Source organism: Sinohyriopsis cumingii, chromosome 15 (genome assembly GCF_028554795.1).
Source record: "Sinohyriopsis cumingii isolate HCF-2022 chromosome 15, ASM2855479v2, whole genome shotgun sequence".
Taxonomy (NCBI): domain Eukaryota; kingdom Metazoa; phylum Mollusca; class Bivalvia; order Unionida; family Unionidae; genus Sinohyriopsis; species Sinohyriopsis cumingii.
The window spans coordinates 107,898,548-108,041,011 of NC_142975.1; the positions used below are offsets into that span (position 1 = coordinate 107,898,548).

General features: G+C 33.8%; 1 protein-coding gene across 4 annotated transcripts; it reads right to left on the reverse strand.

Annotated features, from left to right (window-relative positions):
• Positions 1-5,721: 5,721 nt before the first annotated feature.
• On the reverse strand, positions 5,722-113,430 carry LOC149782442 (leucine-rich repeat-containing protein 71-like). Of its 4 annotated transcripts, XM_089933847.1 has the most exons (20): positions 113,334-113,430; positions 91,956-92,062; positions 89,942-90,148; positions 84,098-84,226; positions 77,727-77,802; positions 76,593-76,667; positions 72,266-72,334; positions 67,421-67,580; positions 66,372-66,455; positions 61,725-61,814; positions 60,159-60,278; positions 55,150-55,243; positions 53,960-53,977; positions 32,525-32,563; positions 28,534-28,575; positions 17,823-17,923; positions 15,359-15,467; positions 11,746-11,849; positions 9,693-9,825; positions 5,722-6,523 (listed from the first exon to the last, which is right to left on the reverse strand). In XM_089933847.1, the coding sequence occupies exons 1-19, from the start codon at positions 113,360-113,362 to the stop codon at positions 9,715-9,717; spliced, it is 1,764 nt and encodes a 587-aa protein (XP_089789973.1). In that variant the 5' UTR covers positions 113,363-113,430; the 3' UTR covers positions 5,722-6,523; positions 9,693-9,714. The 4 variants fall into 4 exon arrangements, with proteins under 4 accessions (XP_089789973.1, XP_089789974.1, XP_089789976.1 ...); XM_089933848.1 differs by lacking the exon at positions 28,534-28,575 and having other exon boundaries at positions 113,334-113,428; XM_089933850.1 differs by lacking the exons at positions 28,534-28,575; positions 32,525-32,563 and having other exon boundaries at positions 113,334-113,429.
• Between the last annotated feature and the right edge of the window lie 29,034 nt (positions 113,431-142,464).

Below are 142,464 nucleotides of genomic sequence, written 5' to 3' on the forward strand. Positions count from 1 at the left end.
TCATCAAAGGTAATTGGTTTTGTATTTTTCCAAAATATTGTATGAATTTATTAATCAGTTTAATGTTCAAAGATAAATTGAAGAAAAGTTTTAAAACAAAAGATTACATGTATTTAGAGGGGTATTAGTACCACAATATACAAACTTAAAACTGCAAACAATAAATCTCCTTAAATTCTGTAGCAAATGTGCCTGCAGATCAGGATCTATGCTGTTTGTTCTAATTACTCGTAACAAACGGCACAGACCCAGATCTGCCAGTGCATTATGCGAGGGCAGAGCTGGGATTTTGCAGTAATACTTGACTTGTAAGCAAGTATATACAATAATTGCTTATGACCATAGACATTGAATAGAGTTATCAATATCTTGGAAGTAAAGTTAATCCCATTGATCATGTTTAGTGTGGTATGGCCTTAACCTTCTGAGAACTTTGGCATTGGATTATTTGTATCATGTATACTTTACTTTGTAGCTTTTAGTCATTATATACAATTCCGCTTGCGTATTCAGTTCTATCATCTATATAAATATCTGTAATGGATAGAAACTTGTGAAAACAGCATCTGTGGAATGCTGCTTCTTTCCCTTGCATGTGATTTGATTATTTGGTGAGCAACAGATCTTGGAAGATTTCAGAATATACTGTAATAAAAACAAAAACAAAACAAAAACTGTAAGGATGCTGGTAGTCCAGAAGTTATAGTTGACAATGTACCTAATCATGTATTCAGAGTTCATCATTGCTATCAATTCTGGATTGTCAGTGTACATTGTGTAACAATTATTTTTACATGCTTCCAATTTTTAGTTCATTTCAGAGTATTCCTTCAGTAAAATTAAAACAAGGAAAAATATTTTGGGAATCCATGCCTTTTTTATGTACTCTTGAAACTAAAAAAACAACACAAATTAGATAATTAATTTGTTCTTAAATTCATATAAAGTAAAGCTGTAAAAATAGCCTGTTATTTAGAATAAACAAAGGTCCAGAGTGAGTCACTTTGCAGTCAAGAAAGGGGGAAGATTGTTTTTTTATTATGTCAAAGATCTGCAATTATTTCAGTGGTGCTTTTAAAGCCAAAAATAATTTACATTTTAATTTAGTTTTTAACATAGTAAGAATAGTACGTCATCATGTGGATAGATTAGATTCATTTAGCATCATTATGTGTCCATGTTGTGTATGCACCATTGTGTCTGAATGTACAAATTTGCTTCCATTATGGGGCATAAAGTAATGTATTCTTATCTGTTGAAACTAATCTTGAATAAATTCTTCTGGAAAAAAATGAGTCAGATTTTATTTGACATGGTGAAAAGATGAAAAAATGTAATTTGACAAATGAACTCCACTGGATGGTGCACCTACACTATCAGTCATTAGGTGTATGCGTGAGAAATAAATTACAGTGAATCATATGCATGACAAATGAACTACAATGGAGCACGGGGCCCTGAGTGGTCTAAAGCGCTTTCTGTTACTGATCACTGCCATCTCACCTCTGTCTGCGTGGGTTCGAGTCTTGGATTCAGCTAATGTGGGTATGTGAGAAAGCTGAAAAATGGCATTAAATCCTACAACAACAAGAACAATGGAGCACCTACGCTGTTAATTAGGTGTTTACATGACAAATGAATTAAATGGAGTACCTACACCGGCATATTAGATGTGTACATGAAAAATGAATTACAATGTAGTACCTACAATGACACATCATTAGGTGTGTAAATGACAAAATGAACTGCAATGGAGCATCTACACTGACAGTCATTAGGCATACACGTGACAAAGAACTACAATGGAGCAGCTACATCAAATATCATTAGGTATGTATACAACTGTAAGACATGTAAAACTGGACACAAGCACTTGGATAATTTGGCAATTAAAAGCTAACAATGTTCAAATATTCAAGACTTGTCTGTATGCATGTCTGCATGTCTAATCAGCACTGACAAATTATGAATTGTTTGTTTTTGCTGTGTTCTTGAAATGAATTTAACATGACATTATTCAAACTTTCGGGGCCCTGAGTGGCCGAGCGGTCTAAAGCGCTCTGTTATGGATCACTGCCATCTCACCTGTCTTTCATTAGGTTCGAGTCTCGGATTCAGCTAATGTGGGTATGTGAGAAAGCTTGCCAGTAGTTTCTTGTGGATCAGTGGTTCTTTACGGGGTTTTCCCGGGTTCTTCCTCCACCATTAATACTGGCCGCCATGTATAGCCTATCTTGTGCTGAAAAATAGCATTGAACCCTACAACAACAATTATTCAGACTTTTCCTTTTTTTATTGACAATCATTTGATGTTTTGCAGAGCTTTATACAGTAGACATATTTTCCATGTGTTACTATAATTCAGTTATAAATATATATATATATATATATATATATATATATATATATATATATATATATATATATATATATAATCTTTCAGTTATTATTTGAGCAACAAGAACATTAACCATCAGCTGTATTCCTTCTATCTCTCCTGTCGTTTTTTAAAATATACTTATCAAAGCAATCTTGGTGTTCCAGCCAATGCATGTAGGGACAATGACATTAACAGACCTAAAGTGGGCTGTTGTGACCCTTTTCCAAGGATTTTTCAATATTGCTTAGACGTCTCATCCTTGTCTCCTGTACCTATCAAAGTCTGAATTAATATGTACCTTCAGATAATGGTGTGTAAATATTTGCTGATAAGAAAGGGAGTGTTTCTGTCTGCAATTGTAAAATCTTACCCAAGTGTTCAAACAAACATTTGCACATAGCAAAGCATGTATGGTCACTATTCTTATATAGTAAATTTCACTATTATATACATAAAGAAGGGACCAAAGTGGGTCTGATATCATTCACCTGTAATTATGGATCAGTAAGATTGCTTTCTGAAGAAATACCTTTAAATGCTGCTGATTGAACATCACACAAAAACAAAATGTTTAAGATCTCTCTGCTTTCAGTCTTTGAAATGTATTTTATGGTACATCAGTATCCGATGACTAATATTGAAAGGACTGTGTGCCAAGAGTCTTTGTGTCAATGTGGTCTTAGTTAAGTTTTTTTCTTTTTTACACAAAACTGTTTGCATGTTTTTCTGTTTTTTAATAATGGTGGCCATATTTGTGGTAGATTGATATCATTTGTATAAATCTGAAAGGTATTCAGGCCAGGATGCTTTCTGCACAATTTGGTCAGATTCTATTGAACAGTTTTGAGAAATTTTCAGTGTTTATCTAGTTTAATAACAGCAGCCATATTTGATTGTGGATCAGCTACATTTGTACAGATGGAAAAGCATTTCTTAACAGGGATGCTTTATGAAAAATATGGTTTTTTAAGAATAAGTTGTTAAAAAAAGATAGTTTTAGCAATGGTTGCCATATTTATCGACAATCTGCATCATTTGTACAATTTCTGAGGGCTTCATGCAAAATATTTGATGTATGATTTGGTTAAGTTCTGATTAGCAGTTTCTAAGAGTCATATAAATGATTTTCTTTTTTAATTAACAACGTCCATGATTTGTAAGGCCCATGCCAAGGCAGTTTCAGTCATCTTTAGTAAAATTTTGCTGAGTAGATTTTTATGAGTTGTTTAAATGTTTTCCTACTTTTAGTTACACTGCCTAAATTTAATGGTGGATCAGCAACATATGTACAAATTTTAAAGATGCCAGGATGTTTTCTGTAAAATCCAGGGGTCATGGATTTGATACCTAATCAGGTATTTCCCCATTCCCATGCATGATATAACCACTGATGTGTTGTAGATTCTGTCAAAAAACCAACTAATTTTGTGTGATCAAAGTTTGAGAAGTTGTATAAAAGCTTTTTGTTATGCTTAGTAAGGGTGGCAGGATGTCTTCTTTCACGTTTGGTCAAATTCTGTTTAGTTTTTGATAAGGCATTTAAATTTTTTATTATTTATAGTAACGTTGGCCATATTTGATTAGCATAATTTGTATTAGAAAAAATGAAAGCCCTCTATGCCAGTTCTTTTGAGTGGTTGTTAAGAAGCAATCACTGCAAGGTTTTTCATTTGTTTAATAATGGTAGCCATAGTGATGGCAGATGTACTTAACGTGTACATGATTGAAAAACCTTCATGCCAGAATGCGGTCTCCTGAACTTGTTTGAAATAATTTTTTTAGTGGCTTTTGAGAAGTTTGCAAGGCTATGTTGTAAGTGCATTTGGCTTTGTGTCCAGGTGAGCTGACCTAACACCTATAAAAACAAGTTTAGTTTTTGTTTTGCTTCTTTTTAAACAGAGGATAACTTACACTCAAGCAATTCTAATGTTGCAGTACAGTTGCCATTACAAAATCACCTTTCTAAACCTAGCTAAAACTTCCCTGGTCATGAAAGAATACAGTGTTTCACAAAGTAGATAGAAATGCTTTGGGGAAAACAAAATTGACAAAATATTTTGGTCAGCCTTGGTAATCCAGACAAGAGCAAGATCAACTGGGTAGTCGTAGTAGCTGAGTAGTTGAGGCATTGGGTTGGTTGCCAGAAGTGTACAGGTTTTTGGGTTGGTTGCCAGAAGTGTACAGGTTTTTGGGTTGGTTGCCAGAGGTGTACAGGTTTTTGGTTGGCTGCCAGAGGTGTACAGGTTTTTGGGTTGGCTGCCAGAAGTGTACAGGTTTTTGGTTTGGCTGCCAGAAGTGTACAGGTTTTTGGGTTGGCTGCCAGAAGTGTACAGGTTTTTGGGTTGGTTGCCAGAAGTGTACAGGTTTTTTGGTTGGTTGCCAGAAGTGTACAGGTTTAATTCCAATCATGAGATGACCTACTGTTGCAATCACATTATTCTACTTGCCTCAGAAAAAAACAGTGTTACTATGCTGCACAAAACCAAAAACAAACTGGACTTATGAGAGAGAAAGGGCATGCAAGCAAAATATTTTACTCCAAATCACAATCTAATCTCATTTGTCCATCCTTTTTTAGACTTAATTTTGGTTTATAACATTTAATCCAATTCCTATCCCGAGTCCAGCCATTAACATCTGATCAGCTTAAGCTTCATTGCTGAGGCAAGGTCATGTATGTGTAGCTGATTTCTGGTTCAATTAGTAAACAATAATAACAAGAATGGCACATTATACACCCACCCCATAATTACTTGTCCTCTGTGTAGGCACTAGTAGTGTATTGTTGATTTTGGAGATTATTGATCAATAGGTTTCAGTGACCATGACCTTTATAGTTATGATATATGGTCATCAACTTCAATATGCAGAAACCATAATGATTATTTACTTATTAGACTTACCATGACTAGGACTTCTATCCTATTTCACACCAACAATCAACAGATTTTTTAATGCCCTAAGTGCAAGCTATTCATAAGCTTGATAATGAAGATACATAAAGAACAAAAGTCTATCTAAAACTAGAGCCATAATGACCTTGACCTTCGCATCCCAAGGTCAACATGCATTTCATAAACTTTGTCCAAGGTATAAGGTCTAGAATTTATTATGATAAGACATTTTTTTGTTCTTCTTCCAGTCCCAGTTACCTTGACCTCTGACTTTTTGATCCACAATTAAATATTTTCTTATCCAGTGGGCACATAATTTTAATTTTCCTTATGGCTGGCAGATATAAAGTAACCACTACTGAACAATTTTACATGTAAAATGACCAACCCTCCATGCAATGTAAGACCCTAGGCATGCCATGATGAGCATGAAGAAAAAAGTAATGATTTGTGCCGATTAATATTCAATTTAATTTTTTAGAACTCTATTACATAATCTCAGTATTTTTTTATCTGTACAACATATACAGCATGTACTAGAATTTACATTAAAGCTGAGTACAATAAAACATCACAGGCTGTAATTCTTATATATTTAATTAATAAATATTCAATTTAACTTTCTAAAACTCAATTATGCATTCTCTATTTGTACATGTACAGTATGTTTTTGGTAAAAGGAATTTGCATTAAATATGAGAAGAATAAAAACATCATTTTCTGTATATTTCATTATTAAATTAGTACAGTGAAGTTACATACTTTAAATAACTTCATCCTATATGTACTACCACAATATGTTATGGATGGAATGTATTAACAGATGTGAATTACAAAATATTAATTTCAAAGTTATGGAGTAATTCTGCATATCGGTGTCCATCTTGTTCAGACAAATAATTATTTTGTTTCCAAGAAGGTACAAAATTCCTAGATTATTTAAACCCTGATCTAAAAGAAAGGTTCAGTTTTGTTTATAACTAAATATATACACCAATGTACATCATATCTTCAATTTCTGCATTTCCTGCCGATAGACCAGTGTACATCATATTTTCAATTTCTGCATTTCCTGCTGATAGACAAATGTACAACATATCTTCAATTCTGCATTTCCTGCTGATAGACAAATGTACAACATATCTTCAGTTCTGCATTTCCTGCTGATAGACCAGTGTATATATCTTCAATTTCTGCATTTCCTCCTGATTTTCAATGGCAATCTGACAATGTCACAAAAACAAACATTCTGAAAAAAGGAATATTAAAAAATTGTTCTTGATGCGTAATTCATACTTTTTCTGCCATTTCAATTTCACAATACTGTAAATTTATCTTATTTATAATAACATTTTTGCAATAAACTGTAATCATCAATATTGTATCTTATATCATTTCTAAATATTAATTCTGTACATTGCAAAATTCATACAAATTCTGTGCTTAAAAAAATTTTTGGACCCCAATTATCATGTTAATATCGGGGTTTTACATTATTTTAGATTTTCAGAGAACAACTCACTGACACGTGTATTCATGTCTAATGTATATGATAAATAAGGTATCAACACCGTTTACTATCATGCTGTCCTAGCATGCAGTTCATCTATAATGCATGTAATTCCATTGAAAAACTGCACACATATTTACAATATTCAATAATTTTTTCCCGAGATCATTGTGTCTGAATTCAATGTCTAATGTAAAGCATGAACCGTTTACTTGCTGTCTAATATCGTACCATCAGGGCTTGCATTTAATTCATAATACATGTATTTCCATTGCAAAAATTGCATACATATTTAAACTATTCAATAATTTTGTCAAACATCATTATGTGTCTGAATTAAATGAGAAAAATTACCAGCAAAATTAGGTTAAGAAAGACACAGCACATGTATGGTTCATTGTATTCCAGGATCTATGAACAGTGTCTGTACAAATTTCATACTGCTAAAAACTTCTCATATGCGTTTCTGTGTACATTTATCCACTAAAAATTTCCAATAATTAGCGTCTGTACGCCTATTCGTTTGAACGACTACATCAAGAATGCTTTCAGCGTGCATTAACTTTTACTTCATATTTTGTGAATACCGAAAGAAACGTGTGAAAACTACTATACTAACCATTGCGCAAAGTGCAGAGAATGACTTGTGTTTGTGAACTTGCTTTTCCATAACAGTAAAATATTTTAATAAAAAATAGGAACTTAATACTGAGTTCATAAACAAACACCATACCCAAGTAAAACCAGAGAACTAAGTGCAGTAGGCCTGCAATGGTCACAAGTCAATTTTATAAATTTTTTAAAGTTGAATGCATGTACAATTTCATGCCATTTCGATTTCCAGCTAATAAAGCAGACATTATTTACTGGTCAACTGATTGCGTCTAATAACACCACCAAGCCCAGCAAACTGTTGGCAGCTTTCATTTTTTGATGTTTATTAAATTGTGAGAATCTTTTATCAACCACTGCATTGTCTGCTGCTTGGTTGTATATGTAGTTAAAGAAGAAACACATGTCAGCTATTGTTTGAGCAATGATTGAATACAGAATTAATTGAAGACAATCATAAAGACAACTTACTGGCTTTACTCATGGATCAGTAATTAATGACATTTCCGATAATGTTTTTTTTTTGCATAATATTTCAAGAACCTGGTGAAATTGTTAAATTTCAGAAGCCAAGCCATGACGGTATTAGATTTGAATTCATATGCAAACTTTTCCCCAAAATGATAATAAATATTTTACACACTATTTCTCGTACTTAAAAAAAAAATATTCTTTCCTGGTATAAGAAAAATACACATACATGTATTTAAAATTTCGGGAACCACGCCACAATCGTATTATATATTGTATTATATTCTAATTCATGCACGATCTCTTTCCCAAAATGATAATAATTTTTTTTGTACAAAGTGCAGAGAATGACTTGCGTTTGTGAACTTGCTTTTCTGTAACGGTAAAATATTTTTATAAAAAAATAGAAAATTAATAACGAGTTCATAAACAAACATCATACTCATGTAAAACCAGAGAACTAAGTGCAGTAGGCCAGCAATGGTCACAAGTCACTTTTTTAAAAAGTTTACCGTTGAACGCATGTACAATTTCATACCCTTTGAATTTCCAGCTAATAAGTGAACATTATTTACTGGTCAACTGATTGCATCTAATAACACTGCCAAGCCCAGAAAACATCTTGGTGGCTTTTGTTTTTTATGTTTATTAAACTGTGAGAATCTTTTATCAACCACTACATTGTCTGCAGCTTGGTTTTGTATGCAGTTAAAGAGCAAACACATGTTGTCTCTTGTTTGAGCAACGATTGTATACAGAATTAATTGAAGACAATCACAAAGACGACTTACTGGCTTTACTCATGGACCAGTAATAAGTAACATTCCGATAATGTTTATTTTGACATAACACTTCAAGAACCTGGTGATATTGTTAAATTTCAGAAGCTATGCCACGATCGTATTATATTGAAATTCATATGCGAACACTTCCCCAAAATGATAATAAACGTTTTACACACTATTTCTCATACTTGAAACAAATATTCTTTCTCGATACGAGAAAAATACACATACATACATGTATTTAAAATTTCAGGAACCATGCCACAATCATATTAAATTCGAATTCATATGCGATCTCTTCCCCATAATGATAATACATTTTTTATACACTATTTCACGTACTTTGAACAAAAAATATTTTTTCATGTGCGAATGAATATATGAAATTTCAGGAGCCACACCTTGACCACGTTATATCCGAATCCGTGTTATAGCGGGGCGATTTACAGCAGGGTTGCACTGTATTCTTAAGCCTATTACAGGAAACCATTTCTTTTTTATAACTTGGCCCAAGTAATTCTAGGGTGTGATCATATTATCTCATTGGTGACATAATTCCAACACAAATACTTTTAAATTTGCTTCTGTCAAAGAATCTTTCTATCTTTCATCTAGTTATGGACTGTAGCCAAGGCTGATTTAATTATAAAACTGGTTTCTCTTTAGTCGGACACATTTTAGCATGGTTAGACATTTTAATGGCTTTTTCAGAGCTCTATTCAAGTTTTTGTTCATTTCAACTGCAAATCTGCTAATTCTGACATTGCTACATAATATGTAATGATAAGTTGTTTCTTTAAAAGGTAAGTCTCCACATGAATACCAAACAAACAAACAAAATTTGGATCTGGTCTGTGTCAACGATAAACTTTAGAATCACTCCCTTTACATTTTTTCAAGTCTGAAAAATGCATGATTTTGTATCTGATTGCAATGCTCTTACAGCATCCTTTAACATATTTATACAATATAAATTATGAAAAATGTGGAAGGGTATCATACAAAACTATACTTAGTATTAAATATAAAAAACTACTTACAATAAATATGGTGTTCCTGTAACTATGATTTTTCCTCGGGTGTCTGTGGTGGTGGTTTGTAAAATGGGTCATTTTTCTCCACTGTACTAAGCAACTTTGTCACAGTAGGATGGTCAGCAGCTATTCTGTTCTTCTGAAATTGACAATTAGGCATATTGTTACTACAAACAATACAGACCCTGTTCTGCTGGTGTTTTATGTCGCACCCGATCAAAATCTATGTTGTATGCAATTCGACCCGACTTGTTCGTGAGTATAAACAGTACCAGAATTGTTACTTACCGGTGATGAATAATTGAAAAAATAATATTCATTTTGAATTCTTTCTTATTTTTGAACTTTCATTGTGTTACAATTTGTACAAGAATTACTGCATGCAACAAAAACCCAGTAATCTTCTCATTTTTTGACGACCATGAAAATTACAGATTTATGCTGCAGGTCCATACATGCATATTCTGAGTACAAGTGTTGCCAAAATTGATAATATGTTGTTTTGTTTTTAGATTTGAGGAAAAGGATAGCACAGTGTCAATAAACTCACTTTGCACGTCTCTGATACCAGGTTCTGTCCATGTGGTATGGTATATAAAGGCATCCATCCAGGGTTAGTGTTTTTTTTCTGCTCTTCTGGTTGTCTCCACCTCAAAGATATCATGATGACATCCGAGCCATAATGAATTTATTCAATAAACCAATTTACTCATTCCCAAGGAAACATAAAGTTTGTTTCCTGTACAATGACATAATGTTCTTGTGTATTTTGTGTACTCCTAATTTTCTGATGCATTTCAATGACCATACCATGGAAAGTAATGCATTATTTTCCTCAATGACCACCGACTAATTAAATGTTCTATGCTGTCTACTATTAAAACATGAAAAGAATCAATCAAACGCTACAGCAATGCCTATAGAAGAATCTTATCAAGTGCTTATTTAATGGCTAATCTGGATTTATTTTGTCAACTGTTGCAAACGTACTGGTCATTTGGCATGATAGCACAAGAAAATTAACAGACTGATTGTCTCGGGCAATTTCAATAAGTGAAAGGGTCTGACATCACAGTAACATTTATGTATAGTCATCTTATTTCTTGGTAAAATAACATACTCCTAAGATATTATCCATCCAAACCCTACCTGTGGATTGTCCTTAAAAATAACTTACAGTGATACATTTAAAAAAACCACTTTAAAGTTCTAATAAAGCAAACAAAATTGTCAAAGGCACATATTTATTGTCTATACTCTTTCTTGTTGATCCGTTTCCTTTCCATCAACCCATGGTAGTCGGTATATCTAGTGGAGAAGAACCTGGGAAAACCCTGAGAAAAACCACCAACAAACAAGAAGCTACTGGAAAGCCTTCCCACATACCCACATTGACTGAGCCAAGACTTCAACCCATGTGGACATAGGTGAAGTGTCAGTGATCTGTAAAGATGAGTGCTTAGGCCACTCAATCACCTGGGGTTCTGACAATAAAGCTAAACTCTGGGTCACACTGACCTAGTTTTGATATGGCTAAGTTAATCTCCTTGAAAATGCATCCACATACAAATTTTCATGAGTGTGGATGAAACAGATGGAAAAATATTGAAGGTGTAGCAAACAAATGAGTGAACACAAGAACACACATGAACATGCAAACAAATACACAAATGAATATGCGATCTGCTATATCCCCCTCCCATTTTTGTACATGAGGAATAAGAACTGTCTTTTTAATCCAAGTCATCTGCTTTTAGCACCATGAATTTTTTTGCTGTTTCTGTCAAGAGTCCCTTCTCACCGATATCCCTGACCCCTGCCTTCAAAAACAAAAAAAAAATGTGCTTGCTATGTAAGCCAAACAGCCAGGCTGAGTGTAACCATGAACAAAGACTGAGGGTAACAATGAACAAAGACTGAGTGTAACCATGAACAAAGACTGAGTGTAACCATGAACAAAGACTGAGGGTAACAATGAACAAAGACTGAGTGTAACCATGAACAAAGACTGAGTGTAACCATGAACAAAGACTGAGTGTAACCATGAACAAAAACTTACACTTATGCATAGCCTCATCAGCCCTGTACTACTGCTGGAGTTGAAACTCTGGTGTTCAATGGAAAGCAATAAACTGTTCATACCCATTTCGCCAATCTGATTTCCTGAAAACAATAAAAGAAACAGGCAGAAGCTGTGAATTAATGATTATTAACTGATTTGGAGACTATAAAAATTAAATAGACAAAATATTATACAATGCAATCAAAGTGGAAATTCAGAAGAATCTAAAAAGAGAACAAAACTAGAATTGTGTTCGTAAAACACACATACTTAACCATGTCAACAAGTTTCTTCTGTTAAAAAAATTGAAAAAATGTGACAGATTGAAAGCCTAATAAGGTCACCTACATGTAGATACAAAATTCATATGTATATAATTATGATGAGTAATGTTTTGTGAAATAGTGCTAAACATGCTTCTTAGGATGCATGGATGGACATTCACCCTGATGACAGACAGCGAGGACCAAATCAAGATATGTCTGCTGCAAGTCTGGGTGCATAATTGCAACTAGAAACATGTGCACAGTGACCTAAATGCAAAACTTGATCAGATGGACATACTGAGAAAGGTCAACATTTTATTCCCCATTCTCATCTGGGAAGTCCATGATAAGAACAAGAACCATGTCTGTTATGTCTCTTTAGATCCAAAAGGTACTGCAATTTTCCTTGACCTTGACCTTTAGCACTTGAAATCATACTGAGATCAAGGAAATTCATGTAATAGGTCTTCTTCCAATCCATTTATGTGATCCAGTCAAGTATATTGAAGTTGAAATAATGGACAGACAGACATGTTGTGTCTTTCAAATAGCTAAACCATTAATAGTTTTTGTTATCATATATAAAGTCAAAAGAAATGAACTATAACTGAGTAAGATTATAATACAAAGAGTTGATAAGATCTGATGTATCAGTGACACATTAGAACATACCTGCCCGAATGTTGGATGTCTGAATCACATCAGTGGCATTGCCATGGAGCCTGTTGGTAAAGTCTATTGTAAAATTGAGGCATTAAAACATACCTGCCCGAATGTTGGATGTCTGAATCCCATCAGTGGCATTGCCATGGAGCCTGTTGGTAAAGTCTATTGTAAAATTGAGGCATTAAAACATACCTGCCCGAATGTTGGATGTCTGAATCACATCAGTGGCATTGCTATGGAGCCTGTTGGTAAAGTCTATTGTAAAATTGAGGCATCAAAACATACCTGCCCGAATGTTGGATGTCTGAATCACATCAGTGGCATTGCTATGGATCCTGTTGGTAAAGTCTATTGTAAAATTGAGGCATTAAAACATACCTGCCCGAATGTTGGATGTCTGAATCACATCAGTGGCATTGCTATGGAGCCTGTTGGTAAAGTCTATTGTAAAATTGAGGCATTAAAACATACCTGCCCTAATGTTGGATGTCTGAATCACATCAGTGGCATTGCTATGGAGCCTGTTGGTAAAGTCTATTGTAAAATTGAGGCATTAAAACATACCTGCCCGAATGTTGGATGTCTGAATCACATCAGTGGCATTGCTATGGAGCGTGTTGGTAAAGTCTATTGTAAAACTGAGACATTAAAACATACCTGCCCGAATGTTGGATGTCTGAATCACATCAGTGGCATTGCTATGGAGCCTGTTGGTAAAGTCTATTGTACAACTGATGCATTAAAACATACCTGCCTTAATGTTTGGTGTCTAAATGTGGCAATGTGATTGAGTCTGTAGGTAAAGTCTTTTGTATGACTGATATATTAGAACATAATTGTCCCCAATGTTAGGTGTCTGAATCATATCAACAGCAATGTGATTAAGTTTACTGTTACCATCTCCTGTATGACTGATACACTGGAATATAACTGCCCTAATTTAGGTGTCTGAATCACACAAAAAAATATCATGTCCATGCAAAAACTGAATATATATCTTTTTGGACCTGACTCACGTTTTATTTTTTTCTTACTCTCTAACAAACTAAATGATGTATATATTATTTCTGCTAAAATGTATTACAGCTTAATTTAAGGGGTTCTAGGGAATATAGTGCCATGCTGTGGTTCTTTAATCTGAATCTAGTTTTGCTATATATGTACTTGTTGTTTTTGTTGTTGTAGGGTTTAACACCATTTTTCAGCACAAGATAGGCTATACATGGCAGCCAGTGTAAATGGTGGAGGAAGAACCGGGGAAAACCCCCAAAAGAACCACTGACCCAAGAGAAGATATTGGCAAGCTTTCTCACATACCCACATTAGCTGAACCTGAGACTCAAATTCATGCAGACAGAGGTGAAATGGCAATGATCCATAATCGGTGAGTGCTTTAGACCACTCGGCCACTCAGGGCCCCATGTAAAACTTCCTCAGACTGAGATATATTTTTCTATCTAATTACTTCACAGGCAACATTTAATCTTACTTTGAATTTTCAACAGACATAAAGAATTTGATGTCATATTTTCTTGAATTCTCTTGCTTTATCTCTCAGGAAAATCTGAAAATTTCCTCAAATTTGAGTTACTTTTCTTTTTTCAAGAATACTTTTTTGATGGTATAAAATATTAGTAATATTCTTTTTGTTTTCCCTGACTTTGACAAAACTGTTGTACAGTAAGTATCATTAACAAGATGATGTTAAACATCAGAAAAGAAATTAGTGAAATGCAGTGAGCCTGATTCCACACAGAGACCCCTAAAAAATAATATTTAATAATTTTATTATAATAAATCACAGAAAAAAAGAAAACCACATAGTAAGTGCTCTGATATGTATTACATTTGGCATGTGGAATTATGTAAACAAAAATATGTAATGTCATCATCACTATCAGCCAAGCAATACCTTGTACAGTGGTCCCCCTCATGAACAGCCACTGAACAGTGGCCACTCACTCTTTACAGTCATAATCCCATGGCACTGACGAGTTTGCATTCAAAAGTACCCCTCAAGAAAGGCCACCCTTCTAACATGACCAGCGGACAACATATAAGTGCAAAATTGTAAAATTTATCACAAGCGGCCATATTTTATTTTAATATGTGTCCAGAACCTATATTTAATTATGGTAAGGTAAGTAATCCAATTATCTTTCCTGGTCTGTTTCCGGATGTCAGCTTTTCATTACTGAAAGAAGTGTTGACTAAAGTACATGTACCACTAAAGTTATTATTATATCATTAACACCAACATTTATAGGAAATGGGATCAGCAGTTTTTTGATAGAGCTTTTTTTTAAAATTGAAATTATGACTGGACACAATGGTCATGACCACAACACAGTTGGATAGAAATGTGGTCAGCAATGTTTCAGTAGAGCTTTGGGCTCCACACAGTGGATTTGTTTTTTGTAATTGATGGTTATGACCGGACGTAACTGACAGGATCATAACAAGGATAAATATTAGTCTAACTTTCAATAATTTTGTCTTCTTCAAGCAGACTCTAAAAGACATTTCTTATCCAATTTTTGGAAAGCCTTGTTCTGACATGTAACAAGCAAAAGTCACCTTTTAATAGATGCTCATATGACTGAGATCTCGTGAAACCACATGAGAAGTCTGGCTGAACAAGATTAAGAAAGCTATTGCTCAGCCACAATGATACATACTTGAGAGATTCAGGTTGATCAACACTCTGTTTCCAGAATTCCAAAGTTGTCCTTTTATTAATTCAGAATGTTCCAGCAATGGATTGATTACCTCTGGACTGTCAAATACCTGTAAAAGACATGGACTTTACCTATGTATTAACCAGTGTATTAACTATGTATTAACCAGTGTATTAACTATGTATTAACCAGTGTATTAACTATGTATTAACCAGGATATCAGCTATATATTAACCAGTGATGAACTACATGTTAACCAGTGTATTAACTATGTATTAACCAGTGTATTAACTACATATTAACCAGTGTATTAACTATGTATTAACCAGTGTATTAACTATGTATTAACCAGGATATCAGCTATATATTAACCAGTGTATTAACTATGTATTAACCAGTGTATTAACTACATATTAACCAGTGTATTAACTATGTATTAACCAGTGTATTAACTATGTATTAACCAGGATATCAGCTATATATTAACCAGTGATGACCTACATATTAACCAGTGCAAAAGTATTTCTTGTGCATCACCCATCATTTTAATGACAGTGTTACGACTCTATGCTCTCAAAAGAAGTAACAGAAAAGAGTGAAAAGCAACAAGCTTTGTAAAATTCAACAAATTATTTATTTCCCTAGAATACAAAATCAAAAAGAAAAAAGAGCATATAGTATTGCAAATGAAATCCCAAAATAATCCTAGAATTAAAGACACAAGTCTTAATAATAAAAGATCTGAATAAACTTTAGTGGAGATCCAAATTAAATCCAATGCCGAAAGTGTTGATGTGTCTGTGGTGGCCTTTATGGTGGTATTGTACCAAAATCTATTGGTGAATTACAGTAATATAATTCCAAGTCTGTCCAAGATTTTTTTTTAATGAACACTCTGTATTTCCAGAGAAAAATCTCTTGAATAATTTGAAGAAACAAATTCCAGCCCAATGAACGACTAGACACAAAAAAAATATAATTTATTCTGCTAGATCTTAAAGCATGAATGAAGAATCTTTCCAGTGAAAAGATTATATAGTACTCTACTTGACCTCCGGTCATAATTAGCATTTTCTAAATAAAAATTATTTCCTAATGGAAAATTTAAATCTGGAAGGTTAGTTATAAGTAGAAGGTTATTAAAATTACAATATAAAACCTGGACTATGTCAGGTATACCAGGGGAATCCCAATCACCTAGATCGAGACCCAAATAAATATATTTACTTCTATTTATAAAAATCCTCATATTAAATCCATACAAACAGAGAATATTTTAGCTATGTATTAGTTGTTACAGTAATTTTAAAAATTCAATAATTCAGGTCAGGTAGAAAATAAACTTGATTTTGGATAAGATTAAGTCCAACATGCAATGTTACATTACAATAGCATATAATGAAATAAAAAAATAAACAAAAAACTAATGAACAAAAAATGCAAATTAAATATACGTAACAGACAGATTAAGAGTACATGAAATCCAGTGCCATAAATAATTATAAACTGCATTTTTAGCTTGGAATATCAAGTGACATCTGTCTAAAATGGACACTTGTGGATAGTAAAAATGTGTCCCACATGAACAGAGGGTTTTATTATGGGGGCATAATAATAATAACAACAATAACAAAAAATAATTTATTTAAAGAAGACGCTCATTTAGTCAACTGACCATTCTTCCATGAGGCCTTCTACAATGATGTTAGTGTGTGCATATATATATATATATATATATATATATATATATATATATATATATATATAATGCACAATTTTTACAAGATGGGGTGTCTTTAAAAAACAAAGACTAAAATCTAGACAACTGATCTGCTACAAAAAAATATGCATTAGGCTTCAAGGATGAGTAGGATTCATGCAAACAGTAGCAGCAAACATGTGTAAAACATTGTAGGTGAGTACATGATATAACAATGTTTTAATAAGCAATAGTACAAAATCATACCAAAGGTTGTTTCTGTAGATGATTAGAAAGCTTTTTGAAAGCTTGGTATGAGTCAGTTGACTTTATATAAGGTGGTATGGAATTCAATATTTTGACTCCAAAAAAAGCATAACTCTTCTTATAAAACTCTGATTTTTGTTTAGGTAAATAGATTTCGGTAATACAATTTGTTGTTTGAGATGAATCTTAGTTCATACATAAGTACACTTTCAATAAACTTAAAGTTACATTTAAGATAATCAGGAGCCAATCCATGTACAGATTAAGAGACTTGTAAACCTTTTGGAACCAACTTCTTTGCTGAAATGGAAGCCACTTTTGGGTTTTGAAAAAGATTTGTTGATGGTGTATCTAAATTTTAGTTTCCTTCACTATCTTGAACCTTTGTATTTGTTGTGGTAAATATTGATGGACCCTGTCACTTGCAAGTTATTATGCAAGAGTTACATCTGATCTCAAATGAAAAGCTTCAGTACTTGTGTCTTTATCATGCCTCACCTCGTCAGCTTGGCTACCAGGCTTCAGTTTGTCTCCTGGTTTTTTACCCCCTGGCTTTCCTGGTCCCTTGCCACCTTTTCCTGGTTCATTCACCATGGAGGCTGAAAGGTAACATTAGATTTTGTATGGAAAAGAGTCAATGAGATTTATGACATTAATCATATTTAAACAAAACTTCCAGGAAATTAAACATTTTGCACAGTGACCTAAATTCTACTGAGGTCATTAAATTAAAATTCTCAGTGACATTAATTTGAAAATTTAAGCCTATCAGTTATAAAGTTATGATGTAGACACATGTAAGAATTACTTATAAGAAGAGTCCAACTGCAAACCACATCGACTCTGATATGCCATTGCATATAGTACACTGGCAGGACAGGGTCTCTTATTTGTTTTACTGATTACTATTAACTGCAGTGACCCTAGTCAGTAAATCTATCAGTGCATTATGGGTGCCCTGGCAGATCTGGGTTTATGCAGTGTGCAGATGGATCCAACTTATTTTCAAAAGTGTATGGTAAATACATGAACTGTTAACTCGAAGTTGTGTAGGTTACATCCACTACTATAATAATTGGACTAAGTGGGAATTTAAATATAATAAACATTATCATAATAATATATAAGTACACATTGGATGCACCCTAAATTTCTCTCCTAAGTGACATGAATACAACTGAAATAAAGATGACTATCATAGCAATACATTTTTCCCTCCATTTACTACATATATGTTCTTGTTTACACTAAATAGTTCCATCTCTTAAAACAGTTAGGTACTTTACAAAATGATTTAATGTTGTTTCAGTGACACTAGTAACCAACTCCATGGTATTCTCATTGTAACGAACTCCAGTGTATACTCATTGCACAGAAGTATTGCAAAGGCTTGTGAAATCTGGTGACTAATTTTAATTTGATCAAAGAATGCTTTGATTTTTTAATATGACATTTTAGTACCAAAAACAATTAGACTTAAGATTCATGTTTAACAGTTCCTGACTGACACATTAACTTTTTAAAATGATGTCTGCTGGTTGATCCCCATACACATCATAAAGAAAAAAACATTACATCCACAATTCTAATCAAAGTACTAAGAATACTAATGGAGTGGAGGATTTGGGAAATACATTATATTACACAGGCTCAAAGGGATGAACATAAATTGACAAATATTGATAGCCGTGTTCCTTTTTATGATTGTATACAAATATAAATATTTCTCTAAATACCTGAAATCTGAATTTTAAATGTGTAAGTCTTTTCTTTTCTTTATCTCTTAATAGATAATAGTTTTAAAAAAATAATATTTTGAAAGAAAAAATTCTGAAAATTACCTTTATGAGCATTTTGTTCTGAAATGATTGTACAGAGAATCTGTCAATATCAAGGGAGGCAACCAATGAAGTATAATCCAGCTGGAAAATGCTTGGGCATTTCCATAAATGATTAAAAAAAAGCACCTCAAAAATATCACAGTAGCCATCACTGCCTGTACATGCAACATGTTCACAAAGTGCTGTCATGTGTATGTCTCATCACCATGGCATTCAGTATAGCAACTTATCAAACACTCCCATGGTTCTATTTTTTCAAATAGGAATTTAGTGGAAAAAGGTTCTTTTTATTAAATTTGTACAAATAATTTCACTAAGATATCATAATACTTTTGACACAGTTCCATTTTGCTTAGATACTTTAGCATGTCAGTTTTCTGCAACTTTCCATCAAATTCCCTCTTTTTTTGCTGTATTATTCCATCAGATAATTTCTGAGGTGGATTTTGGCAGAAAAACTATGAGGTGTCCCAGATGAGTATAATCCTTTCCTCTCAGAACTAAAAGTTTTAGGTATATTCCTTGGCTTTCAAATAGCAAGATGCTTTTTAAAGGCCAGTAAGCCAAAGAAGCTAAATATAGAAAAGTGCAAATTGTTAGCAGTACAAACTATTCTTAGTAACTAGAAGTAGAAATAATGCTATAGGCTCAGAAGGGATTAATCTCTCATTGCCAAAAGTTTCGTTATAAGCACTCTTCAAATATATAAAGGATAGAAACATGTTTCTGCATATTTGCAAGCTCTTCTCTATCTCATAATGAACGCCAAGCAATTGGCAGGAAACATCTTTATTAGTATCAAACAAGAATCAACAAAAGTTTGGACAGCAACAATTTGCATTCTGACAAAAACTGATTCCAAGAAAACAATTATGGCATTGTTCATACTTTACAAAAATGGTCTGAATAAACAATCAAATATGAAAATTTACATTTCCCTCTTTCATAAAGATTTCAAAAACTTTTTTTATACACAGAAATAGCAAATCTTGTTTCAGATAGAAAAGCTTTGATAATGCTAAACAAAGAACTTCTGGAAGTACAGTGGTCTCTCAATCTACAACTGCCCATTTTATAATATGGGTATCATCATGGATCCCATCAAAATGGTCACATTCTCTTCCATTAGTTTTGTTAAATTCTGTTGGTAGTCAATTATAATGTTCAATATACATCAATTAATACCATTTGTTTGTTTGTAGTACACTATTATAACCAGACACCTCAGCAAAAGACTGCCCTATTAATTTCAGGTTTCTTTATTACCCTAAGTGCAAACTATTCACAAAAGTGTGGTCAAGAAACATACTCTAGAACAAAATGTTATTCTGCAAAAGCCAAATGACCCAAACCTTTGACCTATTGACCCTGAAATCAAAACGTTTCTTAATTACCCTAAAGTGCAAGCCATCTCAAAATGAGGTTACTAGATGCTGGAGAACTTAAACTTTTGTGTGAAAATGAAATGAGAATAGATGGATGGATGGACAGGCAGACATTACAATATAATATGCTCTGCCTTATGGAGACATATACAGAAATAAGAAAAATACAACCAGGATAACAGACAGAATGTAGCCTGAAGCTCTAACATTAATACCTATGTTATCAAAAGCAAAAAATTGTAGATGACATTAATCTACATTTCTACCCTGGCCATTTAACTGCTTATGATCAAAATTATGACAATGCAGCAGGTACAAAATGCCATCAAAAGATTGGGTATGTGTATCCTCAGTCATCGACCTTTAACCTATTGACCTTTAACCTATTGACATTATAAATGGTACACTGCTGTATAACATTTTATTGATCTGCTGAATGTTACAAAACTTTCAACCTAACTGGAGCAAAGTTTAACAGTTTGTTTCTGATGATGTAATTACCAGCCAATATAAAGATTGATTTGAATCAAAGATGGTAAAGGAGTAGCTAATTAAATGTAATCATTTATTATCAGCTGTGTTCTCTGGGACCCACTTTCTCACCTGCATCTGTGCTATGATATATCCCCCATACACCTGACTAATTTTGTGCTATGATGTATACCCCTGCACCTAACTAAATTTGTGCTATGCTGTATCCCCATGCACCTGACTAAATCTGTGCTATAATGTATCCCTCCTGCACCTGAAAAAATCTGTGCTATAAATTGTATCCCCCTGCACCTGACTAAATCTGTGCTATAATGTATCCCCTTGCACCTGACCAAATCTGTGCTATATTGTATCCCCTGCACCTGACCAAATCTGCTATAATGCATCCCCTGCACCTGACTAAATCTGTGCTATAATGTATCCCCCTGCACCTGCTAAATCTGTGCTATAATGTACCCCCCTGCACCTGACTAAATCTGTGTTATTATGTTTCCCCCTTGCCTTACATTTGTACTATAATGTATCCTCCTGCACCTGACCTGAATATGTGCTATCCCCCCTGTACCTGAACTAGACGATGCAAAAACATACCATTGAATAATATTCCTAAAGTCAAAGTAAATGACACTTTCAATCAAATTAAAATCTGTGAAATAAGAAAGGGTTATTCTATATCTCTGTCAGAACAGGTTGTCTTTTATGCAATAACACCTATTCTTTGTAAATTAAACTCATTCCAGAGAGGTATGCTGTTGAAAACTGCTATGGACTTTCCTTTGGTTGCTCTTTTGCTTTCTTTGATACCTAACAAATGGGGCGAATAAGGTCTCTGCATTTTTCTCTTAATAAATTATTTGCTTTTTCCTGATGAGTTAATTCTAATGTTATTGTACAGCTCTATATTCCATGTTGCTTTATTGATGTTACTGTTTTTAGAACCTGCACGAGGCCCAACATTCCATGGTGAGAGATCTTGTCATATCTTCACTATTACACATCTAGTACATCCTTTTGTTTATTGAGTTGAGCCTTTTGTTTATTGAGTTGAGCCTTTTGTTTACTCAGTTGATACTTTTGTATACTGAGTTGAAACTTTTGTGTGACCAGGGTTTTGGCTCTGGGATATATATATATATATATATATATATATATATATATATATATATATATATATATATATATATATATTTGTAATTTATGGATAGGATAAGTCGGCAAAGTGTTATCATACTGGTAGCTAAATTTATAGTTTGTAGAACAGAAAAATCAGTATTTTCATAGCTAACTATACAATCCATGGACAGGAAAAAATGGTGTTTTCATAGCTAAATTTACAATTAGTGGACAGGAAAAATTGGTGTTATCATAGCTAAATTTACAATTTATGGACAGGAAAAATGTGTGTTATCATAGCTAAGTTTACAATTTATGGACAGGAAAAATGTGTGTTATTATAGTTAAGTTTACAATTTATGGACAGAACAAGTCAGTGTTTTGATACCTATCTTAACACTTTATGGACAGAATAGGTAAGTGTTATCATAGCTAACTTTACAATTTACGGACAGAACAAGTCAGTGTTATGATACCTAACTTGACAATATATGGACAGAACAAGTCAGTGTCATAATACCTATATTAACACTTTATGGACAGGATAGGTAAGTGTTATCACAGCTAACTTTTACAATTTATGGACAGAACAAGTCAGTGTCATGATACCTAACTTGACACTTTATGGACAAGATTGATCAGTGTTATCAAAGTGTTACACTTTAAAGACAAGATAAATCAGTGTTATCATTGCTAACATTACAATTTATGGACAGAACAAGTAAGTGTTATCATAGCTTATTTTATAATTTATGGACAGGATACATGAGTGAAGTGTTATCCTGGTTAACATTCAAATTTTTAGTCACAGTAAGTAAGTGTTGTCCTGGCTAACTTGAAAATTGATGGACAGAATAAGTTGGTGATATCATAATTAACTTTAGAATTTTTGGACAGAACAAGTCAATGTTATTAAAGCTAAGTTTATTTTATGGACAGGATAAATTAGTGAAGTGTTATCATAGCTAACTTTACAGTTTTAATAGTCAGGGTAAGTAACTGTTATTTTTGCTAACTTGAAAATTAATGGACAGGATAAGTTGGTGTTATCATAGCTAACTTTACAATTTATGGACAGAAAAATTCAGTGTTATCATGGCTAACTTTACAATTTTAATAGTCAGGTAAGTAATTGTTATTTTTGCCAACTTAAAAATTAATGGACAGGATAAGTTGGTGTTATCATAGCTAACTTCACAATATATGGTCAGAAAAATTCAGTGTTATCATAGCTAACTTTACAATTTTAATAGTTATCTTGCCTAACTTGAAAATTGATGGACATGATAAGTAAGTGTAATACCTTATAGCTGACCTTGTAATATATATATATATATATATATATATATATATATATATATATATATATATATATATATATATATATATACTGCCATGCCCACAAACTATATGTGAACTTTAAATTAAAGTTATTGTTTTAGTGTCATATTGGAATGCATGTCATGTTTTAACAAGAGCAAAGAATCAAGAACAAAATATATGGAAAGTAATTACAATTATAATTCCTCCATAAACCTAGTTAAACTATGACACTGACAACTGGCCCTCCTGTACAGACCTGTTTTTTAAAACCGCCTGCCTAGAACATCCACTTTTTGCTGACAAAAGGTATGATCTCCCAAGATAGGTTTTGCCGTATTTATTTCAGATAACATGATGCATACAAGCCCAAAACTAAGGATATCAGACTTCATTTCGAAACTTAACTCTGCAGTTTGAGTAATAAATGTTACTCCAGTCTTGGAAATCTTACTAAATATCAATAAATATGAGAATTTTGATTATTAAGAATATATTTAAGTAAGATTTGGAGTCAATTAAAGTTTTATAATAATGGGGGCAAGTTATATTTCTCCATGAACTCTGGCTAGACAGGTGTTCCAAAGTGTCTCACTTGTGAATGACATATAGATTCTTAGAACTGTGACAAGTAATCAAAATAATTGAAGATCTGAAGATAAAAACAGTTAATAGACCAAGTAATAGCCATAATCGAATATAAACCATGAAAGTTTTACTTGTATTAACTGCTGAGTTTTAAATTAACCAATTTTGATTATGTTTCTAGGATTTTTACTTTTTTATACCTTTTTTCATTTTTTATACCATTTACTGAATTTGAACATCTTTACTTCATTTTTATCATTTAATACTCCATGATCATGTTAATTTATTTTTAAAGCTTTTTGTTCCAAATGTTTTCATTATATAAAACTTTATATTTATCTTTATAAAACTTTACTTTTAAGTAGCTAGATATAGCCAGTACTGTACTAATGTATCATTACACCCTACTAGTACAAACAATGACTTCTGGGATGAAATCTTCCAGTACTGTACTAATATATCATTAAACCCTACTAGTACAAACAATGACTTCTGGGATGAAATCTTCCAGTACTGTACTAATGAATCATTAAACCCTACTAGTACAAACAATGACTTCTGGGATGAAATCTTCCAGTACTGTACTAATGAATCATTAAACCCTACTAGTACAAACAATGACTTCTGGGATGAAATCTTCCAGTACTGTACTAATGAATCATTAAACCCTACTAGTACAAACAATGACTTCTGGGATGAAATCTTCCAGTACTGTACTAATGAATCATTAAACCCTACTAGTACAAACAATGACTTCTGGGATGAAATCTTCCAGTACTGTACTAATGCATCATTAAACCCTACTAGTACAAACAATGACTTCTGGGATGAAATCTTCCAGTACTGTACTAATGAATCATTAAACCCTACTAGTACAAACAATGACTTCTGGGATGAAATCTTCCAGTACTGTACTAATGCATCATTAAACCCTACTAGTACAAACAATGACTTCTGGGATGAAATCTTCCAGTACTGTACTAATGCATCATTAAACCCTACTAGTACAAACAATGACTTCTGGGATGAAATCTTCCAGTACTGTACTAATGTATCATTAATGTGGCGCTATACAGTTTCGTATTTTCCATAGGGTTAGGATTTTAAAGAAAAAGAATTTCCCCGGCTTTCCTCACTGGTTATACTGGCTATTTAAAAAAGACCTTGTATATCTTAGGTATAATTAAAAGAACCTTTAATTCCCTTTATTTTGATGTATGATTGATGGGTGTACTATGGGTTATAGAGTATACAGCTTGGCCTTATTTCAAATGTGAACCTTTCAAAAAAGTGCTAGCTCTACTTGGTCATTTTCACTTCCTGAACTTCAGAGGTAAACTGTATAAAAAAGAGCTGATAACGTTTTTCATATTTTATATATTTGGTAATTCATTCATTGCACTTTCAGAAGCTGGTATTATCTAGTCTGGCAAAATTCATTTTCCCTATTTTAATAGCTTCTATGTACAGTGTACTTTAGACTAATTCAGGCTGATTTTTTAACACAAGGGAGCAGTCATTTTAGTTAGCAGTGTGCTTAAATCATGTAAAATTTCCAAAAGTACAATATCCAAAGAAATATCATCCACATTACATTACTGTAGCATATAGGTATACCAACATTCTCTCCATTGTGCATGTTTTAAATGCAAACTACTTCACCTTACATATGTCACTTTCTCTAAAGTACATATTAATTGGTAAGCGCCCCCTAAACCCTACTAGTACAAACAATGACTTCTGGGATGAAATCTTCCAGGAAAAGGAAAGTATGTAAACAAGAGCTTTCAGTTAATGCAGCCTTCCATTGTTTAGACCAATGGCAGATGACAAATGTGCCTGTAAACCAATAACTGCTACAGAATATAAGCAACTTGCAAACTTTTGTGCAAATTGCACTGTACATTAATAATAGTATAGAAAATAGGTGTATCTTGGATTAAAACTGATGGTTGTTCAATTCTGATGAACCAATCATTGAGCTGTAAATTTTAAGCACTTCCCAACACTAATAATTACACAGGCAAGACAGGAAATCCTTGCATATAAGTTACAATATTTAGCATATAGTCAATTTTACCAAACTTCAGTCACTGATGGTGACATAAAGGATATGGCTATCAAATACCTCAACACACATTTAAATATGATTGACAAGGACACCGTCACTGTTGCCACTACAGAATGTCATTCCACTCATAGGTAAGACAATACAAATTGTCTTAATCACATGTTCTCTATACAGTCCAGGTATGGGATGTCAGGCATCATTCCTTATATATATGGTACATGTAACTTTGCATATTATATTTTGTATTCTAATCAGGTGCCACTCCAGAGTTGGAGAATTAGAATATTTTCATTTTGAAATTTACAATACAAGAAATACAGAACAAATTCATGTTCATTTTATTTTATATTTAAAAGAAATGAAATATGAAAATAAAAGTGATTTGTTTGATACTTTATTTGCAACTGCGCGTATTAGGATGAAATCAGCTTCTTTGTTGTAACTATTACTACAGTGACTGGAAATCTCGGAACATGTTTTCTGTCAAGGTACTTTTCATGAAAGTTACACACTGGAATGATTGACAGTAATCACCTGAGACACTTCAATGAGGCAGAAATGGATCATAATTATTTCTAGGTATTGTCATGATAGTGTGGTGACAGTCAACTTGGACAGTTTTTTTCTCTCAGTACAATGAACATGAAGAGTAGGTTCATGGATAAATAAAAAAAACAACAAATATTCATTCTATTATGATTTATGTAATGCATGTATATGTACTCACAATCATATTTACCACTTAAAAAGTATTTGATAATCTCAAAAAGATGAAACCTCTAAAGTTTGCAACTCTCAAAATTGAAACTGTCAAATTTATTTAATACCAATGTTCTCAGACTTAAATTAAGGGCAGCTGAATTAGATCAAATAGAGTAATCATGAGAAAAGTATAATTATCTTAGTCTGAATCAATAACAAAATCTTTATCATGGTATGCAAATTAGCTGTCAGCAGATAATAGAGAGGAAAGCCATGAACATTGTGCAATGATGCTTCCCAAGCCCCTCTGTGAACATTGTGCAATGATGCTTCCCAAGCCCCTCTGTGAAGCTGCCTGTTGTACAAACAGGCCAAATAATGTAGTCCCAATGAGGTCATTTCTATAGTAAAAGTCACACAGGTCATGAAGGCATTCAACACCGACTATTTCCGTGAATGGTGTCATTTTTTAGAATTTGCTTCTACGTACCTTTAAGTGGCAAGTATCCACTTCATTTGGATTCTTATACATCCACATTCATTTGGAAGGTCATTATTTGGAAGGTCATTATTTAGACCCTCTGAGAAGAGCATTCAGTAAAATCAATGTTAAAGTACATAGACACTTTTGGTTGAAATGAGCCTAAAGGTGTGATCCAGTACAATCCAGATTGAATGTTGCACACTGTGACGTCACAATGAAAGCTACGCATACTGATAAACAAATTTTTTACTACCCCATATTGTGATGATTCCACTCAATGTGTTCTTTCCTTGACCCAAGTTATGGCCAACATTGTAAATGACCTTGGAGATCAATAATTTTCATCTGGAAGCTTTTGATCACAGTTAAGGTGCAGAGCATTTAATAATCAGGACTGAATAGTCTTTGGTGAAAGAAAATCAGTGTTAAATTTGAAAAGATCAATTTATTTTTAATTTAAAATAAGTAAAATGCACAATACATGACTCATGTGACTGATACTATAATACAGAATGATGGAATTGGAACAGGACCACTTAAGACATGTCGGCATAGGAAAATAGTTGGGAAAGTTATCATGGTGCATTCAGTACTGTATACAGTTTTGGTTTTTTTCTTTTACAGAAAATATGATATGCAAGCCTGACTATTAAGTATCACAGGAAATGTTGGCTGCCATTAAGTCTTCAAAAAAAGTTCCATTTTTCAACAAAAAATAGAATACAGGAGAATGGTCACATTGCTCTGTACTTAAAGTCAGTGTCAGGATACTAATTTCACAAAATCAGCTTTCTGTTACAGCACTCTGTTTTAGAATAGTTTCGTTCTTAAAGTCCATGTCAGTGTAAATATTTCACACAACCAGCTTTTTGTCCCAGAACTGTCAGATTTAAAATAATTTCACTGTACAAGAATTAAGAAATGTTGCTATTCACTATATAAGGCAAGGTTTCATCATCAAAATGGCTAACTCTATACATCAAAATCAAACAATCTTGGGGACCTACAAAAGAAATCTTGTACTTATTGAACTGCAAATTAATAATTATGACAGAACATTTTCATGCAAGTAATTAAATATGACCCAAAATCATGTATGAAAAACTGTAACTGTAAATATAAACCAATTTTATATGCCATGCTATACAAGCAAGAACACAATGGAAAAAAAAACAGAAACTAAAAAGGTGACAGACTGAATTCTACACATTACCAGTAAGACCCATGGTTGCAGTGGTAACTGTTTTCAAAGAGACTGTTAAGTGCAAAGAAATAAAAGAATGTAATTTAAATGCGCTTAAGGAGTTGAGGAAATATATTTATTGAAGAATGTAATTTTTAACTGAGAAAACAGGAAAGCAAATATATTACTGATTCAAACTAGCTGACAAAAGTGGAGAGAACTCTGATTAAAAGTACTGTATATATAAAATGCATGTATGGAGGTTCCAAAGATATATTAATGGTATGGCAAAGCATCCTAACAAATATCTGAAGTGGAAGTTTCATTTATGTATAAAATCCTAAATAAGCATATTCAATAAATATTTATTTCCTTATTATCAAATAAATCATATAACTTTGAACAAACTAAAAATGTGTCTATGTGACACAGAGAATGCCACTGCCAATACAATGCAACTTAAGGGCAAAGTTCTAAGTCAAGTAGGGACAGTAACTCCAGAGTTCAGGTGGAAAACGATGAAAATAAAACTTGATGTAGGTCTTCTTAATATAATGTTTCATACCAAACATAGTTTCCATTCATTAAGTCCTTGAAAGTTCTTACACAGACAATGAAAAGCAAAACTGAAAGCCAATAAGCCATAATTCCATAAATTTGTGCTCACAAACAGTGACAAAATTAATGGAAACTGACCAAAGTCTTCCTAATTTAAACCTTCATACCAAATTTGGTTTCGACTAATGAAGTCTTTCAAAAGTTATTCAGCAGAAATTGGTGGGAAAAGTCCTAAATCAAACTTGGGACATAATTCCATTAGATCTGGCTGGAAAATGATAAAATAGGACTTTACCTAATGCTTCCAACTGCAAAGCATTGTACAAATTTGGCTCAACCCACAAAGTCCTACAATAGTTATTGAGCAGATATGAAATCTCTGATGGACACAACAAAATGTGATGTCTTGAGATGGTAAAGGACAATTATCGTCCATTGATATTGCAGGTGCGATATATCAACACAGGATGGAATGGGACAGATGGACATAGTAAACATTAAATGCCCTGTCCATAGACATGTCAGGTGTGATATGCTGAGACAGGATGGAATGGAACAAACAGACATAGATAACATTAAATGCCCTGTCCATAGACATGGCAGGGGTGGTATGTCGAGACGGGATGAGATTGGACAGACTGATACATATGACATTAAATGCCCTGTCCATAGACATGGCAGGGGTGGTATGTCAAGATGGGATGGGATTGAACTGACTGATACATATGACATTAAATGCCCCGTCCATAGACATGGCAGGGGTGGTATGTTGAGATGAGATGGTATTGGACAGACTGATACATTTGACATTAAATGCCCTGTCCACAGACATGGCAGGGGTGGTATGTCGAGATGGGATGAGATTGGACAGACTGATACATATGACATTAAATGCCCTGTCCATAGACATGGCAAGGGTGGTATGTCAAGATGGGATGGGATTAAACAGACTGATACATATGACATTAAATACCCCGTCCATAGACATGGCAGGGGTGGTATGTCGAGATGGGATGGGATTGGACAGACTGATACATATGACATTAAATGCCCTGTCCATAGACATGGCAGGGGTGGTATGTTGAGATGGGATGAGATTGGACAGACTGATACATATGACATTAAATGCCCTGTCCATAGACATGGCAGGGGTGGTATGTCGAGATGGGATGAGATTGGACAGACTGATATATATGACATTAAATGCCCTGTCCATAGACATGGCAGGGGTGGTATGTCGAGATGGGATGAGATTGGACAGACTGATACATATGACATTAAATGCCCTGTCCATAGACATGGCAGAGGTGGTATATCGAGATGGGATGAGATTGGACAGACTGATACATATGACATTAAATGCCCTCTCCATAGACATGGCAGGGGTGGTATGTTGAGACGGGATGAGATTGGACAGACTGATACATATGACATTAAATGCCCTGTCCATAGACATGGCAGGGGTGGTATGTCGAGATGGGATGAGATTGGACAGACTGATACATATGACATTTAATGCCTCACCCATAGATATGGCAGGGGTGGTATGTCAAGATGGGATGGGATTGGACAGACTGATACATATGACATTAAATGCCCTGTCCATAGACATGGCAGGGGTGGTATGTAGAGATGGGATGAGATTGGACAGACTGATACATATGACATTTTATGCCTCACCCATAGATATGGCACAGGTTTATAAAGCTTGAGTGGTTCAAGGGAAGTTGCAAAAATATAATTTCAAGATTTCATTGTTATTTTAACTCCACACACATACTTCCAAACCTAATCTGACAAAGTAACAAAACTGACATTCAGTTTATCAAATTAATAAATATGAGTTAAGAGTAATGAAAACAAATAACAATGGACAAAAAAAATGGAAAATGAGGTAGCATATATTAAGTGAGAAGTTAATAAGTAAAAGTGATAACGGTTTATTAATGCAAGTGAAGGCAAAAGGTTTAAGTAATACAAGAGGCCATAACTGTACAATTTTGCAGGAAAATGATAAAATTCAATCATGATCTGGGACAACTTAAAATAAAGCCACATTCCAAACATTTATTTCAATTCATTAAGTCCTTCAAAGTTATTGAGTGGAACAGAAAGAAGTTTGTGACAGTCATCAGGTAAAGTACAGATTGATTTTGTTGGGCTTTTTAATAAAACTAACAAGAAATGCATGATTTGTAAACCCCTTTAGTCAGAATTTCTTGAAGGAATCTTTGTCAGTAATAAGTTTTAAGTTACCAGTTCTATTTCCTACATAAACCTGAATATAGTCTATGAAAGTTTTTTTTCCCCACTTGACACATTTAAAGTGTTAAATAAATATAACATTGTCAACATGTAAATCTGCTTTTGGTTTATTTATTCAGATCTTGACACACTGGAGTTCTCTATACATGGTCTTCAGCAACAGTTCATATTTCATATAATTTTTCTGTGGATTTCTCTATAAGCTTAAGCATTATTCATTAGAAGTAGACACGTATTTCTTAAAACTGACTGACTGAATCTACAACATCAATTCTACATATCATGTACATGTAATTCTAATCAAATGCTTTTTAAATGACCTAAGTGGATATATTTGCATGAATAGTGGTCTAAAATACATGTACTTTGCAAAAGACAAATTTGAAATATTTTATATAATATGATCAATTTTGTGGAATTTGAAAATTAATTTCTCTAGACTTTATTAACAGACATCAAAATATTTCTATACAGATGTATCCTCAATAGATCAATTGTATTACCGATAAACTCATTTTTAGGTCAACACAGACCCTCATCTGCTGTCATATCAAGCACCAGCAGATCAGAGTCTATGTTGTTTGTTCTACTGATTACTCCTAATAAACGGCATAGAACCAGATATGTCAGTGCATTATGTGATGGCAGATATAAGACTGCAGTTTGAAGCCAGACTGATAAATCATAAGCAAGTATATACGGCAACTTCTGTAAAGGCGATCTTATATTCACAATTCTAGGACTTCACTTTTAATCGGCACCATATTGCCAGTGGGCATGCCATTAAACCGTAATATATCTAAATCTTCTGCGGTCCTTCTTAATGTACTAAATATGGAACAGTTTGTTGGGTTTTTTTATAATTAAAAAAAAAAGACTTTTACCTCCAATATAAAAAGACAAAAGGAGAGATGCAAATAAGACAAAATTTTGAAACATTTTATACAGCAGCTACATGCATCAGGATTTACTCATTAATATGTACCATTTACATGCGTTAATATCAGATACGGAAAAAGCTTATTGCAAAATATTAGAGATATGGATAAATACATAAGTTATAATTTGTGATTAGGAAAATAAAACTATACATGTTGGCAGTGTAGACTGATAATAGTAATTGTGCATGCGATATATGAATAAAGACAAGCTTACAAGATATGATGATATAAAATGATAATTAAATGATGCACCTTACCTCCCGAGCTGCGACCCCCAAGACTGGTTGATCCACCTCCTGGGTGATGAAAATGGAGCAGAAAAACACACTGTGAGATATGACCAGAGAACCATTCATTTATTGCTTGCTAATTCAACACTTTGTTGAAGAGTTTTAAAATATGTTATCATCTTGTGCAAAACAGGTATCTATTTCAAGCTCTGGTTCAAGTCCTAGAAAATTCTTATCAAGGGTACATTTTTAAAAGTCATCTTTCTTACACAACCAGGCCTATAAAGACTGAATGTATTCTTTATATCCTATTTAAAAATGCAAGTAGGCTTATATTGCCATGTGAACTGGCCTAGATTTCACCAACAAAACTTATGTCCAGACTTGACTGAAGTCTAGAATACAATGATATGATTATCTGAAATAATCAGCCTAACATAAAACTGCCCAATCAGCAGATCCCCATTTCACCAATCTAAGTCTTAAGTTAAGTAACAACTTAGAACATTTGATTAGCTATTTCTAAATAAAACCTAAATTTCACTTAATCATATCAGTGGATTCTAAATTAAATTTAAGTATAAACTTAAGTTTTGTTGGTGAAATTTCATCCAGACAGCTGAAATTTGGACATTACTTTAAATATAGATTTAAGTTCTGTTGATGAAATTCTTGCCTGTCTCTTACGTTTAAATTAATTTGAACACTTTTGTTGATGAAATTAGGGCCCGATTATTTAGCTTAGACCCATGAAACTGAATAAATAATACTAGAGCATTATTCAAACAATAATTATATTACCCATCAATCACAGTAAGGTCATAATTAAGGTTCATGATAGTTATATATTTCTGCATCTTTGATATGTTTTTTTTTCTTCTCCAAAACAGCCATTGCTTTAATTAATCAAGCAATTTATAGTGATAATGTTGCCATTAAAATGTACATCATTATACCTGTTGAATCAAAGCTAATGTGTTATTTATCTGATGATAACTAAAGAAGCAAGGAGTTTTTAGTACCTGTTAAAAGAGTTGAATTTATAAACCTGATCACTACACCCATATTCAAAAATTCATTTAAGTTCCTACAAAGATTGATGAAAGAGTAAAGCAATAAAGAAATGATGAAATGCAGAAGATTCAGAAATGGAACACATATTTCACTTTCAATACTGAAATGTAATACATATTTCAACTTCAGTATGGAAATGGAATACATATTTCAACTTCAATATGGAAATGTAATACATATTTCACCTTTAATACTGAAATGGAATACATATTTCACCTTCAATACAGAAATGGAGTACATATTTCAACTTCAATACTGAAATGAAATACATATGTCACCTTAATATTGAAATGGACTACACCTTTTGCCTTCAATACTAAATGTAGTATCTATTTCACCTTAATACTGAACTGAAACATCATTCAACATAAATATGAATGCAGACACTATGAAAGTAGTCTCTTAATAAATTTGGAATTACTATAAAACAGATGCCAAATGGAAATTTATAATGGAACTAGCTATCTGAGAAGGATAAAATAAAACCAAAAAAGAATGGCTGAGACAAAAATCTTGCAACTTTATGAAAATCTTTAAAGAATCAATTTATAAATGAAAATAATGTTAAAACCACTAAAGTGGGGATATCCTTATATTATTTTACATCAATACACAATGACAATAACAGCAGAGTTTCTTCAGATGATTTCATGTATGACTGCTGTCTTACATGCATTTGATATGAATGAATTTCAGAGATTATTGTTCTAAAGATCACAATAATGAGCCTATCATTTATATATATATATATATATATATATATATATATATATATATATATATATATATATATATATATATATATATATATATAGTGAGAGAGAGAGAGAGAATGTCAAATGGGTAATGATTTAATGCTGAATTTATGAAATGAGTAAACATACATTAACTTTTAAACTACACTTGCTATACAGGTTGGTGATACATGTAGTAACATCCTGCCCACTCCCCGGCCTTCCATTCACTGACTGATACCCTAAATTTTATTTATACAAGCCCCTGTTGGTAAATTGGCCATATTTCTACTGACTGTAACCTTTTTTCCCAATACACCTTGGGCAATCTATTCAAATGGTGGCTGCCAAAATGTTGATAGTAATAGTAAAAACAACATTCCACAAGGCTGGGTAAGGAAAATTCCCATGGTTACTGTAAATCAGTAAACAGAATACTGAACGAGAATTTCATGGGCTTATTTTGGACCAATAATCAGATTCACAAAAAGTGGTACGTTAACATGTTGACATATTACAAATATTAAACTGCACAAACTATATGTAAAGTTTACCAAGTATATATATATATATATATATATATATATATATATATATATATATATATATATATATATATATATATATATATATATATATATATATATATATCAGGTTCTGTGCTGTATGTTCTAGTGATTGCTTTTAACAAGCTACATAGATTCACCAGTCACCAGATCTGCCAGCGTATAATATGATGGCACATCTTGGTCTATGCAGTTTGCAGATGGATTCATCTCATATGCATGTATATAAAGTAATTTAATTCCTGCTTCTTTATATAACCAAAATAAGAATGAGTTCCAAAATGAATGAATAAATTAATAAATATGCATCCCTGGATTAGATATATTAAATTTAAATATTTATACTTTAAAAAAGTTAATAAAGATGAGTTTAAATAGTCCTGATAGGTTTGTGATTCAATTAAAATTGACAATTCAACTTCTGAAAAATTTATTAAACAAACGTTTTTGGAATGGACTGATGCTCTATTGGCTGAAAAGAATTTCCACAAATCTAGGACCATTCTTCTTTTAGCTGCTAAGTCTTTTGGTGAAAACCCCATGTGAATATGACCATCCATTTGGAAGAAGATGCAATAATAAGATTTTCAAGATGGCTGTTGTGGTAGTCATATTAGATGCAAGACTGACATCGTTTTCATTTAGAATCAATTAGATATCATAAGAAGTCTTTCAGTGGAGACTCCATGTAGATATGAATTTCTGTTTGGATTTGCAATGATAACAATATTTCAAGATGAATATCATGGTGGCCATACTGGACTTCAGATGTGTACTATTTTCATTTAGAACTAACCAGACAGCATATGGTGTCATTTGGTGAAAACCCCATGTTGCTATGACTGTCCATCTAGGACAGGCATACACAACCCGTGGCCTGTAGGCTGGATCCAGCACGTGAACGTGTGTTGTCCGGCCCTCAGGGCAAATTAAAACAACACAGAAATCTGGCCCATGAACAGCAATTATATTAAAGAAATTAGTGTTTGCAGCCCTCGAGTGGTCTTAGAAAATGCAATCTGGCCCTTGGCTGAAAAAAAGATGTGTACCCCTGATCTAGGAGGACTAGTGATAACAAGATTTTCAAGATGGTTGCCATGGTAGTCATACCAGGCACCAGACTGGCACCATTTTTTATTTAAGACCAATTAAATATCATAAGAAGTCTTTTAGTGAATTCATCATGTTGCTAATGACCATCCATTCAAGACTAGTAGTTATAACAATATTATAAAGCTGGCCAATGCAGCAGTCCCATTTTCCTCTAGGACCAAATAGACCTGGGATGAACATGTGCACAAAGTTTCATGGCAATCCTCTAAGTAAAAGTGTTATCAAATGCGTGCCAATCGACAGACAGATAATGGACAACGGAAAACAGGCTCTTCTGGAATATAAACATTCAAGCTAACAAATTAATCAATATCATCCAACTGTTACTTGTAAAATACTTTTAAATTTATTCTACATTTTAAAAGCACCTTTTATGTATCTACTCAAAACTTATGCAGCCATGCATGCAAGTTTAAAGAAACTCATTCATGTAGAATACCAAAATTCGCTTCACCAATAAATCTATCAAATACACAATGAAGCTGGTTCTCTTACCACCAACAAAACTGGCTGACCATGAAGAAATATATCTTTAACATAAAACACATGATTCAGCATAAAACAACATGGTTCTTTCTGCCAAACACATACTATAATAAGACGTTGTTTGTGCTGAGATGCCCCCATCCCCCTTTGATGACAATCTCCCTATATTGACTAAAAACAGTGATCTCTGCTATTTTAGGCCTATGGCTGCAAACAATTCACTAATAAACCCCAATCAGTAATAAGCTTAATTAAAACAAATCCTAATGAAGGATGTAATTTCTTTATAAATTAGGTCCATTGTTACTGATTAACCATAATTTTGGTGTTTAAGCTGCCATCATTTTGTTAATTAACCTTGGTTTCATTATCTGGATTTCCAAGGTCTCATATACAAACAGGATTCTGATTTGTCTCATATGCAGACAAGATTCAGATTTGTCTCATAGCCATAAATGAGTCAGATTTGTCAGATTTGTCTTATATGCATACAGGATTCATATGACACTCATATGCATACAGGATTCATATGACACTCATATGCATACAGGATTCATATGACACTCATATGCATACAGGATTCATATGACACTCATATGCATACAGGATTCATATTTGTCTCACATGCATATAGGACTCAGATATGAAGTTTTCCAATCATGTTTTCTTTTAACTGACAAGTTTCTGAGTGTAATTTAAGTACACATCATGCCTAAAACATTCTGCAATTTTGTACTGAGTTTTATTTCGGGAATAGAGATTTTGGAACACTTGTTTTGATTTTTCATATCTTTACATAGTTAGCTTAAACTGAACTTCCTTTACAAGTTGGATACAACCAAGTTTTGCATGGAGGTTCATATTAGTGCTCTTTTTACAGACATGTAACTTTATCACTTTCATAATTTACAGGTGAAAGAGTCTCTTTAAGAGTTGCTTAAACTCTGAAAATTAATCTCTTGACTGAAAATTAATCTATTGAATGAAAAATTACTGGTAAAAAAAATCTCCTGATGAAAAATGCTACATCCATAATTATGAACTGCCTAACCTCTGTCAGTGATCCCTGTACCAACACACACACAATATATATATATATATATATATATATATATATATATATATATATATATATATATATATATATATATATATATATATATATATATATTGCATAATGTGCCTGCAGATCGGGGTCAATGCAATTTGTTTTGAGTAATCAATAAAGTGACACATGTGGAAATTTTTTGAATTTGTCAAATTTTCTGTGGTAGGATGTGAACTAAATTTTACAAACACTGAATCCCATTATATTCTGAAGAAGAAAAAAACTTATTCTTTAAAGGATAGAATCCCCTTTTCCTTCCCCCACCCCTCTTTGGAATTTAAAAAACACTATTTTCATGTAATTCTATACCATGGCCAAGAAAGATATTATCATGATGTACAACAATGCATTATGGGTATCATGATGTAAAAGGCATTATGGGTATCATGATGTACAAGGCATTATGAGTTTCTTTTGAAGAACTAGATTGCCATTTTTAGATCTGAGATTTAGCAAGTAAGAATTCCATCATTTCATACTCTACCTTTGATAAAATAAGAGTCCAACTTGTTATGTATTCAACACAGTTTTGTAGTTGGCTAGGCAACAATGACAATTATGGTTTTTCTCAACTGCCAACATCCCTTTTTAATTAAATGACTAGAAACATTAAGCATCTTCTCATAATTAAGGCAGGCACTTGATTTTCGTCCATGTTAATTACCTATACTAATTAGATTAGACTACTAAAAAATAAAATACATTACACATGCTCTTTAGGAAATGTTATGAAACTTAAAATCAAGTTTAAAAAACCCAACTTCTCATGCAACATTAGAATGTTTTATGATGACTTTTTGAGAAAAACATCATACTTTGGAGGTCAAGGACACACAAATTTCATGCAAAATATAAGCTTTAAGTTATTAATGCTTTGCTTATGCCTCCTCCATTACCAGTATGTATCTAAATACAGTATATCTTCCAATGGCATGGTCAGATCTTTGTGTGATTCTCAATTCAAACAAGATGCCCCTAAGTCATTTGAATTTATATCAACAACTGGAGCATGGTCCAGACCTTTGTCAGGTTCCTCAATTCAAACAAGATGTCCCCAAGTCATCTGAATTTATGTCAACAATTGGAGCAAGCACTTGCTTAATTTGCAATATTCAAAAGAATCATACAATCAAAAATGTTACTTAGGCAAAGTAAAATAAGTACCTTTCCAGTCAGCCAACCATATTTGGTTTTTGGTGCCAACCGTAGCATTTCCCCACACACCTTAGTAAACAAAATTTTTCTTCAAATTCCCGAAATTGATTTGTGCATCTATCTGAGCTGGCTTATCCCAGTACTTGGTACACCATATTATACATATATATATATATAGTTGGATAGATAGATATACAGATAAAAAAAAAAATCTACCTACCTAACCTAATATTAAAAACACTGCAATAGGAAACACATATATTGGGGGTGGGGTGCCTTAATAGCCAGCCAAGGCACTGAGTTTAGTACAGTATATGAATAGAATGAATAACGAAATGAATAGAATTCAAGACAAATACAATGATTAGGATTATCTGTTAGGACTAACAGAAAGAAGAGAATTCAAGACAAATAGAATGAATAGGATTATCTTTCAGAATAGGTACAATGAATATGATTCAGGACAAAGAGAATTAGTAGATCTTTCCAGGCAAATAGGATGCATAGGATTATCTCTTAGAATAAATATGATAATAAGATTATCTTTCCAGACAGATAGGACAAACAAAATTATCTTTTAGGACAAACTGGACGAGTACAATTATCTTTTAGGACAAACTGGATGAGTACAATTATCTTTTGGGACAAACTGGACAAGTACAATTATCTTTTAGGACAAACTGGACGAGTACAATTATCTTTTAGGACAAACTGGATGAGTACAATTATCTTTTGGGACAAACTGGATGAGTACAATTATCTTTTAGGACAAACTGGATGAGTACAAATATCATTTAGGACAAACTGGATGAGTACAATTATCTTTTGGGACAAACTGGATGAGTACAATTATCTTTTGGGATAAACTGGATGAGTACAATTATCTTTTGGGACAAACTGTATGAGTACAGTGATCTTTTAGGAAAAATATGATGAATAAGATCATCTTTCAAGACAGACAGGATGAACAGGATAATCATTTTAGACAAACAGGATGAATATGATTATCTTTCAGGTTAAATATCATGAATAGGATTATCTTTAAAGACAAACATGACGAATAGGATTATCTTTCAAGACAGACAGGATGAACAGGATAATCATTTGGGCAAATATGATGAATAGGATTATATTTCAAGACAGACAGGATGAACAGGATAATCATTTGGGCAAATATGATGAATAGGATTATCTTTCAGGTTAAATATCATGAATAAGATTATCTTTAAAGACAAATATGATGAATAGGATTATCTTCAAGGCCAAAAAGGATGAATAAGATTATCTTCAAGTCGAACAGGATAAAAATGTCTATCTTTTGAGGATAAATCTTGCTGAAGCAGCAATCATAATTCTAAAAAATAAAAACCTGTTGATCTGGATAGGAACATTATAAATGTGTCTACTGCATGTATATATGATTTCAACACATCTTTTCTTAAAATGAAGCAAATCAGCAGCAAAAAGTGAGTCTCTCCAGAAAATTCTGTAGTGAAACAAGGACTGTCGATACACACACTGCTGTTTTATCCTATGAGATTTCAAGCAATTCTGTTTAAGCTAACCAAATATTCCAAAAATAGTGTCTTAATAAAAAAAGTATCATTAAGATGAGATATAATACCTTAAAGATTAACAAGAGTTGTTGAAAAGTGAATCACATCTGATATTAAAAAGCATCAGCATCACCAAATGAAAAAGAAGAAAGAACCAACTAAAACTTTCTGCAAGTAGTAAAAAAAAGTATGAGTCTACATTGCCCCTTCATTTGATGACACCATTCAGCAACAGTGCATTAAGCATTTCAGTTTGGCCACAATTGCATGTGCTTTTGTCTACACAATAAAAAGAAATCTAACATAATAATTGCAATAAAGATTATATCAAAGACAGATATATATTTGTTAAAGTAAACAACAAAATAATCTCCTTGGTTGCCTAGTTGAAATTTCTTGAATATCTGGCATGCAATTGACCCAATATATATCAGAGAACAATGAAATGTTAATATGCATCATTTGCATAAAATTGAAAGAATACTGTCTATGCCTTATTAATATAACTCTGTGTACCAAATAATACTGTCTTAGTTCAGGTTGTCTTACTGTGTACCAAATAATACTGTCTTAGTTCAGTTTGTCTTACTGTGTACCAAATAATACTGTCTTAGTTCAGGTTGTCTTACTATGTACCAAATAATACTGTCTTAGTTCAGGTTGTCTTACTGTGTACCAAATAATATTGTCTTAGTTCAGGTTGTCTTACTGTGTACCAATTAATATTGTCTTAGTTCAGGTTGTCTTACTGTGTACCAATTAATATTGTCTTAGTTCAGGTTGTCTTACTGTGTACCAAATAATACTGTCTTAGTTCAGTTTGTCTTACTGTGTACCAAATAATACTGTCTTAGTTCAGGTTGTCTTACTGTGTACCAATTAATATTGTCTTAGTTCAGGTTGTCTTACTGTGTACCAAATAATACTGTCTTAGTTCAGTTTGTCTTACTGTGTACCAATTAATATTGTCTTAGTTCAGGTTGTCTTACTGTGTACCAAATAATACTGTCTTAGTTCAGGTTGTCTTACTGTGTACCAAATAATACTGTCTTAGTTCAGGTTGTCTTACTGTGTACCAAATAATATTGCCTTAGTTCAAGTAGTCTTACTGTGTACTAAATAATATTGTCTTAGTTCAAGTAGTCTTACTGTGAACCAAATAATACTGTCTCAGTTCAAACTGTCTTACTGTGTACCAACTAATACTGTCTCAGTTCAAGTTATCTTACTGTGTACCAAATAATATTGTCTTAATTCAAGTAGTCTTACTGTGTACCAAATAATAGTCTCAGTTCAAGTTGTCTTATTGCATACCAAATAACATTGTCCCAGTTCAAGTTGTCTTATTGCATACCAAATAATATTGTCTCAGTTTAAGTCTTATTGCATACCAAATAATATTGTCTCAGTTTAAGTCTTAATGCATAACAAATAATATCGTCTCAGTTCAAGTTGTCTTATTGTGTACCAAATAATATTGTCTCAGTTCAAGTTGTCTTATTGTGTACCAAATAATATTGTCTCAGTTCAAGTTGTCTTATTGTGTACCAAATAATATTGTCTTAGTTCAAGTTGTCTTATTGTGTACCAAATAATATTGTCTTAGTTCAAGTAGTCTTACTGTGTACTAAATAATATTGTCTTAGTTCAAGTTGTCTTATTGTGTACCAAATAATATTGTCTCAGTTCAAGTTGTCTTATTGTGTACCAAATAATATTGTCTTAGTTCAAGCTTAGTCTTAATGAAGCAATAAAAGGAGAGGAAAATTAAAATTACATTGGTAAAACACAAAAGCCCCCACCACAGACCTGTCCATGAAAATCTGACTAAAAATGCTATAATGACATGAAATGTTATCTAAATAAACATTCACACGAGTCAACCATATTTTGCTTCATCATGCCAGCAAGACTGGTGAAAAATAAGTCCTAATCCAAACAGTTCAAAAATGTGTGAGGACAAAAACTAGAAAAATTCATATAATGGCTTGAATATCTAATCAGGTCATCTAATCAGGTCATCTAATAAGTATACACATGTAACACAAAATTTCATTTGTCTATAATGAACTTTTGGGTACAATATTGCTCACAAACTTCTCAGGACAGATGGATGGACAAACAAACAAATAGATGGATGGATGGATGGATGGATATTATCAAGATTTCACACCATTGCAAGCAGTCAGGACTTAAACACTGTACCTACAATTGGACACTTGTATACAGACAAGATCAGTGAACTATTTGTTCCCCAAAATGGAATTATGGCACTGGTGACAATATTAGGAGTTTGAAATAACTTGGATAATTAATGAAAGTAGTTCTAAGTAAGAAAAATATTATTTTCAAATTGCTTACTTTCCTTGGTGAAGATCCCATATCATATAAAATACAATATGCTTTACAAAATGTCAAGAGCACTTAGCAAGTGCTATACAGCTATCTCTCTCTCTCTCTCTCTCTCTCTCTCTCTCTCTCTCTCTCTCTCTCTCTCTTGCTATTTCTTCTGCAAATAATGGTGGCAGTTTCAAGAAAAGGAGGAAACTGACATGACTGTATTGACTGAATGCAGGTCAAGAGAACCTTTTAATGATGGAGGGAGGATTTTATTTCAAGAAGGCCCTAATCAGAAGGGGACCACTGTATAAAATGTTTAAACAAAGTGTCCGACTTGACTCAGGAGCAGAAGCTTTTTAGGTACATCTCATTAATTTGATTGACCTATTTGAGGGCTAAAATAAAAACACAAGAATTATTAGCCCATTACTAAGGTAAGTATTCCAAGTCATGCATTCAAAATCTGTTTTAAGGACAGAATTAACTTTTCTGTACATGTTCAAACAAAACCATTTAAAGTTAAGTCTGTGAGTCACAACAATCGCTTGCAATACATCACCATGGTGAATGGTCAAATATTCCATTTCCTTCGTATGGTGATCTTCATCGTGACAAAAAGTAGAGAATAATTTGTAATTTAACTAGTATACTGAATCAAGCTCATCTTAAATACATCAAACAATTTCGAATCAAACTTAAAACTGATTATCATGTATATTTGCACGTAAGTCAGGTCCAACTGCAATCAAAATAAATCCTGATCTATCGAATAATGTGATGGCAGACTAAGGTCTAATATATTGTTTGTTTGACTGATTTTTTCAAGCAAACTGCAAAGAGCCAGATCTGCTGTCAATTATATGATGGAAGAATAGGGTCTAAACATTCTTAAGTTGCATCTGACTTACACAAGAGTACATGTATATAACGTATGAGCACGGAAAAACAGACTTAATTTAAATCTGAATCAGTACTTTGCTGTAAAATCCATGTTTGTTTTAAACAGTCTTTCACTGCTTATACAGTATATACTGGACGACGTCAGTTCACAGCGTACACTTATCTACTGAATTAAAATAATTTGACAAAAGACAGAACAAGATAGAGATATACTATATATTCTCATAGAGATATGCTATATATTCTCATAGAGATGTGCTATATATTCTCATAGAGATATGCTATATATTCTCATAGAGATGTGCTATATATTCTCATAGAGATATACTATAAACTCTCATAGAGATATGCAATATATTCTCATAGAGATGTACTATATATTCTCATAGAGATATGCTATATATTCTCATAGAGATATACTGTATATTCTCATAGAGATATACTATATATTCTCATAGAGATATGCTATATATTCTCATAGAGATGTGCTATATATTCTCATAGAGATATGCTATATATTCTCATAGAGATGTGCTATATATTCTCACTGAGATATGCTATATATTCTCATAGAGATATGCTATATATTCTCATAGAGATGTGCTATATATTCTCATAGAGATATACTATATATTCTCATAGAGATGTGCTATATATTCTCATGGAGATATACTATATATTCTCACTGAGATATACTATATATTCTCAGAGATATACTATATATTCTCATGGAGATATACTATATATTCTCATAGAGATGTGCTATATATTCTCATGGAGATATACTATATATTCTCACTGAGATATACTATATATTCTCTGAGATATACTATATATTCTCATGGAGATATACTATATATTCTCACTGAGATATACTATATATTCTCACTGAGATATACTATATATTCTCATAGAGATATACTATATATTCTCATAGAGATATACTATATATTCTCATAGAGATGTGCTATATATTCTCATAGAGATATACTATAAATTCTCACTGAGATATACTATATATTCTCACTGAGATATACTATATATTCTCATAGAGATGTGCTATATATTCTCATGGAGATATATTATATATTCTCACTGAGATATACTATATATTCTCAGAGATATACTATATATTCTCATGGAGATATACTATATATTCTCATAGAGATGTGCTATATATTCTCATGGAGATATACTATATATTCTCACTGAGATATACTATATATTCTCACTGAGATATACTATAAATTCTCATAGAGATGTGCTATATATTCTCATAGAGATGTGCTATATATTCTCATGGAGACTATATATTCTCATAGAGATGTACTATATATTCTCATGGAGATATACTATATATTCTCACCGAGATATACTATATATTCTCATAGAGATATGCTATATATTCTCACAGAGATGTGCTATATATTCTCATGCAGATATACTATATATTCTCACTGAGATATACTATATATTCTCATAGAGATATACTATATATTCTCATAGAGATGTGCTATATATTCTCATAGAGATATACTATAAATTCTCATAGAGATATGCTATATATTCTCATAGAGATGTGCTATATATTCTCATAGAGATATATTATAAATTCTCATAGAGATATGCTATATATTATCATAGAGATGTGCTATATATTCTCATGGAGATATACTATATATTCTCATAGAGATATGCTATATATTCTCATAGAGATATAATATATATTCTCATAGATATGTGCTATATATTCTCAGAGAGATATACTATACATTTTCAGATCCAATCGCCAGAAATACAGACCCTAATCTTCCATCCCATAATGTGCTGGCAGATAAAGGTTTATGTTGTTTGTTGTACTGTTTAGTCCTAATTTTGCAGATTTGTCAGTGCATTATGCAAATGTAGATCAGGGTCTATGCAGTCAGAAGCTGGATCTGACTTATGTGTGAAAATATATATACATTGTATATTTATTTTTCTACAGTAACAGACTACATGTAGTTAACAGGTCTCTCAAGATACAGTTTATTAAGCTGCAAATTTGAAGTTCTATGGGATGGGATGCAATGTATGAATGGTAGTTTCAGAAACTACCATGGTCATTCTTCAAGGCTTCACTGTAAAACAGGTCAATTTTACATAGCGAATTAAATAAAAACTATTAAGCATTTGGAATATGCATGTAGATGTATATTTTGTTTTATCCAAACTTGTCAGCTTTATATTATAAGCCATATTCCAAGTTCAATTAAAATCAATAAAAAGACATATTGCCTTTGCAGTGGAAATAAGCTCACATAATCATATGCAAGATTATCTCAATAATATGCAAGATTGTCTCTGCAAGATTATCTCAATAATATGCATAGATCTTGTTAATTATGGAACTTATTCAAGATTTGATGCTATATGCATATATACCAAGTGTGATCAAAATTGGATTAGACATATATATTGCCTCCAGCATGGTAACATGCTTAGTCATGCATGTAGGTCACCCATATTCAAACCTGCCCAAAATACTGTTGATATAAGCTTATCATTCAAGTTTGATCAAATTCGGATCAGAAATCTGACCTTCAGGGTGTTAAAATGCTGAGTCATGTAATTTTTTGTATGCCACTATTTCCAAACAATACATCACAAAAGATGTTATGCAATGTTACATTTCCAAACAATAAATCAAAGAAGTTTTTGTAAATCCATATTTTTAAATACATATTTAGCAAAATAAATGAACTTCAACTGAATGTAGATAGCTCAATTTGCTGCCTACCAAGCGAAGGAAAAATTGGATTTGAGATCAACACCAATCTGAAGGAATATATCATCAAATGAAGTATTATCAATGGTGATAAACATAAGCATACAGTTAGTATGAGGTAATCTTTTAATATGGAGATTGCCAAGTATCATATTCACAGTGCATATTATCAATTATGTAGTATTAACAGTTCTTGGGTTTATCTCAGCATGAAATCCTCTTTGTGTGTGTGTGTGTGTGTGTGTGCATGTGTGTATGTGCATGTGTGTGTTGTCAGCTGACAATCTTGAATACTTTGTTAATTTGTCAAAACCAAGTTCACTATCCTGATTTGACAGTATCCTTTCTTAAGTCATTTAAGTTCAATACAAAGAGTACAAGTAAAACTTATGGGCAAACTTACAATGTAAAGATTTGCAAAAATTCATTAATTCTTCCTGAATTGGATGATCTGTATATTTCTCTCAACTTATATTTCTTATATCATACTGGCCCAAAGTCTGTGGGAATTTTTTCTCCCTTCTTTAGATGTCAAACTGGCCTAAAGTCAGTGTCTCTTACCTTCTTTAAATGTCAAAATGGCCCAAAGTCTGTGTCTCTTACCTTCTTTAAATGTCAAAATGGCCCAAAGTCTGTGGGATTTTTTCCCCCCTTTTTTAGTTGTCAAACTGGCCTAAAGTCAGTGTCTCTTACCTTCTTTAAATGTCAAACTGGCCTAAAGTCAGTATCTTTATCCTTCTTTGTATGTCAAACTGTTCTATAGTCATAGTCTTTTTCCTTCTTCAGATGTCAAACTGATCCAAAGTTAGCATCTTTTCCCTTCTACCTTTTGTTCAGTTTTTATTCCAAAAAGTAACATGTGACTTGAATTAGTGGTTGTTGTAAATAGTACTACAATGTCAAGTTGACTGGTGAACTAGCACATCCTATTTTTGATAGACAAACAAAATCTTTCTCTTCACAATGTAGCTGCTCTTTCATTTACTTCACTTGATAAAAGTTTATCAACATAAAATTGTATGGGTGCTTTTAATGACTTTCTGAACAATATGAAAAAGAAAAAAATTCATATCCCAATCTTTTTATTCTAAACTTGTTTTTCTATAGTGTAAAAGCATGTTAAAGTCATTCAAACTTGTAAAAGGACTGTGTAACATTTCTGTGAATATGAAACCAAGCAAATGGCATCAAAGTAAGCAAGGATATAGAATATACTGTAACACCTTGCTTATGAATATATATATACATGCACACCCATACACACATGACTACATACATACATTACATAAATAGGAATTTTACAAGCATGTGTGTGTGTGTGTGGTTTGGGTTTTTAATGTAGCTTTAACAACTTTTCAGTCATATCGCTATGATGTCTGCAGTGTGACAGTTTATAGTGATGTCCAGCACTGGGGCATTATGCTGCAGACATGTAGCATCATGTCCCACCAAATCACATTATCCTGACACCAGGCCGACCAGTCCTAACACTAACCTCTCAATGCTGAGCGCTAAGCGAGGCAGCTGTTAGTACCATGTTTGTAAGTCTTTGATAGGGATGGAACCCATGACCTCCCGCATCCAAGACAGACGATCTAACCATTAGGCCAGCGGAGTGGATATCGAACAGGAGCATGCTTTGTATTAAAAGAGCATCTTGTTTAACTCTCTCTTAAAAAAGGTTGTGATAGACATTTTTAACTGTGCATGTATTCCTCACTTGATTCTTTGCAAATCTTTCTTTCTTTTGTTGATCATACTGAAATTGAATGAAACAGCAGTGCCAAAAAAAATCTACTTAAATTTTCTTATCGATGACAAGGTGCTCCAACTTTGAAAGTGCTGTTATTTCTTTTAAATACCAAGGCATATAATTTTTTAAAAACTATTTCACCGTCATTGTTCTCTAAATGCTGATTTCAAACAATAATTAAACGTACTGATGACAGTGATTGGTCAGAAAGCATTAATTTGGACTTTTGTTTCCACAAATTTAAAAAGAAATGTTCTGTGGTTTGTAGTTCATTGGTTAAGAGTTTAGTGGAAAATACACCAAATCGCATCCCAACTGAGATCTTTTTTATTCTTCACAATGGTCACCTTTGTTGTCATATAAATAGTGAACTTCTAATAAACTAGTTCTTTTTTTTCTTTCTTTGTTCCTCTTTTTAAAATCGGATAACAGTCTCTAGATACGCTTGATTGGAGAGCAGCAAATATTCAATTTTTACCAAATACAGGAAAATAGACCTTCTGATTATTTATATTTTGAGAAATTCTATGTATTATAATTGCTGACATGTCAACTACTATAACATTTTAATAAATTCCTTCCTGCAGATCTGAAATACACTTTAAGTCAATGTCCATACAGTATTAAAAATAACTACTGAAAAATCCTCCTCCGATGTAACTCCAATATTGCAATATAGCAGTTGCTCACTAGGAAAAATAGCTATAACAAATTTAATTGATATGTTGAATAGGTATTGATATACTACATTCCCTCACTATAATGCTATGGGGACTATCAAGTATACATCCTTATAGTGTCACTACTTCATAACGTAAAACATTACAGATACAATTTTACTACATTATAAAATAGGATCTATGACCATAACCTTTTTATAAAGGGAATCATGTTATAATGAGGGACCCTACACTGAGATAATGCTGTATAAAGGAGTTTTGCATTTATGTTACTTTATCTGTAGATGAACAGCATCATTAAAACTAAAACATCATACTGCATGAATGTAAATAAACACAGCCCACATTTAATATCAAGGTGGAATACATTGAATACTGATTCTATTATAAATGTGTGTGATCAGTACAGTACTCCCTTATTATAACGCTCTTCATGGAAGCCATGAAGTACGCTACCTAATAGTGAACCTGTCTTATAATGAAGAACATTACTCTCTCATTATAATACTGTCTATGGGAGCCATGGAGTATAGCGCCTTACAGGGAGACCATCTTATAACTAGGTACCATATATTCCCTCATTATAATGATATCCATGGAAGCCATGGAGTACAGTGCCTTACAGGGAGATCATTTTATAATGAGGTACCATATTTTCCCTCATAATGATATTCATGGAAGCCATGGAGTATAGTGCCTTACAGGGAGACCATCTTATAACTAGGTACCATATATTCCCTCATTATAATGATATCCATGGAAGCCATGGAGTACAGTGCCTTACAAGGAGATCATTTTATAATGAGGTACCATATTTTCCCTCATTATAATGATATTCATGAAAGCCATGGAGTATAGTGCCTTACAGGGAGATCATTTTATAATTAGGTACCATATAATCCCTCATTATAATGATATCCATGGAAGCCATGGAGTATAGTGCCTTACTGGGAGGCCATCTTATAATAAAGAACCTATTCCCTCATTATAATGATGTCAATGGATGCAATGGAATATACTGCGAAAATGCATTATACTGAAAAAAATTATATCTTTAATTTTACTACTAAATAAAAAAATGAGATCCATGACTATACCAATGTCATAAAAGGAACTGTGTTATAATGATGGGCCCTATAGTGAGGGAGTAATTATTATGTCACACTAGTGTGTAATACATGTAAAAGAATCAGTATCATTTTGTTCTATACAGGTAGAGATAACTTAGGTAAGCCAGTTGCTTCTATCACAGGACATGTGAAATTTGAAATTGCAATGGAACAGGTCAAACGTGTTCCTTGAGGATTCTGAATCCCTGCAAACTGTGGGCTCAATATTTTTGGTATCTTAGCATAGTTGCAATGTCTTTAATTTGTTACATACCTATAAATAATCAATGTCTTAAACAGGCAGAAAAATGAACATAATTTACAAAAGAATATTCCATACAAATATCTGCAAAATCTAATACAAAAAAGGTCACAAAGTTTAAAGGATATAATTTTCTTTCTAATTTTCTGTAAATAAATGTCCCAAAGCTGTGTGGGTACAACATTAGCATAGACAGTATCATATTTATGATGGGTTTGACATCTATTTTCAAATTTATTTCCTTGTCAGGCCTAATAGTTTAGTCAGCAAGACAGTACAGGTTCAAATGAAGTTGATTTTCCCAACACCACATATAATGCCATGGAATAACCACATCTAATGTCATGGAACAATGTTCAGATTTCCTTAATCCCATGTTCTACAAATGTAAATGAATTTTATCACAACAGAAGATTTGTCAGACTAAAGGCAAGTACAAATGTTTCCATGGAATGAATATCATCTTTTATGGGAGTAGAACTACTGATTTTAAAAGCATATAAATATAAATAGAAATATCTATAGCAGAAATAACATGATAGCCCAAAACTATTCTCATATATATATATATATATATATATATATATATATATATATATATATATATATATATATATATATATATATATATAGTATAAGAAAAGCTGCATTGCTCTCATATTTCAATCTCATAAATCTCAATTAGTGATCATTAAAATTTCACCCTGATCTTTTGCTTTGTTTTTATTATTTATTTTGAGTTACAAAGGGATGATCTGAAAACTTATATATAAAAAATCTTCAATGAACACTCTTTGTTATTCCTGGGTGTTATTTCTCTTAGACTTTCTTTGGCATATGTTAAAGGTATGTTTGCTGTTCCCATGGGACCCTGTGGCAAACAGCATACTGAAATAACATTGGCTATATGAAGCCTGTGTGGGATTATAAGAAGCCTGTGTGGGATTATAAGAAGCCTGTGTGGGATTATATGAAGCCTGTGTGGGATTATAAAAGGAATGAAGATTTCTGTTCCAAACTACTAGCAGACTGAGCGAAACAGCATGGGTTGCTATTCACAAACATGATTCATCTTCAAGAAAATATGATTCAATTCAGCTCAAATAAAACTTTCTTGGACTGCAAGAACCTGCACATCAATCGTTCTGACCTTCAAAATGATCATCCAACAATTTTTTACAAGACTTACCTTAAAGCAAGCATATTACCACATGATGGCATTTCCTAAATGTCTGGGGAGTTGCAATCTAGAATTTTCCATTTCATACAGTTGTATTACACTAAGACCACTGACATCAAATGCCAATGAGTGAAGAGAATTTCAGGGCCCTAATCTGATTTCTGGATGGCAATATCTATTCCATACTAGACACACCGATGTGGACCAGACTCGGAAAAGAAATCTAATTGTAAATACACATGTATTCAAACTGTCAGAGAAAGTTTAAGACTATGTGAACCTTCCCCTACTCCAGTTATTTTGTTCTTTAAATTCTTACTTATTAAGTTAATGAAATCTGGTTCAATTTAAAGCAAATTTGATGCAAGATGCTACACTGTTGTAAATCCACACTGATGTAAGTAAAGGTAACTTACTAATGTTCAACATCTAGTCCAACAATGTAAGATGTCTACCCTAATATGTATGTTGTTTGGGTGCACAACAAACAAGATAAATATCAGGTTGTATGTCTTACACTATAGTACCAGTCTAACACCCTTAAATAGGTCAAAAAGTTAGGTTGCACATCTTACATTGTAGGACTAGTCTAACTCCCTTAAATAGGTCAAAAAGCTAGGCTGACAATGCTCTGGAGGACAAGACACTATGTAAAATCAAGCCAAGAGAAAAGCATCACTTGAGTATAATACTAGCCTCTGTGTATAATCAAGCCAAGAGAAAAGCATCACTTGAGTATAATACTAGCATCTGTGTATAATCAAGCCAAGAGAAAAGCATCACTTGAGTATAATAGCAGAAGCAAAATTATCCTAAGAATGGGATTTATAGATATAACTGAGATGACTTTACCTACAATTAGCATCCAAAAATAAGATCATTATGGCAATTAAAACACCAACAATTAGAACAGGATATCTGCTTTGGACAAGACAACTCACTGCAAACATTCTTGGCCAAGTTAATTTTCATGGTCAGTACCAATTCTGAATCAATATAAAAGATAAAAATGTGGCTACAATTAACCGTCCTTCCTTGATTTGCTTGTACTGTATATGTTGCTTAGGAAAAAAACATCATCATCACATGTAGCACTAAATGTCATCCAATCATGACCTTGGGCAAGGGAAAAACTTGTCACATTTTCCACAAGTAAGACCTGTAGGATTAAGGTAGTCTGCTTTTGTAAAATCAACATTTCCTGTGCAGCTTAATATGACATGACCATTAAGTTATCATGATGCCATTGATGCAACATCATTATTTATACAGCTGTGTTGAACTGCCATTACCTTAGAGAGATCTGAAGTAAACAACATGGCTGTGACTTCTATTATTAAATTATGACAAAGAAAAATTCTTATGCAATTTAAATAACTGCAATTACATTTATGTGAAGAAAAAAAATTAAAACAACAAAAAGTATACAAAACCAGTGGAAATCTTGAATGATTTATGACCTACCATAGATTGGCCATACAGGCTTTCATTTGCAAAAACTGACAAGTCACAATGAAAATAACCATTCACCAATATATCAGTTTCTTCATATATTTGATAAAATAAGTCTATGACCTTTAACCTTTGCAAATTTGATTATTTTGACATCTCATTCAGCTACAATCTTATAGGCAATTAGTGACAGAGTCGTTTGCCCCAAAAATTTTCTTATATAATGACTCTTACTTGGAGATATATTTTCCATGCAAAAGTAGCTAAAGAATATATTTTTTTATTTTTCAGCCATTTTTTTAATTGCTGGAACTCCTAGGTATGCAAAAATAACAAATTTCCAAAAATTTAAATTCTCCAATATTACAAAAAAAAATGTTGTTGAAGCAAAGTAAGCAGTTGGGTTTCTAATCTCTACAAGCAGTGCAGCTTTTCTTTACAGAAGCAGTAGGTGAAATCACAGACAGTCATTTATTAACATTACTAAAAAGTACCCCTACTTATTCTGCTTACATAATTCTGTGGGACACTTAATTCTGTGGGACACTTGAAGGTTCGTACACTCACATCATCCACTGTTTAACCTTTCAAGAACAATCTACTGAGACATGTGGACATGTGATATTTGCACAAATAATTTTATAAAGATATCCAAAGTACAGATTGTTACCAAATTATTTTTTTTCCCACAAAAATCTTAAGCTCTTGCAATTTTTTGCAACCTGTGACCTACTTCTCTTTAAGACTAGTAGAAGGCTGGGATAATTTTTCCTATGGATTAAAAGATTCTTAGTAAAAGCAAATCCATCATTTAAAAATGATCATAGATGATAGCTTTGTCTGTATATCTCACAAACTGCAGCTTCAACCTGTATTGCAAAGATGTTATGTAGACATATATATATATATATATATATATATATATATATATATATATATATATATATATATATGGACAATAATATTTTCACAAAATAATTTTTTAAATTTAGAAATAAAAAAGAAAATGCAAAATACATATTCTTGAAAATAATAGATTATTTTACTTTTTAAAATTTAATGTGTTACATTTGACACTAATTAACTTTTCAAAAATCTAAGTCACTATTTTACTATGTAATCTTAGATCATACAGATTATATTTTAATCCAAATTTTTGTGAAAATATCTTTAGTCCTGTATATCTGCAGCATCTAATAGTTCCTATATGATAAAATTTCAGGTAACCTTTTCCGGTCTTTGACTCTGAAGAAAAACAAGAGGAATAAAAGTTTCAAAATTTGATGTAAGTTCAAATTTTAAAAAATCAGATGTAGTTTTTCATTTGAAGGTAATATCACTGCAGAACTTACTGCAAACTATACATACTGAGGATCACAAATTTTGTGTTACAACTGACCTTGTTGTATTAAAATATTCACTCTCATTATGAAGAGCCCAAAGGTTAGTTACAGAACTTTTGTGACAATGATGAACTAGATGGCAAAATCTACTTTTATCTGCCTTATTCTAACTTTCTATAACCATTGCTGACTGGTATTCTTTAACGGATTCTGAGGTCTTTCAATGGAATCATGCAATCAAGTTATACATCGTTAACCTAATTTTCATTCAGAACATAGATTAGTTTGAAAACTTAAAAGTTCAAGATATCTTTGAAACAAAGTTTATTTCCTTATCAATTGGAATGGTTCTCAGGAAGATGGCATATGGTAATGAAAACAATGACATATAGTGATAAAAACAATGACATATGGTAATGAAAACAATAACATGTGGCAATGAAAACAATGACATATACTGACGTAAAAAATGACATATGGGGATGAAAAGAATGAAATATGGTGATAAAAGCAATTTACAGCACCACTGTAGTGGTATTATCTGAACAAAGGGAGATAACCACTGTGAGAAGTGTGTTAATTCAGATGTATTTTTCTATATTAAAAAAAAACCAATGACATCAAGGGTACCATAATGATGAGAATGGTAAAAACAACAACATGGTATTTGTGTGTATTAGGAAAGAAACAATGCAGTACTACAAGGAACACAGCATGTACTGAAACAAGGTGGTGGAATGCAATAATGCAACAACTTTTAAGACTGAAAACAAAGTCCATACAAAGTTTCTCTTGCATGGAGGTATTTTCAGTTTAAACATATTATAATTATCCGCATGATATACAATGTTTTTAATATTTTTTAATTAGATTTTGGAATTCTGGCAAACCTTAAAACCTGGAACCTAATTATTAAAGTGATGGAGGAAAATAAACTACCCTAAAATAAGAGTACCACAAATAGCCCATGAAGAGAAACTCTGACTACAATCATTCTGTACCATCATACACAAACATAAAATACACAAGCTTACATGTAGCTATATCTTCCTCAGTTTCTAGCTAAAAATGTACCTTTTTTGCTGGCAGATTTATCCTCTTTTACAGGCTTGCCCCCTTTTTTATCATGTTTCTCTTCCTTCTCTGGTTCTTTTCCTCCTTTGACATCCTGCAAAAGGAACAAAATTGATATGATACGAGAGATACAGATGCAAGAAAAAAGTTTTATTAAAAATAGGTTATTCTCTGGAAATGAACTAAGACATTTATATTATTATTATTGGGACTGCACCAGAATTTAAATAAAGTGGGGATGGGGTTTTGAGTGTAAAAGGCATTAAACACAGAACTATGACTGTTGGGTGTAATTTAGACTTTTCTAAGTGTTTTATGTTGAACTGTCCAATTAAAATTTGATGTTTGGTGGAGTCTTGGAAAATTGCATTCAACACCCCTTAAATTTATATATAAAACAACCAATGATTTTATTATTATTATTATTATTATTATTATTACTATTATTATTATTATTATTATTATTATCACAAGAATTACAAATAAAAAGATTGAGTGACAGTTGTTAATTCATTGTTTACATGGAGTTTGGTGACTTCATCCTTTCATTTGGTTGTTTCTGAGACTTGGTATCTATGATATTCATCTGAAATAACTTTGCTAACAGTATGATGCCATAAAAGATCTGACACTGTATGATGACCTAAAAGGCCTGACACAGTATGATCACCTGACACAGTATGATTGTTTGACACAGTATGATAGCCTAGAGTAGGGATTGGCAACCTATGGCGTGTATGCCACAAGGTGGCACACGAAGAGGTTTTGCGTGGCATGCGAAGGGCAGTCAAAATTCTCAAGTTTAACAGTGTTACTCTCTTACTGGTGGCACATGCTTGCTCAGTTTGTAATTAATCCTGAAAAAGTGGCATGCTATGTAAAATAGGTTGCCGATCCATGGCCTAAAGGGTCTAAAAAAGGATGATTGTGTAAAAGGTCTGACACAGTAAGATAGTCTAAAAGTTTTGAAACAGTATGATGGCTTAAAAGGTCTGACAGTATGATGGCCTAAAAGGCCTGACACAGTATAATGGCCTAAAAGGCTTGACACAGCATGATGGCCTAAATGGTCTAACACAGTATGAAGAACTAAAGGGTCTAACACAGTATGATGGCCTAAAGGGTCTGACAGTATGATGGCCTAAAAGGCCTGACACAGTATGATGGCCTAAAAGGCCTGACACAGTATGATGGCCTAAAGGGTCTACCACAGTATGATGGCCTAAAGGGTCTGACAGTATGATAGCCTAAAAGGCCTGATACAGTATGATGGCCTAAAAGGTCTGACACAGTATGATGGCCTAAAGGGTCTACCACAGTATGATGGCCTAAAGGGTCTAACACAGTACGAAGACCTAAAGGATCTAACACAGTATGATGGCCTAAAGGGTCTAACACAGTATGAAGACCTAAAGGGTCTAACACAGTATGATGGCCTAAAAGGCCAGACATAGTATGATGGCCTAAAAGGCAAGACATAGTATGATGGCTTAAAAGGTCTGACAGTATGATGGCCTAAAAGGCCTGACATAGTATGATGGCCTAAAGGGTCCACCAGAGTATGATGGCCTAAAGGGTCTACCACAGTATGATGGCCTAAAAGGCCTGACATAGTATGATGGCCTAAAGGGTCTACCACAGTATGATGGCCTAAAGGGTCTACCACAGTATGATGGCCTAAAGGGTCTAACACAGTATGATGGCCTAAATGGTCTGACACAGTATGATGGCCTAAAGGGTCTAACACAGTGTGATGGCCTAAAAGGTCTGACAGTATAATGGCCTAAAAGTCTGACACAGTATGATAGCCAAAAAAGGTCTTATATAGTATGATGGCTTAAACAATCTGACACAGTATGATGGCCAAAAAGGTCTGACATAGTATGATGGCCTAAAAGGTCTGACATAGTATGATGGCATAAAAGGCCTGATACAGTATGATGGCCTGAAAGGTCTAACACATTATGATGGCCTAAAAGGTCTGACACATTATGATGGCCTAAAAGGTCTGACACATTATAATGGCCTGAAAGGTCTAACACATTATGATGGCCTAAAAGGTCTGACACATTATAATGGCCTGAAAGGTCTAACACATTATGATGGCCTAAAAGGTCTGACACATTATGATGGCCTAAAAGGTCTGACACATTATGATGGCCTAAAAGGTCTGACACAGTATGATGGCCTAAATGGTCTAATCCAGTATGATGGCCTAAAAGCGTTTTCTTTTTATCTACATGTTTTCCTATGCTAACAAAATAAATCATTTCTCTTGAACAACACTGCTTACTTAACAAGCCCTTGTTTATAAAGAAATAAAAATAAAATCCCAGTGTACAAATCCACAGACAATATATACCAGTACATGATATCCTAGATCATTACTGAAAGATAAAAGCCAGCAAAAAAGTAACTGCTGAGTTTTTTAAAAAACTAACTGCTGAGTTTTTCATCTAGCCAGCAATCTGCATCCTAATCAGAAGTGATGTGTTTATTTTAGCAATAGCAGTAATAAATAATTAGAGTTCAATGCTCATGATCTCCATGATTTACCATGTTTATCTTAGCAATAGCAGTAATACAGAATAAGAGTTCAATGCTCATGATCTCCATGATTTACCATCTGTTTATCTTAGCAATAGCAGTAATATAGAAATAGATTTCAATGCTCATGATCTCCATGATTTACCATGTTTATCTTAGCAATAGCAGTAATATAGAAATAGATTTCAATGCTCATGATCTCCATCATTTACCATCTGTTTATCTTAGCAATAGCAGTAATATAGAATTAGAGTTCAGTGCTCATGATCTCCATGATTTACCATCTGTTTATATTAGCAATAGCAGTAATATAGAAATAGATTTCAATGCTCATGATCTCCATGATTTACCATCTGTTTATCTTAGCATTAGTAGTAATATAGAATTAGAGTTCAGTGCTCATGATCTCCATGATTTACCATCTGTTTATCTTAGCAATAACAGTAATACAGAAATAGAGTTCAACGCTCATGATCTCCATGATTTACCATGTTTATCTTAGCAATAGCAGTAATACAGAAATAGATTCCAATGTTCATGATCTCCATGATTTACCATCTGTTTATCTTAGCAATAGCAGTAATATAGAAATAGATTTCAATGCTCATGATCTCCATCATTTACCATCTGTTTATCTTAGCATTAGCAGTAATATAGAATTAGAGTTCAGTGCTCATGATCTCCATGATTTACCATCTGTTTATCTTAGCAATAGCAGTAATATAGAAATAGATTTCAATGCTCATGATCTCCATCATTTACCATCTGTTTATCTTAGCATTAGCAGTAATATAGAATTAGAGTTCAGTGCTCATGATCTCCATGATTTACCATCTATAACAGTAATACAGAAATAGAGTTCAACGCTCATGATCTCCATGATTTACCATCTGTTTATCTTAGCAATAGCAGTAATACAGAAATAGATTCCAATGCTCATGATCTCCATGATTTACCATCTGTTTATCTTAGCAATAGCAGTAATATAGAAATAGATTTCAATGCTCATGATCTCCATCATTTACCATCTGTTTATCTTAGCATTAGCAGTAATATAGAATTAGAGTTCAGTGCTCATGATCTCCATGATTTACCATCTGTTTATCTTAGCAATAGCAGTAATATAGAAATAGATTCCAATGCTCATGATCTCCATGATTTACCATCTGTTTATCTTAGCAATAGCAGTAATATAGAAATAGATTTCAATGCTCATGATCTCCATCATTTACCATCTGTTTATCTTAGCAATAGCAGTAATATAGAATTAGAATTCAGTGCTCATGATCTCCATGATTTACCATCTGTTTATCTTAGCAATAGCAGTAATACAGAAATAGATTTCAATGCTCATGATCTCCATGATTTACCATCTGTTTATCTTAGCAATAACAGTAATACAGAAATAGAGTTCAATGCTCATGATCTCCATGATTTACCATGTTTATCATAGCAATAACAGTAATACAGAATTAGAGTTCAATGCTCATGATCTCCATGATTTACCATCATATTCTAACATATCTATACCCAGGGTTTCCGGGATTTTGAATTGTACATTTACTTTATCACTTTTTCTACTTTTCTGGGTAGAAAATTAATTTCAGGAATTTGGTGTGAGGGAAAATGGAAGTAAGATTTTTTGGACCTTTCTTAAGAAACTCAGTAATGAATGTTTTGATCAGGGTACAATTTGGTACATGCCAGATCAAACATTTTATAAAAAAGAATGAAATGAGAGAAAAATATATTTATGAATGAGTATTATTTAGAACTGGACAGAAATGGGTTACAACATAAGTCAGACAGATCATTCAAGCTGATATTACTGTAATGTCATATAGGTTATCATTCATTTTTTTCTCCTGAGTAGCCAGAACAATATCATGTAACAATTCCTCCAGCCTGCCAGAAGAAATAAAGAAGTAAACTTTACAATTATTCTATTAATTGGCTGGCTAACTGGCAAAATAGCTATGAGCTATTTCCAGTCAAGTAGTATCATCCAAGAAGAAAATAGGGCCATTACAGTGTATTGTATGCTTATATCCTTTATGGTATCAATGTCTTATAAGATTTTATAGTAGAGTGTATCCTGTATTCATAAAAAAGTACATCTGTTCTTGTGCTGCTAACCTTGTAACTAATATGGCATTGATGAATACCTACATCTAATTATGTGGTCCACAATGAGTGCATACCTTAATTTCATATTAAGTTCTGTAAAACATTAGGTCAATATATTTTTACTTTATTTTGTGTCATGAAAGCTGGAAACTGAAAACATTTTTAATCAATGAGAAGTCTCTCTTACAAGTATTTTATATAGTCTGACACGGATCCAGAATTTTGGATCAACTTGGAATTTTTCATGGCTATCTGAACATAAGTGTAAGTACGCACACAAAAAAACTCTTTGGTAATGAAAGACAACAAGCTTGGTAATGCCTGCAAGAATATACCTTCTTTCCTTTAGCTGACTGTTTGTCTTTCTTGTTGCCCTTGTCTGATTTATCCGCATGTGTACCACTACGTACACTGCCAGGGCGATCCTTGGAATCAGCTCTTCTACTGAGAGGTGGCTAGCAATGTGAAAACATTTTTCAAACTTGAAATTTGTGATTTGGTGAAGTTAAAAAGAACTCAAATAGTGTCATTTTGAGGTGAGGTATATAAACTTCTAAAGCAAATACAATTATTCTTTTAGAGAAAACACTTCGAGATGTGACCGCTAATTGGAACTCTGTCACGTTTCTCTTTATAAAGTGAAAGAAACCAAAAAAGTCTAAAATGTTACAAACTCAAGGCGTGAGGGGGAACAAAGAGTGCAAACTCCATGTGCTCAGGATCAAATTTGCTTTACTGACTCTGCATAATAATCTTTGAGCTCTATAGAGGTTTGAAGTCATAGAATTCTTTTCATTCATTTCAATATTACTGCCAGATCCAATTTCTAATGGCTGTAAAATTCATTTTCAACTGACCAAAGTAGCTTCTATTAGTCCTTACACTTTGCATCAACTCAAAATTCCTCTTGTACTTAAGCATACAAGTACTGGGTATCTCTGAATACAAAGCATTAAGATAAACTCTGATTAATGGTATATAAAGATGTATCACGATAAAGTGTTAATCATTATAAGAAGGAAAAAAAACATAACAATAATAGATTTTATTAAGCAAAAGATAATAATATTGCTTTTTTAAAAGGAATTAATGGAGTAAAATGTAACAAATGATTTTTTAAAAACCGTATTACCATACATGGCATGGATCCAAGTACAACCAAGAGTAATGAGTCTGTGAATATTATATTTTATACAGCTAATATTCCTCTATGTAGACGTTAGTATGGCATGGTTGACTGGTGCTTTAATGACCCATGAGTCTCAATGACCTTGACCTTTTGTTATAGTATATGATCTTGAACTAAACTTGTTGGCAAACACCATTATTTTCATTTTAGACTTATTGTGACCATTACCTCTTACATTTAGAATCTAAATGATTTTGTATTGCCCTAAGTGAATGCCATCAACAATGTCTGGCCAAGGAACTTACTCTAGAACAAAACTTATTCCACAAAATGTCATTTTTCTTTGAACCACAATGACCCTGACTTTTAATAAGCTTCTTCCATGCTTTAACCTTTGACCCCCAAATCAATAGGCTTTTTATTATCAAACAAACAAGTCATCCACAAACTTTGATGAAGGTACTAGCTCTAAAATTTAAAGGAGGTAAATACAGGTCAGTTGCATTAACTTATATACATGGGATAATATAAAATACTTTGACATTAAAAAAATTACGTGACATACACTGTTTTGACTCCAACAGAATCCCATGTGTTCAAATGATCAGAAAGTTTCACCAAAAATATGTGACATTTGTTTCTCGTAAACTGTGCAATGCCACTGATAAGCAAGAACTGATCCTGAACAAAACAAGTAACTCAATCTGGGATTCAAATCGTGATAGGAAACTAATGAATAGGCACCAAATAAATACAAAGTTTGAAAACATACAGATTTATTTCTGTCTGGTGATCCTTTATCTGACAATAGTTTTCTCCGCTCCACCACTTCCTCGTGCGTTAATGGAAACTTCTGTAGAACCTGGAGAAGAAAAAAATAAAGGTGAAAAAATGCAAAGTGAGATCTGTCTAAATATGCCAGTCAAGGAACATAACAACCTTTAAAGACAGGTGTCTTTTTGATTCAGGAATCTGTCTGAGGCACTCTGTTTTACATGCAGTAAACTTTTCCATGCACACTAAATTTTTCCTGCACATTTACCCATTTATATTTGCACTGAAAATATGCAATAAACTTGTACTTTCAGGTTTACTGGTTAAAAAAACCTGTTAACTGTCCAATCAAGTCTTTCAACTATTACAAGCATAGATATCCACTGGTGTAAAAAAAAGTTGTTGTTGTTGTTGTAGGGTTTAACACCATTTTTCAGCACATGATAGGCTATATGTGGCGGCCAGTATTAATGGTGGAGGAAGAACCGGGAAAACCCTGGAAAGAACCACCGACCCACGAGAAGCTACTGGCAAGCTTTCTCACATACCCACATTGGCTGAATCCGAGACTCAAACCCACAGAGACAGAGGTGAGGTGGCAGTGATCCATAACGGAGAGCGCTTTAGACCACTTGGCCACTTGAGGCCCCATAAAAAAAAGTTGTCTGCTTGATGATTCACACTAATTATGTGCTCTAGCTGTTTATATGCAGTGAAAATTCATATATTATGGACAAAAAGTGATCTGTCCACGTTACACACCATCTTACTACATAGCGCACATATAGGAATTAGTTTTGGGGACATGTGGATGTGTCCTTAACATACAGAAGTTCTTTATATGGATGTGACATCTGTGTGCATGTCTCTTATATCAAAATGTCCATTGTGCATAAATGTCCTTTATAGGAAAGTGTCTTGTATATGGTGGTGTCTTTTGGGGCAGATTCCTTTGATATTTATGTTTTGTATCTTCTGTGGATAGATGTCCTTTTCATGGAAAACTCTTTAAGGGGAGTGTCTTGTATATGGTGGTGTCTTTTGGGGCAGATTCCTTTGATTTTTGTATGTTTTGTATCTTCTGTGGACAGATGTCCTTTTCATGGAAATGTCCATTATGGACAAATGTCTTTTATAAGGAAATGTCCTCTGTAGAATATATTCCTTACAAAAACTAATCTTTAAGGTAACTGTCCTTTATATAAAGATGTCCTTTGTGGACACATGTCTTGCATAAAGATATGTCCTTTAGTACATGTATCTGTTATATGATGGACCTGTATGGTCAACTGTTATGCAGAGGTGTCCTTATGCACAGATGTCAATTGTATGAACGTGTAGATCCAATCTATTGGGCTAACTGAGATGAAGAACAAATGATAAAATATTTAACCTTTCACTAAACAGTATTGACATAAATCTGCAGTCAGGTTATGCTCAACCATACTGTGCTGTTTGCTTTAAATCATGAATACAATAGCATAGTGTGTCTGCACATAGTGTGCTGATCTCTGTCTACACTATTCAGAGATATACTTTCTTTCACTGCAGACCTTCAATAGATTTTAACATTTTATAACTGTACAGCAAATAATAACAAGGCCAAAATATGACAAACTTTTATGACTTCTTCTTTTCCTGTATGATTTCTTAGTAATTAGGATAAATTCAATTTTTTTTCTTCTTCTGGAGATGGAAATTGATGTTTTCAACAAAAGATGTATGAGCTAATGCTGCATACTTGCTAGGCCAGAAATTAAGACTGGTTGTAACATGAACTCCAAATATTTAATTAAATGTTGTAAAAAACCATAAACCAGCACTCTCTGTTATCACCATTGCAATGGTGACCTAATGCTAAGATGTCTGTTCAAAAATCTAAGTCTCTCTAAATAAGAAATTTATTATGACTCAGTACTAAATACTAAGAGATTAAAAATGGCAACATAGACTTGAATGATCTGATATCTTTTTTCTTATTACTTATTATAATTGTTCAAATCATAAAATAAACTGAAGGTCTTAACAAAGCAAACTAAAGGTGCAAATTACACACAAGAAAGCATGGTCATCTGTGAGGATAAGACAGCAAAAAAAATAAACTGCAACTTTTTAATACCATGTGGAATTACTTATGTAGTGAAGGCAGATCAATTTTACACCTGATAAAAACAGAAAAAGACAATCTTTCAAGCAGACTTAAAGTTCATGGCTTAAGGCCTGACAGGCACTTGCTGTCCTCAGATAGGGAGTAAATGTAATATCTCAGTTAGTACAGCATGAGACTCCTAATCCACGGAACATCGGTTTGATAACAACTTGGACCAACACAGGTCAGATGCCTCAAGGGAAAAGGCAATTTCTTCAGCATGATATAGCCAATAATGTATTGAAAGTTCCATTAAAATCTACCAACCAATCAGCCCCAAAATTTAATTGTACAGCTTTATTAATTCATAACTCACTTTTATGCGATTTTACTTTTTGGTTGTGGATACATCTCAAAAGTCACACTAAGACCTTGTTACTGGTTGATGATGTGATTGGGCCACTACGTTGATAAAAATGGTCCTTATTGTCAACAGTAACAATGCTTAAAAATGGTAAACCACAATCTAACAGAGTGGAACTTACTAAAAAACTGTTAATTGCTATATATCACTTTATTAACATTTTTATCAGACTTTCTTTTCCTGAATATGAGTACATTTGAACATGCAAACACTCAGGACAAGACTGTGAACAAGGAACAATAAGGTGTGTGTGTGTTTGATTTGATTTTTTAACACAGCTTTAAAAAAAATTCAGTCGTATTGCTATGATGTCTGCAGTGTGACAGTTTATAGTAATGTCTAGCACTGGGGTATCATGCAATAGACATGTAACATGATGTCCCACCCAGTCACATTATTCTGACACCAGGCCAACCAGTACTAACACTAACCCCTTTATGTTGAGCACCCAGCGAGACAGCAGTTAGTACCATTTGTATAAGTTTTTAGTACGACTCGGCCAGGGTTCAAACATGCAACCTCCTTCATCCAAGGCAGATGCTCTAACCACCACGCCATCATAGCGATCTATCATATAAGGTAAGTCTACTTCTGTAATATCAACGATTACTGCACAGCTGGAAATGACAAGATCATTACATCATGACATCATTTTTTATGCAAGTGTACAGTAGCATTATGAGCTCTTGGATAGACTGGCCATAAAATGGCATGTTGGCAACTTCCTGATAACGGAAATGAAAAATTTATATCTAACTTTAATAACTGCAATGATAGTCTTGTGAAAGAGTATGATAAAGTAAACTGAAAGTACACAAGACCTTTGGAAATCTTTCATAATTTACAAGCCACCATAAATCTGCCAGGCAGGATTACTGTTGCTGAAACTGATGTGATCTCAATAACTGTGATACGGAATAATATCACTCACCAACATATGACCTCTGTTATTCATTTATTCTATCCATCGACAACTTACCTCGTACAATAGGAAATTCAATTTCTTCTATTTATCTTTATGCAGATGACACTATGCTATCTGAGTCAAGTAAAAACCAAAACTGTACTCAAAAATAATTTACAAAATGTTCTTAACAGACTTAAAGTATAGTGCAAGGAAAACAGTATAATTATAAATACAGAAAAAAGCAAAATCCCCACTAGTTACAACAAAACAAAAACAAGCAAGGCTAGAGAGTAATAAACTCCAAGTTCTGTTTTACAATGTGAACCTTCATATGACATATTGCTGGTGTATTCATAGATAACAATCTAACTTGGTCTATACACATTAAACATTTTTGAAAAAAGGTTCATTCTTATTTTTGGCCACGTAAGAAAATCAAAACACAGATTCCTTTTCAGTATAGTATCATTCTTTATAACTGTTATATTCAATCATATCTGGACTATTGCAATGTAATTTGGGGTAATACCTCTAATTCAAACATAATAACACTTTTAAGACTCCAAAAGAGGGCATGCCATTTAATTCTAGATCAATTTACAACATGCAATGAATATTATAAACAATTTACTAATACATGAAAGAAGATCTCTAAAAAAAAGGCCAAATTTATGTATAAAGTGTCCAGAAAAGCCATTCCTGTCAACCTACGCAATATCTTTCACCAAAGAGATACAGAAAATTTAAGGTTTGTTGAGATTAAAACTTGCCAAAGAATGAATTATTAAAAAGAGCTTTTAATATAATGTAAACTGGTATGGAACAACATTCCCAGTGCCATAAGGCAGGCTCCTAGCATTTCTTCTTTTCATAATCAGTGTTTCAAATAGATGAAATTTTAAGGTATTTTAACAGTTCCAGTAATATGAACATCTCCCGCATTTCTCTCATTATGCATCTTTTTCACAGTTTTAATTTTTCAAGACAGGATAATATTTTATATATGTTTATGTTTTTTCACAGATGCTGGAACATATGTTCTGGGCTTGAAAGTTTGATTTTAAGAATTATTTCATTCTTTGGGTCAGCGCTATTAAAAACTGTAGGGACTTTATATACAGCTAAATATGATGTTCGAAATATTCGCTAACACTCCAAATGTGTTTTCACATAGTTTGACATGTGTTTTTTTTCACCATAAACAGGAGTTCAAAGTATAAATTACCTCAGCAAGCTTGGAAGCTCCCTTGTCTCCTATTTGATTATTGGCCAGGGACAAAGAAAGCAATGTTCTATTCATCCGCAAACCCTGTACAAAACATTTTTAAAAATATTACAAATATGGTGGTAATATAGATTTTATAATGGCATAATGGTTTTTAAAGTAAAACACCACTAAAATCAAGACACTTGGGGTTACAATTTTGGCCACTTGTCTGAGGAAGACATTATAATGAGGGCTGACCAACTTTATAAATTAATTATTGGGACTTACAAATAATGTATTCTTTCATTATAAGGCACCCCATTATAAGGTAGTCCTTTAATTTGGAAGATATAATAATGGACCCGCATTTCAATATATTTTAACATTATGTATAAAATACCTCATTATAAAGCAACTTCAGTTACAAAACAATTCACTGTCATGGCTTCCATGACTAGTGTTATAGTGAGGGAATAACATTTATGCAGGCAGTCTAGAGACGATGCCTGGTATCAAGGAAAACTTAAGGGAAGACATTCACACAAGTAAACAATATAGGATTTCATGATCCCAGTCTTACATATAAAGCCATGAATCAATCTGATATGGACAGGTGAAAGGAAATAGTTCCATTGTTAAGTCCTGGAAATGATCATTATTGAAGAATAGAGAAGAACAAAGAGGTATTAATAGAATAAATTACTAGTCTTCAATTACAAACATACATACCGCTTTACAATATATCCAAAATATCCTTGCAATGAAATACAACTAACCCCTGACTTATGTAACAGTTGCATACCAAGAGTGGTTGTGTAACTATGAAATTGTATAACTCAAAAGTTTTGGTTGCAGTGCCTTTAATTTTTCATTTAAAAATCCATGATTCAATTATCTTGAATACCTTTAATTTCAGCCATTTACAAATCCTAATTTTGTTAAGACAAATAATTTCATTATTTTTTAGTCTTCACAAAAATAAGTTAAATTAAAAATAATTAAAATAAATTAATGCAAAATTCAGGCAAGTCAGCAAATACCTGTATGGTAAAACTAGCTGCATATACCTGTGCTATTTCAGTAGCTCCTTTATCAGATATCTTATTGTTGCTGAGATTGAGGGATAGCAGCTTGACATTTGACTTCTTTGTGCTACCAAGGCAACGACCAATCATTGATGCTCCTTCATCTGTTATCCCACAATGCCTCAGGGAAAGATTCACAATTCTACAAAATTAACCAACAAAGTATGTGATATTATTGACAATTATTTTCTATTTTTTAACTGATCTGAGTATTCTTTTATGGCAGAAACAACATACAACACACATAATAACTGTATACTAAATTTAACAAGAGGCCCTAGTGGGCCTGATATTGCTCGCCTGGGTAGTTGAAATAAGTCAGCCTGTGAATGCAAAGTTTCCATGCATATATGAACTGTAGATGGGAAGAAAAGTTTGGAGCACATAGTTGCTGCACTATCTATTAATCTTTGAGTCATTTATCTTTCTTTTTTGTTTATAATTGGGTAGGATTTGAACCCACCTTTTAGTCATGCTAACCACTGAGCCAATGTGGCTCTCAGTGTAGAAGCTAGTAGTGCATGGCTGACTGTGAAGATTACTGACCGATGGTTCACAATGACCTAAACTTTTCATCAAGTTATGCAGTTCTGAACTAAAGTTACTCTGCAATTAACATTATTTTCTTATTAGACTTACTATGACTGTACTGTCTGACCTCTAAACTCCAGAATCTATAGGCTGTTTTGTTACACACTGTGTAAGTCACCCACAATGTTTGGTCAAAGAGCTTACTCTAGAATAAAAGTTATTCTGCAAACTCATTTTTCTTTGAGCCATAATGACCCTGACCTTTGAATTTTAAGGCTCCAAAAATCAACAGACCTGTCTACAAACTATGTTTAAGGTACATGGTCTAGAACTGAAGTTATTATGCACCCAAAAAAATATTATTTTAGTCAAAGTCATCCACAAAGGCAGTCCAGGTCTATGACTTATAACTTAAGTCAATGTGCAGAAGCCATTTTAATTATTTCAGTCAATGACCTCAACCTCTGATACATAATAAATGACTTCTTTTTTTGCCCAACATATGCAATTCATCCACAAATGTTGGTGAATGTACATGGCTGAGGACTGACAGTTTCTTGTAGAAACCATTATATTTCTTTCAGTGAGTGACCTTGACCATCAACATTTTGACCTCCAAATCAATACACTTTTTCCTTACCCCAAGTCTAAACTATCCACAATGTTAGGTCCTGGTCTATGATGTAAAACATATGATACTGTGCAGAAACCATTTATCTTGAAAACAAAGTCATATGGACAGTGTTCTTTTGCATACCAGGGCCCAGCAACGTGGAATGAATTGCCCACAGAACTTAGACACAAAGACACAGTGATCACATTCAAAAGGGCTCTCAAAACTCACTTATTTTGCCTGCAAGAACAAACTTAAAGACCTAATAATGTTTCCTACCTGAAATATTCTCAGCATGTTTTTTTTTGTTTTTTTAACGTTTTTCTAATTTCGTGTTGTTTGTTTTTGTAAAATATTGTTATGTTTCTTATCTTATAGGTGTTGTCTAATGTTGTAAAGCGCTTAGAGCTTCTAAAGATTAGGCGCTATACAAAGTCCTCATTATTATTATCTTTCTTCAATTATAGTGAACTTGACCTTTGACCCCTCCATAAAAAACAACAGGTTTATTCCTTACCCAAAGTGAAAGTGTGTGCTGGCATGTGATATGGAACAAAGTTACTGTGTAGAAACCAGGTTTCTTCTTTCCGTCATTGACCTTGACCCTTGACTCTTATAGCAAAAACTCAAATTGCTTCTCTCTTACCCAAAGTGCAAACTATCCACAAAGTTTGATGAAAGTACATGCTGTAGAAGAACTAAAATCATGCAGAAATGGAAAAGTTAATGGACAAATGGACAGACAGACAGTCATACAATGGACAAATGGACAGACAAGTCATACAGTGGACAAATGGACAGACAGATAGACAGTCATGCTGGGTTAAAGCATATCATACTCTTCGAAAATCTTATTATAGATTCATGCAACATAATGTGTCAAAACTCAGTAGACACAACTATTACTTGATGGTTGATTAAACGGATTCATGCAAATTGTGTCAAAACTCAGTAGATACGACTATTACTTGAAGGTTAATTAAATGGATTCATGCAACACAATGTGTCAAAACACAGTAGATATGACTATTACTTGATGGTTAATTAAATGGATTCATGCAACATAATGTATCAAAACTCAGTAGATATGACTATTACTTGATGGTTGATTAAATGGATTCATGCAACATAATGTGTCAGAACTTGTGTCACGAAATTGTGTAGGAGTTATATCAATATGTATATTGTCAAAAATGTGCTCGGGTTTTCATTTCCACGTACAGCGTCACCCGAGGGTGGTATATTTTTTCGGTTTAGTTATTTCAAAATCCTGAGCAAAACTCAGACCATGCTGCACGAACAAATTGCCTGCAGCGGGGAAAACCTAAGTACCTAGTTGCGCATATCTGTCACAGCTAGTGTACATATCGAGCAAATTCTCTATAACCAAATCATATTACACCGAGTCTTGTCAGGAAGCTTACCCCTTTACAGAAGCTAATCTCCAGCTGTAGAGGTAACGAAATTTTCTTTATTACTATTCGTTTATATGACTGAATTGTTTTCATACTTTAGATGTTTTAGAACCTTAATTAATGTTTCAAAAAGACTTGTATCTGCAAACATATTCATTGAATGCAGTAGCTAATGAGCAGGAAACATATATTTATTCTAAATTCTACGGAGAGTCAATACCTAGGTTATACAACGCCATATTAGAAATACTTTAGTCTGGTTCGAGTTAGCTATTTGTTGTAACTGAACAGACAAATTGATATTTAATTATACACTGTTTGCATTAAACGATTAATGTAATGGGTAATGAATTCATGTGCATGCATGCGCTACATATATCAATGCAGAAGTACTTAACCGTGTCATATGTACTACACAGTTTAGTTGTTATCATTTTAGCTGCCTAAATGCCATGCCATGTATATGGTTTGATGTTGAGTAACCAGCTGTAGAGCTGCTTTATACATGCCTGCCATGGCTTATACATCGTTTGATGTGGAGTCACAGAACTCTGTGGGGTTTCGTGTGACGTATACACTGTGTTTTGGTGACGTTGGATTGGAAGAGTGGACTGGTTTTCTCAATGCGAGGGACCAAGTATTCGCGACCATCGGGTCTCTGATGTGAGGGATCCTTCAGCAGACTGAGAGAAGCGGACCATGCGTGGGTGCTTCTCTGGCCATTTACTAGAGCGCATGGAACCGGAGTTAACATCTTGGTCATCAAATGGGCGCCACGATAGTTATAGTGTTCCATGTTATTTCCACAATTGCATTTCATAATTTCATTAATTCCTATTCCTATTGCTATATCGTCATGTGAACGATCGATAGGTTCATAAATTCATTAATTCCTATCGTTATATGAGCGATCAATAGGTTCATAATTTCATTCATTCCTATTGTTATATCGTTATGTGAACGATCAATAGGTTCATAATTTCATTTATTCCTATCACTATATCGTTATATGAACGATCAATAGGTTCATAATTTCATTCATTCTTATTGTTATATTGTTATGTGAACGATCGATAGGTTCATAATTTCATTCATTCCTATCGTTATGTGAACGATTGATAGGTTCATAATTTCATTCATTCCTATTGCTATATCGTTATGTGAACGATTGATAAGTTCGTAATTTCATTCGTTCCTATTGCTATATCGTTATGTGAACGATTGATAGGTTCATAATTTACACTGCTTTTCAATATCGTTTTATGAACGATACGTTCAAATTTACCTGCTTTTCTAAATCGTTATTTGAACGATACATTCATAATTACATTCTTTTCTAAATCGTTATTTGAACGATACATTCATAATTATATTCTTTTCTAAATCGTTATTTGAAAGATACATTCATAATTACATTCTTTTCTAAATCATTATTTGATGGTACATTCAAAATTACATTCTTTTCTAAATCGTTATTTGAATGATACATTCAAGACTCTTTATATTGGGGTGTAGTTTATAAATTTAGTATCTTTATACATGTTTTTAATAAAGAATATCACATCAAGTAGATAAGAGATCTTGTGCTTCTAATTTTAATCAACCATCAAGTAATAGTACTATCTAATAGTTTTTGACACATTATGTTGCATGAATCCATTTAATCAACCATCGAGTAATAGTTGTATCTACTGAGTTTTGACATGTTGCATGAATCCATTTAATTAACCATCAAGTAATAGTCATATCTACTGAGTTTTGACATGCATGAATCCATTTAATCAACAATCAAGTAATAGTCATATCTACTGAGTTTTGACACATTATGTTGCATGAATCCATTTAATTAACCATCAAGTAATAGTCATATCTACTGAGTTTTGACACATTATGTTGCATGAATCCATTTAATCAACCATCAAGTTGTCACAGGATGAAGCCGGGTTGCGACTGGATTAGGGAAGACACCAAAAGCAACTGCGTTTACACAGATGTTTATTTATAAACACAATTTAAATATAAACAAATCTGACACCATTATAAACAAAAAGATAAGGAAAATTATAAAGTTCCTAACATGGAACTATCATCAACAAATAACTCAATGAGAGAAAAACTCAACATTAATTTAACGAATGGAATTTCAAAACCCTTCATACAGATTTAGCTCTGTGTATATTTAACACTTGAATTGTCCCTGGTTAATTTCAAATATTCAAATACGATAGCACTGTATCAGATACTTGCTGTGAGATCCAAATTACTTACGGGCTTTCATCTTGTATCAGTTCATACCACATCTCTTCCTTGGAGGCATTTGCATCTAAAATTACAGTCCTGTGAAGGAAAATCACAAACAATTACAAAGTAGCTCATCTGTCATAAACTCTGCTCAACATTTCAAGTGAAAAAACAAACAAAAAAACAACTGGTTTGTAAATACTGCCGTGAATTGAAATATGCAGTTATTTTAGCTGGAGCCAGGTAATGTTTTAGGATGAAGAGGCCTGCTTACACTGCACACAAATTTGAAAGTGTTACAATTTTACAACTGAAAAAGCTGCTTTCTTTTTCTCTGGATAATTCATGATCATTAGTAATTTCCCATATTCAGAGCATAAATAGCTTAAGTGTTCAAATTTTTTGGCAATATCACATTGCCTTCATCAGCGACTAGGACTGATTGTTGTTGTTGTTCTAGGGTTTAACGCCATTTTTCAGCACAAGATAGGCTATACATGGCGGCCAGTATAACTGGTGGAGGAAGAACCATGGAAAACCCAGGGAAGAACCACCGACCCACTAGAAGCTGCTGGCAGGCTTTCCCACATACCCACACTAGCCAAGCCTTGGACTCGAACCCACGCAGACAGAGGTGAGATGGCAGTGATCAGGAATGGTGAGAGCTTTAGACCATTCGGCCACTAGGGGCCCCTACTAGGACTGATCATGTGACCTATAATGGGTTTGCACAAGACTGATGCACCATTGTGTACATTGTAATGGACAAGTGCATCTTCTCTAGTGAGACTGGCCAGACTGTACCTCTGGCAGAGACTCGGATGTAAACTTGTGACAGTATAACCATCTTTTCCTAAAGTGCTCATACCTCATCTCCTAAGTGTTAAGATCAACAATAATGAGGTCTGCAAAAAATAAAATCTAAGCAATGATCTCCTAAGAAATGCTACAAATACTTGTGGTAGATATAAGGAGAGTATGAATGACAACAAGTCACTGTGATAAGACTGAGTTGATGAGATGACTCCTAAGAAATGCAACAAATACTTGTGGTAGATATAAGAAGAGTATGAATGACAACAAGTCACTGTGATAAGACTGAGTTGATGAGATGACTCCTAAGAAATGCAACAAATACTTGTGGTAGATATAAGGAGAGTATGAATGACAACAAGTCACTGTGATAAGACTGAGTTGATGAGATGATGTACAATATTTTAATATTTAAAAATGTAAATTTGTCCAAATAGATGTAAATGTTTGTCCAATTACATACTAAAATTCAGATCAATAAAAATACTCTTTTAAAGTCAGTTGTTGTTGTAGGGTTTAATGCCATTTTTCAGCACACGATAGGCTATACATGGCAGCCAGTATTAATGGTGGAGGCAGAACCCGGGAAAACCCCCGGAAAGAACCACTGACCCACAAGAAGCTACTGGCAACGATTAACAATTTAACAAACAATTTCTCACATACCCATATTGGCTGAATCTGAGACTCGAACTGACGCAGACAGAGGTGAGATGGCAATGATCCGTAATGGAGAGCGCTTTAGACCACTCGGCCACTCAGGGCCCCCTTTTAAAGTCAGTACTCCTGACTATTTTTTTACAAATCACCTGATCTGTCCTAAGCTGACCACTCAGCTATAATTGATAGCATAAGGTGTTTTCCTTCTTTATTGGAAAATAAAAAAAATCTCTGAACTTTTGAGACTGCAACATAACTGTCACACAAATAGACTGACAGAGACCTATCAGTCTTTGAAGTGTGACACATTCCACTTTAATGTTCATTTCAGCATTAAATTTAATTTGGCTTATTCACAGACAATTACCAAACTGATGTTAATTGCTAGGCTGTAACTGAAGATGTTCAACATGACATTCCAAGTCAGATGGCTTTGTGTAAAAACTGATAAATGACACCTTTCCATTCTGGGATCTGAAATTAACATCCTCTTTTGATGATAATTTTTGTCAATTTCTTAAAACTGTGTTGATCATGACTACAAGTCTTGATTACTGATGTCAAATACAGAACACATTCTCTAGGCCCTATTACAACAAATGCCATTACTACTTAAGAACTAAGCACATGCTTCATATTTCGGTGTTAATTCGGTGTATTTGCTGTCCTTTTATTTATTCTGAATAGCAGTAGTTGCTATCTCATCAGATTCCTTAATTTTTGTCGTAACAATGAGATAAATTTATGTCATTCAAAAGGAGCTGAACGCCATGCCTTTGTCAAGTCAGTGCCTTAGATAGTTCAGATGTTGTCGAAATAAAGTAAATAATACAGTGTCTAGATCAAGATGTCAAATTAGCAGGCTATGCTGTTTAAAAGAGAAGCCATGCATAGTTTCTAAACACACATGCAATGAACATACAAAAGTCATTTTACATAATGTTATTTATTGGTCAAAATACATATAAGATGATTCTTCCTTTGATACTTGATTCTAAATCACAATGACCCTATCAGTCTTTCCATGGATGGTCTTCATGCAAATGTTAGTCACTAAATTTATGTCTCCCAACCCCTCCTGCAGGGGAGGTTCACACTGAGTTACAGTGGTGATTTGCTAGGTACCAACCTTTCCAACAAGGTGTTTAATTGCAAGGCATGAAGGGGACTAACTGCCCAGCTGCAATGGGTGGAGAACAAAAGAATTGGATGAGTTGTACCGTAGATCAAAATTTTTTCTGCACAGTTTGAATTTAACACCATGTCCTCACAGTGAACATCCAGTTTTAGAAGCAACAAAATATTTAGTGGAATTTTAAAACATTAAGCCAGTTCAATTTACTTCAAACTGTATCTATTGCTAGGCCATATTTTTAAGGTACTTAAATCTCTATATGTCAACATAGGTGTAGTTGTAGGAAACTTATTGGTCGGAACAGGGACAAGGCAAAATTTCAGAATTCATGCTTCTTTTTAAGTATATTTGCTAGTTCTCATACTGGATATCACTGAGACCTAAAAATGTAATAAAATAATCAGCTACACTGAAAAAGAATTCTATACTGGATCAAAAGAGACGAAAGAAGTCCCAGTTTTTGGTGGTTTTCATGAAAATTATTAAGCCTTAAGTAGTCAACATATTTTTACATGTCAGGAAAAGACATTTTTTAAAACTGGAGTGTAACCACTCGAACCCAAATTAAAGATACCTTTCACTAACCACCTGTACTGCTAACAGTTTGAGAAATACCATATATGCATGCTTATAAGTCAATGTATTTACTAAACATTTGATTCATGCAGAGTAGGGGTCATCATATAGATCTTATAAACATGACATACAAAACAAAATTGATAAATCAAAGGATGATGTTAGAAATTAGATGCTTGCAGTACACACAAATACTGCCAATTCAAATATCTGTATGTTTTTATGCCACCATTCCCATTCAGAATGTGTAGGTGGTATGCAAACGCTGTTCATCCATTTCATTACAGTACTTAAATTACACAATACTTGTTTTCTACAGTTATTTGGATTTTAGGCATTTGAAAATATTATGGGTAAATTATATACTACCTGCTGCCAAGCGAAATGTCAATCAATGTTGTTTACTGTCATTGTTTACAAGCAAGTATATTGTTTCCACTTTCATGCAAGTCCTAATAACCTGGATATGTACTGATGTTTCTGATTTGATGTTCAATGCATTAAAAGTTTTGATTCAATTTGTATTTTCCTCTTCCATAACTTAGATTTGATTCTTCTGAAATGATATTTCCAAAGTTTTCTGCCAGTGCACATTGCCCAATAAACCCTTGGAAAAGAGACCAATTCATGAATGTACTTACAGAGGTTTTTGACATTGAGGAAGAAAAGAGGCTAATTCATGAATGTACTTACAGAGGTTTTTGACACTGAGGAAGAAAAGAGGCCAATTCATGCATGTACTTACAGAGGTTTTTGACACTGAGGAAGAAAAGAGGCCAATTCATGAATGTACTTACAGAGGTTTTTGACACTGAGGAAGAAAAGAGGCCAATTCATGAATGTACTTACAGAGGTTTTTGACACTGAGAAAGAAAAGAAGCCAATTTATGAATGTACTTACAGAGGTTTTTGACACTGAGGAAAAAAGAGGCCAATTCATGAATGTACTTACCTGAGGTTTTTAACTTGTGGAAGAAAAGAGGCCAATTCAAACATGCATAAGCTTACTTGAGAGTTTAACACTGAGGAAGATATTAGTCCAGTTCAAGCATGCATGTACTTACATGAGGTTTGTAACTGTGGAAGAAACGAGGTCAAATCATATATGAACAGTTACTAAGTCTTGATAATGAGTAAGATATTTAGAGGCAAAGCCATACATGTACTTACTTGAGATTTGGACACTGAGGAAGAAAGGAGGCCAAAGTGTGAATTGTGTTTCCCATCAGCCCTGTATTCCAGAAGCTGTGAATAAAATGGAGGCAAATTAATGGAAAGATATGGATACTGTATACAATACAGTTAATATGACATACTAATGTATGATACTGTATAAGCTACAGATAATGTGATTTAAAAGTATATATATATATATATATATATATATATATATATATATATATATATATATATATATATATATATATATATATATATCTGACAAAATTTAATGTTTAAAATATACCAGACCTTTTGCAGCTGCATGCAATGGTCAATTTTCATAATCAATACACATAACTATGGTTAACAACTCAAAATAAATCAGAACTTTCTGCAATATATATATATATATATATATATATATATATATATATATATATATATATATATATATATACACATGTGTGCTTTGCTGAATTTATTTTTAAATGACTTATTAACTATTTGCTGTATATCACTGGATAATAATGCACATGCAAAATGGTACACTCAATTAAAAATAAGTTATAAGTATGTGAGCATTTAATTTGACCACTATCATATAGTAACTTTCATCAGTGTAGATGAACTTGGGTCTTAAATAGTGAAGCAGTTAATAAACAAAAATAGTTGAAAATACAAAAGTCACCAAAGAGTGAAAATCACATCAAAGTGACTTAGGTTTGTATGGTCAAGTAATGAAATGAATGTATACAGTTATTATCATGAGTGTATGAGAAATAGGGTCAAAGATATTGTGGGTGCAACAAACTTACAAACACACAAACCTACAAACACTCAAACATATGGGCAAAACACTATATTCCCTCAACAAATTTGTTGGTGAGGGTATAATAACAATATGTATGACTAAAGGGAAAATTAAAATTGAATCACAGGCTAACTGCAAGTGCCTCACAACATCAATATGAAATACATCATAATACATATATATATACATATATATATATATATATATATATATATATATATATATATATATATATATATATATAGATAGATAGATATATATATATATATAGTTTTAACAATATACTGTGAGAAACCCAAACTATGCATATATGTGTAAGTCATATAACTTACTTGATAGTATGTAACTTTTCAAGTAAAGGTAAACACTGTCGTAGTGTGCCCATCATGGTATCATCTATCTTCCAACCTGAAAATATCAATGCAGGGAACATTATAGCTATTGGTACATCACAAAGGACCTCACTAATTACAATGTAGGGAACATTATAGCTATTGGTACTTCACAAAGGACCTCACTAATTACAATGTAGGGAACATTATAGCTATTGATGCATCACAAAGGACCTCACTAATATCAGTGCAGGGAACATTACAGCTATTGGTACATCACAAAGGACCTCACTAATATCAGTGCAGGGAACATTATAGCTATTGGTACATCACAAAGGACCTCACTAATTACAATGTAGGGAACATTATAGCTATTGGTACATCACAATGGACCTCACTAATATCAGTGCAGGGAACATTATAGCTATTGGTACATCACAAAGGACCTCACTCACTAATTACAATGTAGGGAACATTATAGCTATTGATACATCACAATGGACCTCACTAATATCAGTGCAGGGAACATTATAGCTATTGGTACATCACAAAGGACCTCACTAATTACAATGTAGGGAACATTATAGCTATTGGTACATCACAAAGGACCTCACTAATTACAATCTGCTCTGCAGAGTCTTAAACTGAAGCTCTTGTGTTGGGAAATAAAATCAGAAGAATGAGCATTTAGAGGCATGCATTAACTACACTGATTTAGAGGCATGAATTAACTACACTGATTTAGAGGCATGAATTAACTACGCTGATTTAGAGGCATGAATTAACTATGCTGATTTAGAGGCATGAATTAACTATGCTGATTTAGAGGCATGCATTAACTACGCTGATTTAAAGGCATGCATTAACTATGCTGATTTAGAGGCATGAATTAACTACGCTGATTTAGAGGCATGCATTAACTATGCTGATTTAGAGGCATGAATTAACTACACTGATTTAGAGGCATGCATTAACTACACTGATTTAGAGGCATGCATTAACTACGCTGATTTAGAGGCAAGCATTAACTACACTGATTTAGAGGTCTGCATTAACTACGCTGATTTAGAGGCATGCATTAACTACGCTGATTTAGAGGCATGAATTAACTACACTGATTTAGAGGCATGAATTAACTACGCTGATTTAGAGGCATGCATTAACTACACTGATTTAGAGGCATGCATTAACTACACTGATTTAGAGGCATGCATTAACTACGCTGATTTAGAGGCATGAATTAACTACACTGATTTAGAGGCATGCATTAACTACACTGATTTAGAGGCATGCATTAACTATGCTGATTTAGAGGCATGCATTAACTACACTGATTTAGAGGCATGAATTAACTACACTGATTTAGAGGCATGCATTAACTACACTGATTTAGAGGCATGCATTACCTACACTGATTTAGAGGCATGCATTAACTATGCTGATTTAGAGGCATGAATTAACTACACTGATTTAGAGGCATGCATTAACTACGCTGATTTAGAGGCATGAATTAACTACACTGATTTAGAGGCATGAATTAACTACGCTGATTTAGAGGCATGCATTAACTACGCTGAATGATGATGTGGAATGCTGGAAATCCATCTCATCAATATAAGACTGCAGGTCAAATTTGGTTGAAATCAAACAATGCCTGGGAAAGCAATGCTAGAAACTAAAGTCAGGAGGACAAACGATCAAGGGTGGTAATCCAAGGTCATTACTCCCAGAATGCCTGTATAGTTTGTGAAATGGTAGAAATGAAACTAATTCAGTGTCTTATTAAATTATAAGGGCATACTAAAAAGTTTGGTTTAAATTAAAAACCCTTAGACACGTTATACTGGAGAGATCAAAGTTGGGATTTTGGAAATTCAAGGGCTATAACTCCTCTAAATGTCACTATGGAACAATGAAAACCAATAAATTCAAGCTCTCATCAGTATAAATCTACATGACAAATGGTCGAAAATCAACAATCCTTCATAACATAGTGCTGCAAAACCCAAAGTTGGAGATGGCTGATCATGGAGCATAGCTCCTGTCAATAATAATGTTGAATGCTGGAAATTTACCTCATTCAGGGTCTGATTAATATAAGGATAAACCAAATTTTACTGAAATCAAACAAATTTTGTTAAAGATATGCAAAGGAAACCTAGTCAGATGGATGGGCAACCTGAGGGGGAATATCTCCTGTAAAATTACCTCATAGAATGAACTCATTCATTGTCACATCAATATTCCATCACTGACTCAAATAACAGGACACTAAAAAATAATTATTTCTCTCTGTCTGGACAGTGAAATGATGAAAATAATCAATTTTTGGCATGGGGTCCAGAAAATTAATATCCTTATCCTCAAGACTGTGTATCAATGAGGCCAGCAAGTACAACGTCAAAGTAGGTAATCAAGTTTACATTATATACAGGTAAAGCCCTTTATAACGTGATTCATTATAATGTGATTCCACTTAGAACACGATGGCTGCATGGCTCCCATTTTTTAATTTAAGGTGACCTCTCTTTTTAACATCCTAAATGCATGCTCTCTGAAAAGCAGATTATTTGTATCCCAAGCAGATTATATGATCAAGAGGTTAGTTAAAACTGATGACATTGAAATTTCAATGTACATTTTCAATGGGGAAGTTTTTCAAAAATATTTTGTTAATGCGATAGTGCATATATCATAATGTTATTCTTTGGCCCCCAAGCATCACGTTATAATGGGTTTTACCTGTACTTGCTTGCCAATATAAAGCACATGCATAATAATATTTCAAAGTTCTTTTACAAATGAAGAATTCCGGTTGCATTTACAGTGTTTGTATCTTTCTTTTCATTTGCAACACTATGACTGCCTAATCATCATCTACATGGTATGGTGAAATGTTTGGGTGGAAACTTGGTCTATAAATACAGCTTCAGTCTAATATTAACTTTTTCATAACATTAAGAATATCTTTTACTGTATCACCAAAATAACATGCATTTATTCCTATTATCTTATCTCTGAAAATTGGAAAGATCATTCATATATTGCTTCAAAAAGGCTTGAAGTGATCTTGACTAAAACTCTACATATGGCAATCATAGCCCAAAATATATCATGGGGCCAAAATCACTTACACTGGATCAGGAAATTATATGCGGCAATACCATTATATGAACTCTGATTTTATGAATAAAGTCTAAACCAACTACATGTACATCCAAAATAAGGTTGCCAAAGGGAAATAAGTCATCGAATAAAACTACATGAACGTGTTGATGATGACTGCTTCATCAGAAGTAAATGTAAACCCATTTCAGTTTACTGGCAAACAGAAAACAGAGATAATAACCCACATACATATTAAACATTTTGTATCACACAAGTTAATTCGTTTTAGTAAGAACAGGAATTTATGTGCATGACTCCTGGACACCTCCCTTTGTTTGCTGTCCAGTGGCAAATATAAATGTAGCCTGCAACCACTTGTCGACTCAATGTAACACTGATGACCATTGGTTTTACAGTTATGGAAGTGATTCATTAACTCTGCTAACTGTCTCAAGATGAAAAGTGTTTTTCCTGTATCATTGCCTAAAACAAGTTCACAATTCACTTTGTTTACGGATCTGCTATTTTTTTGCTGCCTATTGACAATGCCTTCAGTTAATCCACATAATAATAAAGGTAATCAAAGTGGTTTCATGGCCTGTGGGCTGACTATTCAATTACAAGTTTTATTAGTGCAGTTAATTTACATTCCAAATTGAATTATTTTTCATCAGCTTTCAAAAACGTTTTTTGGTGTCAGCAAGCTTTTTGTACTATTTAAAATTAGTACAAATTTTGAAAATATGGAGTCCCAAAAGTTGGAGGGTTCAGCTATCTGGGTTAATTATGGTAGAACTGCTTTACAAATCTTGGATGAAATCAAGTGGCAGAAACAAAAGTTACGCGGAAAGCAATCAGGGGCCATAACTCCTTTAAATGATGATATCGAGGGTTGAAAATCAAACTCTTTCAGAGTCAAATCAATATAAAATCTGCATGCTAATTGGGCTCAGATCAACTTATTCCCACTAAAGTTACCCAACAGAAACCAAATTGTTGATGGTTGGAGAGATGGATGGATGGATAGCTAGATGGCTGTGAATACTACAGGACTCCGCCAACTTCATCAAGCAGAAACCTGTGTCTGTGGAGCCTTGAAGTTATATATGTAACATCTTGTTTGTTCATAAAGTTTAATAAGTTGGTAACTGCATTCATGGAGAAGAAAACATTTAGTAAATATGTCATATATTTCATCAAGCAATACTTATTATTTCTTTCTTATAAAACAATGTTTTTTCTCAGTTATACCAAATAACTCTTGTAAGTTCTCAGCTCTCTGCAGCAAGAATTTCTGCTTTCTGGATCTCCAGTTAACAGTTCTGGCCCATTTCAGAGATTGTACTACATTTTTCTACACATATATGTCAGACTTCATATTTTGATTTTTAAGAGATCTATACTGTGCATGACCACAAGGGGACTGTCGGCATCGGAGGAAGAACAATCACCAACCTTCACTTCACAGATGATATTGATAGTTTAGCAGGAGAAAAAAGAACTGGCTGACTTGGTTGAGCACATTGACACAACCTCCACAACATATGGTATGGAGATTAGCGCTGAAAAAACCAAACTGATGACAAACAACACCGATGGCATCAGTGCAGAAATAAAGGTCAATGGAGAGAAGCTGGAAAGAGTCACAAGCTTCAAGTACTTAGGATCAATTATCACAGATGAGGGCTCCAAACCAGAACTACTTTGCAGGATTGCCCAGACAACAGCAGCAATAACAAGGTTGAGACCAATAAGGAAAGTTACCAACATTGCTTTTGGTTCCAAAATAAGGCTGATGCGCTCAATTCTCATATCCATCTGTCTGTATGCTTGTGAAACATGGACGCTCACATCAGAGCTACAAAGAAGGATTCAAACCTTTGAAATGAGATGCTACCACAAGATCTTGGGCATCTCATACATTGACCATGTAACCAACGAAGAAGTCCACAACAGGATCCAACAAGCCATCAGATCCTATAAAGATCTCTTGACCACTGTAAAAAAGCATAAACTGAAGTGGTACGGTCATGTCTCAAGATCATCTGGAATGACAAAAACAATCTTGCAATGCATAGTACGAGGGTGCAGAAGAAGAGGCAGACAGAAAAGGAGGTGGGAAGACAACATTAAGGAGAGGACAGGCATGGGATCTGGAGATTCCCAAAGGGCACTAGAGAACAGGGAAAGCTGGAGAGAACTGGTTGTTAAGTCAACTGTGGTGCCCCAGTGACCTCTTGGGTTAAGGGTTTGATGATGATGATGATGATGATGATGATGATGATGACAACGACAATGATGATGATGATGATACTGTACATCTGTAAGAGCAGTTTGTTACAATTAAGAATTATGATTATTTACTCATTTGGAATGACACCTATATCAACCCTAAGCCAGAGTTTATATGCATCCACTCAAATGAAATTCAAAACCTTCTTCACGATTTCTAGGATTGCAAAAATACATTTTCAGGACCTCAAATACAGACAGTAAAAGTGAGAATCATATAAGGACTAACAAGCAAATAAGATGAGACACCAGAGATCGGAAATACAACTGAGCCAGATCAACCATATTCCAGGAGTTGTACAATAAAAAATGAGCCAAATTAAATTTAATGGGATACGAAGTGATTTTCAAGGACTTTAAAACTACAATGTCAATTTTTAAAGATTTCAAAGTCTTGAAAAGCTAACATCCAGTACCTTTCAAAGTTTCCAAGGAAGCATACAAACCCTACCCTAGCAACCCTTTGTTAAAAGGAAACTCCATGAATTGTTCATGTAAAATAATAATATACCTCAGAAGATAGTAGCACAACGAGTAGACCTGTAGTTGTTTTGGAGAAACAGATAACGGAAGTGCATTAGAAATGTATCACTGATTTATAAATCTTCTTCTGACTTTGAACAAGAACTTTTGGACTGGTTCATATTGATTTAGAGTAACAATGTATTTTAAAAATTATTTTAAAAAACATATAGACAGTGCCAATCAGTATGATAAATTTATTATTATTTCATTCTGTCTCCAAAAGACTAGCTTGCACTCTTGTTTGAATCACATATCATAGAAAAGCAAAGAATTATAAACTATAAAAGTGTGTTCATGAAACATGAACAAACCTCCACTGTAACCTTATTGCAAAGATTAACTGGACAGACAGACAAGAGTAACAACACATCAATGAGGTGCAAAAAAAACCTTATCAAAACTGACATAATTATCTGTTCAAGAAAAGCTTTAATTTGCATATTTACCTCGTATATAGATTTCAGAGACAGTGTCCGGTTTATCGGGGTTGTCCATTTCTACCTGGACTGTTGGCTTGAAATATTCAAACTTGTTTTCCTTCACAACGTATGTCTTGGGTGGAGCATCAGCATGCTCTGAACAGCAGAAAATACATTGATAGTTAATGCATTTTGTCAATAATTTGAGCATCAAACCAAACAATAACTGATTAAATGTAAGTACAGTTGCTAGAGTGGGAAGACGGCACAATTAAGTAGTGAAGAAAGGCTATAGCTTAACATGAACATGTTTTAATTTACTGTAAAACGCTTAACTCCAGAGCAGAAACTTGATGCACAGTAAACAGTCCACCCTTTCTGACTTCAAAACTGAATGGGAGGGGATTCTTTTTTTTAAAAATTCAATTTTATATGGATTGTATCTGTTCAACACTGTCGGAATATCAGGAAAATCTAAACAAGATATGTGGGGGGGGGGATATTCCATTTTTATGTGAGGTTGCATTATTTACACATGCAAATTGCTTAGTTTAGTTTACTGCCTATAAATGTTTACAAAACTACCAACCATTCAAACCAGGCATGGGCAACTTCCTCTAGGGCATTTAAACCAGGCATGGGCAACTTCCTCTAGGGCATGAGCCAGATATGGGATTCTTAAAGCCACACCTACGCTGTAAATTACTGGCTAAAACAAAAGTTACAGGGCAGATCTGACCTGCATACCATATATTGCCCACCCCTATGTAAATGAACATGCAATATGGTTTATCTGGTGTTTGCTGATGAGCACATCCTGATGTTGTTGTTGTTGTTGTTGTTGTAGGGTTTAATGCCATTTTTCAGCACAAAATAGGCTATACATGGCAGCCAGTATAACTAGTGGAGGAGGAACCCTGGAAAACCCCGGGAAGAATCACTGACCCACGAGAAGCTACTGGCAAGCTTTCTCACATACCCATGTTAATCAAACTTAAGACTTGAACCCATGCAGGCAGAGGTGAGATAGTAGTGATCCGGAACGGTGAGCACTTTAGACCACTCAGCCACTCGGGGCCCCTCCTGGTGGTGTGTTTGGTTTCATTAGCAGTATTATTTGTTCCTATACATATATGTAGCATTAAATTTATATTATTATCATAGTAATGCAATCTTAACTGCTGTATCATGTAGAGGTGTCAGCATTAGAAAATCCAGATACATGTAATTATAAAACAAATAGTGTCGAGTTGTGATCTGGATTACCTGATTTTGACAAAAAGATGTGATCTTGAAATCAAGATGATTCCATCTTTGTAACATATCTACCTAATTTCAGATAATTTAACAAAATGAAAAACAGGAAAGTGCTTCACATTTTAACCTTTGTAATATAAACTTCATCCTAAAACATGAACTAAATTACATATTAATCAGCTGATATATGCACCAATATTGGAATTTATGAATGAAGCATGTGAAACAACTGTCACTCATTTCTACTAAAATCACCGTAGTAATACAAACACTTCAGTGCAAGAGGGCAGTATACCCATTTATGTGGTTTGCAGTTATTGTGCAGTTCTCAAATTGTGCATGATTCAGAAGATTTTAACAGCTGAATGACTGAAAGTTTCTCTCCAGGCAAAAAGCAGCATGAAAGGTTCAAATGAGGACTTTTGCAAGTGAATGACAAAATTATTCTGAGCTATTTACAATGGGATTGGACAAACTATTGGGACATGACCATACGGATTTGCTTGCATGTCAAGTGAGGCTACAGCAAAGTTGTTCACGCTTATTCATTTGTAACAAGGAAAAAGCTCAGTTCCAGCCTCACTGAGTTTGGTAAACATTGCAGCCTTAGCTGTGTTATATTAAGGTGATTATAAACTTCACGGACTATTGATCTAAGTTTCTACAGCACATATTTTACAGTCACTGACTTTCAAAGTCATCAATGTGTGAAGGCTTTCTTTACAACACAAAATCAGTACAATATTGCTTGAAAAAAGTTCTAATTTTATGCCCTTCCCTTTCCTCTCAGTGTCATTACCATCCCTTTAGAGGTCATCCTCTCTACTAGTAAATTAGTATGGAGGCTTGTCTACTTTGTCTCTGATGAAGCTAGAAAATTGATTGTAGATAGATTTACATTTTCTCAAATGCAGATTCTAAAGAAAAGTGATGAAACTAAATGAATTACTTCAAAACAAGATTCCTAGATCTGTTATCAATGGGACGTGCACTGGAAAAGACCAAACTTTCTAAAGTCTGCTCCATGATGCATTAAACAGAGGAACTTGTGTGGGGAAAGTAATATCAGAAGATGGACATTCAGGGGCCATAACTCCTCTAAATGATGCAGAATGTTCATAACCCACCTTCTTCAAGAAATTAACAAGACAAACAACATGCCATGTACATATATGAAGCTGATTAGCATGGGCCATAACTATGTCCAAAAAGGGGAGGACAATACAAAACTCATAAAAGACATATCCAGGTCTTTCAAATTAATGATCACATCAGAATACATTACATGATTAATGGTTTTCAAGTTATACTGATTATAAGCAGCCTGACCGAAAAGGGCTTTAAAAGGTGTAGAACCCACAAACAGCATACCTAGGTGCAGGAGACAGTGTTCTTAACCAAAATATATTGAAATGGTTGTGGTTTTATTGGTTTCATGTAATTTTTCAGCACATGGCAGCCAGTATATCTGGTGGAGAAAGAGCCCAGGAAAATTCTGAGAAGATACTGCCATGATTTCTTACATAAGCCCAACATTTGAACCCAAGCTGACAGAGTTGAGATGGCAGTGATCAGTAAGATGGGAATAACTTTATTCAAAAGGGAATAGATAATATTAAACTCATAAAAGGCACATGACAAAATGTTCATAACAAATTGGATCACAATATGTTCAGTGGTTCTTGGTCTATATTGGTGAAGATATTAATTGTTAAGATCCATAACTCTAGCCAGAACGAAGTTGACAAGACAAAATGCATAAAAGCTCAGCTATGCTGGTTATAATGACCTGTTGTTACTGCAGAAGTGCTATGAAATGGATGGGAAATTGCAATAATGGCATTAAAATTGGAATTGAATATACCAACCTTTTTAAGGCACATATATGTGTAACATACAAGTCAAATGACATCAAACTACATGTGTAAGATTTTGTAGAGCTTTGGTGATTATAAGAGGTGTGAATGACAGGACAGATAGACTGTATGACAAAGTGGCAGATGGAGGGAAGAGGTGATTATTATAAATGTCTTGATGTGTGATCCTAATAAACAATTACCAATGAATTTTTGTCACAATGATGTATAATGACAAATTATAATTTACTGTATTCCTTAAAACTAGAAAATACATTTAAGACTTATTTCAACTTTGATGTAAGTAACAGTGATAACCGATTCAAAGTTATGGAATCATTTTAGACTTTTTACAAATTTTCATACAACTACCAATGTTATGAGAGTAAAGTTATAAAGGCAGGTCATAAATGATGTTTGCTGAACCCGAAGTTGAAAAATAACTCCATTACTTTCCAGACCATTCTTGAGAAGCCTTATGCCATGTCAGTTAAATGTAATGACTTCTGACTCAATTCTGAGAGGTCATATGACTTGGAGTTTAATTAATTTAAGACAATTAGAAAATTATCACACATTTCAACATAAAATTAATCTGAAAAAAAAATTGCTGACTCGTGTTATGAAGAACAAGCTGATGCTCAGATCATGCCTTCTTCATACATTTGCCTCTAGACTAATCCAAGTTGAAATTAACATACAAATAACAGAATTAATTAGCTTGCCATTACATGAAAGGAAACATTTAATAAATTTTACATTTTAAGTGCTTCTAACTTATATGAGTATGATCTGTTGCATTTACTACCACCTGATTGAAAGATATGTTTGTATAAACAATACTGAAGGATGTCTATCAACAACTACATTAATTAGATGTTAATAAACCACACAATACAAATGAAAAAGAACCCAAAATTCCAGAGTTAGTTAACAAACCAAAACAAACTTTCCATGGCTAACAAAACATTCAGAGTTTAAAAATAATGAATTATGTTAGATCAAATTAATGTAAATAATATACCAAATTAATGTTAAAGAAACTCAAACTTCAAATTTTGTTAAAGCAAACAGCATGTAGCAAGTGAAAATGAGACGGAGAAAGTCATAACGGCAGGCACAATCTCAATGTAACAAAAAGAGCGCTTAAGGTACTTGGGGTTTTTTTAAATCTTAAACTGCGAATTGAATTCTAGTTTATTATAACAACCATGTAACTGCATAGACATGGTTGTATTAAATCTAGAAACTGTACCATTACTTTGAGCAGGGATATAAATTCACAGACTTAAACTGGCGGTGAGTGAAAGTAAACTGAGATTTGTCGAATGTCTGCTATACCATAGAAATCATTGATGCTCTGAACTATGTATAAAAAGTGCAGCAAAGTTACTTATAATATACACAGAATATCAGACAAGGTCTTACAAATATATGACTTTTGTGCCGACATGGTAATGATATTTAGATTTTGTTTCCCACTGTAAAAACAATGTTTACCAATCAAAGAAATTTTGTTGACCAAAACACAGTTACAATATTTATGAGCTTACAAGGAACAGAAAACTAATTTCTGTCTCTAATGAATAGTTTGTAAGTTTGTCAGAACTCTTAATATGCTATGGAAGCCAAAAGAAGGTCTGACACTCACATAAAAATACAACATAAAAGAGACTGGCCAATGACCCTGATGCTGAGAGTACAAATGTGTAGTATACAACACTCTTCCTAAGCAGTAAATGAGCTGCACCACACTTTAGTGCCTGTTCTCAACGTCTTCAGATATACATAAGATCAAAAGTAAGTCATCAAAATACATGGCACTGAATTGTTCTTGATTGTGCACTCTGACATCTTCAGTCTAAATCTACTAGGGAGTTATACAACAGACACCAAGAATTACAAAGACTAAACTTTGAACTTGGCCCTAAAAGATAATAACTGGATTGTGGTATGTAACACCATTTCTAGCACTGACAGATTTAAATTATCAAACCTCTTCATGTCATCTTCAACTGGCTAAAAGTAAAGCAGCAACTACAAAAGTGTACTGGAAAAATTGTAAAGCAAGTCCAGTATTTACTGCTTTTGCAACAAGTCTATTTCAAACCATGGCAATGAGTTTGGCATTTTGCCTCTATTACTGTATACTTATCCAAGAGAGATGATAAACTGCCTGATGTAGACACAGTTGTTCTCTGTCAATAAATCAAAATCTTATAAAATAACTCTACTGAAATACATTTCAATGCTTCTTTATTCTGACTATAACACAAACTCTAAGATGATCACATGAACGGACAATAAATCCTGCAAAAGTGATTTTTCATTTTGAAGGCAAATTAATCATTCTAATATTTATCCTGTCCACAGAGAATATAAAACCAACTTAAGGCAGCAAATTAGTTATATAATACTTAAAGTAAAATCAAATAGTTTTTAAAAAGATCCCAAACATATTAAACAGAACAATGTGAGATTAAAATAATAAACAGTAAAAGGCAAGAAGATGTACTTGGATCTAATAAGAATACAAATTTAGTGTGTAATTTCTAAAAGGAGAATGAGGATGATGACTGAAAAATTACACAGAAAAATTCTCAAATTCTCGAAGGATGATTACAGTTTAATCAAGGAAATATTTGATGATTCAAGCTCGATGCATATGAATTTGAAAACAAATGCAAAGGGTGCTACAGAAAGTGTCACTAGGAATTCATTCAGGTGCTGAGATTGTGCCACATAATGACTATTCTACCTCCATCCTCATTTAACTCGGGGTCAGGCTCTGGTTCAGGCTGGGGTTGTTTCCCCTTTCCACCACCCTTCTCTGGTTTAGTTTCAGGCTGTATGGACATACCTGGTGGCCGTGGTCGAAGCACAACAGGGGGTATAACTGCCATGTTATTACGCCGACACAGCTCAGTAAAGTCTGCCTGGAAATTACCTGTACAGATGTAGGGTTCTGCAAGACAATCAAATATGTGTACATTTTGGCAAAATAAATACACTTTTAATGTGAACTTACCTTTATTGAAAATCTGATAGAATTTTAAAAAGATGCAAAATCTATTTACGATAATATACAACTGAATTTAGATGAAAGCTTAAATGTCTAGATGCATCAGTTAAGACAGAACTGGAATATCAGTAAGTCTGCAATAATCTGAAATGAAGCCATAAAATAAGTTTACTTCTCCAAATTAACCTAACTGATCCAACTCAATTAAACCTAGCCGTCCTAAGATGTTATTAATTTATGAATTAAGAAGGAGAATAATAAAGTAAGTGGGGGAAAAAGAGTGGATAGCAATAAACACAGAGAATAAGAATGACAACTGCAAAGATGACCTAAGCACAAAATTTCATTACATGTATTAGAGTGAAGAATGTAATAAAAAGAAATGCCACATACTGTAGCATTTGTATTTACATATTCAAAATTACATCTGATTGCATTCAAATGTTTTGGTTTTACAGGCTTAGAATTAAACATAAATTTCCTTTTAGCAAGACGAATAGTAGATTTAGAAATTTACTAGTCATGCTGAATCTTTGTTAGTCTTTCCTCTCTAGCTGAATGGTGACAACATAAACATTACAAGACAACAGACTAATGAAATTATTAAAACTTTTAGTAAAACAGGAAATACACAAGCTTTGGGCTTGAAGACAACTGATAATTTTGAGCCAGAAAGAAAAAGCAAGTTTGTACAGAAACTGAAAAAAAAAAATAGTATGGTGAAAAATGTAATTCAAACAGAATGAAAATGGGGAATTTAAGTACACAGCAAAATGTGACCCAAACAGGAGTTTGGATTCAAATGAAGAATTACAGAGGCAAAATATTACCCTTAAGGGAGTGTGGATTCAAGTGAAGAAGCACACAGATAAGATGTAACCCAAAAGGGTGTTTCGGATACAAACGAAGAAGGACATAGGTAGATTGTGACCCACAATGGAGTTTGAGTTCAACTAAGAAGGGCAATGCCTTATATGTCATGATAAATAGTAAAAACAATGTCAAGTATATTTACTTGCCCTATTTTGAAGAAAAAGATCCAATATAAATCATCCTGGGAGAGTTTAAATTCAAGGGCATTCAGCAACAAATTGTACTGGGAGACAAATCAAATGATAAGAACAGTATGCATAATCCTAAAAATATTAGGGATCAGGGAAGTGTCCAGATGGACTAACCTGTCTATACTTTCACCAAAAGAATAATATTATAATTTAAAAATTATTGCTTTACAAATGTCTGTCATGTCAGAGAACTTCATTGGTGTAACTCACTACCATGCTTTCACATGCAAACAAGGTCAAAATAAAACAAAAGTTCAGATGGCATGCTGAAACACAAAAAATAATGACGAGTTGCAAGCAGACCTAATATTGCTCGCTTGTCTTACATGAATTAACACCTATTTCTTTAAGAACGAATATTTTGCACAGCAAAAACACAACCCTGTGTAAACTATAACCCTACTTTTATATGTCATCTTATCTATTTTACTATTATTGATACAAATTTGTTTCAAAGATAAAGACAAAATTACAGAACCTAAAGCTGGTAATTTTATCAGTGGCTGAACAACAAAAATAATGCTAGAAGTCTGCACCAATGTATCATTATGTCCATATTTTTCTCAGTTATCACTCCAATACCTTACATGTATATGCACAAGTTTCCCCAAACACACTCTAGCCTCACACCCTAACTGTGGATCCAAATTCCAAAAGTCATTGTGCAGAAGTAAGGGAATAATTACCCAATGCTTTATTTGGGTCTTCTTCATCCTGACTTGTGGCAGAGGCATTTTTTTCCTTGTTGCCACCCTTTTCTATTTTCTTCCCCATTTTGATCTTTGCAGCCAAACTGAAAAAGAAACAAGCAATACATGCTTATTAGATATCATACCTTAGTATACCGAGTTGCTGTAACATTCACACTTAGTGTCAAACATGCTGATTTATTAAAAAGCATGTAAAAGTTCCAAAAAGGTAATAAAGGAGCAGACATTCTGTAACTTGCACAGTATACAGAAATAGCGTTCTTCTCCTGCTTTCCAAAGTGGGCAAGACTTTAGGAGAATTTTACAATGTGTCATAGGAGGTCAACTGTCTTTCAATGGAATGTCATGGAAATGTTCTGAACAGGTGTAAACACAGCAACTGCTCAAAAATAAACAATTCAAGAGACAATGTTTCAGTTCTAAACATACAACTACCATCATGAACCAGGAAGTCCATGTGTCCAACATTACAAACCCTAAAACGTGTAGCCAGTTTTGTTCCATTAGCTAGACTTTATAATGGAGATACCACAGTAATGCAGACCAAAAAGTACCAAACAGATTTTAATGTCTGAATTACATCATTTTTTGAATAATAGTTAAAGTCATCCCAACCCGAAAAATTCACTTCATTACCCATAGTTGTATCTAACTAAACAAAAGCACAATATTGCTACAACCTGCATGAAAATTATTCTACCACATATTTAGAAAAAATGGCAGAGATTAAGTGATCCTGTCAATCTGGATTGGACATGTGCATCTGTTCATGAATAATGTCTTGCAACTTCTCCTGTATTGCTTAATTTAGAAAGCAGGTCATGGGGAGGGGGGAGGCAAGATTAATATGTATTAGACTACAGTATATTCTCCTTATAAACCAATGTTTTATTACCTAAAACTATGATCATTTCATAAGTACAACATAAAAAATTTAAAAAATTTAAATTTGACTTTAATCCCCTAACTTGTAAAAGCAGAACTTGCTTTGTTTTCCCAGTTCATAATCTTGTGACTGAACTGACTTCAATCCCTTAGTTTGTAAAGACAATGTTTTTTCTAGAGTCCCCTTGATAATGCGCACAACAGACATTTCTTCAGTTGTGGTAGTCCTTTAATGAGACTTCAAAGACAGTACGTGTATTATCAAAGTGTTATTAACACAAATCTGGGTCAGTTTGACTTCAGACCGTTCAAAGTTTGACAAGATGTTTAATTGTATATTACCTCTCAATGCCAAAACACCAAAAATCAAAGCAACAAAAAATCACATAAAATAGAATGATGGATGGAAACATGATTTTCAATGGATGGAATCAAGTTCAAAGGGACATAAATAAACATTCTGCTCTTCCTGTAAAACGGATTTTAAAATCTGCTATGGTGGCAAGAATGACATCACATGTCCTGCTTAACCCCATCTCATAAAAACTTTTTAACTGCAACAAAAAATATGTCATCAATGAAATCAATTTTTGTGGAACCTGCATCAAATGTGGATACAGTTACATGTATCAAGACACTATCTGCCAATATTACAGCTGGACATAATGTCTCATTTCTGACAGCTGATCACTTTTCAGATCTGCTCAAAACAATGTTCCCTGACTCAGGAAACCAAATGGACAAAAACTACTCACATGGTGTCTGTTTTAATCTTCATAAGAAATCAGAATCTTAATTGCAGAAGAAGAAGAAAAAGATGAAAAAGAAGCAGAATAGGAAGATGATTATGAATAATGTATTATATAAACTCATTGTCATGACTGATGACCTGCAGAACACAACCAGTGACCACGATTTTTATGCAAAATATACAATCTACACTACTATGAACAACTGCTATATAGGAACTGATATAAACACAACTGACCTTGATTTATAATCCTTTACAAACATGAACCTAAACCAGACTAAGGTATATGTTACTGATTGCCACCTTAATCTGTAATGCCTGGGATGAATGAGATCTTTGTCTTTTCATCAATACTACTAGCAATCAATAACCATTTGTAGAATTAGATTGTCATTATTAAAGTGTGTGTATTTGTGATTTGGATTTTCAATGTAGCTTTACAAAAAAATCAGTCATATCGCTACAATGTCTGCAATGTGGCAGTTTATAGTGATGTCTAGCATTGGGGCATCATGCTGCAGACATGCAGCATGATGTCCCACCCATTCACATTATCCTGACACCAGGCTGACCAGTCCTAACACTAACCTCTTAATGCTGAGCACCAAGCAAGGCAGCTGTTAGTACCATTTGTATAAGTCTTTGATATGACTTGGCCAGGAATTGAACCCATGACCTCCCGCATCCAAGGCGGATGCTCTAACCAACTAGGCCACTGGAGCGGTTCATTATTAAAGAGTGATGATAATGATAACAAAGCTGTCTGCAAAACAAATGTATCTGTAAATTGGGCTTATAGTTACAAACGGTGTGATGGCATAATGTATGCATGTTTGCCTCATGTGGAGTATCTTTACTGCTACTAAAACAACAGTAGACCCAGACCGTACCAATCTTGAGAAGTTATGACAGGCAATCAGCAATCAGGATCTACCCTGTGGCAGGAAATACTGTAAACTTCATGATTGTATAAACACTGTCACATTCCAGTGCATACACTGAAAGGACATTTTCCATTCTGAGGAAAACTTAGGCCGACTCTAGAGGAAACAGATGCAGTAACAGTAAGTAAATCATCTAATAAGTATTAAGATCAGCAACAATGAGGACTGTCACAATATAATCCAGGCAATTATCTCCTACAATATGCTAAAAATGCCTTTGTTACATAAAAGGAATCAATAAATGGTGACAAGCTACTGTGAAAGGATAGATTTGATGAGATGATATATATAATTTAATATAGAAAAATATAAATTTCTCTATTTGCATGCTAATATTTGGATTGATGAGAATCCTCCCTCTTCTGAGGTCAAAGCTCCTGACAAATCTTGGAAATTCAATGATCTGTCCTGACCTTGCCTGTCTTTTCTGTCACATATACAAACTGTAATAATTTACAAAGAATCACCTCAAACATGGTGATGACAACTACAAATCAAACATAATAATGAGGTACAGTATTCTGCACTGTGTTACTGATGCAGTTATCCACTCTGAGTCACATTGCCATCACATGTTCAGTAGCTGACTGACTCTCTGTTGTGATGGGAAGATGATTTTCCCCATCAAAATAGTTAAAATAATAATTTTTATTAGGACTTATTGATCAGAAAAAGAATTAGTGAAACATTTTTTTTCATGGTATGTATCATTGGGTCGATTCGTAATTGATAATAAAAGGAATTTTGAGAACATTTTCTGTCTATATGACTCTGTGTCAATTAATGTTAACAAGAATGCTGGCTCAGTCAAACCATTATGGCTGATTCAGCCCAAATTATGTACCTGGAAAATAATGAAAAATGTCATATTGTAAACAAATGTAAATGTTGCTCTTAAATCCAATGAAAAACTTAAGAATATTTAACATGGTCCGAATCAGCCAGCAATTTGGCCAAATAAGCCTGATTTGAATCAGCCATAGTTGGAATCAGCCTGTTTTACCATTAACAAATGTTGTACTCATAACATTACTGTGAGGTGCATTCTTTGGAACAATGTTAATTTATGACACTGCCACAAAATTAGGTTTCCATGAAAACAAGGACTGTGACAATACTAGTTCAAAAGTATCCAGTAAAGGAAATACTGTTGTGGACACTCTTATAGGCTTGGATACTGAGGCCACAGGGATTTGGGATATAACAGGAGGAGCTAAACGTGTATTCGGGTGGGTGCTCTGTGCTGTAAAAAATATTTTCACACATAGTCCTCCTCCCCATCCACTCCACAGGGGCTCGTTACAAAGAAAATCAAGGGATGGGGGTTCTAACTTGTAATAATATTATTACAGGTTAGAACCCCCATCCCTTGATTTTCTTTGTAACGAGCCCTTGTGATCCACTCCACTAAAAATCCTTTCCGTTAGAGCCCTAATCCCAATGTTTGAACCTGGATCCAGCTAGAGACATTATAAGTTATCATTTTAGTCAAAATGCAAGTCTATGGGCAACTATCATCAAATTATGATACCGTGAGTGTAAAATAACCCACTAAATATACCGTGTTTGGATGATATAAACTTCTTGCTTCCGAAGCAGATCGAGCCTTTTCACGAACACAACATAAGAAGCGGAAACATTACCGACACAAAAATAGTGTCTCCACCCGATCACATCAAGCCATAAAAAATAAACTTGCATATGGTTCTTTATCAAGGACTGTTAGAAACTATAAGAATCAGAACCCTAAACGGTGTTTTATTTATTGTATTAATATGCCAAATTCCATTAATATTTTATATCACTGCGCACGCAAGGTCTACTTACGTTTCTAGCAATCTTGATCGCCGTTACTCTTGACAACACGCAAACAGTCTTGATTTCAAGAAAAATACATCTACACGGCTGTTTTAGAGCTTTTCAGTGAACACCTCAGACGTGATACGTTTCAAACAACTTATCCTATTTTATTAATTATTACAAAAATATTTTGTAAACAAAAATGAGTTAGATGACATTACAAAATAATAGTTTTCATATCGCTTGCGTGAGGCTAAAAAATTTCTTTGCAAGAGTTATGTACCTTTCTCAGTAAAGAATAATAGTTGTTTCAGCATAATCGTGGTACTCACTCATAAACTTACCGATCTCTCATGAGAGTTATTTCTCATTTTAATCATACTTTGATTAGAATTAGTCTATAGTACAGTGTTTTTGTTTTATATTTTCATTTGTAGCTGCACTTTCCCCAAAATCAACCTAATTCTGGGACTAGAAATATACTAGTCTCGATTTAATCGAAGTGAAAGATAAAAGCAACAACAAAAACAAACAATATCTCAATAACAATTAAAGTTAACAGTAAAACAGTGCAATCTTAGTTAAAAAGGAAAATAAAGTAAAGACATGCACAACAACAAATATAAACATTTTTCTCTTCCGAGCCTCACAGAAATTCATTCAAGAGCTTCAGGAGTGGGGCCCCGAATGGCCGAGTGGTCTAAAGCGCTCACCTCTGTCTGCGTGGGTTCGAGTCTCCGATTCGGCCAATGTGGGTATGTGAGAAAGCGTGCCAGTAGCTTCTCGTGGGTCGATGGTTCTTTCCGGGATTTTCCCGGGTTCTTCCTCCGCCATTAATACTGGCCGCCATGTATAGCCTATCGTGTGCTGAAAAATGGCGTTAAACCCAACAACAACAACAACAGTTTCAAGAGTAGATTGAAAGTGAGCTTTATTTTTATTCCAATTTGCTGTACAAAATCGAAGTAGAACGGTGCAAATCTCCCCCATCAAAACAATATTGTTGTGGAAAAGAAGTATGACCCAAATGTAGCCGAGAAAATAACCTATTACAAAATTATCCACAAATCAATAACCTATGTAAAACTGATATCTAAGGCATACAATTATAACCAATCCGTATGCATGTGCAACTTAAAAAAAAAAACATAAGGCAATTCATCTGCACACGTTAGAAGATCGAAAAACAGAGCGATAAATTGCTTTCATGGTGTCAAATTCTAAGTACATAAACCTGTCTGTCAAATATCAAAAGCATAGAATACTCGCTTTTTGAGTAAGTGTGTTGACAAAGTTTGCATTAAATAGAAGAAAGTACTAAGGGCAAGAACTAGAAAAAAAAAATGAAAGTATGTACGTATAAACATGATTGAATAGATTTCATTTCCTATTATGCGGCTGCTCTGTGAGCTTACAAACAATGTTTACGTTATTCTAAAGCTTGCAAGTGATTAATATAAAGGCACTCAGAACGACATCTGCAACAAACAAAAAACTCTCCGTGCTCCTCGAGTAGTGAAGGAAAGCTAAATGATACCAAAACTGAGACAGATGCGGCACTCATTAAATGGTGTTGATAAATGATGTATATTTCTTGTTATTTTAAGATTCTTGTCAAGACACATACATGCATCCAAAAAACAAAATGACAACAATTGTTACGAAAGTGTGTTTGTGTGTGAGAGAGAGAGACAGACAGACAGACGAACAGACATACAGACAAAGATACAGAGACAGATGCAGATATAGATACAAGCAGACAGAGATAGTTTGTTTTCAATACTAGATGGCAATGGGGTCGATAAAATACAATATCATCAGTAAGATTTGGTAACATGGTGGACATTTTTGTTCAACAATAATTTTGAAGATTGTTATGTTTATATATTTCCTATTCAATGTTTTGTTATTTCAGCCGCTTCGCAGTTAGTTACTTGCGGGAAACTAGGGAGATAAGCTGTAATCAGAAGAACAGTTCTAGAGAAAAATGTAAACCGGTAAAGGAACGTTTTAAACATTCTCTTACCTCTGTATACAAATGTCTCCTCTACACTGATCAATCTATACAACAGTCAACTGGTTAAAACTAGATCAAACAGTCTCATACTCATATGCGAGAACAGCGCTAAAATATATGTAAATTTATAAGTCACAACGAAAAACCTCTAGTTTCTAGTTACATTGTAATCAACTTATGTGCATTGAGTAGAGCAGAAAACTGCGTACAATTGAATGTCATGAATAATTCTACTAATATATATATTGTTATGGATTTAATAGTTTCCATATATGACAAATACATATTAAATGGGGTTAGCATAAAAGAATATATATGTATTAAGAGATAACAACTACGAGTTTGGATGATATAAAGATATGGTCAGAGTTAAAATCTGAAATCATTAATACTTTTAAAAAGATTGAAGAATTGCTGCAAAATTGCTTGGAATATGCATTTCGGTAGAAGATGGATATCATAATGGCTTCTTGCTAACGCCTAATGACAATTTGACGGAGGTAAGATATTATCTGGATTTTTTATATGCGTTTTAAACTAGAATACGTCGAAGATCTTGTTGAGCAAGACAAAAAAGTAAAGATGCGAAAAAGATGATAACTACGCTAATTTGAAGAATGGTAAACTGAACAATCAACCTACACATTACACAAGCAAGCCAGAAAAATATTTTCTTGCAAAATGGTTTACGTTAGTAACGTTAATGACAGTGGCAGACATTGTTTTCGTTGTTGAAAAATGCATTGATGGATGTAAATTCATTTCCACAATGACACATGTCTTTTCAAAATGCGCACAGGCTGAAAAAAGTGTTCTAAAAACACTAAATATGACACGACATACACAACGCCTTAAGAGAAATTTTCAAAGTAGAAAACCTTTAAAGATATAATATTATGAGGGGAAAGAGTTTTACAACCAAATGTTACACAGACAAAAAAATTATCGTAAAACAACAGAACAGAATTCTTCCGACTAGAATGTGGAACTTTCAGTTTGGTGCTTTACGGCACAGCAACGCAAGTAGGTTATTTACTCCCAAGGTAATAGGAGTGAAGTGCCTTACTCAAGGATACACAGAAGCTGCTAATTTAGGCTGTTCCGATAGTAAGATTAGAACGTGCACTCTTTCGGTCCGGCATGCTAACCACAGAGCCATTGGGGACCCAGAATGTGCAACTATTTCACTCACAACAAAATTAGAAAACAGGATGATGTTTTGCCAAAGTTAATTTATGGATAGAATAAAAATCGTCAGTTTTCAATAGCCATGACTATAGCTGAAGCGAGCAAGTAAGTTAGAAAACATATCAATAGACATGACTCCAGTTCATGCGAGGAAGTTGGAAAACATCAAATATACACATCAGTCTATTTGGTTATTTAACATCTGACACATTCAGCACACAGTGAAACTGTCAGAATTTCAGAATATACAATATTTACACAGAACTGACTTTTAAATTTACAGAAGAGATATTTAAAATCAGACAATTAATAATAGCCGATTCTTGAAGCTTAAAGGAAGAAGATATATATCGAATGAATATTTTGCAAACAGGAGTTATATCTTTGCAACAAAAGATGACATACGCGAAGTTGAAAAGATTTTAAAGGCCATAAGGTTGAGCTGATGATACTGTTATGTATATCTTTATTGTGTGTTTCATTTTTTGTCGTGATTACAGATTGTAATGACCACGTGTAAACAACATATTACAAGACTATTTTTTTGTCAGTGAGTATAGAATCCTTTTTTAGAGAATTAGCTGTAAATAGCGTGTTTATTTGGTCTCATATTCTACATAATGAACCTGTTTCCAGTTTGAGGTAATTTTCTGTTGGATGATTAGGGCACGTGGGATGTATTGCGACATAAATTTGTAATAGAGTCTTGAGAAAGTATATAAGCAGGAAGAAGAGAACAATTTATTCATTCATATTTCCTAGTATTGTTCTTGTTTTAATATCAGTCTTCAGCTGTATTTAATGCTGTGCATATATTTAATTTGAGAGGAATCATTTGTTTTGAGATTTCATTGGAATTGCAAAAAGCTCATTTTTGGACTAAAATATTATTTTGGGACTATTGTGAATTCATTCAAAGACATCATGGACACTGTCATTGTGATACATCAATATTCTTGTCATTTCAACACATTCAAGACCTGGACTTCATTCCGAATACTCTAGTTTTTATTTGTGATAGAACTTTTAGGAATGTTTTGGATTTAGTTTATAATACCGTAAGTTCCTCTTACATTTTCAATTAATAACTTAAATATTTAATTTATTTATTAAATTTTACCTAGAACTTGGTTTTGCTTCTTTCTGTTGCTTAGCTTCCATAGAGTCGTTACAATACCTTAATACAGTGTTAAATGCTTAATAATGTCTGCTATTCGTAAAGTTTTTGCACTTATTTTTTGTCCAAATTTGGTATATAAATTGTCAAACAAATGATCGCTGATATTATCCGATTCACCTCTGTTCATTATATTAATAGGTCTTGCTACGTTGTTAAATCATCTAAACTCAACATTCTCCCGCGCTTAGATGGGTTTCGTCATAATTCTGATAGATTTCGCTAAAATAAACCTCCAAGATTTTTAGTGCTAATTTCGTTTAAATTGTAATTTATAATCGCATTGTTTTCTTGTTTCAGTTGGTATTAAAGGAGTTTTTAATTGGTTTCTATTTTTTTAATGGGTAAATCAAGTATCGAAGTCTTCATCATTGATTTAGTTAAATATTAAAGCTTTCAATATATATTTCACATGTTATTACTTTAAGTACATTTATTTCAGTACTCACCATTATGAGTATTTAAATAAGAAAAAGCATCCGGCTGCCACCAAAGACATAATTCATCGTCCTTTCTTACAGTTGATTACTAGGGTTGGTGCTTTGGTTTCTCACGTCACATCGGCCAACTTTAATGAGTTCTAGAAGCAATTCGAATAGTAGACATAGTGCAACCGTCTCCAGAAATTTGATTATCACTCCGGTTTCATATGCCATATAATCAGAAGAAATATCAACTAGTTCCTTGGTACCGATTTGATGTCATACTACCTCGACTAAGGACCAAATAACCTATTCCACTTTCATACTTAAGCGAAAGAATTGGCTTGATGGTACTCGTGTGCCAAACTATCACGGATGCGAATTTCCTTATATACTGTTTTTGTACATGTTAAAGTTTCAGTGTTATGTTTTTTACTTAAATGCAAATTGTTGTCAGATATGGTCCAAAGCATACAAAAAATGTCTGAGACTCTTTATAACAAATGAGACACAGTTAACTACTATAACTTCTCTTTGTCTTTAGTTTTTATTTTAAATCTATTTTCCTTTAACTTAGGTTAGCAGCGTACCAGCTGTCAAACACATACTACTACAATGGACTTACTTGTAGCAGCACAGTAATATTCTGTTCTACCTTAACCATTCTCTATGTTTAGAAAAAGTTAAAGGTTCTTTTCCGTTCTAATCAATTCACTATATGACTGTACGGTTATAAACTATGTAGCGGAAAGAAACAAAACCAACAAGTTTTAAAACAATTAACAAGCAATTCAATTACCAGTTATATAATGAAAGTTTAAGGGGAACCTAAAGTATTATAAATTAAATCCAAAATAATCCTAAAGTGTTCTACACACAAGTCAAAGAATCAAATGTTTCGAATTAATTCAAGATAGTTGAATGTACTGGTCTACCAACAGTCCTAATATATCACAATGGCATTGTTGACAACTCCTTTTAATAATTTCACATCAGTCCTAAAGTACTATTTAAGTCCAATGAGCAGTAAATAGTCCAAATAAATGTTTCCTCTAAATAATACCGAACGCCACATTAATTACATCCGTAGAGTGATGTTACAACAAGAACATTGGAAATAAGAATACAAAAAAGGCATGAAATCAATTGCCCAGTTCTCTCCTTATATACAAGCATAAGGGGTAAAAATGCCGTTTGCCCCTACTCAGCAAGTGACATTTTGCAAATCTCCCACATTGTAAAAGAAACTACCTTACCTTACCCATCCAATGGAAAATAACTTAATTCTTCTAAGAACCCACCTAACCCCGCAAGACAACGAGTAATTACCACCACCACCACCCCCAACCAAAAAAACAAAACAAAAAACGTGTCATAGACATAATATCATACATTACAATGCTGTCTAGAGGTTAGTGGTTAGTGTGTTGGTTGTCTTAAATATGGAGGGTACTAGACATGTTATCGTGTTGATAAAATGATGTTTAAACCGGTGTAACAGGCATTAGTATACCCCCAGTCCGGAGTATACCTGGGGTTAAAGCGGCCTAGGCTAGATTATACCCACCCGGGTATATTATGGCCTGGGCCAATTTATACCCCTGGGGTATATTATGGCCTAGGCCAATTCATACCCCTCAGGCCAAATTATACCCCCATGATATCAATAGTGTTGAGCGATATACACAAGAATTACTTAATTTTTCAACATTTTATTGAGGATTCAGCTTTGTCAGGTAAGTTAAGTGACATGTTTCAGTCGTACTCGTAGTCTGTCAAGGAATATACATACAAGATAAGATTATATATATATATATATATATATATATATATATATATATATATATATATATATATATATATATATATGCATACTCTTCATGTCCAGAGACAGTGTTATTCATGTGGTACACTATCGTGGTAGTGTCAATGCACAACAATTTGAGCTTTTTGTGGAAAACTTGAAGAAGGAATCAAGAATCATGATACAATATATACCTCACATTCTTCCAGTCCAATTGTATTGATTAACTATTATATTTCCAACACTACCATCAGAATGTTCGAGTTTTTAAATCACAATGGTATTCTTATTTCTTTAAGCTGAAGCTAAAACATACCTCAATAAACTCAGAAAAGGCAGTGATGATTGTTGTTCATGTTTTCCTGCTACAAGTAAAGACCAGAACGATAAGTAAATATTAATTTAATATACAAGTGTTGCATATTCTGGTCTGAAGGGGTATGGTCTGGCCCAGGCTATTTTACACCCCCGGGCATAGTTTAGCCTAGGACACTTTATCTCCCGGAGTGTACTCTAGCCTGGGCCAAACTATACACGGGTTTAATCTGGGCAGGGATTAATTTGGCCTGCTACACCGGTTCTAACCATTTTATTGTTTTAGAAATGTATCAGTGTTTTACAGATGTTTTGGTATAAGGATATAAGGATGCGTACGCTCGAAATAATCGGGTTATTGTTGTAGAATTGTTACCCTCTTTACTACTGATGTTCACCACTGATGTAAAGAGTACAAAATACTCACGTGAGACCCATCCCTCGTCTACGGAAAAAGCAACATCGCAAACACAAAAACAAAAAAGAAAACAGCTGTTAGGCAATCACTACATAGATCCTAAACTATAAAAAAAAGTTTGAAGGAAGAATTTTGCTTGAAAACATTCAATAATATCATACATCGAACTATCTGGTTTGAAACAGAGTGTGAATACTACCTTTTAAACGAATCCATTGTATTTCCATTCAGATTATGGAAACACTACGAGAATACAAAAATAGTATTTGTTTCTTCCTCAGTCGATGTAAATGTACTTTCTTTCTGGTGAGGACAGCTATGAATTTCAACACATGAAACGGTAGACGGGTTACCTTCTTCAGTTCTTATTTTTGTGACCAATATAATATCAAACCATTGATATTCTTTTTACATCAACACGTTTGTAGACAATGCAAACAATAAATACTAACAATGTAATAAGCCTTTGTTATATGTCCGCACATTTTAAACAGAACTGATCATTAAGTACCGTCAAACCCATAATTATAGCAACTAACTCATTACAGGATATCAACTCATTACAAGATACTTTCATACAGTATTCACCGTGATTCACGTAATTGTTGGTAATGTTTTGTGCCTGTGTATTATCAACGCAAGTACAGGGAATCATTGTCAAACAAATTCTTTTATTTCTATGCGTCAAATTATGGAGTTGTCATTCTACATTCATTCGAATACTTAAATATTGCTGGGACACCAGTTCAAACAAAATATGAACCGTAATAGTAAACACGAATGTAATGTCGGCTCTTTGATTGATCTACCTATACTATCTTTCTGTCTATATGCCATCTATTCCGTCATCGTTTCAAACAACATGGAAGTCAGTGAAGCGAAACCTTGTAGACAGTCGACGTGCATAATTACATTACTGACTGTATCCAAATGGATAATTGTGTACTTGAACCATGTCCGTTCAATCAAACAGTAATTCAACCAAACAATCAACCAACAAACTAACAAACCAACCAATCAATCAATCGATCGGTCAATTGATCAATCAATTAATCGATCAGTCAAATAACCAATAACAATTACTTCCTTATTAAGGAAAGCTTATTTACAAATATGGAAAGAATAAAACAGGAAAAGAAAATTGCCAATTTACCTTGATAATTCACAGTAAACACTCCAGAAATACAATAATACCCATGAAACTTAAACAGACGAGGAAGGGATTATTTGGATATCAGAAATTGTTGTTGTGGGTTTAACGCCATTTTTCAGCACACGATAGGCTATGCATGGTGGCCAGTATTAATGGTAGAGGAAGAACCCGGAAAAACCCCGGGAAGAACCACCGACCCACGAGAAGCTACCGGCATGCTTTTTCACATATCCACATTTACCAAATCCTGGACTCGAACCCACGCAGACAGAGGTGAGGTATCAGAAATTAAAAATACGTTAAAATATACATAGTGGTACATAATCGTTGTACGTAAATCTGAAAGAAGTTTATCATTACAGTTCGGGTTCATTAATGAAGAAAACTTTCTTTGTTGTTGTTTTTTTGAAATGAAGTCTTATTGGTTCAAAAGTTGTGGTTCCAGCTGATCTGGAAAGTTTTGATTTTCACAAAACCTTTAGTCTTCGGGCTAGAGCATGCACTCGTGATCGTGATACAATAACGAGACTGGAATAAGTCGACTGAGAGTGATAAAGTTTTTTGGGTGTGGTGGGGTGGCGTTTTTAAAAGTAAAAATCCGATCAAGTTTCAAGGCCAGTTTTTTCACGTTTAGTTATTACGTTGGCTGAGATATATGTCTAACTCATGTCCGAACTTGTCATACACCTACCAGATAACAATTTGTTTAATTAATAACCATGATGTGACCAAATGCCGAAGTAGGTCGTATGCGGCTGACAAAACTTTTTACAGAAACAGTTCTGCTATAAACCTGGTTAATTTACGTTCTTAACTGATCTTCGCAAAGTAGTACAACATAGTAAGGCACATTTTTCCTTTAGGTGTCGAAACCGATATAAATCCTGACGTATATACTGATTGCGTCCCGTCATGCAGTCTCTTTCGTTTCAAATATAGTCATGTTGACCGATTGATTCCACTGAGCTTTGCTAGGGAAAATTGATTGATTAATGAAGTTCAACAGGAGATTTTTAATCTCACGTTTTTGAAGTAGATTCCAAATATCTGGAATAAAATATAACTGTTCAGACTGAGTGTTATCAAAATATATGTGAAGACGTATGATAAATATTTGCCTGGAGATGATCTTATTGGGCAGAATGCAGAATTTAACCAGGAGAAGTTTACGCCAATCAGTTTCGGTTGAGAATCCTAACAGTCCCATCACTGACTCGTATATAACTGAGCTCGTTTGTTCGGTGGGGGTGGAGGGAATCTTTCTTTGTTGTTATTATTATTATTATAAAGTGTTGCAACATGTTGAGCTCCAGTAGGTCGCCGTTTTGAACCTCGTTCCAGATTTTGCAGCCAAAAAGGTAACAATTTTTGCTTGCACAGTTTTTTTAAATGAGCTGCACAGCACCAACAACAAAGATATTGGTTGATAGTTATCAGTTTGGGCAAGGCATTTTCCCCCAATTGCCTTGGCACTAAATAACCTACTCGTGTTGCTGTAGCGTAAAGCACCAAACAAAACAAAACAAAACTTTCTCTCCATATTTTTATTCGCTTTGTCTTCCTTTTTGGTCGTCTACATTTTCTTGTCATCATATTACAAATTGTATATCAGTCTTTGGAATGTCATTCTTTTCTACACTGTTTGTAGCATTTAGCTCCTGTTAATCGTTGTATCGGACAATAGCCATTTTCGTAACCATGTCACTCGGAAACAAAAGAGATACGGTCACCACCAATAGTATAATTTTACAACCATAAATTTAGGAACTTCAAACCTTGGTGAACTGGTATGTTCTTCTGGCCATGATGGAGCAAATATTTATTCTTTTTCAACTGAGGTTATTTCTAGTCATGCTATTTGATATTTTGAAATGGTTGTAGATTAAAATAAGTTTGTTCAGGTGTAAGCTTTGGTATTTTATTTCCGCCCATCATCATCAGGAAAAGGTATTTTACATTTATTCAAGCAGTAGATTTTATTTTAAAAAATATTAAATCTGGAAATAAACATATTTTTATACTTATTTTACCAATTCTGGTACACTTTGTCTATTACATGTCAGGAGGAAGTCCCACAACCAAACGTTAACATCCATACAGCCCTTTTAATTATGTAAAATCTAATGTCAAACGTTTATATATATATATATATATATATATATATATATATATATATATATATATATATATATATATATATATATATAAAGGAGAGAAAATCACTATTGCTTCAATATCCAGAATTTGGTTTCAGTGTATTAAAATAGCTGTAAAACTGAGCTGTTGTACACCGATACGGTGTTGTTCTTGTAGGATTAGCAATAAAACTGAGCTGTTGTACACCGATACGATGTTGTTCTTGTGGGATTAATTATAAAACTGAGCTGTTATACACCGATACGCTGTTGTTCTTGTAGGATTAGCAATAAAACTGACCTGTAATACGCCGATACGGAGATTTTCATGTAGGATTAGCAATAAAACTGAGCTGTAATACGCTGATACGGTGTTGTTCTTGTAGGATTAGCAGTACAAATGAGCCGTAATACACCGATACGGTACTGTTCTTGTAGGATTGGCTGTAAAACTCAGCTGTTATGCGCCGATACGGTGTTGTTCTTGTAGAATTAGCAATAAAACTGAGCTGTAATACGCTGATACGGTGCTGTTCTTGTAGGATTAGCAATAAAACTGAGCTGTAATACGCTGATACGGTGCTGTTCTTGTAGGATTAGCAATAAAACTGAGCTGTAATACGCTGATACGGTGTTGTTCTTGTATGATTAGCAATACAAATGAGCTTTAATACACCGATACGGTACTGTTCTTGTAGGATTAGCTGTAAAACTGAGCTGTTATACACCGAAATGGCGCTATATTTCTAAGCTTTTTTATTTTGTTTTGTTTAAAATCTGAAGTAATTTATATAAAATTGCATCATAACCCTAAAATTTACTTTTATTGTCTGTATACACTGAGAATCTGCTTAAGTATTTTGCACAATTGCATGTAATTGTTTATGGATATCTCTCTCTCTCATTTTTATTTCAGCCATTGTAATACCATGTAATATCGTTTCTTTTACACAATTTTTGACTCTTTACCTAGTCAAGATATTTATAATGACAGCACCGAAGACAATAATCAATTTATCTTCAGGGTGTAGTAGGCATTAAAATTCATTATCTATATGGTCAGTACATACAAAATTTATGACGCTATCAATCTCGGGTATTCAGCCCTGTCATGTTTCAATCAGGATCTGTTCTGCTTTCCAAATCCCCATGGGCGATAGAAAAATGTAGGCACTGCTGATGACTTTGTAAATTCAAGCGATTAGTAGCAACAACTTGCACACGATTTTAAACAAATAGTCTGCAATAAAGTGATTTCAAGAATAATCTAACTATGATAGCACAATTTCTTACTAAAAGAAGCAAAACTGTCTCAGTCTGACAAATTATTTCAAAGTAAAGACGACATTATCACGTTACTGCTCCTCTGCTTGTACGGAAACTATCAATAGTTACAATTTAAATAAAATTTTTCGTTTGCTAAATTCGTCAGAATGCTTTAGATTATCTGAATTATGTTTGTTTTTTTCTTCAATTTTTTTAACTGTTTTCTATATGTATTTATTAGGGGAAGGGGGCTACAGGAAACGCAGAATTCTATCCAAAAACGTATGAAGTAAACATTTACAGCGTGATATAGTACAAATTGGTGTCTGATACTTAAATTGGGATATATAAACTATTTACAAACACTTTTTGCACGTTTGTCGGCGATACCGTTTCTTTTTGTCACCCAAAAGAATGTGCCAGACAAAATTTGTTTTGGTGGTACACGTCCTGAACAATTTTTATTATAGTATATCTTATTCGAACGTCGCTAATCAGATTCACAATTTCGCACAATTCTAAATTTTCGCAGAAACACTAAGTATCTACGTCCAGAACCAACATAATTTTGAATAAATTAATTCAAATTATCCTTAATATGCCCTCACACGTGTCTTCATAGCTGTATTATTTAGAATTTCCGCATTCACTGCTGCCATCTAGTGGAATCGTTCCTTTCAAAAAGTCTTTGGACCTCTTTTAAGACGGGACTTTTCTGAGAATTTGGCTTTAGTCACCCTTAACAAATTTTGTTACTTGAACGTTTCTAGTTGATTACAAATAAGAAAAAGTGTTTTATCGGAAAAGGAGACAAGTGCGAAAATGTTGGGATGGGGGGGATGGGGGAAGAATATTTAGTGCAAAATTTAAACTGAATCAAACAAGACATTTTTCTGAAATAAACGTTTTCGAGTCACTACAATAGATGGAAGCAGGTAATTTCACTGAAAATAATTAAAACTATCAAACATTTTCAGACACCAAATTTAAATTAACCTGTCTTAATTTGCAAAACTGGACTTGTGAAAAGGCTTGTCAGTAGCTTCCCGGGGGTCCGTGGTTTTCCCAGGGTTTTCCAGGTACTTACTCCACCAATTATACTGAGGGACATTTGTAGCCTATCATGTGTTTAAAAAATGGTGGTAAACCCACAAAAGAAACAAACATATTTTGCTTAGGAAATTCCTCCACGATGTGGCACGCAAAGGGCTTTTTTATATGCACTAGCGATGATTTCATGTTTGTATTTATTATTCTAAATAGTGACTCGTCATTATAATATATCAGTTCATGTTGCCTATCGCTCTCGAAAATGTATGGTTTAGAAAGGTTGGCATTATATAAATTAGCATTATACCAACACTAGATATCGAAAAAGTAAATATTGTAAACTGGTGACTAGGACGCCACGCCACTTTATAATGTCCCATCAGATGGATGGCAATAACCATATGTAAAGAACCGCAAATGTTACTAACCTCCATGACCAACAAATAACCCCTACGCCAAGTAACTCGACCTACATACAGGACATGAAACCGGGCCGTCTAACTGAAAATAATTAAATCTATCAAACATTTTTAGACACCAGACTTAAAATTAATGCATGTCTTCATGTGTTTTCCTCTGCATAAGGGGACTTTTTAGCAGCTTCACGTGGGTCGGTGGTTTTGAGAGTTTTCAGAGTTCTTCTTTCGTCCGCTAATGATAAGGTGACCGAAAACAATCACGAGGACGCTCAAGGGTGCAATAAGAGTCTGTTTGACGGAAATAAACGTATTTAAGAATTTGACACAAAATATTACTGTCTTAAACACTTCAGTTGCTTCAATGTTGTACCAATATAGTGTGCTTCACCCCTACTAGTAATAATAAACTTACAACACATTGTGCTATCCTATTGTCCTTCACCCCTACTAGTAATAATAAACTTACAACACATTGTGCTATCCTATTGTCCTTCACCCCTACTAGTAATAATAAACTTACAACACATTGTGCTATCCTATTGTCCTTCACCCCTACTAGTAATAATAAACTTAAAATACGTTGTGCCATCCTATTGTCCTTCACCCCTACTAGTAATAATAAACTTAAAATACGTTGTGCTATCCTATTGTCCTTCACCCCTACTAGTAATAATAAACTTAAAATACGTTGTGCCATCCTATTGTCCTTCACCCCTACTAGTAATAATAAACTTAAAATACGTTGTGCCATCCTATTGTCCTTCACCCCTACTAGTAATAATAAAAAAAAATACGTTGTGCTATCCTATTGTCCTTCACCCCTACTAGTAATAATAAACTTAAAATACGTTGTGCCATCCTATTGTCCTTCACCCCTACTAGTAATAATAAACTTAAAACACGTTGTGCCATCATATTGTGCTTCACCCCTACGAATAATAAAAAAAAAATAATATTGTCCCATCATTTGGTGCTTCACCGCCGCGAATAATAATACAAACTTAATAATGTTGAACCAGTCTATTATAATTCACCCCTACGAATAATAATACACTTATTAAGTGTACCATCGTATTGTGCTTCACCTCAACTAGTAATAATAAATTTAATACATGTGGTGCCATCGTTTGTGCTTCACCGCTGTGAGTAATAATAACCTTAATATTGATATGCCATCATGTTGTACTTTAAATAATAAAGCTAATAATGTGCCATCATACTGTGCTTCACCCTAATGAGTAATAATACACTTAATACGTCTGTGCCATCATATTGTGCTTTACCCCAACAAGAAATAATGAATTTAATAATGCTGTGTCATCATTTGTCCTTCACCCTAACGGGTAATAATAAAATTAATAATGTTGTGTCATCACATTGTGAGAATACTATTGGCATCATCAACATATTGAATACCATACTGATTGTCAGATTAGTTCTATAAGTAGTTCTTGTTTTGAAGTTTAGACCTATGTATGTATGTATGTATGTATGTATGTATGTATGTATGTATTGTTTAAAGGCACATCAGCACAATAGTGATTACATGGTGCCAACTTAAGGTACAATTCGAAAAATGTAATATAAACTGCACAAAAATGTTAAAATATAAACCCTCCAAATGAATTTGTATACGAAGTCCAAGATAATTTACAAAACGTACAGATGTTAACATTTTGTAAAATGTGTCAATAAAGATACCACGTGTTAAATACTTTACACAGATGGCCAAGCATTTAATTTTAAGAAATATCTCAAAGAAACCGAAATTATTTGTTGCAACAGATTGTCTGATGTAATTACATAGTCTACCACGATACCTTTTGCGGAGTAAAACCTATATATATATATATATATATATATATATATATATATATATATATATATATATATATATATATATATATATATATATATATATATATATATATATATATATATATATATATTCCAAGTAGATCACCAAATATTCTGCCATTAACGATTGTATGGTGGTTACCAACAAAGAGTTCCAAAATTGTTGTCCTCCATAACAAAATATACTGTCAACACATTTACTGTTACTGGGGCAGTAAAAGTCACAACAACATTGATGTCAATACGTAAGCCATCCTAGCTGAGGATCCCTGCAAGAAGTTTTTCAATCCTGACCAACTCATGCAGTATAAATTCAAACTTTAACGTAAATTGTTGCGAAAGTAATAACATCTCATATCATCTCCTAGAACAGAGTGTGGTCCACGAGGCCCGCAATAAAGCATGACCCACGAACTTTATATTTTGTCCATGTAGCCCACGGTGTTGAAGATGCTGGACCAACCTGTCCTAAAACAAATGTTTTGGATCCGACCGTCAGGAACCCTATTACTAGCATTGTAATGCCACTCACTGACTTACCTGGACTTATTATATCAGCATGGACAAAGGTATTTTCCAGTTACCTACACACTCCTTCACCCCCAACCTCCACTACCCAAAAACTAGAAGAAGAAAAAAAAACTAGTTCAAACTATTACATTCTACTACTAAGAGATGACGTTATGGTTTCTGCATTTTGCGTTTAACATTTCAAGATTTGGCACTGTTTATGTTAACGGCGAGAGTGGAAGAGGCGAGTGGAGCAAACCTGTGATAATGAATATGGTAGCAGCGTTCACAGGTAAGATGTAAATATCGGACAGCTTTCATTGATAATTATTAAAGCAGGATATTTGCACTATGATAGATTTACTTGTTCGAGCAGATATGTTCCATGAATTCGATGGACTCTGAGTTTCTGTGTTCTATTGCACCAGCTGAGCAATATCTGTACTATAGAGCATTCGAACACCCTCCTCTCCACCTCCTTCATGTACATTCTGTGACGAATTTATTCAGGTATACTAATATTAAGATGAAGTACTAAGAAAATATTAGCTGCAAAAAAAAAAAAAGAAAAAGCTCCTGACTGCCCCCCCCCCCTTTGCTTTGCTCTTAGGGGCAATTGTTCCCTCCCCAACCAACCCCTTAACTCGCGCCGCCACTGACTATATGACGGAAAAATGTAATTTTGGTAACCTAGTCTCTATTGCTGATTATATCTGCACCCCATTTGCAAAGAATAAACGTTCTGGTTGTTTGGACCACTCCGGTGGCCTAAGTGGTTAGAGCGTCCGCCGTTCGAACCCTGGCCGATTCATACCAAAGACTTATAAAAATGTTACTAGCAGCTGCCTAGTATTAAGAGGCTGGTGTTAGGACTGGTCGAACTGGTGTCAGTATAATGTGACTGGGTGGGACATGTCTGTGGAATGAGCTAGACATCACTATAAACTGCCATACTGCTGACATCGTAGCGATATGACTGAAATGTTATTAAATCTACGTAAAAATCTAAATCATACACATATACATACACGCCGTTTGTATAATTTATCCACGATTATGAAACTCCCGTTTTTAGGTGCCCATGTTTTAAAAAACCAATCAATGATTAGATAGAAAAGCATTGTCGTTATATTTTTATTCACAGTGATCATCATGTCGTGATAAAAAAAGTAGCTGAGTTTCCTTATTTTTAGCTATAAATGCCATTATGTTTGTCTAAATTAGTAAAAAGAAAGCAACTTACATTCTAAAAGAGCCTCTTGATTTCATCATGAATGCTGTCAGAAGTAACTCTTTTGTGAGGCAGTTTCTGAAACTCCCATTTAAGAAAAGCGTTTCATAGGCTGCTTGTAGACCTATATGCATTTTGTACAACGAGTCACGCTTGCGCACATCCGTCGATCATAAAATATTCAACATCGCAAGTAGGCGTATGTTTATATTTGGAATTAAGTCACGTACATGAGTGGATATAGTCATACTTTAATTATTAAGGTTTCGTTTACTTAAAAGCTGAAATGCATGGCAGAGAAAAACCACATGAAATGTGTCATGTTTTGTTCAGGAAATGCATGATGCAGGATCGATGGATTCTTAGCATGTCTGATGTTCGTAGACGTTTAATGTACTGACAGTGATTCTAAAGGCTACTATTATAAGTTGCCCGTCCATCAAACCTGTTTTCAAACACATTTTATCAATACTTTTAATTTTTTTAACTGTCAGTAATTAGCTGTTTTATAACATGAGATTCTGTTCAATCAGCTGTACCCAAACATCGTATCTCACATACTATTTGAAAACCGTATTTTGTGTTTAATATTTAAAACAAAAAAAAAAATCACAACTAATGTTTGCATGTATTTGGTATATAAAAAAAAAACTTAACCACCACTCATGTAAAAATTCCCATAATGCTCGGTTTGCTGCGTGCACGCATTTGATGGAGCACTTGGTAATGACTTTGAACCCTCGGAAACAATCTCATCCCACGTACAACGACAAAAGTTTTACGCATGACAACCCATCAATGATCACTATAGTATACGATCATTCTGGCAGAACTGATTTCCTGGTTTTATTTTTTCCTATGGTGGATGCAGCACAATAGCTACAGCTAATCCTCGATGTTTATTACTCTAGAGGCATCGAAGCGAATTGATTATGTACTCTTGAGACATACACCAAAAGATCCGAATGAAACCATACGATCCGTACTGGATATTCGATTACATCCATCAAATGCTAATTCACGCCGTTTTATTGATAAATATGCTTTTAGTCTATTGACAATACACAATTCAGTACAGCTGGGTGGGGAATGGTGCTCTGGTTGTGAAGAAATGGATAGAATTATTTTAATAATTATGTCTCATTTCTTTCACTTGGGTATCCTGCAACCTTTAGCAACGAGTGTGTGAAAGAATAACATAATTTTTTAAAAATTGCACTCATTTTTGTCCACAGACTTTGTTGCAGTGTACAGTAATATGGAGTCTGTATGCAGTGTACAGAATATGGAGTATGTATCCAGTGATAAAGAAATGTCACTGAAACTTACGAATAATCCACTTTGTGGCAGGAAGAAGTGAATTTTGTATAACACTTGGAGCAACTGAGCATTAGCTGCTTTTCTGCACAAACTGTTTGCAAATAAAAAGGATGGGGATTATTTTTGGTCGGACCGAACAACCTTGGCACTAGTTCCTGTATTGCCCATGAGCAGCATGTATGATGAAAACAATGACACTAATGTAAATGTATGTTTACGTGTCTACAGTAAAAATTATAATTACACAATTTTCAGTCTCAAACATTATGATGATCCACAAAACGAACAGCCTGGAATATTTTTATATTCTTGCTTACATGTCGTTCTGTACATGCTGTACATCTATCAATTCTGCTATAATTGGTAATTTAGTTATATATATATATATATATATATAATTAATTAAATGAGTCTTGAGTTTAAAACTCCAAACACTTTCTTGGTATCCTTGTAATGGATTCAATGCAAAATGAAAGACTTTTGTCTAATATTTCCCCTTATGTGGACAACCAGTCACATTAAGCCGCCGTCTTGTATCCAACTCTCCAAGCCCTCGATGTCTTTGCAATGACTGTACTGTACAACGATTAAAGCAAATTTACACAGTATTCAAATATGATTCACAATACATAAGTAACCGAAAATGATCACTAAATCACCACTCACATGAATAAAACTAACTGTACAAATAAGTGTAAAATATGTACCTATTCGATACACCGTAGAATCCAATGTAGAGAAGAACCACGTATATAAGCCGTAACGTCACATTCTTCCTCACTAAGGACGTTGCTCTATACTTAGTCCAATATTCACGATTAATGATAATCGTAACGTCCAAAAGAATCGAACAAGGTACCTTGTTCTAAAGTATGCAGCTGCTCATATATCTTACTTATCTGATCAATTTATGTTAATATTTATTTTATTGGAGGGGGGGCTTCGTATTTTAACCACACTGTTGCTTTGCGGGAAGTGCCTTTTCACATACAAGGTGAAAACTTACCACAACTACAATAATTCATACTTACAAGATATATATATATATATATATATATATATATATATATATATATATATAAGGTTTATTTAGGATAATTATTTCACTACTGTCAAGTACTTTAAGTTAGCGTTAGATAAATATTGAAAACAAAGAACTCATGATACCCAAAAATATAAATATTGACGATTAATATTTACAGGACTACATGAGATGGAAGAAGATAGGAAAAGAATGAAATTATAAATAAACAAATAAGTAATTTCATATTATGCATTTCAGGAATGTTTAGGAATTTTCTTCGCTATCAACACTACCGACCCAAAATACGGTTGTCAGTCATGGGGCCGGGTTGACTGGAAGAAGATTTATTTGGCAGCCCACGTTACATGGCATGGTGGTAATTTGCCATATGCATTGTACGTAAGGCCTAATGTATATGAAAAAAGCAACGCTCATTGCATCTTGGATAATCTTCATGCAACAAGATAATTACAATGCAATAGATCAATACTAGCTCGATGCCGTGATTTATTATGCGTAAAATGCTATATGAAATTGCATATATTGGCTCATATAGATACAGATTTTACCTGCACACTTCAATCACAGTAATATTTTTTAAGTTAATAATTTATAACTTTTCACCAATTATATAATATGAGATATGTGTTTATACCACACCCACCCACCCTGTTAAGCAGATTTGCATACCTAATTGGGGTCAAATAGAATAACGGTGTTGGTTGTATTATTAATCAAAGAGCAATCGACATGTACAGAGATTTTACAAAACGAAAATATCATTGTCTTCCAGTGAAAACTTAATCCATATTTTTTTTATAATGTTTGTACTTCGTGCTTGTTTTTTCCTAACTTATATTGTAAACTAAAATAATGTGCCTGTTGATAGGATTTGCACATTCTTGGATGCTAAAAAAAGGAAATGAAAAGTTACTTATAATGGGCTAGCGATCCTTTCCGGTGTAGAGGATGCTGTTTTGCACTCACATCTTATAGTTATTCCAGGCAAAGTATTCCCTAACTGGAATTCAAGGTAAAATCTTAGACCTGAACACCCTAATCTCATGCTTTTGGTACCACACGATATCCGGTATTAACGTAGGAAAAGAATATATCCTCCATGGATTTAAATCTGCATCGATTGCACAAAGATTGGAAATTGAGATAGAGGTATAAAATAATTCTGTACCCCGCCTAATAAAGAAAACATGCAATAAAAAAAAATATTTTGTACATCAGTTTCAAGAAATAAAGGAGAATCCAGAGTCCCTGTCCCCAACTGACAGACAAGATTATATACAATTAGTCAGGTTGATATAGTACGTTGTTTGTCACGTAGGTGTTTTACGGCACTTAATGCTTGTCCGTCTCTTATATTACCTGATCATTCTTGTCTAAATAAATGTCGCTTATTTTGCGGTATTGTATGTAGTTCATTGTTTATTATCCGCCAAATGTTGTTTATTGGCCGCAAAGTTTGTGATATTTACCGTAGATTAATGTCGGCATCTCTTTTTTTTTCTTCTTCTTGCCCCATATTGTTCTCTGTGATTTTTTTTTACTGTTTGCATTCCTCTGATACTAGACTTGTGTGGATTTAATTATTAACACCATGAGTATGTTATTTAAAATTGCACATAATTCATTTTTTTTTTCTTCTTATGAATCATCAGGAACATTATATTCCTGATCAGCAATAAATTTATGGTCTACATATACTTTATTATAAAGGTATTCATTTCGATTCATAATCCAACATATCTTCCCAAAAGTAAAACAATTATTTGACCTAAGGCAAAGCTACAAGTTCTCAATGTTAGTCTCATCCCCTACAAAAGCATGAAACGGGGATGTGAGACAAACAGAGAGAAAGAACCTTAACAATCAGGACAAGCAATGTAATTAAAAGTACACTGACACATTGCAAAACTGAAACCTAGGTAATCCAAAATCACTTTGAAACCAGCATCACGGTAGGGTCCTGAAGTTTTCCTTGTTTAAAGTCAGTCAGTTTAAAATCAATATACCAAAACCCATCTGCTCTTAAAACTGAAATAATTTGTCAGTCCCAAATGTTAATTTTACACCTAAAAAGTAACCCCAAAAACCTGAATTTCAGAGCAAGTGGCAAGCCAATGATTCAAAGCAGTCCGAAACCCACGCAGAGTTAGAAACAAAAGAACATAAAAACACCTACAAATACTTTGACATCCTAATTGTCAAATATATATATATTAGTTTTACAAAATGTACCTACTATTAGGTGTTTTTTGCATATTAAAATTTATTCGTATCGTAGAGGACAGCAGGTGACATTTCATTCTTAAATAAAAATAATTTTCTTTAGTAAACCAAAACCTTAAAAACCGAAAATTTAATTTGGTTCCTCGAGAAGACGAAGTCTTTCAACCCACATCGAATGCTTGTCATTTTAACTGACATAATCTTTCATGTTTCCTATTTAATGAAAAAGCATATTATCAGAAGGTAACAAATTATAAGAAGCATAATTGCGGACTATGCGCGAAAATTGCGAGATAAAAATTCGATAATGACCAAAAGTTGCCGAAAAAAATATTTCAACCTGCGTTCAACAAAGGCGACATTTTAGGACAAAAAGCTATTGCAGACAATTAACTATGTACACAATACTGCAAACCTAAAGACAATAAACTATAGAGGAGAAAATGTGAAGGGTGAACAATGATACGTGTCGAAAATACGGGTCAACAAACAGGCGAATTGTAGCCGGCGTGGCACGTGATACCTCATACAGCCAGCTCTAATTAAGTCTGACCAAAAGTAGGACACGTGCTCTAAGCCTGCGTGTTACAACCTGCCTATACTTATGTGCCTAACATAAAACCTGTTATACCTTAAGGTGGCGCTCTACAGTTTCGTATTTTGCATAGAATTTTAAAGAAAAAGAATTTCCCCGGCTTTCCTCACTGGTTATACTGGCTATTTAAAAAAGACTCTGTATATCTTATGTATAATTCAAAGAACCTTTAATTCCCTTTATTTTGGTGTATGCTTGATGGGTGTAATATGGGTTATAGAGTATACAGCTTGGCCTTACTTCAGATGTGCACCTTTCAAAAAAGTGCTAGCTCCGCTTGGTCATTTTCACTTCCTGAACTTCAGAGGTAAATTGTATAAAAAAGAGCCGATAACATTTTTTTATACATTTTATATAATTGGTAATTCATTCATTGCACTTTCAGAAGCTGATATTTTCTAGTCTGGCAAAATTTCATTTTCCCTATCTTAATAGCTGCTATGTATAGTTTACTTTAGACTACTTCAGGCTGATTTTTTAGCACAAGGGAGCAGTCATTTTAGTTAGCAGTGTACTTAAATCATGTGATTTTTTAAAGTACAATATCCAAAGAAATATCATCCACATTACATTAATGTAGCATATAGCTATGCCAACATTCTCTCCATTGTGCATGTTTTAAATGCAAACAACTTCACCTTACATACGTCACTCTCTCAAAAGTACATAATAACTGGTGAGCGCCCCCTAAACGAACGTTTATTAGACCCAACCGAAACCTCGATTTTAATCTATAACTTTAAGAACCTACCCTTTTATTATTATTCTTTTTTCATCCATCGGATCATCCTAACCTTTTTTATTTACCCAAAAACTAAATTCACTAATGTCTTTTAAAAATCATTTGCCTGTTTTTATTTTAAGTTATGTGTTTTGTCCAACTGTATGTATGCGTGCATACACACACACACACACACACACACACACACATACATACATACATACTGTGGTTGTATGTCTTGCAAATCATATCTGTTATGTCTTTATTGTCTCTTATGTCATGTCGGTTTAACTCATAGTTATTGTTGTTTTAATCATGCCAACTAAGGATAAATATTGTCTTACATCCAAATACATGTTCAATATGAACTCGTCTTCCTTGCTGCCATCGGCTGGATCCCGGTGATAAGTAATTTCCTATTGTTCTCATAGTGGATACGAGGGTAGCAGTCTGTCAAACAATGAACTGACCAATCAGATCTGAAGAGAGGTTAATATTTTTCTTCGATGTACTCAAAGTTCAAAACAGAGCTTTAGCTGAATACTGTCTCCTTAAACAAAGAGTTTTGGTCTTTAGAACAAAACCGATGCCCCCAATAGGGCAGTCCCTAATCACAATAAACATTTGCGAGAAAATTTAAAAAAGAAGGCAAGGATGAATGTGCATTTTATTTAAATGTGCAACACTTCTGTGATGTTTCTTGTTTATCAAGCGACCATCGATTCCCGATCTAAGGTGTCTATCTCGGATCCTATTTTGTACTCTTGCATCTAATTTGTTATTGCGTCCTGAGCAGGAATATAGCATGGATATAGTTTAAACATCGTACGAGCTTATAAAGGGTTTAAATATAATATACGTGTGTCTAGGGTTTAAGCGTAGTAACCGTTTATAAAGAATCTAAATATAGGAAGTTTATGTACAGGGTTTAAATAAAGTAAGCGTGTGAATATAGTTTAAACAAAGTAAGCGTTTGTACAGGTTTTACTATACCACGCGTGCATAGAGTTATATATATATATATATATATATATATATATATATATATATATATATATATATATATATATATATATATATGAAAAATGCTAACAATGACATGGTCAAATGCATCATAAGATAGGGTCAGTTTGTAATATTAAATAGCTCTTTGGTTTATATTCTAATATTTATATGACACTTTAAACACATCTTTTTGCTTTTCTGATGGTAATTAAAAGGAACAAATATTCTTTGGGATTATTTTGATCGGCTACTTTGAAATTCTTTAAAACATACAATCATGTGCATGGAATATAATACATCAATGCGAGCTCATAAGCTTTGATTTTGATATCTGACACAACTTCGATTTGATTGTTAGAGTCAACAAAAAAGAAGCGAGAGAAAAAAACTGAGACAGACAGATGGAAAAGAAAGGAGGACCAGAAATCCATTTATATGTTCAAGCATAATATTTGCCATCGTGAGGAGCATCAGAAAATATAGGTATTAAATACACTATGACAAGTGATCACATGCATACTACTATTGATGGAATTACGTACCGTGCAAAGTTAGCCCTCGTCCTGCGAACTGAGGACGTTGTACTAGTTGGGCGAGAACCACTTGTTCTGCTTGAAGGCATGCTGGATCTAATAATAATAATAATAATGACAATAACAACAATAATAATAATACTCTTACATATATACATACATATATACTTACATGCATGCATGCATGCATGTATGCATGCATACATACATACATACATGCATGCATGCATAGCACGCACGCACGCACGCACGCGCGCACACACACACACACACACACACACACACACACACACACACACATACATACATACATACATACATACATACATACATACATACATACATACATACATACATATTAAGGAAGTCGATGTATATAGTTCAGGATGGTTTGGAAGGACGAAAAGAAAAAAGTACGCATGGTTGTATTTGCATTTGACTCCATATGCTATCACACTCGACATTCTCTTACCTAAAACTGATCCAGATGCTATTACATTCGATATTATGTCACCTACACTTTGGATCCAGATGCTATCACGCTCGATATTTTGTCACCTAAAACTCGGATCCAACTGATATCACACTCGCTATTATGTCACCTACATCTTGGATCCAGATGTTATCACTCTTTATATTCTGTCACCTACGTCGTGTATCCAGATTCTATCACACTCGATATGTTATGTCACCTAACACTTGGATCCAGATGCTATCACATTCGATATTTGTCACCTACAACTTGGATCCAGATTATATCACATTCGATATTCTGTCACTTAAACCTCGGATCCAGATGCTATCACACTCGATATCTTGTCACCTACATCTTGGATCCAGATGTTATCACTCTTTATATTATGTCACCTACGTCGTGTATCCAGATTCTATCACACTCGATATGTTATGTCACCTAACACTTGGATCCAGATGCTATCACATTCGATATTTGTCACCTACAGCTTGGATCCAGATTCTATCACATTCGATATTCTGTCACTTAAACCTCGGATCCAGATGCTATCACACTCGATATCTTGTTACCTACATCTTGGATCCAGATGTTATCACTCTTTATATTCTGTCACCTACGTCGTGTATCCAGATTCTATCACACTCGATATGTTATGTCACCTAACACTTGGATCCAGATGCTATCACATTCGATATTTGTCACCTACAACTTGGATCCAGATCCTATCACATTCGATATTTGTCACCTACAACTTGGATCCAGATTCTATCACATTCGATATTCTGTCACTTAAACTGCGGATCCAGATGCTATCACACTCGATATCTTGTCACCTAAAACTCGAATCCAGATGATATCACTGTCGATATCCATTCACCTAAAACCTGGATCCAGATGCTATCACACTATCTTATGTCACCTACATTTTCGATCCAGATACTATCACACTCCATATTGTGTCACCCAGAACTCGGATCCAGATGCTATCATGCTAGATATTATGTCACCTACAACTAAGATCCAATGTGATCACTCGATATTCTGTCACCTAAAACTCAAATCAAAATGCTATTACACTCGATATTCTGTCATCTGCAATTTGAATCCAGATGCAATCACACTGAATGTCCTGTAAACTGAAACTCACATCCAGAAGCTATCACACTCGACATTGTGGCAATTACAGCTCGGAGTAACAGAGAGAACACTGAACAAAATGTGCCGGAATATTGCCATACTACTTGGCTACATATTGGCTACATACTGCACGACACTTTAGTCTAAAGAGAGTATTGTGCATTAGGAACTACTTTGTAAACAAACACTGTATGCTCACGTAGTAGAAGCTTTAGGTTTCGTTTCATTAGAGATGTTTGTGGATAAACTAAACAAGCTGTTTCGTCCATTTGAATGAAGAGATGATAAAGTTGACGATAGGGGCGAGTTGACTGAGTCACATATGACACTCAAACAAGCAAACGAATTAATGTGATTTTCGCCATGTCCACAACAAACATGAGATAGGCTGTAATTAAAAATACAATTCTGATAATTGAAACAGTTATGTAGGAGAGATATTCGTAACTTTTCGCAAATAGAATGGTCCAGACTTTGACCAGTGCTCTCTGTGGTCTCTAAAAATAGCATGGAAGACCATAATGAGGCAAATGACTATCGGAAATCTGTCAGAGACGTACCATTTTATGAATCAGTGAAAACACTAAATTCGAGTTTAAAAAATTGCAACAGAAGGTTTTGGTAGGAAACTAAGAGCTACAGAGCTAATAAGCCAAGACGACGAAGAAGTCTTATTTTCGCTGTCTAAATAGACTATCACGCAGTAATGCTTTGCAATTTTCATCATTTGACTAGTTTGATACTGGGCTATCGATTGAAACCATACAGATCATATATGGGGTCCCTCCAACAAAGAACATGCAAGTGACAAGTCATAAACATAGGTCTTCTTTATCGGGTCATAAGCATGGCAATGAATATACTTACATCTATGCATCTTGAATTACCTCAGAATAATTTACTTTCTTATTAGTTTTGCAAATCTGATTGACATGACACATATCATGGGTTCCCAAACTTGATAGATACCGCTAAATTATGTTGTAATTTTGACTACATTTTCAACTAAAATTACACTCTCCTTTCTGCGCTCGAAACGAAATGAATGTGATATTCCATAGCGTCTTTTTGATAATTTCAATTTTAAAAATTCACATTTCCCCACATGATGATTCAAAACAATTATATAACAGAAAAACGGGAACTGTTGATTCAACTGCTCAAGTTATATGTACATCGTAGGGAATAGACCCAGTCCATCACAAGCAGAAAAGCTGAATTGAGTTGGATCGACAGAGAAACAAATCCATCCATTCCAGACCAACTGGAAAGTTCTTTCAATTCGCATTCATTCGCAATATGACTCTAAATTTCAATTTCAAATAGATTAAAAACGAGAGTTTTTTTTAAACTAACGAGGAGCGCGAGACCAAGTTCAATGGTCGGTAGGCGGTGTTATGTGTTCATTAATATTGTTACTGTGTATTGATGAATCTACGGTTGTGTATTTATTCTGGAATACAGCATAAATTCAATTACTTTGTTTGTTTTTTAATGTGTTCCTTTTATTCTAAATCTTATGGAGAAAAACTAAATGAGTATATAATATAAAGGTTACTGCATTTGTGTGGAAAAATACGAACTCGTTTGATTGTCGGAGTAATATTGCACTTCCAAGAAAGTGAAGTATTGCTCAGAATCAAAACTCTTTCATATTTGTTCACAACAGCGTGATTTAGTCCTAGTTCCTCTAGAACAAGAATTAATACACATACTATAAATATTTTTATTCCCGTGGAGACATGCGTACTTTCAGATTTTAAAATATTCCTTTATAAAGACCGTTCAGATCTGGACAGAGTAATCACCTTAAAGCGATTCTAGGTCCCAACAAACGAAGTTATTGTTGTGCGTCTCTGATACACCTCCATAAATAGCACTGAGAAACATAAGCAAATTTGTACTTATTTTATATTAAATTCATATTTTTTTTGCCTATACACCTTACAGAACCTAAACCAGCTTTCTCCTTAACATGCCTTATTATTTCGACCTTCAATTGATGACGCGAATCTCAAAACGAGATGTTGATTGTTTCTTAATACTGAAGGGCGTGCCACTTTAAATATATTTATCGGGTTGGACAAGAAACTAATATTGCCTATAGTAATAATAATAATTTTGATGAATTAAATATTTGCTTGGACCAGATGGTCTACGCCTTGACACTAACAGGATGGTCTTCTCTGTGATTACGTGTAAGGCAAATGTGGGAAATGGTGTGAAAAAAATTAGCCGAAACCGAAATACATCAAATCTTGGCAGAGGTTGAACCAACGCTAAAATTGTTGTTGTCTTTTGACACTACTGATGTCAGTTGTTCCTTTATGCTTCCAAAATCTGAGACATAAGTATCATCGACACGGTGATGATGTTCTTTTCTTCAAAACCAAAATTTTATGACGTTGACCGTTTACGTTACTTTTGAACGAGTGTTTATGCAAGGTAAATATCATTTTCACCTCGCCATAGGAAACTCAGACTTCCAGAGATTAATAGCCCCTCGATTCGCTGTAAGTTATTAAAAATTATTGCCCTTTTTTAATCTCTGCAGTTAAACTAGAACAAAACTTTGTTGTTAAAAGGGATGCAACAGTTAAATAGCATTGATATTAAACTCATCTGTAGAATATGTCGGATCTTTATTTCCTTCTTTTAATTTATTTTACAGTAATAATTCCGACATTGTTCGTCTAAACAGAAATTATGTAGTTTTTCTAACTATTTCAATGATGACTATTATGACGAATGATTACCTATCATATACGTAGACATATGGGGGTTCTGGGACAGTTTTTGCGTTTCTGGAGACGGTAGTACGGAAATGCGTAATTCAAGACATGACCAGCTCAATAATTCTTGAAGGATTTATTGCCAGTCTTGGAATCCCTGTCTAAACCATGATAACTTTAAACACTTACAATTCTGGCAATAGATGAATTGTGGAACTGCCAATAAATCAAGATAACTCTGTTGTTGTTTTTTTCTTCTGGTTTGTTTTTCTTTTTGCTGGGGGTGTGGTGGGGAGGGGTTACGCGTTATCTCGTACATATCAGTATAACTAAAACAAAGGTAGACTACCAGTGCGAATAAAGCGATTAGAGCTGGAATTTAACATAAATTATTGTAAATTGAGAACGCCGATGATGAGTATTTAATAATTACATCCTAATAGTCAGATAATAGTATGATCTTGACCTACCCGGATGATAAGTATATTATAATTACAGTATAATAATGATAAGTATATGATAATTACATTATAATAGTCAGATAATTGATTCCCGAGGATAACTGCAACAATACTAATGAGTGCAATATGCATTATTAAAATGCATACGCTAAACCAGTTTGGTTATTAACAAAATTAAATAACCTATAATAATAATAATAATAATAATAATAATAATGAGGACTTTGTATAGCGCCTAATCTTTAGAAGCTCTAAGCGCTTTACAACATTAGAAACACCTATAAGATAAAAAACATATAATGATATGATTACAAAAACAAACACCATGAAATTATAAAACATTAAAAAAAACATGCAGAGAATATTTAAGGTAGGAAGCATTATTAGGTCTTTAAGTTTGTTCTTGCAGTCGAAATAAGTGAGTTTTGAGAGCCCTCTTGAATGTGATCACTGTGTCTTTGTGTCTAAGTTCAGTGGGCAATTCATTCCACGTTGCTGGGCCCTGGTATGCAAAAGAACGCTGTCCATATGACCTTGTTTTCATAGTGGGAATAATGAGTATACGATTGTCAAAAGAGGAGCGTAAGTATCTTGCTGGTGCGTACACATGGGTGAGGTCGGATAGGTATATTGGACTAGAGTCCGACAGTGAAACGTAGTACAGAGAACAAATTTTGTGTTTGATTCTGGATCGAATGGATAGCCAGTGTAGGGTACAGAGCAGCGGGGAGGTGTGCTCTGATCGTAGTACTCTAAGTATGATCCGTGCAGCTGTGTTTTGAACTTTTTGAAGTTTCTGGAGCAGATATTGAGATGAACCAGACAGAATTGAGTTACAATAGTCCAGTCTTGAAAGTACTAATGAACACACAAGTGTTTTAGTGGCATCAACTGAAAGATATCTGCGAATTGAGCTGATGCGTCTCAGTTCAAGACGTGCAGCCTTGCATATGTTCATGACATGTTGGTGCAATGTGAGAGTACTGTCCAGAGTAACACCTAGGTTTCGTACTGACTGTGTGAATTTAATGTTGGTGTTTCTGATATTTATTGTTTGAGGTAAAGGATGTGAATGAGAAAGTCTTTGTGCTGTGATCAGAATTACCTCAGTTTTATCATCATTCATCTGCAGCTTGTTACATGTCATCCATGATTTCACATCAGAAATGTACCTCTCTACACCCTGGATGGTAGCATCAACTTCAGTAGGGTGGCTAGATTTGTTTATTTGGGTGTCATCAGCGTACACTTGGTGAGACACTGGATGATGATCTATGATACTTGAGAGCGAATGAGTGTACAGAATGAAGACAACAGGTCCAAGAACAGACCCTTGTGGAACACCACAACATAGATCAACTGGGCTGGAGTGTATTCCATTTGCAGATACAATTTTGTGTCCTGTTGACGAAGTAGGACTTAAACCACAGTAAGGCTGTATCATGAATGCCAAATACATGCTGGAGACGGTGAAGTAATATATCATGGTCTATTGTGTCAAATGCTGCAAACAAATCAAGGAGGGCGAGGACTGTAATCTTTCCGCTAGCCAACGCAGAGAGAATGTCATTAACTACTTTTAGAATGTCGTTTTCTAATAACAAAGGGCGATAATTAGATATTCAATTTAAATTATTTCCTCAGTGTAACTTCATCAGCTGTTTGACAGATAAAGATAGGGAACTGCGGATAAAAGAAAAACTCATGGTTTTGATACGATGAATTCAGACTATCCACTTAAAGAAGATACGCTCACTAATTTAGAAAACAGGGAAAAAAGAATTTGGAAAAAATGTTAAAGAAAACGCGATCTCTTCAAGAAAACATAGCAAAGAACTCTCAGCTTCTTTGATACGCCAGGCTATATTTTGTGTTGATTCCAAGTGTATTTGCCCCCCCCCCCCCTTTCCCATTCGATTGCCTGTTGTTGATTGGTTAGCTGGCTGGTTTTATATTTATTGGTTTATGACATAATCATATGCATGATAACAAAAGAGGGTGACCATGCGAATTTTGCGAGTACCTGTCTGGGCCCAAAATGTTTGATCTTCACATAAAAGTGTTTTAAAGACAGCATTGGTATCAGACAGACTTCGTACTTAAAAATGCCTGTTTTAAGTTATTTGACGAGGTGAATCATTATGTCCGTATCCCTATATCACTATCAGATTTCACACGGCATTGATGCCCTGGTGTGTTGTTATACTTATTATCCACCCACCTCCGTCCCATTCCGTCGTGTTGTTGTACAACGTAATAAACATCACTTTCAGTAGGATAAAATTCTTACAGTTCATAGATAAGGAAGAGTTCAATATGCGGTTCTCAGAATTCGTTAATATGATTGGAATTTTTTCAGGTTCACGTAGTTCTTGTTGGCAGAAGAAATTTATAAACAATACTTGTAAGTTAAAAATGTTCACGAATTAAAATAGTAAGTTTAAATAAGGTTTTTGAATAGTTCAGCTCATAAAAGGAGACAAAAGAAATTCCTTAAAATAATGAACATCGTGTTCTAGATTTCCACTTATGTGATCAGGGCCGACAAGGGGGGGGGGGGCATCAGGATATATCCTACGGGGCCCGGGCCCGTAAGTGGGCCCGGACCGTATAACACTTTTTAATTTGTTAAAAGAAAAAAATTTTTTGAACAAGAACTAGGAGAGGCCCGGGTGTTTCTTACCCCGGGGCCCGTGATCGCTCTCTACGGCCCTGTACGTAATAGTGCTCAGATGAGAGCATACAGTTATATTTATTATAAAACACTGTCACACTAAGCATCATGTAGTTATTACTTCCATTAGGTTCCAAACATAGGGTCATTTTACATGACGGGTTATCATAAGATTTTACTTTACACGTGTCTTTTAAATTAAAAGATGCCAATATCTTCAAGAAATAATCTGAATAGAAACAGACAAAAATTGATGTCGCAAGCCTCAAGAAGTTTATGTAGTCGAAGTCAATGAGAAAGATAACAAAATGCTTACCGGAGGTTCCGGGTGATGGATTACAGCCAGATTTTACAAATACCGCGATCCCGGTACCAACAACTGTTCTGGAACTAAGTTACTCTAATATAACCTATCAGGAGAAAAGTACTTGTCACCGTTACTAACCATCTGTTCTACGTATCTATCTTATTTACGACTCCTTATGGGCAAAAGCTATTAAATTATTGACTTTGTTATTAGCATGTACTTCAATTTTACACTCCGCTCTTTATGTTTACATCCTTCTATGAAATTACTAGCTATTGGCCTGCGGTGCTCTTATAACATTCTCCGTTTAATAATATCTTTATTTCATTATACTTGTATGGTCTAATCAACTTGTTCTTCATTCATTTTGTAATTGGTTGACTTCATAGCTCAGTCAATTACCTGTACGTCAAAGACCCCTGGGTCTTACGGTTGAACGGGACACAATAACCAGGTTGTTTGAATTGCAATAACCAATGAATAGAAAGAAAGGGAAACTGTTACAGGCTATTATAACACGTTGGTAGCATCTATTATGGATTAAATTCGATAACTTCTCTTTCAATTTGTTTTTAAAGAACCAGATTTTGGACTGTAATATCATTCGTTTTCTACTCAAGACCGGGTGTGCGTGAATGCTTTATTCTTATCAATGAAAACTGTCGTCATTTTGTCCTGGTGACATTTCTTTAAGCCACACTGAAAGTTAGGTAGAGGTTGAAAGCTTAATTTCTAGAGACGCTTAATTGATAAAACACTCATTCATTCACACAGAGAAAAGCTCTTAATATTAGCTTTTTGGATATGAAGAGGATTTCTAAGAGCTGTAAATGCAAATTTGGTCATTTGTGTCCAAACAACTAGGATTAAATCAGTAAACCCATTTCTGCCTTGACTTAACGAACTAAGATTCCGCAAGTTTTTTTTTTTTTACAAATCGCATTCATTGTAATATAGACGAAGCGTAAATGTTAAGAGCATTCTTGACTTTCAATGGATATATGCTATTGTCTTTCTTTCTTTATCCAGTCTGTTTATTTTTTATCTAATACTATCACACTGTGTTCTACAGTCCGGTCTCCCCTATATATTCTCGATCTCATTGTCTTCAGGTACGTATCTCCCCACATTAGCTATTTATGGCCATAACCGAATGTCTAGAATGAACACACAAAGGTATTGTCCGTAATACGGTCAGGCAATCTTCATTCGGGCGTGGAACTCTTTACCTGCATGCAAGTGGCGTACCATCTAGAACACATGGTTATAAATAATTTAAAAAAAAAAAAAAGACTAACACACACAGACACACACAAGCAAACATACGATTACCATGCTCAGAGAAAGTTGTGCGAAATTGGAAGTCAAAACTCTGTTCTGTGTATTATATTTACTGGTACACTCCATTGTCTATGGTCTGAGACTTGGATTGGTAACAATTATTATTACATTTAAAAAAATCTGTGTTTTTCCAACCTTCATGCTGCTTGTTTATAATGCATCTTTGCTCAGGCTTTACCTTCAACCCGTTGAATTTCCTTTTATATATACTGCACACACGCATGCACGGACGTTTTGTGTAGTTATGATTCATACGTTTCAGATTTATATTGGTATTAAAGGCTAAGTCATTAGTCTTCGTCTAGACCAGTCAAGATACCACGAAAACATCAGTTCTTGTGGGCTTTATTATCTGCACGTTAACCAATTAAGCAGCTAAACGATACACTTTATTCGGGCCCCGGGTGTTCGTGTGGTCCATGGCGCGGCCGCCGGTACCGATCACTGCCATCTCACCATTGCCTGCGTGGGTTCGAGTCTATAGCTGGGCTAATGTTGGCCTGTGAGAAGGCTTGCCAATATTTTCCCGTGGGTCGTTATGTATAGGGTATAATATGCTGAAAAATGAAGCTAAACCACAAAACGAAATCCATTCTCTACTATACGAATGCGACCTACCTATTTATTATAGGCACGTTAAATCATACAGTAAAAACTGTGTTGAAAGACCAATAATATGAAAGACAACCTGTCGAGACCAGATTCCCCTGTACAAAACTGATTGATTAGGACCACCTGTTTTGAGAGACCGTAACTTACGTTAAAAGGTGCGCAATTTCAAGACAGGTATACATGTCAGCAAAATATCCATTTTTATAGTATTGTTTTACTTAAATAGTAGTAGCATATAATTTCGCAATAATCTAATTAGAAATGCCTAACTTGTTACTCGCCTTGTAAAGCAAACTTACGAAAAAAATGTTTGCAAAACGTGAAGCCAGCTAAGAATGTCCCTATAACTATCTAATATAATTTTTTAGAATTATAATTTTTGGGGTCTTAGATTTGACACAAATGAAGGAATCACAAACTGTTATATACCTGACCATAAAGCAGTCACCGAGGAAGCAAAATCTCTAATGTTCTGGTTAAGCTAGAAACTCCATAGAAGCCATTACGTATTTTTATTAAATGCATTTATCAACATAATCCGAATTTCATGGAAATTACACAGTGAAGATTGTTACGAAAATATGAATGACAGCAGTTATAACAACGCATTCGAGGTATAAAGTGAATAAATAGTATTACAATATATTATTGCTTGTTATATACATATTGTTCCATTCAGATTTTTGTATTACAATAGATTATTACTTGTTATACTCATGTTGTTCCATTCAGATTTTTGTATTAAAGTATATTATTACTTGTTATACTCATATTGTTCCATTCAGATTTTTGTATTATAGTATATTATTACTTGTTATACTCATATTGTTCCATTCAGATTTTTGTATTATAGTATATTATTACTTGTTATACTCATATTGTTCCATTCAGATTTTTGTATTATAGTATATTATTACTTGTTATACTCATATTGTTCCATTCAGATTTTTGTATTACAATATATTATTACTTGTTATACTCATATTGTTCCATTCAGATTTTTGTATTATAGTATATTATTACTTGTTATACTCATACTGTTCCATTCAGATTTTTGTATTACAATATATTATTACTTGTTATACTCATATTTTTCCATTACAATATATTATTACTTGTTATACTCATATTGTTCCATTCAGATTTTTGTATTATAGTATATTATTACTTGTTATACTCATATTGTTCCATTCAGATTTTTGTATTATAGTATATTATTACTTGTTATACTCATATTGTTCCATTCAGATTTTTGTATTACAATATATTATTACTTGTTATACTCATATTGTTCCATTCAGATTTTTGTATTGCAATATATTATTACTTGTTATACTCATATTGTTCCATTCAGATTTTTGTATTACAATATATTATTACTTGTTATACTTATATTGTTCCATTCAGATTTTTGTATTACAATATATTACCACTTGTTATACTCATATTGTTCCATTCAGATTTTTGTATTACAATATATTATTACTTGTTATACTCATATTGTTCCATTCAGATTTTTGTATTACAATATATTACCACTTGTTATACTCATATTGTTCCATTCAGATTTTTGTATTATAGTATATTATTACTTGTTATACTCATATTGTTCCATTCAGATTTTTGTATTACAATATATTATTACTTGTTATACTCATATTGTTCCATTCAGATTTTTGTATTACAATATATTATTACTTGTTATACTCATATTGTTCCATTCAGATTTTTGTATTACAATATATTACCACTTGTTATACTCATATTGTTCCATTCAGATTTTTGTATTATAGTATATTATTACTTGTTATACTCATATTGTTCCATTCAGATTTTTGTATTACAATATATTATTACTTGTTATACTTATATTGTTCCATTCAGATTTTTGTATTATAGTATATTATTACTTGTTATACTCATATTGTTCCATTCAGATTTTTGTATTATAGTATATTATTACTTGTTATACTCATATTGTTCCATTCAGATTTTTGTATTGCAATATATTATTACTTGTTATACTCATATTGTTCCATTCAGATTTTTGTATTACAATATATTATTACTTGTTATACTTATATTGTTCCATTCAGATTTTTGTATTACAATATATTACCACTTGTTATACTTATATTGTTCCATTCAGATTTTTGTATTACAATATATTACCACTTGTTATACTCATATTGTTCCATTCAGATTTTTGTATTACAATATATTACTACTTGTTATACTCATATTGTTCCATTCAGATTTTTGTATTACAATATATTATTACTTTTATATTCATATTGTTCCATTCAGATTTTTGTATTACAATATATTATTACTTGTTATACTCGTATTTTTCCATTCAGAGTTTTGAGAACAGGTTTCACGCATAGTGTCATGGAAAAGAACGAAAAGAGAATACAATATGGAAAAATAAAACAAAATAGGAGAAAACAGTATGAATCCTAATTCTAATTAAATCAGGGTCTATTTAAGTTTTGACTTACACAGCGTACAGTCTCAACAGTTTAGATATCTGCGTGGATTTTTAATTAAAAAAGAGGAAAAGATAATTTTTTCAATTGACTGAAAATCTCAGTCGTGAAGCATGTATTAAATATAAAGATACGCATCATCACATTGGACCCATACTGTTATCTTTCCTGAAAACGATGCAGCTTCTTGATGATTTCTTCACGTACAAACTATCAATTGACTTAAAGTTTTACCGACACCGTGGTATGAATGGCAGTAATATTGTGGACAAACTTAACGCGTCTGGCTTTCCTGGAGAGCCGTGCGTAGATATTAGCTGTAAGGCAGTGGTGTGCAAAATACTAGGCAAATTTACTTTGTTGTTGAAAGAACATAAGGGGATCTTTATACAGTAGATTGTGGGGTAACTTCATTAATATAGTGAAATGTACGATGACTTCCCAAAATTCGTGGAGTGCCACCACCACCATCCCACCCCTGCGAAAACTATTGTCCACCCCATATTTAAGGACTTGTGCAATATCATTATTAAACATCACAAAGCTACACAACACCACTGACTGACTAGTGTATACATTTTATGCTCAAAATGTCTTCGTAACAGTTTGAAAAGGCTGTTATTGCCGATGAATCAAATTATTTTTCCTATGCAGAATGTGTAACAAAATATAAAATTCAAATTCTTTGAAATATTTTTTTCAAAATTACCCTAAAAGAGAATCGTGCTTTGAAGAGTTCGTTTATGTAATAATACAGAATTTACCTTGAGTCTCTGAGAAGACGGTTTGAAAAATCGCAATGCACACCAACGGTCAATTTGGAAAAATTGCAATAAATACCAATGATTAATCCAACTTGTACAGTTTTCTTTTCTTTTCAATGTTATCGTAAATCATGTAAATTTTTACACAATGGTATGAATGAATCTGACATTTTATCCACAGAGTTTTGCTGTTGATTTTTTTTTTTAATGTTACGCTCTTTAATGCTTATTTTTGAGAAATTCTACCATTGTAATTTCACTATTACAATAGTGTCAGAGATATTTCTACATACATCGTTACTATGTAGGTCATTATTTCACATACACAAAGAAACTTAAGGCCGCCCACATCCGACCACGCCCACTTGCCCCCAGAAACGTCAAACAAAAGAACAGAACAAAACAAACACTATAGCTCAGAGGTGGGCAAACTTTCCAGTGCAAGTGCCGCATACACAAATTTACATCTTGTCGCGGGCTGCCTAGTTCATTAAGTAAAATAATTAATATTTGAAATAGCAAAAACAAAAGGTTTTTCTAAATAACATCTAATTAATTTTCAGTTGTTAATATGTTGTTAATATTTGAAAACTTAAACTTAATCTTCAAAAGAAGTACATTTATTTGATAAACAGAGTAACATAAACAGAGTCAGTGCGAATGATGACTTGTTCCTAGGCCGCATGAAAACCCTTGGCGGGCCGCATGCGGCCCGCGGGCCGTAGTTTGCCCACCCCTGCTAAAGCTCGACATTTTTCACATAGTGATTCATTCTTTCAGATCACTCACATATATTACCAAAGGTACAATATACGACCAACAAAATGTTTCCAACCACGTTTCTCATGTATACGCCGTTTGAAAATTTTAAAAACAGACAAAATTATCCCAAATTATCGAGATTTGAATAACCATTTTGAAGATAATGAAAAGTAATGCATCATAAATTTCCCGCTGCAGTCTGCGGAATGTGGAATATACAAATGAGGCGCCGTAGCGGATAAAAGCTGATCCAATCAGTGTGTGTGTGTGTGTGTGTGTGTGTGTGTGTGTGTGATCTGGCTTTTTAACGTAGCTTTAACAATTTTTCAGTCATATCGCTACGATGTCTGCAGTGTGACAGTTTATAGTGATGTCTAGCAATAGGGCATTATGCCGCAGACATGTAGCATGATGTCCCACCCAGTCACATTATCCTGACACCAGGTCGACCACTCCTAACGCTAACCTCTTAATACTGAGCGCCAAGCGAGGCAGGTTTGAACCATTTTTGTAAGTCTTTGTTATGACTCGGCCGGGGATCGAACCCACGACCTACCGCATCCGAGGCGGACGCTCTAACCACTAGGCCACCGGAGTGGTTTGGTCCAATCAGAACATTGCCGTTGAAATTTTAATGTCATATGTCTAGAATTTCAATTTCACGTGTTGTATCAAAACTGCTTGTCCTTAAAGTTATATTTTCTATGTCGAGGTTTTAGATTGTATCTGTTGAATTAAACAGTAGCGGTCGAAAGTTATATTTTCTACGTCGAGGTTTTAGACTGTGTCGTTTGAATTACACGGCGGTGGTTGGAATTTCAAAGATTTAAGTCGAAAATTCCTTATTTACGTATTAGTATAAAGAGTTTATATTGAAAGTTCTATGTCATATGTTGAGCATTTAGATTACATTTGTTGAATTACACAGCGCTGGTTGAAAATTCGATGCCCAATGTCTAGTTTTTAGATTGCATCTTCTAACTACACCATCGTTGTTGAAATATTAATGTCATATGTCTCGAGTTTCAATTTAACATGTTGAATCACATTGATTGTGCTGAAAGTTCCATTTCGTATGCTGATTTTTTAGATTGTTTCTGTTGAATCAATCACACAGCGGTGGTTGTAGATTTGATTATGCTTGTCAGAATTGCTATTTTTATTTGGTGAAATGATGTGTTGGTGTTAAAAGTAACATTACACAATGTCCACTTTAACAATTCAAAATAATATTATGAGGCGCCATGATATTTCATGCATTTACAGTTTGAAAGTTACCATTCACAGGTCGAGAACTACTATGAATTTCTTCGTTAGAGGTCGTTCTTGTGAACGGTCAACGTTACTTGTAAACAAGGAGTTTGCTTCTCGTTGCTGTGAAATTCAACAGATGAAACCTAAATACTCGCCATAAAAATTTAACTTTCATCACAAACAGTTACATTCAACGTGTGAATTAGGGATATATGATATTGAAATTTCAACCACCGCTTTATAATTCAAAATATACACTGTAAAACGTCGACCTAGGAAATAGAACTTTAAATCACCACTGTATAATTCAACATATAAAACCTAAAATCTCGATCTAGAAAATGGAACTTTAAGACATGCAATTTGATCCAACACGTGATATCGGATTTCTTGACATACAACATCGAAATTTCAACTGCAACTTTCTCATTGGACCAGCTTTTTGTCCGCTACGGCGCCTCATATATACACACTGTGCCCTCCTGCTTACACGAAGTTTCGTAGAACTAGTAAAGGAAACCCTTTTCACCAGGGATGCGTTCCGTAATTATGTTCTGCTGAGATCTTTGACTTTTTAAAACAATTTAGGTTTATGGCCAAAATTTGATTTGTAATTGAAGGAATGACTGGGTATTGCCTTTGGATTTATTTGAATGCCTTTTGGGGGATGCTTGAGCGTACTCGGTACAATAGAGACATCATTCTGATGATGTACCGTTAAGCCCTATCATCGATCATTATCAGTTTTATGGAGACAGTCCCCAAACAAATCACTGGATTCCTAAATATGATTTATGGCAATCGTTTGAAGATTGCCCCTACAAAACCAATATAAATAAGGAGTTCTGTCTGACTGTCTGGGAGATATTTGGCGTCTGTCTTGTAGTGTAGCTCAAAGTGACGACAAAACGAAGTACAATGCGTATCACTCGGGGTACGGTTATCTTGTTCATTGTTGTGATAGCGGCTAACACATTTACTGGAAATGCAGCCTCACGTAAGTATTAAAAATGAAGATTTTTTTATATTTCATTTTTTAAAATTTTATTTATGTATTTGTATTGCGATATAGATTTTTCTCTCCCCACGTTTTACAAAATTGTAAGCCGTAATTTATATTCAACGTTCGATTAACCACCAATGCAATAAACAAATCTTTTTTAAAGACCTATTCATTCCATGTATTTATAACGGTCAGATGATCATAATTTTAATCCTTACGCAAATAATGAAAACATTTATAAACGAAGTACAGGAAAGTGAGATATTTAGTAAATTTATCAAAATTGAAAGTAATTTTCTAAAATATTTAAAGCCTTTACATTTAAAACAAACAGACTAAATATCAGTTATCCATTTTGACATGATTTATAATTGTAGGCCATAATATTGTTGTCTGCAATTAGTGCACAATCTATATTTTTGTAGGTCTCCCATTGGGGGACTATGACTGCACGTGTTCGTACCTCTGTCCATCTTGGGGGGTGCAGGGTGGTCAGTGCTGGGACAATGACTACAGGCTGTGGGGTTGGACCACGCACACCTACTGCTGTGTGCCCTCTTACCTCGATTACGACCACCCTATGGACTAATGGCGGCTTATTGACAAGTTGGACAAGGCTTTATCAGGTCAGCTGTCTTCCTATACAATTATCCTGTTTCACAAAGCAATTAATACAAGAAACCTTGAGACGTTATCTACAAATCTACTTATATATGTATATTATATAAATTTTGTCCGAATTGTTAAAACAGGAAACTTAGTTCTTTTTTAAGATGTAGTCAAAAAATTATTTTTAAAATCAATGTGAGAGAATTTTATTGTTTTGCATTAAACCCAATCTGTCCCAGACAAGAACATCTGACAATGTAATTAATATTCTTAAAGTACTGTACTTTAGGTTTTGGTGCCAGGAAACTTCCAGAGTGTACCTAGCGTAGTGCATAACTAGATTGGAAGAGTAAACGTTCACCATCCCTGTTTGGTTCTTGATGACTATGACGTAAAGATAGGAAAAGGAACATTATCTGAAATAACAACTCTTTTAAGATTTATGCACCATCAATACTTTTATAACATATTTCTATGGTAACTCGACATGAAAAGGCTCAAAATTTGTCATAGAAATATAATTTAAACGTTCAAAGACTATCCTTTTGTCAAAAAGTGTTTTTAAATGAAAGAACACAAAAGCCATTCCGCTGTCAAGTAGTATGATGAGATCTTATTCCTTTCTTTTGCTTTATTTGCAGACAACATGGAGAGTTCTGTATCACATCAACTAATTAAAAGGGGCTGCCTTACCAGATTTTAACAAGAAAAAGGCAACTGCTCGGTCAGCTAGAGACTCTATTGGTTAAATATGTAGGTGTATATATGTAGGTGTACTTAGGTGGACAGTCAACACGTGACATTAGTTAACTCAGTTGTCTACCATTTATAGAGTTGTAAAATGTAATGTATTCATTAGTATTATTATGTCAATGAAACATTTAAAATGTCATGACCCACATCATATTTAATTAGATATCCAACCATGATAATCCAAAAGGACACCCAGGCAGACGGTAAATGACAGCCATGATATATTACTACGCCGATTACGTTACTGAAATTTAATGACCGATTGTGCGATAGACAAGTAATGTCCATTACCTAACGACATGTTGATGTAATAATCCTACCTGTTGACTATTTTGTATATTGTTTTATTGTGCAATTGATTATGGGATATTGATATGTATTAGTATGACAAATATGGCGAGTTCACTTCTGGAACTAATTTCTTTTCCCCGTTTGGGAAATATATAAGATTCATTCATTCCTTCATTTGTTCGTTCGTTCATTCATTCATTCCTACCCGTGAAAATACAGTGCAGCCACTTTATTCGTCAAATATTTCCTTATCTCTACTTTTATAAAAAGGTAGATATCATCAACGACATTTTTCATTACGTGTACAGTGCAAGTGTATTTATTTATCATTACGTGTACAATGCAAGTGTATTTATTTATCAGTACGTGTACAATGCAAGTGTATTTATTTATCATTATGTTCTTAAATAAAATTGTCCTGATGGTTTATTATACTTAATGGCTTTTGATAATCTTTTATTTGCGAAATGTTTTATGAAGAATTGTCACTTTTCGTCTACTTAAAATATAAATTTAGAATCATATTGTAAATGAATGTGCATTTCAACAGCTTTTCCATTTGATCTGGAATGAATGGATTTATTTTACCATTCTACGCAATTCCAATGGACCTGGATTTATTAGCCGTGTCAATTCCACACAAAACTCATCACCTGTGATTTGAGCAGAGATGGACGTGTCTTGACACAGACGCACTTATGTTTATGTACTGTCATTGAATGCTTGGAATCATAACATGGGGAAAATATGAACTCTTTCAATTCTAATTATTAAAAAGACGCTACGGAATATCACCTTCATTTTAATCTGAGTGCAGTAAGGAGAATGTTACTGCACTTGGAACGTAGTCAAATTTACAGTACAATTTCGAAATGTGTAATCAAGCTTTAGAACCCTTGTCAGCTCATGTAATTTGGATTTGCATAACTAAGAAAGTACATTTTGAGGAAATTCAAGATGTACAAATATAAATATATTTAGACATGTTTATGCCTTGTCAGTTGCATGCTTTTTATAGGGACCCCGGCTATGTTATGACCTGTATGGCGTCTATCGCTAGCCTAGATCCGAGACACTGAATAAAGTTAACGCGGAAATTTGCAAAGCAGCTAGTGTGTCACAATCCATTCAGCCAGTGGAATACAAATTCGTCGTCGTCTTGGCTTATTGGCTTTGAGGCCTTTATCTTTCTGCCAAAACCTTCAGCTGCATTTTTTCCCTCGCGAATTTAGTATTTTCACTTATAAAATGGTACGCACTTGATAGATATGCGATAGCCCTTGTCCTCAGTATGCTTTTCTATGCCTTTTTATATATACCCCAAAAAGCACTGGCCATAGTCTGAATTATTCGTTTAAAAAAAAGTTACGAACATTTCTCCTAAACAACTGTTTGTCAAAATTTTTTTTTTTTTTTTTTTTTTTAATTCTGCGTCTCTCGCGTTTGTTGTGGACATTGCTAATATAACGTTCATTCATTTGCTTGTTTGAAAGTTTCATTTGTGGCTCAGTTAACTCGTCAACATTGTTCTCTTTGTCATCTCTAGTTTCCAATAGACGAAAGAGCTGTTTTAGTTCATTCACAAATAAATCAAATAAACTGAAACCTAAGTCTGCTACATGAGTGTACATGGTTTATTTACTATGGTTTATTTGCAAAGTAGTTCCTAATACACTATACTATTTTTAGGCACGTGCGTGCATTATCAATGTGTTCATTATCGTTAATACTGCACGATTCTGACAATGTAAAGTTAACGGAGAAAAAAAGGAGTCTATAATAATTTTGCCTATGCATACTTGTGAAAATCGATCAAATCTCAGTACAGACAACCACACGTTAGTAAAGGAACGTTGTGGATTATATACCGTAGATTGCGACGATGACAGAGATTATTCAAAAAAAAGTTTTCGAATCCGAAGAAAATGTTGCAAAACAAGATTCAGTAAAAGAGCAAACATAAATGGTTCCTGCCATTAATCATTCGTGCTCCATATATATTCGAGTGCGAGTGATTGTTTGTAATTCAAAAACCGTTAGCATAATTAACTAGGGCCAGTCATCCGCTTATACTCCACACAGGTAAATTTATGATCATGAGGCTAAAAATTGACTGATAGTGACCATACTGAATAGGGTCTTCAATCAGAGGGTTGTTCATGCGATAACCAGAAAGGAAGTTCATAAATAAACAGAGCTCGTGCGCTTTAATTTTTTAAAAATGGAGGACGAGTAACATCTGGGAAATATATATTCTGTGTAGAATCTTGGAAGGCAAGTAATACCTTGACACTGTATACAAGTACAATCTTGGAAGACGAGTAATCCCCTGGCACTGTATATAATGTGTAAAATCATGGAGACAAATAGCTCCCGGCACTGTATATGATGTGCACCATTTTTGCTGACGGGCATATGTGTGTAAACAAGTTAAAATTCATGGACCTAATAGTGACTATGTTGACGTAATTTGCTTACAAGTGTATATTTGTGTTCGTGACAGGTGAACAACAGATACTGAAAAGTGAAATTATTTACATTTATTATGGGTACATTATGTGGTTATTCGTCCGTTAATTATCTGTACATGCTTTTTTGGAATGTTTACGGTATTTGTAAAGTCTCTACCCTGTTCATTTATACACGAATGAAGAATTGGATTGAATTAAATAGGAAGCATTCAGATTTTAAATTAAATGTTGACATTGCTTCATATTCATTATGTATTGCACTTTATTATATGCTTATATTTTTCTCCGTTAACTTTACATTGTCAGAATGGTGCAGTATTTTACGATATTGCATTCACGTGTAATTCATATTGCACTCACGCGCATGACAAGTGTGCCCAATAGTGTATCAAGAACTACTTTGTAAACAAATCATGTACACTCACGTAGTAGACGCTTTACGTTTTGGTTGATTAAATTTGTTTTTGAATGAACTAAAGCATATGTTTCGCGGACTGTCACATACCAGCTGCTTTGCCACATTCCGCGTTATCTTTTTGATACAATGTTTCGGATTTAGGCTAGAGATAGACGCAAGATAGGTCTGGGTCCCTACAAACAACTGTAAGTGACAAGGCATAAACTGTCTTCTTTATCTGTTAATAAGAATGGCAAAAAATATACTTACAATTTTACATCCTGAATTTCGGGGGCCCCGAGTGGTCTAAAGCGCTCTTCGTTACGGATCACTACCATCTCACCTCTGTCTGCGGCGGTTCGAGTCTAAGATTCAGCCAGTTTGGGTATGTGAGAAAGCTTGCCAGTAGCTTCTCGTGGGTCGGTGGTTCTTTCTGGGGTTTTCCGGGTTCTTCCTCCACCATTAATACTGGCCGCCATGTATAGCCTATCGTGTGCTGAAAAATGGCGTTAAACCCCTCAACAACAACAACAACATCCTGAATTAACTCAAAATGTACTTTCTTAGTTCTGCAAATCCGAGTTACAGCGATGTCATACCATGGGTTCTCAAGCTTGATTACACATTTCGAAATTGTACTGTAATTTCGACTGTATTCCAAGTGCAATTAACATCCTCCTTACTGTACTCAAAATTAAATAAACATTATATTCCATAGCGTCTTTTTGATAACTGCAATTGAAAGAATTCATATTTTTCCCACATTACGTTTTCAAACATTCAATGACATTACAGAAACACACTTGCAGATGTCAACACGCTGCTCCATCGCTGCTGAAATCAGACTTCATGTTGAATAAATCCAGTCATTATCACGAAATTTAGACCAAAATCTATTAATTCCAGACTAAATGGAAAAGTTGTTGCAATGCGCATTCATTCACAATATGAATCTAAATGTCAAATTTAAATAGACCAAAGCGCCATTTTCTTTCGAAAGTGATGTCTAGCGCGCGCCTAAGTTAAAATGTATCTGGGCGGAGTTATGTGCGCATTAATAATGTTGTCGTGTACTGATGAATCTGCGCTTGTGTATTTAGTATGGAATACGGCATAAATTCAGTTACTTTGTTTCTTGTACTGTGTTTTTATTTATATAATTAAGCCTT

Coding starts and splice junctions, on each gene's coding strand:
- LOC149782442 (XM_089933847.1), bottom strand. CDS start 113,362: ATGATGAAATCAAGAGGCTCTTTTAGAAT. Junction 61,815..66,371: donor GAGCTTCCAAGCTTGCTGAG/GTAATTTATACT, acceptor TTTCTTCTCCAG/GTTCTACAGAAGTTTCCATT. Junction 17,924..28,533: donor TGCAACCATGGGTCTTACTG/GTAATGTGTAGA, acceptor GTTACCTTTCAG/CCTCCATGGTGAATGAACCA.